The 144,179-nt window shown below is 36.7% G+C and overlaps 6 protein-coding genes across 7 annotated transcripts; 4 read left to right on the top strand and 2 right to left on the bottom strand.

Moving 5' to 3' along the window:
* Positions 1–11,844: 11,844 nt before the first annotated feature.
* On the top strand, positions 11,845–12,501 carry LOC140151733 (melatonin receptor type 1A-like). The gene has a single exon (XM_072174071.1). It carries the CDS (start codon positions 11,845–11,847, stop codon positions 12,499–12,501), a length of 657 nt encoding a protein of 218 aa, XP_072030172.1.
* A 32,110-nt stretch (positions 12,502–44,611) lies between these two features.
* Positions 44,612–45,724, top strand: LOC140151732 (melatonin receptor type 1A-like). The gene has a single exon (XM_072174070.1). The coding sequence runs from the start codon at positions 44,612–44,614 to the stop codon at positions 45,722–45,724; it is 1,113 nt and encodes a 370-aa protein (XP_072030171.1).
* A 14,670-nt stretch (positions 45,725–60,394) lies between these two features.
* LOC140151781 (uncharacterized protein CXorf65-like) lies at positions 60,395–68,052 on the top strand. Its single transcript, XM_072174118.1, has 5 exons — positions 60,395–60,767; positions 64,384–64,470; positions 66,112–66,231; positions 67,409–67,486; positions 67,725–68,052. Exons 1-5 carry the CDS (start codon positions 60,743–60,745, stop codon positions 67,886–67,888), a joined length of 474 nt encoding a protein of 157 aa, XP_072030219.1. The 5' UTR covers positions 60,395–60,742; the 3' UTR covers positions 67,889–68,052.
* Positions 68,053–73,334: 5,282 nt separating this feature from the next.
* LOC140152465 (uncharacterized) lies at positions 73,335–102,652 on the bottom strand. Of its 2 annotated transcripts, XM_072174784.1 has the most exons (20): positions 102,507–102,649; positions 99,855–100,077; positions 97,571–97,753; positions 96,673–96,869; positions 96,141–96,255; positions 95,668–95,844; positions 94,704–94,907; positions 94,102–94,215; positions 92,853–93,047; positions 89,023–89,058; positions 86,955–87,107; positions 85,725–85,927; positions 85,020–85,143; positions 83,299–83,514; positions 82,225–82,425; positions 78,604–78,717; positions 78,290–78,434; positions 77,450–77,724; positions 76,288–76,424; positions 73,336–75,847 (listed from the first exon to the last, which is right to left on the bottom strand). In XM_072174784.1, exons 2-20 carry the CDS (start codon positions 100,018–100,020, stop codon positions 75,620–75,622), a joined length of 3,183 nt encoding a protein of 1,060 aa, XP_072030885.1. In that variant the 5' UTR covers positions 100,021–100,077; positions 102,507–102,649; the 3' UTR covers positions 73,336–75,619. The 2 variants fall into 2 exon arrangements, with proteins under 2 accessions (XP_072030886.1, XP_072030885.1); XM_072174785.1 differs by lacking the exon at positions 89,023–89,058 and having other exon boundaries at positions 73,335–75,847; positions 102,507–102,652.
* An 8,858-nt stretch (positions 102,653–111,510) lies between these two features.
* On the top strand, positions 111,511–116,385 carry LOC140152464 (uncharacterized). Its single transcript, XM_072174783.1, has 5 exons — positions 111,511–112,806; positions 113,247–113,513; positions 113,964–114,065; positions 114,959–115,168; positions 115,919–116,385. The coding sequence occupies exons 1-5, from the start codon at positions 111,534–111,536 to the stop codon at positions 116,260–116,262; spliced, it is 2,196 nt and encodes a 731-aa protein (XP_072030884.1). The 5' UTR covers positions 111,511–111,533; the 3' UTR covers positions 116,263–116,385.
* Positions 116,386–124,069: 7,684 nt separating this feature from the next.
* LOC140151731 (tripartite motif-containing protein 2-like) lies at positions 124,070–125,695 on the bottom strand. The gene has a single exon (XM_072174069.1). The coding sequence runs from the start codon at positions 125,693–125,695 to the stop codon at positions 124,070–124,072; it is 1,626 nt and encodes a 541-aa protein (XP_072030170.1).
* Between the last annotated feature and the right edge of the window lie 18,484 nt (positions 125,696–144,179).

Genomic DNA, 144,179 nt, shown 5'->3' with positions numbered 1-144,179 from the left:
TGTGAAAAACTCCAGATCTATTAAACATTTCCGTTATCAATTAAAAGAAATGTTAATCTCAAAATATACTTAATATATTATCTTTGAGCACCGTCCTTGTCTTGTCTTTTGGTTAGTGATTCCTTTTTATGTGATGTTTGATTGATTTTTTGTATAAATGTTATTTGTAACTTTATAATTTCTAGGGGAGGCGATATATCTGGCCTTATTGGCCTTCTAGCCTCTTCCTCCATAATGTGTTGTTTTCTGTAAATTTTTAATTTGATTGTTTTTGTGAATGTCAGTTTTTTATGGAAATAAATGAATATGAAATATGAATATGAAATGAAATGTATACTAGTAACACTTTATCTGTCAAGGGGGTCTTCTGATCATTTTAACCTGAGACTAGTAAACCAACAGTCTCAAGTTACTAGTCTCAGTTTTAACTAAGCGAAAATAATGAGGTAAAAAGTAAAAAACCGACTTAGCCGCTTAACTGTGGAGCTTTGGGGGATCCCAGTTTTATTGTATAAAAACTCTAAATGTTACTTTGGAGGTTTAGTCCTTTACATGGTATTTCAGATAGCATTGGGCAACTACAATCATGTAAGAAGTACAAATTTGAGCAAAATATGCAGCAAATGATAGCTTTACTGTAATACCAGAAGATGGGAGAAATATCTCTTCTGCTGATCAAGCAGACCCCCCCGATCCAAAACATAGCCTGGAGTGACTGTGAAAGCTTGTGAAGACTGCATGTATTATAAACACAAGTGTGTATATTTGTTTGCCAAGTCATGGAACCTTTAATGTGTTTGAAGAGCATAATTATCTTTATCCATGGTTAAACAAACAACCATGAACAAGATCTTGTTCTGTTTACGAACATGTACTGCTCTGTGGTTAAAGTTTTGCAAATTACCAGATTTGATTTTGTTTACTTACGTTTTTTTAATCTCCATGTGTTATTGAACCTTTTATGTTCAACCAGCATTCAGGAGAATTTTAGATGTGCTAAGAACATTGTAGGTTTTACAAAAGCAAAACTTCAATTATAATTATAATGAGTTAATTAAATAAAGCCTAGTAGAAACGAGATGCAGGGTATCTTAATATTTTAATGGCATTATAATCAAAGTTTTTTTCCTCCATCCCCTACACAAAACCCAATGGCATATAAATATTAAAATTCCTCATCAAATTCATAATATGCTAATTAATCACATCCCGTGAATAAAAGGGATGATATTTGATATTACTATATTTTGAATAACATCAGAGAAGATGTATTTCGATTGAACATCTGCATTTTGTTCCATTCAAAGAACAGTAGTTTTAGCTAGTATGATATTTGGATTCATATAGGCCTATCCCTCAGAAGCCTATCATCTGACATTTGGTTTGTAATGGAACATTTTCCAAATGCAAAACGAGCGGCAAAAAAACTCAATGTCCGGATTTTTTAGGCGGGGAGCATCATTTAATATAAACCAAAGAGTCCCTCTTTCAAATTTTATATTTATGTGTAATCTCGCTATATCATGATACTTTGGTCAAAATGATCAGAAAAAAACTATTATTGTCAAAATTTCTGTTTTTGGTGTCATGTTATTTATTGTATTTTTGGCGACAAAAAAGAAAAACCCACCCTATTCTGCGGGCGGACCTTTCAACTTCAAGTATAGGGTCGGGTGTTTTTTGTACTTGTTTTTCTAGAGAGAGACTATCTTGAAACATGGATTCTCTTATTTCCATGCTTGAAATTACGCTAAAATATCACCAAAATCTGAAGAATTTTTACAAACATATTTTCTATGATTTAAGCAAAATAAATGTTTTTTTTAATTCTCAAAAAATTCCAGGTCGGTTGGGCCCGTAGAGAAGGGTTTTTTCGTAGCCTTTGATACTATTAATTTTTTTTTTTTTATTTGCAACATTTTATAAAACTTAACTAAATATTAACAAAAACTGACGCTAAACTCAATTTGTATCCTATATTGAAAATCAATCAATTCCGGAAATTAAACTTGTTATTAAAACCCCAAGCCACGATGGGTTGATTTGTTTTTAATACCCAAATCTGCTAAAAATATTCTAAAAGCACACAGTAAATTGAAAACAGATAACACTTTGTACTGCATGGATGGAAGCAGGGAAGTGTGTGTGCACTATCTTTGTGTGCAATGTACCATGAACAAACAATTACGTAATAGTATTGACTTGGTCTCTGCTCCTACTATAATTACTGTTTAAGTGGTAATTTTCGTGTACAGTTATTTTTGCGATTTGGAGTTACAGAATCATTTTTGCAATTGTTATTTTCGCGATGCTTAATCTTGCCCTATACTTGTAATACATTATTATATATACTATAGTATTCACGAGGTGTTAATTTCGCGGATGGAACTCCATTCGCGAAATCCGCGAAAATAAAACCCTCGCGAAGTGCGCTTGCTTTCTGTGAACCTGGTTGACAATCTCATCCCCCACTCAGTTACCTTGGGAGCATCAAAATGCTGATTTTGGTATCAGATGAAAGCTCATATTTTTCTCATAAACATATTGACATTTGGCGTTCGAAATCGTTATATTTTCGTAGAAATCATCAAAAAACTGTCAAATTAGTCTCAAATATGGTATACCATATTTTGAGACTAATTAGGCAGTTTTTTGATGATATCTTCAGAAATACACTGAGTTGGAACTTCTAATTTCAATATGTTTATGAGAAAAATAGGGCCTTTCACTTGAAATCAATATATTACATAATCATGATGATTATCATTAATAAAAACACTGTAGACTTCCAATATCATGCTGTATAAATGTCCGTAATTCCATTAGGAATTAGGCATATTAACAAAAAACATACATGTTCTTTTTGCATGAGTGCTTGAAAGGGATGACATTTTATATTATACATAAGTTTTAAAGAATTTGATTTTCCAAATATATCAGGTCACCTTCCTTTAAGGTAGTGTACTTGTTTTAAGCTGTTTCTTTACTCAATGAAACTTTCCCCCGGGAAACTTTCATTAATTGAGTAAAGAAACCGCTTATTTTCAGGGCAACCAATTACCATTTTCTTGGGGGGGGGGGTGACTTCATTTGAAATCTACACCCCTGTGTGAGAGACTAAAGTAATGTCTTCCATACAGGGTGTATGTCTTTCAACTGGAATAGCCTAAAATGTGTATATCATATACCTGGTATATGGCCGGGTTTGCCTTTTGATGGTCCTGTGGGCAAGGCAACATGATTGTCGCAGATCTACCCACTCAAATGGCTTTACCAAGATTGTGCGCAAAGTGCGGCAATTTGGCATTTTAATACTAAATGGGCCAATCTAGGGTTAATTTTGGTCTAAAATATACCAAAAGGGAGATGCAAATTGTAAATTTTGTCACAAAATATCTGTCAACTGAGTAGGGGAGGGGTCTGATTCGCCACCCTGCGACTTGTTTTCCGTCAAGTTAGTGTACCTTGCTCTTTTTCTTTCCTACTAATAATTAAGGCTTACTCAACAAGAATGTTGGTTGTCATGGCTGTCAATCATGATGATTATAACTCAGTACCCACCACCAACTTGTGGGGTGGGAGAAAACACCCCCAACATACATATGCACATACATAATGACAAATTGCATTGAACTGGAAGAGAATGGAATTCCTGATATCTATTTGCACAAAAGGCTGGAAATCCCGACAAATTACTAACAAAACCATCTGGAATTCCAGCAACTCAATGGACAAAAATATGGATTATTTTGTTGACCAGAGGCAAAAAAGTCTGGAAATCCAACCAAGGATAAACACAATAAACCTGGAATTCCAACACCCTCTATGCCTTCAGACTAACAAAATGGTGGAAAAATCTGGAAATTTTGTTGACCAGAGGCAAAAAAGTCTGGAAATCCAACCAAGGATAAACACAATAAACCTGGAATTCCAACACCCTCTATGCCTTCAGACTAACAAAACGGTGGAAAAATCTGGAAATTTTGCGCCAAGCATAGGCAGAATAGGCTGGAATTTGGAACAGCATAAGTAGAATAGGCTGGAATTCCGAGCCCCAAAGACCACCAAAAAATCTGGATTTCCGTTGCCCTCTATAGGGGGGGTGCATGTTTTATCTGGAATAGCCCAATGGAGACAGCTACGATATCCACAGTTTTTCCGCACACAGACGAATATGACGCACTTACACATTTCGGTAGACTTTTCTTACCAGGCTGTTTCATTCTTTATTTCGTTTTTCTTGTTCTGATGGCGTTAATGGGTACTTTTGGTAACATTCTCATTTAGTTTCAGTGGCTCTAAAATAAAGCTTAAAGTCACCAGCAACGTGTTTGTTGTCAATCTTGCACTTGCTGATTTATCTGTCAGCGTTGTCATTATTCCGTTCACCGCAATCGGACTTTTCAACGACGCCGAATTCTTTTAGTTTTCCGATTGCGTGCAGTATTCTGGGACCACTGGTAGTTGTCAGTCGCGCTTGTTCCATATGGTCCATTCTATCATCGTAGTTATCATGGTTATAGTATGATATATCATAAGATATTCTGTAGGAAATGGGACACAGAGTCTAGCGACATTGACATGGAGGAAAGGTTCAAAGCCGACACTAAAGGCAATAGTACACTTAGACTGGATCCTGCAATTGTTGACAATATCACTGCTGCTGATATTCATTATGTCTTATCATTGGACTGCTAAATACTTTTGATTTATGAACTAGAAATCAGTTCTTTTACCTGAACTGAAATCTTTCAAAGAAAATTTCTTGAGTAAGGCACAACTGCCATATATAAAAATGAAAAACGGAATTAAATTTATTTGTTGTTTTTCATAAAGAAACACTCTCATATACGTGGTGCATATTTGCCCGATATAACACGTTTAATGGGTATTAGTGGTTAAGGATGGCTTCAAATCCCAACTGGCAGCTCAATTGCCGGTGCCGTAGAAGAGCGGCCGGCGATTGGACCTGGTTTATATTGTTCGGAACAAAAGAACGTGGTTAAGCCACCGATTATGCCATGACCCCGGGGATTGACCGGCGGTTGATTTTTGAAGTCATCCCTTATTTTAAAAAAAAAACCTAATTAGAAGTTATTAGAATGTATTGTCATTGTTGCCTTAGTCGGTCTCCTTTTCGTTCCAAATGTCAATCCTTTCTAAATACTAGTTCTTTTGGGAAGGTCAGTGACAATTTTAAATATGATGAGGTCTCGTGTTCATCCTTAACACTTTCTACTGGCAAACTGGCAACTAACGGTTTTAAAGGTACGTTTTGTCATACTCATGGTTACCGATTGCTGACAGGCTGAACGCTTATGGAACCTTTCAACGTGACGTTTCCTATTTTGACTTCATGGAATCATATTGTGTCATAATTATACAGGCACTCTTAACAGAATAGCAAATACATTGATATTTCCGCAATATTTAAATCTGCATTATATTATAAAAACAAACCCATTATAGCTAATGGTGACTGATATGAGTGATACTTTTCGAGTTTGCAGTTGACAAGCCTGTTTCCATGTTGTCAATTAAATAGGCTTTGTGCACCGGCATGTACAGTACATTTGCTATCATTTTAATTCAGCAGCAATTTTAATAGCAACAACAATAGCATCGTGATACCACATTGTTTTAATATGGTAAATGATCATTACCTGCGTTTTAGCTGGCACGCTTGTTCTAACCTTATTTGATGAATCAATTAGCATTCACTGATCATTTGTGTATTAGAAAGTTCAATTGCTGATTATTCAAATCGTAAGTGTTATTTTTACTTCTACAAATGGATATTGTGCAGGCATCTACGACATCCACAATCTCTACGGACACACGCGAATATGAATCGGACGCACCTACCAATTTGAGTAGACCTTTCCTACCAGGCCGTTTCATACCTTATTTCGTTTTTCTTGTCCTGATGACGTTGATGGGTACTTCAGGTAACATTCTCATCATGGTTTCAGTGGCTCTAAATAAAAAGCTTCAAGTCATCAGCAACGTATTTGTTGTCAATCTTGCAATTGCTGATATATCTGTCAGCGCTGTCATTACTCCATTCACCGCAATCGGACTTTTCAACGACGCCGAATTCTTTTACAGTTTTCCGACTTCGTGTACTATTCTTGGATCACTAGGTGTTGCCAGTTGCGCTTGTTCCATATGGTCCATTCTATAAATATCACTTGAAAGATATTTACACATCTGTCATCCAGCTTCATATCAGAAGGTTTATAATCGGCAAACAGTACCGTTTATCGTTTTCTTTGTATGGTTAATTGCTGCCGCTATCGCACTTCCTTACTTTGACTATTTTGGTTGGGGAAGTTATGTATATCTCTACAGAGGTCGCGTCTGCACTTGGACATACACGGGAAGCTACTTCTACAGTTATTATCTGATTAGCTTAGGACTGATTGTGCCGATGATCATTATAACATATTGTCACGTTCGTATCTATCGTTTCGTTAAGAAATCAAAGCAACGAATGTTAAGGCATCGTTCTGAAGCCAGCGGTAGTCTCAAAGGTAACAGCAAATGGAAAGGTCCTGATATCAAAATTCTAAAGACTCTGTCTACAATATTTTATGATAATGTGGGCACCATATACTTCTGATATATTGTTCAATTTCTACCAAACATGGCCAGATTGGTATCTGCAGACAGGTGTCGCTCTGTTATTATCTAACAGCTCAATCAATTTCATCATTTATGGCATTATGAATAAGAATTTCCGTCGTAGTTATAGTATGATATATTACAGGATATTATCAGCAGTTGAAAGCCATACTAATTTTGCCAAAATTTGAATTTATGTTTTAACTTGGACAAATAGTATTTCTGTACCTGTTTTTGTCGTCTGGGACACGGTTAATTTAATTCTGACGGAAGCTAATGTTCACCACGATTCAAGATTCAATCTATATCTCATGTCGTCACTATTTGAGAAATTAGAAACATTTTACATGTAAAACTACTCTCCACATTATAATTAGACATAAATGTAGTAAAAACATTTAAAATCCGAAGAATGTAAATCAAAAAAGAGCACCAGAATATTGTCACATGTACTTTCACATACCCACCCCTGCACACCCCACCCGCCCACTCTAACATCTGTCCTCCTCTACACACACCCCTTGTCACCCATTCACTCACACGTTTACCCCCACCCTTTTCCTCATCACTAAGGCACCCTCTCCTTCACACACATTCTGGAAAACAATTTAAGCATTGATCAATATTGCCATTAGAAAAAGATTTGCGCGGCTATACAGTATACGGTGTGCAGTAATAAAATTGGTTTTTTAAACAGTGGAGCTGTGAGTATATTACTGTTTGCAATAAATTATGGTTTTAAATTTAATTGTGTGGCTTTGCACTCTTTCTGAAACCTGTTATACCATATGTACCACCATGTAGGTGCAATGAACGATTTGGGCCGAACACATTTGGCAGAGATTGGGCAAACTTGGAGCCTACGAGCACATCAGACACACAAAATTGCACTCTGAATACGAGGAATGTCCTTCTGATATCAAATAATTTAGATTTTTTGAAATTTGCGATATAATACAAATTTTATGGCAAATTATTAACAATGTGTATTTTTTTATATTTTTTATATTTAACAGTCCTCGTAGTAAACGTTATAAATCTAATGATATGTACTGAAAGTGTATTTAGCTGGGAGGAAAAGCCGTCCATCATATGGAATATTTTGACCTTTTGTATTAAAGATACACATACCCACCCCCTCCCCCAAAAAAACCTAAAAAATGTAGGTATTTCGGGAACATAACTACATGTACATACAATCAGTCAGAATCATTCAAATACACTACATGTAACTTAGCCAGCAGCCCTCTACTTGTTGTTGATTTCAAAGGCCTATATCCTGATTCACTTGTCTTGCGAAGATCACTGTTCAGCGAAGTCCACTAAAGACTATCATATCCTTTGCAAATAAAATCATCGCACAGATGACAATCTCCAAAATGTTGCTATTGTCACCTTTTGAAGGAAAACAGACCTTCCTCCATATTCGCTCTGTTTCCACCAGCATTGACAGATTTGTTAGAGCTGGTATTGGTTTTTTGGTCCGGGGGCTGGTGCGGGTCTTTGAGATCGGGGAGCTGGTATTGGTCTTTGCGATTGGGGGTGTTGAAGTATCGGTAGATTGCCTGTTTCTCGCAACAAATTCGTCAAATCCTCTTTATTCAAACGGTAATAACCCCTCAGGCCAGCATCTTTGGCTATGGAGCGTAATTCTTTTACGGTCGGCATACTTTATTTATAGTAAATATTTTTTCCTTAAACATTTTTTTTTGCTCATAATTCGCGAATTCGCGAATTTGTCCATGAACCCAATGAAGGACCGTTCATAGACATAGCTCTGTCAAAGTGGACGTGCGGAATTTCGCGAATTCGCGAATTTGTCCATGAACCCAATGAAGGACCGTTCATAGACATAGCTCTGTCAAAGTGGATGTGCGGCATTCGCGAATATTGAGCTTCAACCCCCATTTATTATCTACTGAGAAAAGTAATATAGGCCTACAAATAACAGAATTTATTTTCAACACGGACTCAAAAATGTCCAGATTTGAAATCAAAACAAAAAAATTACCTAAAAATTGCAATTTATTTTGATCATATAAAAAATGAAAAAAAGTTTATATTTTTAAAGGACAGACATGTAATCAGCCTAAAACAGGCTTGTCGCAGTCTAAAAAGTTCATTGCTTATTGTAAAATATGTAGACTTGGCACAAATCTTTGCAATTACCGTACTCTAAAGAATTTAATGGTGTGCGTAGCGTATTAAAAGCAAGTGAAGGCATTTTCTCTGGTGAAGGGGGGGGGGGTGAAATGGGCAAGCTTCCACACCGGAAATGCAAAATTGTGCAACTCGTATAGTGCAGAATTTAAACTCATTGAATTGAAGCACAATCTGCATTTTGGTGATTTTGTTTTGCTTTCAAATATAATGCATGATTATTTGCAATCAGACTGACATAATATTTTTCAGTTGGAAAATTAAAATTTATTTTGATACGGTTGTGGAGGTCGCGGCTGCCGAATTCAGCTCCATGACAAAGTGTATGAACATGGACGTGATATCAGATAGGATAACCATTATAAAAGCCTGTTAAATTCCATGTTCATGATGGATTTACGGACATTTGGAAGTCTGCTATAGGCATGTGAGTATTATAAACTAGGATCGTGTAGGGGTATGACAGGGCTGAACACAAATATTTGGTAAGCTTATAGGTTTCTGACCCCCCCCCCCTTATAAATGCTATTTAGATGAATAATAGCTTGCCATAGCAATGTGAAATCGAGTGCATAATGAGCATATCTGCTAAATACGCACAATTTAAGGGTTCAACATGCGCGCGTAATGTTTGCGACTCAAAAAGGTGCTGCGTCATTCTGTAGAAAACACGCACAATTTTACGGCTCAACATGCCGCGTAATGTTGCGACTTCGTTCAAAGGTGCTGCGTCATTCTGTAGAAAATACGCACAATTTTACGGTTCAACATGCCGCGTAATGTTACGACTCTTTTAAAGGTGCTGCGTCATTCTGTAGAAAATACGCACAATTTTACGGTTCAACATGCCGCGTAATGTTACGACTCTTTTAAAGGTGCTGCGTCATTCTGTAGAAAATACGCGCAATTTTACGGTCTAACATGCCGCGTAATGTTACGACTTCGTTTAAAGGTGCTGCGTCATTCTGTAGAAAATATGCACAATTTTACGGTTCAACATGCCGCGTAATGTTACGACTCTTTTAAAGTTGCTTCGTCATTCTGTAGAAAATACGCACAATTTTACGGTTCAACATGCCGCATAATGTTACGACTCGGAAAACATTGACGTACCAGTCATTGGCAAAAGGCCTGTGGATTTACCACAAAACCACACACAGTCAGAGTGACAATTATTTAAAAATGAGTGCAAATTTGCCACAAAATTTCAAAGTCATTGACTTTCCCATTATATCAGTATTAGCTTTGTTATGTAATAGCCAACATGAACTCTAGCCACTTCACACCTTTTCGTGCAGTGTCAACACACAGATACATGTCATTGTTTATATAGCCCTATTATATAGCCAGGCAATATGCAGCCATGCATACATGTACCTGTGAGATGCATGGAACAATGTTTTATACAGGGGGGGGGTGTAATCCTAACTCTAGAGCATTGAGCCCTAAATCTAAACCCTAACCTAAATCATAACCCTACACTCTAACTCTATGACATAACCCTAAATCTAAACCCTAACCCTAAATCATAATTTCAAACCCGAACCTTATGTCTTATAGCCAGAACTCTAGACCTAGTAGCCTGAATCATCAAAATCTGTTGCAATTTGCAGATGCATTTTTTTCTCCATTTTCTCCCCTTTTTTTAATTTAAAGAAAAAAAGTGGATTTTTTTAAGTCCATGTCGAGAATAATCCCTGTTAAATGTTTAAAATCATGTTTTATTACAACGTATCTTATAGTAATAGGAATTTGCACCAAACCATGACAACTGCTAAATTAAGCTGAAATTAAGAAAATATAGACTATAAAAAAGTCTAAAATGAAAATAAATGTTGTTTATTATAATATTATGTTGCCTTTTGTAACCAGTTAAGGGTAAACGACGTTTTTGATGGCTTTGTCAGCTTTAATTATATATTATTATCTATTGCAACTGCTTGTGTGAAGATGTTTCTAAGATTCCCCAAATAATGTCATTACCATTTTATATTCTGGGGATTTCCCAATCTATAAATAGTTCTGACATATTTCGTTGTTGAAACACAATATTGCATAATTATCTGGGTAGTTTGTATTAATTGCATAATCATAGGTGATCATGACACTGTTACATTGTTATCTATACTTTTTTGTAAAGAAGTCCAAACAACAGGTGCTGAAGCATAGTTCTGAAGGCAGTGATAGTTTCAATAACAATCCAAAATTGAAAGATCGTGATATTAAACTACTTAGGAGATTAGCTAAAAGTTTCATGATAATGTGGGCAGCATTATCAGCAATATTTCAATCTGCGTAAGATACAAAAAACTATAATTGCTAATGACGGCTGATATAAGTGATCATTTTCGAGTTTGAGGTTGACAAGCCTATTTTCATATACTCAATTAATCAGATCAGTAACTCACCGACGTAAGTATTTGTTATTCATGCATTTGCTTCAGCAGCAATTCGAAGGCAGAGTGAATCTTGATGCCACATAGTATTGTTTCTATTTTATGGTAAATAAAGTGGACTTTATCTGAGTTTTATCTGGCACATGTCTGGCAGTTTGTTCTAATCTAACTTGTATTATTTTAAAGAATTACATTAAAAATGGATATTTTGCAGACAGCTTCGACTTCCACAGTTTTTCCTGACACACACGAATATGAATGGAACACATCTGTCAATTTGGGTAGAATTTTCCTACGAGGCCGATTCATTCCTTATTTTGTCTTTCTTATTCTGATGGCATTAATGGGAACTTTTGGTAATATTCTCATTATCGTTTCTGTGGCTCTAAATAAAAAGCTTCAAGTCACCAGCAACGTATTTATTGTCAATCTTGCACTTGCTGATTTATCTGTCAGCTCTGTCATTACTCCCTTCACCGCAATTGGACTTTTTAACGACGCCGAATTCTTTTACAGTTTCCCGATTTTATGCAGTATTCTTGGATCACTGGCTGTAGTCAGTTGCTCTTGTTCCATATGGTCTATTGTATCAATATCACTTGAAAGATATTTACACATCTGCCATCCAGCTTCGCATCGGAAAGTTTATAATCGGCAATCAATAATGCTTATCGTGCTCTGTGTATGGCTAATTGCTGCGGCCGTCGCTCTTCCTTACTTTGACTATTTTGGTTGGGGAAGTTACGAATATATCTACCGAGTTCTCAGCTGCTCTTGGACATATAAGGGAAGCTATTTCTACAGTTACTATGTGATTGGTTTAGGACTGATTGTGCCGATGATTATTATACCATATTGTTACATCCGAATCTATTTGTTTGCCAAGAAATCAAAGCAACGAGTGCTAAAGCATAGTTCTGAAGGCAGTGGTAGATTCGTCAACAACACAACATTGAGGGATCGTGATATTAAACTCCTTAAGACGGTAGCTACAATTTTGGCAGCTTTCATGACAATGTGGGCACCGTATACTTCTGGTATAGTGTTTAATTTCTACGGCAACTGGCCGGATTGGTATCTACAGACAGGAGTCGCTCTGTTATTATCTAACAGCTCAATTAACTTTATCATTTATGGCATTATGAATACCAATTTCCGTCGTAGTTATAGTATGATATATTATAAGATATGCTGTAGGAAATGGGACACAGAGTCTAGCGACATTGACATGGAGGAAAGGTTCAAAGCAGACACTAAAGTCAATAGTACACTTAAACTGGATCCTGCAATTGTTGGCACTATCACTGCTGCTAATATTTAAATTCATTGTGTCTTATCATTGGACTGCTAAAATACTTTTTGGTTGGTGCAGTTCTTTTAACTCAGTTTACTCCACCGATCCTTTTTTTCAACCAAATTCTTTTATCTGCAGACATTTCAAGCAAATTTCTTAAGCAATTGACTCAATCAATGAAAGTTATTTATTTTTCATCAGGAATCAAAAGATATTCTGTTGAAAATGGGGCACAAAGTCTAACTAACGAAAATAATTTGAGGAAATATTCATAGGAGGCAGTAAAGACGCTGGTGGTACGGTTATTGGCCTATAGAAATATGCATTATTTTATTGGCATATTTTTATATATATTTTTTGTCGCTAATTTATTTCTAATACTTATATTCGTGAGCAAGTTACAATAATCATTTCTAAAAATGGAATGAGGAATGAAAATTTGTTGTTTTTTTCGCATAAAGGTTTTTGGATTTAACATTTTAAATGCATATTAGTAAAGGGATGGCTTAAACCCTCACCGTCGGTGCCCTGGCAGAACCAGCGATTGGGCGTGGTTCCTCTTGTTTGGAATAAAGAACGCGGTTGCCGGTTCTGCCAGAACGCCAACAGTCGCCCAGAGGTTGTGTTTTGAAGCCATCCCTATAAATAATATGGTTTTTGTATGGTCATTGTTGTTTTAATCCGTTTCCCTTGTTTCGTCCTTATGCAATAAATAAAATTTATATAACGTGTCGTTCGTTTATCATATCTTTAGCAAAAAAAACATAATGGCATTATGAGAAAGTCTCCCAAGATGGAACTCCTGACAAGGAGTTGCATAACGTGCCTTTAATGAGTTGAAATTTGAATTGATATTTGGGTACTATGCGTACGGTCCTATGGTTGGGATACTGTGAGTGTGGTCCTACGGTTACCGGTTGTCTGACAGATACAGGCTGACGGATGTTAAAACGCTATTCTGTCATGTGTACGGTTTTCAAATTTTGACCTCAAGGAATCAGATCGTGTCACAATTATTCAGACACTCCTAGTTTTATAGCAATTAATGCTTGGATACTTCCACAATATTTAAATCTGTATTATATTATAAAACAAAACCCATTACAGCTAATGGTAGCTGACATGAGTGATAATTTTCGAGTTTACCGCTGACAAGCCTGATTAGTCCATTAATGGCAGAGACAATAGAAAATTTACCAAAGTAACATATTTTGGTTTATACCATTATATTGTTGTATCTCAAATCACAACTTCAGCTGTGTAACTTACTTAAAAAGTGGTTCTTTTAATTACAAATACAATAAATAAAATCACTCTGTGATTTTTGTACTGACCAGACTATAGTAATATTCATTCGTCGAAGGAGGTTACGTTTTTTCTGTTTTTTTGTCCTGTGCACACTATAGAAAACGCACAATGTAGAAATCATGTTATGCAATACTAGCAGCTATTAATCATGCTTCAGTGGGCAAGTACCTCTAACTTTAAATGGTATGGAAATTTGTCTTGGCCCAGGGTCACTTCCATCAGGGACCTTGTATGGAGGGACTGGAATCGTCTTCCATCCATTGTACCATGCGAGTTGCTGGGCAAGCATGAATAACACGTTGATCAATAGACCCTAGTACGAATCCAAGCACAGTTACAACACTGCGCTTGGCTTGTCTTGTACATTGCGAAATGAGCCTACATGTTTGCTAGTATAATGACAGACTCTAGAAATGCCAACATAAATCTTCAGAACATCATCTTAAGAATTATTTCAGTATCGAAATCAGTAGGAATACCAAGCGTACGGTGTACACATTCCAGAAAAAATATAATTTTGTTTGTTCTAGCATTCTGTATCTCCACAAAATTATCACATTTTGTCTCCAAAATCCTATGTAAATGATTCTCGATGCTACACAGAAATTGTTTTCGACAAAGGATAGACATTTTACACAATTTGTCATAACTTAAAAAGATATTGGAATACTTTGATGTGTTTTTGATATTTTGTAGAGCAACATGAGTAAATAATAAAATTCAAACATCGCGCCCTCGGCGCAACTCGCATACAATCGAAGGTCGTGAAAGATAATCTGATAACAATAGCTTGACAATAGCTATCAATAATCCTGTTTTCAGTCCCTTCATACACGGTCCCTGCTTCCATATAGTAGCTCAGTGGAGGCATTTTATAGAGTCTATGATGGAGGTGACTGATGCGTTAGAAGCCTATCCAGTGATGTCATCCGGAGAAGGTAAAAATCAGCAAAATATAAATTTTAGCATCTTTCCCGGGCACGTTTGTTAGTGTTGATGTACAGACCTATTATAATGATTCGATATTAGGCCCCCAATAATGGCTTTCATTTAAACCGGGTTTTTTTTACTGAGATTATTACTTTTTGAGAAATTAATGAATTTATCGAAAAACTTTTCGGAGAGTGGTACTTTAATTGCTCAACCCCTTAAGTCAATTAGGCTTTGCCTCTTATCAAATCAGTAACTCACTCACCGGCATATGCATTTGCATTTGCTATCACTTTGATTCAGTAGCAACTCGAGAGGTGACTCAATCTTGATACCACATTGGTTCAATTTTATGGTAAATGAACTTTTATACTGCGTTTCTTGTCTTATTGGGTATTAGAAAGTTTAATTGCTGATTACTCAAATCATAAATGTCATTTTACTTCTACAAATGGATATTGTGCAGGCCACTACGACATTCACAACCTCTACTGACACACACGAATATGAATCAGACGCACCTGCCAATTTGGGTAGACTTTTCCTACCAGGCCGTTTCGTTCCTTATTTCGTTCTTATTCTGATGGCGTTAATGGATACTTTTGGTAACATTCTCATTTAATATAGTTTTAGTGGCTCTAAATAAAAAAGCTTCCAAGTCACCAGCAACGTATTTGTTGCTAATCTTGCACTTCTGATTTATCTGTCAGCGCTGTCATTATTCTGTTCACCGCTATCGGACTTTTTAACGACGCCGAATTGAATTCTTTTACAGTTTCCTGATTTTGTGCATTATTCTTAGAGCACTGGCAGTCATCAGTTGCGCTTGTTCCATATGGCACATGGCTCATTGTATCAATATCACTTGAAAGATATTTACACATCTGCCATCCAGCTTCGTATATCGGAAATTTTATAATCGACAAACAGTGCCGTTTATTGTTTATCGTGCTTCTTGTATCGCACTTCCTTACTTTGATTCTTTTAATTGGGGACGTTATGGATATCTCTACCGAGATCGCTTCTTGAACATTCACAGGAAGCTACTTCATTATAACATACTGTCACGTTTGTATCTATATATCGTTTTGTCTAGAAATCAAAGCAGCGAATGTTAAGGCATCCAGAGGTAGTCTCAAAGGCCCGGCTCAAAGGCAACAACAAATCTGCAGACATTTGTCGCTCTGGGTATATCTAACAGTTCCATCCATTAACTTCATCATTTATAGTGTACTGAACAAGAACTTCAGTCGTAGCTATGACATGATATATCACAAGAGCTCGGCAAAATATCTTGGAGTGCACTTGGACTCACGACTTAGCTTTAATGCCCATGTTGATGCCATCACCAGGAAGGCTAACTCCACCCGGGCCTTCTTGAATCGCAACCTTAATCACTGTAGCCGTAAGATCAAGGCAGCTGCATACACAACCTTTGTAAACCAATCGTCGAGTACGCTGCAACCTCCTGGGATCCCCACACCCAGCGTAACATCCGCAAAGTTGAACAGGTTCAGCGTACCTCTGCACGTTTCGTCACCAGTGACTACAGCCGTGAGAGCAGTGTGACTGCCATGCTGAAACACCTGGAATGGCCATCACTACAAGAGAGACGCAAACAAAGCCGCCTTGTAATGATGTATAAGATCCACCAAGACTTACCGTCGTTTTATCGTTTCTGTTTCCGTATCCGTAATAGTTTTTGTAAGTCATTGTTATTCTGAAGTGGTAGTCTCCCAGGTATGTCCAATCTTTTATTCTAGCCTTTTGTTAGTTACTGAAAATTTGATGCTCGTGAATTTCAGTTTTCGTTTTGGTAAGTTATATTGATTTTTTACATAAAACCTTGAGATGTGCGGTTGGGTGCCAATCTAGACAAAAGAAGAGTCTAAATTTTACGGTCCTAAATTCGCGGTAAATTGTACGGCTTCAATTGACTTGTGTTTGGTGTATATGCACTTACGTATGGTGTATATGCACTTTCATATTAACTTCCTGTCACCGTACAGTGCAGACGTGTTTTTCAATAACCTCCGATGTTCATCGATTCGTGAAAAGGCCTATAATAGTTTATCAGTTTACATTTGGATTATATTTTTCTGTATATTTTGCTTCGTTGCTCTTATTCCACATTATACTTGGATATTTATTATATTATCTCTTGGATCTTTCTTGGATTTTACTGGACTTTATATTCTGCTGTCGTTTTTGTTGGAACTTCATCATGCGTCAATGTTATGACTGCAAGAAAACCAAGAAGGATGTTAGTAGCCGTCAATGTGACTACTATTTATGTAATGACTGTGAAGCAATAAGGAAAGGAGCAAAACCAAAGGTAATGGCAACATCTACAAGTAAACAGATCCCAGAGAAGCCTGTAACCGCGACTTCGAAACACTCCGGTAAAATCATATCAATCGAGGATGCTGCCAAAGTGCTAACTTTAACACATAAGAAATCGCTTGATTCAATGAACTTGCAACAACTCAACGCTGTTGACTCAGAGGCTACTCGGTGTTCTATCCAAGGAACACTCGCATCCATGTTACCGATGGATCATGATCCTGCAACCATTGCCAACATGTCCCTACAAATTAGCTGTGAAATCAACAATTATGTGAAATCGCGTATAACGACATTGACACAAGATCAAAGTAACTCTCAGATTTCTTTCACCGAACGACTGCTCCAAGCTGCATCGCCACTAAAAAGATCAGAAAGAACGGATACCACGGCACCGCATATCGCGTGTATAGATGGATGTCAACGACAACAGACAAAAGGAAAACCCGTAACATGCAGCCTTTGTCAAGGTGAATTTCACCCTCAGTGTGTTGGTCTTAGCACCGGTAGTAGAAAATCTGCATGGTTTTGTTACACATGTCGCAACATCTCCCGGACTATTGGTAACTTTGATAAACGTCTTACTAGTCAGAAAGAAGAGTGCAACGCACTTAGAGAAAGCAACGCTGCGCTAAAAACAACTGTTGAACATCAAGCTACTTTGATCGCGAGACTACAAGAACAGTTAGCGACTGAAATCACGACCAAAGACGATACAACATCTAAGGTGCCTGAGGTATCTGATGCAGTAGACACCCTACTTATTGGAGACTCTATGATCAAAGATATAAACCAAAGGGGGTTAATGAACACCAAAGTTAAGTGCATACCCGGAGGAAAGATTAAGGACATTAAAGAACATCTTGCTTCACAACCTGAACTCCCATATAAGACATTTATCCTGCATGTAGGAACGAACGACGAGGACATCTCGTCTGCCAGCGACGCGTTAAAAGAAACACTAGAGGACATATCTACCAGAGCTCCAAATGCTACCAAAATCCTGTCAACAGCATGTCCAAGACCTGATGACAGCAAGAAGCAAGAGAAAGTACAGCGTCTGAATGAAAACATCAAAGAAACAGCAGCTGCCACGGCAAACTGTGTAATCGTTGATAACGACGACATGTTTATCAAAGATGATGGCTCCATAGATAAAGACGCGTTTAAATATCGCAGTATCCATCTCTCCAAGTCCGGCACGAAGACTCTCTTAAAGAACATAAATGCATGCCATCAGATCGTAAAGAAACAGCCAGCGAAGTTGCAAAGTAAGCCTTCCATGAACAGACCTAACAACAACAGAGCAAGACATGGATATAGCGCAAGAGAACGCGGGCAACATAACGATAGACTACACGGACATCCAAACAACGGCAGACCAAGACATGGACATAACTCAAGAGATCGCGGACAACATAACGTAAGATCACACGGACATTATCATCATGATCGCGTGAACTTTTCTGAGTTTTCTCATCGCACATTTAATGCAAATAATGGAGGACGCGGTTGTTATAAATGCGGAGAACAGAATCACCAGAAACGCGACTGCAAATTTGAAAGACCATTGCAATGCTATGAATGTGGAATGTTCGGTCACAAACAAGGTATGAACTTATGTCAATTTTACTAGGACCTCGGCAAAGAAGACTCTAATGCCGCATCTGGTTTTGAAACCAGAGACACTGGACTTGAATTCGGCGGCAGGAACTCTAATTCTTTAAGTAACACTTTCAGTTTATTAAACGACGAATGTTCATTTATGTGTGATGATAATGATGATGATGATGATATTAAGATAACATGTAATTTTGACAAGAAATGTAGGCCTACTTCTCATATTGCTTCTGACCATACTTCTCTCCATGATCTTGGAAAGATCAGTGTTTCACAGGTTAACGGTCGATGCTATGATAACAGTAACACAAAACGGACCAAAAAACGGAGAAGAGGTAAAGGTGGAAGTAGTATGAAATCAGGTGATAATTGTGGTATTAACTTTGCTTTTAATAATGTCAACCGAGTGAAACATAAAATCTATGATATTACATCTTTGTTGAGTAAAGAAAAAATAGACGTAATGGGTCTTGCTGAAACTTTTCTTAAACATGACGAGGGTATCAGTATTAACAACTATAAGTGGTTTGGTAAGAACAGGTCTCTCAAAGGAGGTGGAGGTATTGGTTTTTTAGTTTCAGATAAATTAAATGTTATTGATGATGACCTCTTCGACTCTAAAACTGATGATATTGAAAGATTTTGGCTTAAGATTGATACAGGCTACGATCCTATCTTTGTTGCTGTTGCATATTTCCCCGTGGAAGGTACAGATGTTGAGCGTACCGATGAATTATATAATCATTTATTATCTGAATGTATTAGAATCGAAGAAGACTATGTTAGTGATGATACTGAAGCAAAAATCATCATTATGGGAGATTGTAATGGTAAAATTGGTACTGAAATTCCATTTTGTGACAAAGAAGTGAATGTTAATGGCGGTCGCCTACTTAACTTCAGAGATGATTCAGGTTTGTGCATTCTTAATTGTTCTAAATTATGTAAGGGCAAATTCACTTGGTTTCGAAACGACCTTAAAAGTGCTATTGATTATATGTTATGTTCACCAAATGTCTTTCATGATGTAATTGAATTTATTGTTGATGATGAACGAAACATGAATTTAGGCAGCGACCATAATGTGCTTCTCTTGAAATGTACTCTAAAAAAGACTGTCAATCATTATAACGCCAACCAAAAGAAGAAGAATGATTGTATTATTTGGGACATTAAACCTAATCAGGACTGGACTAATTTCCAAAATGAATTATCCAGTAAATTTTCTGATTGGAATATTGATGATTTTGATAACGTTGATGATATTTGGCATTCCTGGAAAAACATCGTTATTCAGACAGCTAGGAAAACAATCGGCACTCGAGAAACTAATTCTAAACTTCGCAGTTGGTGGGATAAGGACATTGACAAATGTATTAAAGATCGTAAAGATGCGTGTAAAACACATAGACAATGGTGTAAAGGTACTAAAATCGATAAACAACTTGGTCAAAATCTTTGGGATGATTATCAAACGAAGCGATCCCGTGTGAAATCTATTATTAAGGAAAAGATTATGCAAATGCGTGTCGAGCGATCGATCAAAATTGCTAATGAAGGGGTCCACAAAGTAAAAGTTTCTGGAAAACACTTCGTGGTAACAAAAGGAAACAGGAAATATATTCTTTGAAAGACCCTGTTTCTGATGAGATTATTCATGATACTAAAAAGATTAAAAACTGTGTTTTGTACTATTGGCGTACCCTGGGTAAGATGAATAGAGAGCTTAAAGATGGTAACAATAGCGTGTCAACACACAATGTTAAAGATATGGTGAGTCATTACAGGTCTTTTAATGACACAAGTGTTGTCAATATGAATTGTCTTGATAGGATAGATTTAACTATTGATAAAGTAATTGATGCCATTGGAAACTCAAAAAATAATAAAAGCCCAGGATATGATGGAATTAATAATGAACTGATAAAAAATGGTGGTGATTGTTTAACGAATTCCTTGTTTAAATTATTTAGTAAGATTCTTATAACAAATGTTACTCCAAAAGAATGGAATATTGGCGTCATTGTACCTATTTATAAGAAAGGTGACCATAAAGACTTAAATAACTATAGAGGTATTACTCTCACTCCGTGCATTTCTAAAAATTTTAATAGAATCATTGCCAATGATATATCAGAGTTTCTTGAAAATGGTAACATCCTTACGGAAGTTCAGGGAGGCTTCAGAAAAGACCACAGATGCGAAGATAACATCTTTACCCTTAAAAGTATAGCCGCTAGCAGATTAGCTGAGGGTAAAGAAAGTTATATGGCCTTCCTGGACTTCAGTAAGGCATTTGATACTGTTTGGAGAGAGGGCCTACTGTACTCTGCATGGAATATTGGGATCCGAGGTTCGGTGTGGAAGCTCATTGATAACTTATATACAAATGTCCAAGCTATGGTTAAATTTGGAAATTTTACTACTGATTTCTTTGAAGTGGATGAAGGTGTAAAACAAGGTTGTGTCCTCTCTCCAATTTTATTCTGTATTTATATTCATGAATTTACTAAAATGCTCAATGAACATAATCTAGGTGTAAACGTATGTAATGTCCGCATTGGTAATTTATTTTGGGCAGATGATATTGTATTGATTGCAAATAACGAATATGAATTACAAAAGATGTTGGACTTAGCAGCTGACTTTGCTGATAATTGGAGATTAAGTTTTAATCATACTAAATCTAATGTTTTAATAGTAGGTAAACGTATAAACAAGTATCGCCTCTGGCATTTAGGAAATAATTATATTAACGAAGTCGAAACTTATAAATATTTAGGGGTTACGTTTAACAGAAACCTAACTGATCACCATCATATTGAGGAAGTAATCAAAAAGGGAAACAAACTTATTGGATATATTAAATCTATCATTGATGGTCAAGATGATTTTAATCGTGTCTATTACGGCGACATTTTATGGAAAAATTTGGGTTTATCAACTATTAATTATGCTTCTTCTGTATGGATGCCTTTAAGTGTAAAAGATCGCAAAAAGACTGGAAAGTTTACAAAACCGCATGGCCCGTTCTATTTTGAGAGCACCGAGAAACACACCAATTGAATGTCTGTTAGGTGATCTTGGTTGGCACCCGATTGCCACACTTCAAGACAAATTACGTGTCAATTATTTTGAAAGGCTTCGCGCTATGCCACTGCACCGATGGCCTAAACTTTTGTTCAACATCACGAATATGATTTATAAATGTAATTCAATTAAAAATAAAACAAACATCTCAGGTGGTTTTCTCATATGTATAACGTGTTTACTGAATACGGTATGGATTATGTGTTTAATGATGTATCAGTAATTGGTAATGCACGGATTAATCGATTTAACAATATTGTAATGGATGTAAATAATTATAAATGGAGAAACGGTGTCAGATCTAAATCGTCCCTGTTAAGCTATGCGTTGTTAAAAGACACACCACACCTTGAAGAATATCTCCTGTCTAATGTAGATTTTTACGCGGCATCTCTTAAATTCAAGGCACGGTCGAATACTTTGCCTCTAAATGGTCGCACTTATTTATGGAACAAAGATGGTAACAGTATTTGTCCACTCTGTAAGAATGGGACTGAGGATCTAAAGCACTTCTTGTTTGTTTGTAAATCACTTCAAAGTATTAGAGCCGCCGAATATCAAAGTCTTGAAAATGATTTGAAAATTAATCGTTTAGATGCTTTATGGTACTTGTTTATATCTAGTGATTTAAATGTTAAGACATGCTTCTTATTAGGCTTATCTAACACCTTTTTCTTGACATAGGTGGTATTGATATTGATTGTGCTTTGAATATTTTTGACTTTGTATGTAAATCATTCCTAAAAAGGCGTGGCGACTTCGTAATGAACTCACAAATTAAGTTTTTAAGATAGCCATGCAAGTAATTTAATTTTTTATATGTACATTGTACATCTTGCGTAATTGCTGTGTAAATTATGTTTTGTATTGGAGTAAAATTTGTTGTTCCACAAGTCACAATCACACTTTATTCCTCAGCCATATTTGAATGCTTGTGCTCTGGTATGTTTGTTAAATGCGCGCCCTCCACCTACGATGTAGGTTCCCGCTTTTGCCATTGCACCGCTTCATGCTCGTGATCATGTAAATGGGATTCATTGTGCCTAGTGGATCGATAATATTGTACTCATTAACATTTTGCCATGTTTTATGTTTGTTGATTTATTGTGTTTTCTTGTTTTACTTTGTAATTTTGTGAACGCACCGTCGGGTAGACGTGTGCCGCTGATATAAAAGCGTATGTTCTAATAATAAAATAAAAAATAAACTTACGCCTAGACGTAAGTGGCTCGTAAAAAAAGTCTTGCATTGAAATATATACTAACCATGTTGCCAAGTTATAAGCAAAAGTCTTTCATATTGTCGATGAAACGAGCGTCTAAAATAGTCAAATATCTCCCAATGAGGCGCGTACAAGTGGTGATTTGGTAATCATGTTTCATATTGAAATGCAATACAAAAGAATTGCATTGGAGCAAAGATAATTTATTCTATTCATGGCAAGCTAATCTGATAATTGGTTGGGCCTATATGCAAGACTCGGGTTTATTTTAAATGTTTATTTTTGCAGAGCTTATTTTCAGTCATGGATCATACTGATAAATTCCGCGAGGGGGAGGGAGGGAGGGAGGGAGGGAGGGAGGGAGGGAGGGAGATACTTAAGTTGAGACTGAACAAGCGAGAGTGGGAGGGGGTGAGGAAGAAAGAGAGGAGAGGGAGAGACGGAACGACTAGAAAGAGAAGAACTCGAGAGGAGAGAGTAGGGACCGGGGACCGGGGAGGGAGTGGGGAGACTGATCATGGGGGGGGGTGGCAGGAGGAAGCAAAATAGGGAGATAGACATTGATACGAGGGAAGGGCGACACTGTGGCCCTGCACAAGTGCATTGGGGTGCGATATGCTCATAAGCGGGCCTTTTGTGATTTTAGAGCTTATTTTCAACGTTTTTACAGAAAAAGTGGACTTTGTCTTTCGGATTGGCATGCATCAAAGACGAGAGGGCGCTAGGCCATTAAAAACAGCGGTGTTGTCTCTCCCGCTTTTATTGACATAAGCAGCTGCCTCTTTTGAAATAAGCTGATTGGTACTTCAAAGTTAACAATGAAGTCATGTTACAGTAAACTTACTAAATCCCTTGCGTTTTCGTATCTGAACAATAGACTTACGGAAACTGAAAAGATAAAACGAGCCTTAGTCGACATTGATTGGACCAACTACCTTACCCAATCCACATCTCGGACAAGAGGACACAAGTCTCGCTTCGTGTACCCTCAGACCAGCACATCAGTCTATGCCAATTCCTTCTTCCCACGTACCATCAAGGATTGGAACAACTTGAAGAAGGATCCAGCTGAGTACTCATCCCTCGACGCCTTCAAGATTGCGCTGAGGGATCGTTTCCTGATGTAGCTCCGCACCACCCAGTTTTTAACCTACACTGTATTTTGCACCTCTACAATTTTATGTTCAAGTTGTTCCTACCCATGCACACAAGCAGTGCGTTTTTCCTCATAATTGAGGCTGCACTTTAAAGGAAGGAAGATATTTTGTAGGAACTGGGACAGGCTTCTCTAGTTACCAACATTTTAATTTATTATGTTTTAAATTTGGCCAAATAATATTTCTCCGTTTAAATTCTGACGGAAGCTCAGGATTCATGATTCAATATTCAATTTATTTTATTTCATATCGTGGCCCCTTGACCAAGTTGCATGAGATGACTACAATAAAAATGCTTGTTAACACTATCCACATGCTCATGAATGATTTAGGAGTTCATTAATATATGCTCTAGGGCATGCCTTATATTAGACTATGGGGCATGGGCATTTATCTTTCACTTCTGTAGTCACCTCTTGGGCAGAACATAAAAACATAACAAATCAAGAGTAAAGATATGTCTGAATTAATATCCAAAAAGTTCCCACGTTTTACTTGGCACATTTAGGAGTTATTTAGGGTTCAAAATGTGTTTTTCGTGATTTTTTTCCATTTTTGCCCAAAAATGTCAAATATTAAAATAGCTGTAACTTTTAAAATAAATTGAGTAGATGTTTCATTTCTATTGTAGATGTTACATGTCACAGCACAACACTAAATTATTTAAAAAAATGGCAAAAATCATATTTTTTTGCTATTTTGGCCATTTTTGACCTAAAAATGTAATTTTTGCATGGGGAAAAAATAAATATATATTTTATTGACTTAAAACGTGTGTCATTATGTCAATCTACTTATTTGGAACGAAAATGTTAATGACGATGCATGTCTGTGACCTATAGTTTTTGATCTATGGGCCTTTTAATGATCACATGTGGACTAAATATGCATGATTTTGTTAATTTTTCCCAATATTAGGCTGAAAATGGTCATTCTTAGTAATTTTAACAAACTTTTCAGTGTTTGGAAAGTGGGAACTTCATTTAACCCCAGACAAAATAATGAAATTGGAAGCAATGATTTGCGTCTTTGTCAGACGTTCAACAGACATATATGATTTATTTGCAATAAGTATGTAACACAAATATATAGCATGCATATAAGGAATCAGCACCCAAAACCTGGACTTATTAGCAAAACGATATTTAGATTTACAAAGGACCCTGATGAACTATCAAAAGTCACCACCCCAGTGACCTACACAGTAAGGGCTTATAAATATCTTAAAATAAACAAGAATATTTTAGAGGACCTAGATGAAACCTATCTTAAGTCACCACCCTCGTGAGCCCTACAGAGGGAGCTGAATAATATCTTGTTAATAGAAAATATAAATATAAAATAAGGAATATTTAATATAGCACCCCAGATGACCTATCTGAAATCACATCCCCAGTGAACTACAAAAAGGGAGATTATAAATATCCAAAACAAAGAGCACAGCCAGTAATATAAAATGATATGTGCTGAAACCTTTAACAATATTTGTGCATGCAAAATATATAATATATATTCCTGTAAGATGGTTTCCAGGAATCGTACATTCATATTATATAGGGGAAATCCCTGACAGGTTAAATTGGATACTTGATCCATACTAAAATGTCTACATACTTTAATTTGTGTGCATTTCTTATCCATACTTAAATAGATATATGTTTCAAATTAGAAAATCTCTGCCAGCGGATTTTAAATTTGTTTAAATTGATGCTAATGCTTTAGCATTGCTCACTTCAAATGACATGGTTAGACATGTGTGTATTTTTAATCAACTACAGCTATCTCGTCCTTTTCTTTTAAATTTTTGTTTGAAAAGCTATAACATAAGAGATAACATTTAAATATATGCTTATTAGCCCAAGGAGAGAGATTCCGCCGAGATGTACATTTTACACGATGAAGTTCAACTATCCGCAGGAAGTTCTTGATTGATATAGCAAAGGAAGGCACCTATCAAGAGTTTCATGATTTGAGCAATTTACCGCTCTCAAAAGGAATTAGACGACTGCACCAAACCAATCATCAAATCACGAATATCGTGACCCAATCTTTGCTCTATCAATTACGTTAGAATTGCTTCTTTAACTTTAACATAGAAACTTAAAATTTTCTTTATAAATTTTTCCGCACCACCACTACCATACTCTCAATATGAAAAATTGCAAAGGGAGTGGTGGGTGGGAAAGAAAATTTTTTAAACACAACCTAGTCTTGTTGAATCTGACAAAATAATGACGAAACAAGAAATGGTCGGAATGCAAAACATCGCCTGTGTACCTCGTGACTTGGCAACAGTACACAAATTCACACAATAGGCCTTACCAACGGGGACCACAGCATTTATTCTGCAGGGGTTAAATTGGTTTTCAATTGATGGGATTGAAAACGTTATTAACCCCAGACAAAATAATGAAATTGGAAGCAATGATTTGCGTCTTTGTCAGACGTTCAACAGACATATATGATTTATTTGCAATAAGTATGTAACACAAATATATAGCATGCATATAAGGAATCAGCACCCAAAACCTGGACTTATTAGCAAAACGATATTTAGATTTACAAAGGACCCTGATGAACTATCAAAAGTCACCACCCCAGTGACCTACACAGTAAGGGCTTATAAATATCTTAAAATAAACAAGAATATTTTAGAGGACCTAGATGAAACCTATCTTAAGTCACCACCCTCGTGAGCCCTACAGAGGGAGCTGAATAATATCTTGTTAATAGAAAATATAAATATAAAATAAGGAATATTTAATATAGCACCCCAGATGACCTATCTGAAATCACATCCCCAGTGAACTACAAAAAGGGAGATTATAAATATCCAAAACAAAGAGCACAGCCAGTAATATAAAATGATATGTGCTGAAACCTTTAACAATATTTGTGCATGCAAAATATATAATATATATTCCTGTAAGATGGTTTCCAGGAATCGTACATTCATATATATAGGGAAATCCCTGACAGGTTAAATTGGATACTTGATCCATACTAAAATGTCTACATACTTTAATTTGTGTGCATTTCTTATCCATACTTAAATAGATATATGTTTCAAATTTGAAAATCTCTGCCAAAGAAGTTAATGGATCATGCAAGAACTGAATGAGAAATAAACTTCCCAATCCCCCCCTCCAGATTTTTAAACATATTCTATTTATTCTTTAATTTTCATCAGTTAAGCCTGGGGGATATGAGAAGCTCTCTGGATGTTCTTTTGCCTGATATATAGGAGACCAAACGGTGACTGTGAGTGTAATCCCCTACCCATAGTGGTTTTGTCAATATTACGCATATCTGGATGAACTATATCTGTGGGTAATGACACGTTAACTCTGCTCTACAAATTTTGTGTGCCACTTGTTTATATTTCTGGTACATCTAAGCCCCGCACCATGTTTGTTATCATCAAACGAGAAGTGTGCCATGCTATAAAAGTGTACAGAGAACTAGGATAACATGCCTATTCTATAATACAATAGGTCAACACACTTCTTGAATCAACGTGATAACTAGGCGGCTGCGCAACCTCACGAAAAAACTTGAACACAATTTTTTACAAGCCGACGACGGATGTCGGCTTGTTCTGTCTCTTCTCAATTCTTCTTCTTCTTCTTCTTACACAGCCGTGACGTTAGTCACGGCTGTGTCTTTTTTCTTACAGGTTCTTTCTTCTTTCTTCTTTCTTTCTGCCGACCACTACATTTGCTCTAGCACTCACATGCTTTCACCGATTAGGACCTAACTTGGTCACAATCATCATTGACCATGCCCCTACATGTCACATGAAACTCGCGGGGTCAAAGGTCACGCTGGGGTCATAGGGGTCAAAAACGTGATTTCAACTCAAAATGCTTCTTCTCCTACAGATTACGTATGACGGTGACCCCACTTGCACACGTGCATTACTATTACCCAGTGTCTATGGGGTCCTCACAGATTTGGGGTCAAAGGTCATTAAGGGGTCACTTCCGGTATAAAACGAAAAACCTTCAAAAATTTTTATTTGCTAAGAAAAACATAGGACAGTAACGGTATGTTCACACATAAATTGTAATTACCCTGTGTAAATGTGGTATTTTTTGTATTTAGGGTCAAAGGTCATTAAGGGCCACTTCCGGTACAAAACGAAATACCTTTAAAATGCTTCTTCTCCCACAAATTACGTAGGACAGTAACACCACTTGCATACATGCATTGTTATTATCCAGTGTCTATGGGGTCCTCACAGATTTGGGGTCAAAGGTCATTAAGGGGTCACTTCCGGTATAAAACGAAAAACCGTCAAAAATTTTATTTGCTAAGAAAAACATAGGACAGTAACGGTATGTTCACACATGAATTGTGGATACCCAATTCATATGTGGTATTTTTTTTTTTGGGGTCAAACGTCATTAAGGGTCACTTCCGGTATAAAACGAAAAACCGTCAAAATTTTTTATTTGCTAAGAAAAACATAGGACAGTAACGGTATGTTCACACATGAATTGTGGGTACTCAATTCATATGTGGTATTTTTTATTTGGGGTCAAATGTCATTAAGGGGTCACTTCCGGTCTGAGACGAAAAACCTTCAAAATGCCCTTCTGCCACAAGTAACATAGCAAAGTGGTGCCACATGCACCCATGCATTGACATTAGCCTATGTCTATGGCCGTTTTCATATATTTTGGGGTCATAAGGTCATTAGGGGTAACAACACGGCTGTGTTCGTGGGTTAGACCACAGCTTAGTCTAGTTACACAGCCGTGACGTTAGTCACGGCTGTGTCTTTTTTCTTACAGGTTCTTTCTTACACAGCCGTGACGTTAGTCACGGCTGTGTCTTTTTTCTTACAGGTTCTTTCTTCTTTCTTTCTTCTTTCTTTCTTCTTTCTTTCTTCTTTCTGCCGACCATTACATTTGCTCTAGCACTCACATGCTTGGACCGATTTTGACCTGACTTGGTCACAGCCATCATTGTCCATGCCCCTACATGTCACATGAAACTCATGGGGTCAAAGGTCACGCAGGGGTCATAGGGGTCAAAAACGTGATTTCAACTCAAAATGCTTCTTCTCCTACAGATTACGTATGACGGTGACCCCACTTGCACACATGCATTACTATTACCCAGTGTCTATGGGGTCCTCACAGATTTGGGGTCAAAGGTCATTAAGGGGTCACTTCCGGTATAAAACGAAAAACCTTCAAAATTTTTTATTTGCTAAGAAAAACATAGGACAGTAACGGTATGTTCACACATAAATTGTAATTACCCTGTGTATATGTGGTATTTTTGTATTTAGGGTCAAAGGTCATTAAGGGGCCACTTCCGGTACAAAACGAAATACCTTTAAAATGCTTCTTCTCCCACAAATTACGTAGGACAGTAACACCACTTGCATACATGCATTGTTATTATCCAGTGTCTATGGGGTCCTCACAGATTTGGGGTCAAAGGTCATTAAGGGGTCACTTCCGGTATAAAACGAAAAACCGTCAAAAAATTTTATTTGCTAAGAAAAACATAGGACAGTAACGGTATGTTCACACATGAATTGTGGATACCCAATTCATATGTGGTATTTTTTTATTTGGGGTCAAACGTCATTAAGGGGTCACTTCCGGTATAAAACGAAAAACCGTCAAAATTTTTTATTTGCTAAGAAAAACATAGGACAGTAACGGTATGTTCACACATGAATTGTGGGTACTCAATTCATATGTGGTATTTTTTTATTTGGGGTCAAATGTCATTAAGGGGTCACTTCCGGTCTGAGACGAAAAACCTCCAAAATGCCCCTTCTGCCACAAGTAACATAGCAAAGTGGTGCCACATGCACCCATGCATTGACATTAGCCTATGTCTATGGCCGTTTTCATATATTTTTGGGTCATAAGGTCATTAGGGGTAACAACACGGCTGTGTTCGTGGGTTAGACCACAGCTTAGTCTAGTTACACAGCCGTGACGTTAGTCACGGCTGTGTCTTTTTTCTTACAGGTTCTTTCTTCTTTCTTTCTTTCTTCTTTCTGCCGACCACTACACTTGCTCTAGCACTTACATGCTTGTACCGATTTTGACCTAACTTGGTCACAACCATAATTGACTATGCCCCTACATTTCATATGAAACTCGTGGGGTCAAAGGTCAAGCAGGGGTCATAGGGGTCAAAAACGTGATTTCAACTCAAAATGCTTCTTCTCTCACAGATTACGTAGGAGAGTGACACCACTTGCACACATGCATTGTTATTATCCTGTGTCTATGGGGTCCTCACAGATTTGGGGTCAAAGGTCATTAAGGGGTCACTTCCGGTATAAAACGAAAAACCTTCAAAAATTTTTATTTGCTAAGAACAACATAGGACAGTAACGGTATGTTCACACATAAATTGTAGTTACCCTGTGTTTATGTGGTATTTTTTTAATTTAGGGTCAAAGGTCATTAAGGGGCCACTTCCGGTATAAAACGAAATACATTTAAAATGCTTCTTCTCCCACAAATAACGTAGGACAGTGACACCACTTGCACACATGAATTGTTATTACCCAGTGTCTATGGGGTCCTCACAGATTTGGGGTCAAAGGTCATTAAGGGGTCACTTCCGGTATAAAACGAAAAACCTTCCAAATTTTTTATTTGCTAAGAAAAACATAGAACAATAACGGTATGTTCACACATGAATTGTGGTTACCCAATTCATATGTGGTATTTTTTTTTATTTCGGGTCAAAGGTCATTAAGGGGTCACTTCCGGCCTGAGACGAAAAACCTTCAAAATGCCCCTTCTGCCACAAATAACATAGCAAAGTGATGCCACGTGCACCCATGCATTGACATTAGCCAATGTCTATGGGGTTTTCATATATTTTGGGGTCAAAGGTCATTGGGGGTTACAACACGGCTGTGTTCGTGGTCTTAGACCACAGCTAAGTCTAGTTCTTCTTCTTTCTTCTGCCGACCACTACATTTGCTCTAGCACTTACATGCTTACACCGATTTTGACCTAACTTGGTCACAACCATCATTGACCATGCCCCTACATATCATATGAAACTCGTGGGGTCAAAGGTCACGCAGGGGTCATAGGGGTCAAAAACGTGATTTCAACTCAAAATGCTTCTTCTCTCACAGATTACGTAGAACAGTGACACCACTAGCACACATGCATTGTTATTATCCAGTGTCTATGGGGTCCTCACAGATTTGGGGTCAAAGGTCATTAAGGGGTCACTTCCGGTATAAAACGAAAAACCATCAAAATTTTTTATTTGCTAAGAAAAACATAGGACAGTAACGGTATGTTCACACACAAATTGTAGTTACCCTGTGTATATGTGGTATTTTTTTATTTAGGGTCAAAGGTCATTAAGGGGCCACTTCCGGTATAAAACGAAATACCTTTAAAATGCTTCTTCTCCCACAAATTACGTAGGACAGCGACACCACTTGCACACATGCATTGTTATAACCCAATGTCTATGGGGTCCTCACAGATTTGGGGTCAAAGGTCATTAAGGGGTCACTTCCGGTATAAAACGAAAAACCTTCAAAATTTCTTATTTGCTAAGAAAAACATAGGACAGTAACGGTATGTTCACACATGAATTGTGGTTACCCAATGTGGTATTTTTTATTTGGTCAAAGGTCATTAAGGCCACTTCCAGGATAAAACGAAATACCTTTAAAATGCTTCTTCTCCCACAAATTACGTAGGACAGTGACACCACTTACACACATGCATTGTTATTACCCAGTGTCTATGGGGTCCTCACAGATTTGTGGTCAAAGGTCATTAAGGGGTCACTTCCGGTATAAAACGAAAAACCTTCAAAATTTCTTATTTGCTAAGAAAAACATAGGACAGTAACGGTATGTTCACACATGAATTGTGGTTACCCAATTCATATGTGGTATTTTTTTATTTCGGGTCAAAGGTCATTAAGGGGTCACTTCCGGCCTGAGACGAAAAACCTTCAAAATGGCCCTTCTGCCACAAATAACATAGCAAAGTGATGCCACATGCACCCATGCATTGACATTAGCCAATGTCTATGGGGTTTTCATATATTTTGGGGTCAAAGGTCATTGGGGGTTACAACACGGCTGTGTTCGTGGTCTTAGACCACAGCTAAGTCTAGTTCTTCTTCTTTCTTCTGCCGACCACTACATTTGCTCTAGCACTTACATGCTTGCACCGATTTTGGCCTAACTTGGTCACAATGATCATTGACCATGCCCCTACATGTCATATGAAACTCGTGGGGTCAAAGGTCAAACAGGGGTCATAGGGGTCAAAAACGTGATTTCAACTCAAAATGCTTCTTCTCTCACAGATTACGTAGGAGAGTGACACCACTTGCACACATGCATTGTTATTAGCCAGTGTCTATGGGGTCCTCACAGATTTGGGGTCAAAGGTCATTAAGGGGTCACTTCCGGTATAAAACGAAAAACCTTCAAAAATTTTTATTTGCTAAGAAAAACATAGGACAGTAACGGTATGTTCACAAATAAATTGTAGTTACTCTGTGCATTTGTGGTATTTTTTCATTTAGGGTCAAAGGTCATTAAGGGGCTACTTCCGGTATAAAACGAAATTCCTTTAAAATGCTTCTTCTTCCACAAATTACGTATGACAGTGACGCCACTTGCACACATGCATTGTTATTACCCAGTGTCTATGGGGTCCTCACAAATTTGGAATCAAAGGTCATTAAGGGTCACTTCCGGTATAAAACGAAAAACCTTCAAAATTTTTTATTTGCTAAGAAAAACATTGGAGGGTGATGGTATATTCACACGTAAATTGTGTTTACCTATTGTACATGTGGTATTTTTTCATTTGGGGTCAAAGGTCATTAAGGGGTCACTTCCGGTCTGAGACGAAAAACCTTCAAAATGCCCCTTTCTGCCACAAATAACATAGCAAAGTGGTGCCACTTGCACCCATATACATTGACATTAGCCAATGTCTATGGGCGTTTTATATATTTTGAGGTCAAAGGTCATTAAGGCGTCAAAACACGGCTGTGTTCGTGGTCTTAGACCACAGCTAAGTCTAGTTCTTCTTTCTTCTTCTTCTTCTTTCTGCCGACCACTACATTTGCTCTAGCACTTACATGCTTACACCGATTTTGACCTAACTTGGTCACAACCATCATTGACTATGTCCCTACATGTCATATGAAACTCGTGGGGTCAAAGGTCACGCAGGGGCCATAGGGGTCAAAAACGTGATTTCAACTCAAAATGCTTCTTCTCTCACAGATTACGTAGGACAGTGACACCACTTGCACACATACATTGTTATTATCCAGTGTCTATGGGGTCCTCACAGATTTTGGGTCAAAGGTCATTAAGGGGTCACTTCCGGTATAAAACGAAAAACCTTCAAAAATTTTTATTTGCTAAGAAAAACATAGCACAGTAACGGTATGTTCACACATAAATTGTAGTTACCCTGTGTATATGTGGTATTTTTTTATTTAGGGTCAAAGGTCATTAAAGGGCCACTTCCGGTATAAAACGAAATACCTTTAAAATGCTTCTTCTCCCTCAAATTACGTAGGACAGTGACACCACTTGCACACATGCATTGTTATTACCCAGTGTCTATAAGGTCCTCACAGATTTGGGGTCAAAGGTCATTAAGGGGTCACTTCCGGTATAAAACGAAAAACCTTCAAACAATTTTTATTTGCTAAGAAAAACATAGGACAGTAACGGTATGATCACACATGAATTGTGGTTACCCAATTCATATGTGATATTTTTTTATTTGGGTCAAAGGTCATTAAGGGGTCACTTCCGGTCTGAGACGAAAATCCTTCAAAATGGCACTTCTGCCACAAATAACATAGCAAAGTGGTGCCACGTGCACCCATATATTGACATTAGCAAATGTCTATGGGCGTTTTTATATATTTTGGGGTCAAAGGTCATTAGGGGTCACAACACGGCTGTGTTCGTGGTCTTAGACCACAGCTAAGTCTAGTTCTTCTTTCTTCTGGCAACCTCGTGACATTTTGCGTGAATTGCCACGTTTCGCCCTAGCTCTCTTATGCTTCGACAGATTTCAACCATACTTGAGCCAAATGACCACTGGACTAGGCCAAACCTTCCATTTGACTTTGACCTTGCTGTGACCTTTGACCTAGCTATAATGGTCAAAAGTGTGATTTCACAAAAAATGCTACTCCTTCCACAAATTTCATGCAATGATCATGTGACTCATGCATATGAATCAACATGTGGCAGTGCTTAAAACTTCCTAAAAAGAATTGAGGTCAAAGGTCATTAAGGGGTCATTTCCGGTCTGAAAGCTAAAAATATTCAAAAAATCACTGTCTTTACAAAATATATAGCAGAGAGTCGCCATTAGCACACATGCATTGCTACTAGCCAGGGTCTTTAGGATGCCTACAGGTTTGGGGTCAAAGGTCATTAAGGGGTTACTTCCGGTCAAAAACCAAAAATGTTCAAAAAATTTTATCTCAAAATGTAAACAGACCAGAATAATATAACCAACATACATGAATAAGTGTTCCCTGATGTATGCATGGTATTTTTATTTTGGGGGTCAAAGGTCATTAAGGGGTCACTTCCTGTTTTTAGCTGAATAACTTCAAGAATTTTTATCTCAAGAACTGAACATGTTAGAATTTTTTAATTAAAATTGGAACAATGCATTTTGTCGGTGTACATAAGGTTTTTTTACATTGAGGTCAAAGGCCATTAAAGGGGTCAAAAGGTCAATCAAAAATTTTCAAAAAATCAAAATCCATGTATAAGTTCCGATTAAGCTGAAATTCACCAGGAATATTTCTTACTAGGCGCTTACCCGTATTTGGCGGTTCTCGGCTGTCGCGATTACCTGGCTGATGGTGACTGTACTCACCAAGTTTTATGCCCATAGGACAGTTTTTACTAATTTGACCTCAGATGACCCCTTGTGACCTCGAAATGACCTTCCAAAATTTGGCTCTAAATGTTGACTGTACCCACCATGTTTCATGCCCATATGACAGTTGACCTTACTAATTTGACCTCAGATGACCCCTGGATGACCTCGGGTGATCTTGGCCCACTAATCGAAACAAACTTGTTTTGTCTGAGGTCCAGATGCACCCACCCTGGGGGGGCACTCCAACTTTGGAGGTGACGCGTATGTAGGGCTGTTAAGACCCCTTTTTCAGCATCGCTGTCACCCAAAGACCCCATATTTTTTACGAACACATGCTCTGTCCATGCTCTGTCACCCAAAGACCCCTATTTTTCCATTTGATCTGTCACCCAAAGATCCTTACAAGTCCAATTTGAACAGCAACTTTCATTTATCATGGATTTTGTTACTTATTTTGAAAAAACAAGGAAATTTGAAGCCATTTAGAACTAAATACTCAATTTTCGAGGTTTCTGTGGCGCTTTTTCGGCTCTCACCCAAAGATTCCATTTAAAAAAAGGTCATGTTCTCACCCAATGACCCCATATTTTTCACATTTTGCTCTCACCGAATGCCAAAAATCATGCTCTCACCCAATGACCCCATATTTTTTACATTTTGCTCTCACCGAATGCCCCTTAGTGCGAAAGTGCCAGCCCTACACCTATATCCATTTCATATTGAAGTGCCCCCTGGGGCACCCACCCACCAAGTTTGAGGAACGTGCGACCCCTAGTCTCCGAGAAAATAGGCGGAAAACAGTTTTTACTAATTTGACCTCAGATGACCCCTGGGTGACCTTGACCCACTAACCAATACAAAGCTGTTCCGTTTTAGGTCAAGATGCACCTACCCACCAAGTTGCATGCCCCATATGACAGTTTTGACTAATTTGACCCCTAGATGACCTCTGGTGACCTTGATCCACTAACCAATACAAACTTGTTCTGTCCCGGGTCAAGACGCACCCACCCGTCAAGTTTGAGGAACGTGCGACCCCCAGTCTCTGAGAAAAACAGTTTTTACTAATTTGACCCCTGGATGACCTCGGGTGACCTTGACCCACTAACCAATACAAACTTGTTCTGTATGGGGTCAAGATGCACCCACCCACCAAGTTTGAGGAACGTGCGACCCCTAGTCTCCGAGAAAATAGGCGGACAGACAGACAGACACACAGAAACACAGACACACAGAAACACAGACGATGCGTATTATTATATAGATGACATCCTAAGCACAGTGCAAGAGCAGTTGACCCCATCCGTAACCCAGGGGTCAAGTTATAGGGGTCAAATTGCGGCTTGTATTCAGCGTCTGTTGATTACAAGCCGACGACGAACGTCGGCTTGTACTGTCTTCTTCCAATTCTTCTTCTGGCAACTCGTGACATTTTGCGTGACTTGCCACGTTTCGCCCTAGCTCTCTTATGCTTCGACAGATTTCAACCATACTTGAGCCAAATGACCACTGGACTAGGCCAAATCTTACATTTGACTTTGACCTGACTGTGACCTTTGACCTTGACCTTATGGCCAAAAATATTGATTTCACAAAAAATGCTACTCCTTCCACAAATTACATGCAATGATCATGTGACTCATGCATATGAATCAACATGTGGCAGTGCTTAAAACTTCCTAAAAAGGATTGAGGTCAAAGGTCATTAAGGTGTCATTTCCGGTAAAAGTATGAAAAATTTGTAAAAAATATTCAAAAAATCACTGTCTTTACAAATTATATAGCAGAGAGTCGCCATTAGCACACGTGCATTACTACTAGCCAGGGTCTTTAGGATGCCTACAGTTTTGGGGTCAAAGGTCATTAAGGGGTTACTTCCGGTCAAAAACGAAAATTATCAAAAATGTTTAAAAAAATTTTATCTCAAACTGTAAACAGACCAGAATAATATAACCAACATACATGAATAAGTGTTCCCTGATGTATGCATGGTATTTTTATTTTGGGGGTCAAAGGTCATTAAGGGGTCACTTTCTGTTTTTAGCTGAATAACTTTAAGAATTTTTATCTCGAGAACTAAACATGTTAGAATTTTTTAATTAAAATTGGAACAATGCATTTTGTCGGTGTACACAAGGTTTTTTTTTCCATTGAGGTCAAAGGTCATTAAGGGGGTCAAAAGGTCAATCAAAATTTTCACAAAATCAAAATCCATGTGTAAGTTCCGATTAAGCTGAAATTCACCAGGAATATTTCTTATGACCTCCTAAGCACAATGCAAGAGCAGTTGACCCCATCCGTAACCCAGGGGTCAAGTTATAGGGTCAAATTGCGGCTTGTATCAGCGTCTGTTGACTCTAGTTGATTTTGAATTTTGTTGAACAAGAAAAATTTGAGGGCATAGTACTTGGCCCCTGCCTAGGCTATCCCATGCCAACCTGGAGTTGATTCCTTCCTTAGTATTAACAAACTTAATCGATCAAATCCCACATGCTAGACCGGCTTTCAATAAATATTTATTAAATAAAATACAATAGGGCAATTCATGGTTCTGAACAAGATGATCGTTTAAAACAATACAAAACAAAACAAAAACAAACATTCATGCTTCTGAAGCAGCAACTTGACACGTTCCTTGCTTATTAACTTATACCAATCTGACAATTGAATTCTTAAGTGTTCTTGTACTTAGCCTTAAATTTACATCTCCTTAATCCACTATATGATGTGCACATATTCAGTGTGCATTCCAAATGTTATGCATACTTTCATTAAACAATTTTGAGTACCTAACAACTGAAAGTATAATTGATGACGCTGTACAAGTGTACATACCTGTCAAATGTTCAGAATGTCAGAAGATTGATTGCAGCAACTGCAGGACTTTGGGGACAGAGGTCTATTGGTCAGATGACATTCAAAAACCAAATAGGCTGTCCCTTGTGAATGCTCAACATGCAACATCTTGGATTGGACAGGCAGAGTTGAAACATCACTCTTAAAATCACAATACCAGGTCAGTCATATTACTTATGACCCACAAGACAACGACGACGTACAATTGTACGTGATTTGTGATTCTTACCATTGTACACCATTTTATGTTTTTTAAAAGCACTTGACATGATTCTTCCATTTTACGTAGTTTGTAGATAAAGCAACGTGCAACATTTAGTGTTAATTCAAAATGTGCAAATATAAGTCATTGATTGCTGCAATGTAGCTGCTACGTGGCTCCATGTCTAACTGAAGTAAACCCATTATCATGATTATAGGTAAATGCTTGATGAAGAGATCACCGTCAAATATTATTGTGGTCATAAACAAATCTCCAGTCTCACGACAAGCAAGTTGAAACAACACGTATTCCCTCCTGTTACCTGATATAATCTGCAATGAAGAAAACAGAAAAAGGGAAGCAAATTGTGCAAGCAAAGGCTTTTGCATATATACAAGCCTGATTATTAATAAAACTACCTTACTATATACTAAGGAGTTGGAAATTGAATTGATCTTGAACATGATTATTTTTCCATTTATTTTGTTTATTTATTTACCTCTTTATTTACTTTTCAACTTTTTAAATATGCCAGAAGGTCCAAGTGGAAAGGCAGTGTGCTCTGTTCCCACTATCTAGGCGAGCTTCGCAAAGATGCTGCCAAGTAGAGTAAAACCAAATCTAGTAAAAACTATGCCGAGTTAATTTGGGCAAATAAAAAGGAATCGTACCAAGATCTACCAAACTTGTTTTACATCAGATGACTCTACAATTTTGCTTTCCTGATGATACATCTTCTATCTCCTATGTATATGTCAGAAAACCCATAAAGCGATCTTCCAATTGTTAAATTATAGGGCTGCTACTCACTGTTAATATTTTCTGTAATTTACGTACGAAGGACTTTGACCTTCACCGATTGCCTTGAATGACCAAAATCCAACAACCTTTGCATATGTCAGAAAAACGACCTCCAAAATTGTTAAATTATAATGCTGCCCTTCGATGTTAGTATTTTATGCCAGAAAGGAAATCTGTTCACAAATCCTAACCCTTACCGATTGCTTTAAACAATTTTCCAGGAATTTTCATGAAAATCCAACCAAAATTTGACTTCCAGTAATTCAAGCTTTTCCAAGAGCCACTAACATTCTTTAATCAGACTAAATGATTCACGAATATCCCACTTGTAATATCAGGATATCATATACCGCGCATCACTAATGCACCGCAAGCGATGTTACTATATTGCATATCGCCCAACACTTGTTTACGATCTCTTGGCCATATCTTGGCTAGATTTTATCTTATTTTATTATTATTTTCCACTTCGGATGGGAATACAAACTGCTTGTAAATTTTCCCAACACTAATTACCGAAAATACGCCAACGCCCCAAAAGCGCGGCCTGTGAATGACTCCTGTCCCACGATTGGACAAAGCAGGGGCATTTATGCAAAGCAGGAGTCACAGCACATCTCGCATGATGTAATAAACATTTTAATCATAACTGCTCCTTATTGGCACTCAAATTTCGTTCCCTTTCGTTTCGGACACAACTTGATATCGCAATTTCAACAATGTAAATATCTTTGTTTATGTGATACATGTTCGAATGACGTCATACCATTAATAAATAACAATATGTAATTTCTCGTAAATGGTTTGATCAATAATCTGTTGATAACACGCCACAGAAATTGGCTATTTGCAAAATCCCCAGGACTGATTGACGGTAAACAATTTACGCAATCATCGAGACCGCCATTTAGTATTGCCAAACCCGCGATTTGGTAGCCCAATTGGGCGAATTTCGATTTTTATTTATTTATTTATTTATTTTTTTTTTGCGACTTTTGACAATTTCCTGGCCTCAAAAAACCAATGATTAGGCCTAAGGAACATTTTTGCGACTTTTTAACATTTGGCTCCCATAAAGTTAAACCAAATTAAAACATTTTTGGAGACTTTTTGATTATTTGGCCAGCACTTCAAGCATACATTTTTTGGCAACCTGGTTTTGCGTTCTGCTTGTGTGAATATCACAGTTTGAAAAACTTAAAAACCGTGTCAAGTGAAATTATCAAATAAATCGCACTCGACCCAATGTTATTTATACTTCCAATGCCCATTTTTTACAAATGTGTTCTACCTTTAGGCTTTAGGCCTAGGCCTGCTACTAAAACCCGGGATTGATTATAAAAGCAAATTTCTCACCGAATCAACTCATCATCTTGACTGCTCTCAACACCGCTGCCGGATAACGCCCGACGCTGGGTGACCCGTTCACGTAAAATTGCCACATTCCGCATTTAAAATACCAGCAAGTTCGCCTCTCTATCACTCGGGTTAGTTTTGTCCAACTATTTGTATTATTATATAAAAATATTTAAGAGAATCCCAGACAATGTCACAATTTCCACTTGCCGCAGTACCATCACTATGATAATATTGACGACTTTACTTGATTGCTGCAGCTAGTTGTTTCGTGCGTAAATTCAACAACGATTTTCCGTTCATGTAAAAAAGACTTTGGAATCGTATAAGGGAACCAAACTGGACTATATCATTAGCCTATGATCGCACTTGTACTTTCATAACTGATGAATTATCAGCCATGCACCTGGCGAGATGCTCTCGGTGATAGCGCAAATAGACATAAAATTCAATCCAGCTGGTGGTATAGGCTCCTTTTCTCCCAATGTTCCACTCAAAGTTCTTGAAATTCCAAACCGCCGCACATATTTTGTTGTATTTTTCCGACGAAAACCATCAATGAAAACACGGTCCACGCCACGAAATATTGTTGTAAATACACTTCCAAATTAATATATAAAGCTACTGGGATTACTACTTATGAACGATAAATTGTAAAATATGCAAACTAAAAAACTTCCGAAAGAAAATTTTTTAAACACAACCTAGTCTTGTTGAATCTGACAAAATAATGACGAAACAAGAAATGGTCGGAATGCAAAACATCGCCTGTGTACCTCGTGACTTGGCAACAGTACACAAATTCACACAATAGGCCTTACCAACGGGGACCACAGCATTTATTCTGCAGGGGTTAAATTGGTTTTCAATTGATGGGATTGAAAACGTTATTATATTATGGATATATTATAGTATTTTCGTTTTAAGCAATTTGTAGATCCGCTGGTAGCTCGGTTTCCATGGCAGCAGCAATTATATCATCAATTTGACTAATTTCAATGCAGCAAAATCATTTTTGTCAACATTTTACTGCATTGAAAGTAGATAAAATTGCTGCTACCCCGGTAGTGGGCATACTAGTGGATCTATAATAGTACACGGTTGTTGGGTGTGATCATTTATTAATATTTCTAACGAAACATTATAATGTTCAATTCTAGATCTGAATAATACCAACAGCTATCACACTAATAAACTGTAAATACACATTATATTTTGTAGTAATTAATAACATAAATCTTCCTTTCTATATCAAATTATTCATCTTTTTCTGCTCTTTTGTGGCAATTGTAATTCTAGCTGTGCATTTCAAAATTGAGGGCGCTATTTACAGATATTTTAAATATAAATTATCCAAATAATATGAGTTCTACCTTACATTTCATGATAAAAAGTGTTTTGAAAATTCTCCTGTCATATTATGTAAGTCTGTTTGCTGATGTTCTAATAACATTTTACAAGTGTCTACCCCTTGTAAAGATGCAAACAAGATTTAAGATAAATAGCGCCATCATTGTTCAACTGTTTTTTAAATGACTCAGTTTTACATGCCGTGAATAATCAAGTAAGCAAATTAGCGAACTGTTTGATAACCATAAACAATAATGACATTTTGAAGTGGCTTGTTTTTTGTCAAGTCAAGGATAATCGGCTTAATATGTTATTATATATTTTGTGATTTTTTCAAGTTTATTTGTTGCTCGATGTGTCAAACATTTTACGCTTTCTCGCGTTTTTTACGCTTTCATTTCTTACGCATTTTACGTTCTCTCGCCATTAAGAGAGGTGTGCTTTGGAAAACACTTGCAAGTAAAGCCTACCTGACTGTAAATTAATCCAAGTGACAAAATCCACATATCCAATCAAAAAGTTATCAACGATTGACCTCCACTTTTCTTTAGTGCAGGTCAATTACCATGATATTAATAGCAAGTTGCTAACACATGACGATATTTGTACGGATTCCCAGAAAAAGGAAAGCCAGTCAGTGTCAATGGCTGATGCATGAGAAAAGTTTTGACATTGAGCATATGTACATTTTCCTCCCTTTCTCATAATTAATTTTCCGAGGAACTTACAGCTCCCCATATGGAACTTTCCCCGGAGAAGACCGGAATATCACCTATATTTAAACTTTACATTCCCCGATACGTATTTGAAACATCCGCCTCTCTGGAAGGTTCATGTGCTATTTTGCTAACAGGGTCATCACCTTAAATCCGCCTCTGGATGGCTGACAAAGTCAAAGGCCTTGCTGTAGTCAATGAAGTACATATAAAGTGATAGTCTTTGATCTTTACACTTCTCAATTATATTCCTGATGTTTACGATCTGGTCTCTAGTCCTTCTTCTTTCTCGAAAGCCAGTCTGCTCCTCAGATATCTCCTGGTCTAGTCTAGCTTCAGGCTTCTGATGATGATCTTTAGCAGAACCTTACTTATGTGACATATCAAGCTGATGATGCGATGGGTGGAACACTCAAGTTACCCTTCTTAGGGGTAGAACACATGCAGCTCTGCACCAGTCTTTGGACCATTCCTGCTCCTTCCATATGCGATAGCATAAACGCCTCATTATGTCAACACCTTCCTTGCCTGCCGATTTCCATTACTTATTTATTTATTCTTTAACCTGGTACAAACAATCACAGTAACAAGTACTGTTCTCCCCTGCGCTTGCTACCCAGGATACAATACAGTAAAACAACACATTTTAATTAATAAACAAAATAAAAGGCATATAATTATTGTCCACATTAGCAAACGATGAGCGTATTCAAATGTTTACAGTGAGCTCATCAATATTAATCATAATAAAGAGTATCTACATTTTTATGTTTGTATATAATTATATGTGTGTGGTGTGTGGGGGTGGGTGTACAGGGTGTGAGTTTGTGCGTGAGGGGTGTAGGGGCGTGGGATGTGTATGTGTTTGTTTTGGGGTGGGGTGGGGATGTGAAGCCGAAAATGGTGTGTGATTTGGTGTGTAGCGGCGGACGTGGAGTTTGAGGGTGATATGGGAATATGACGAGTTCATGAGGGTTTGCTTTTGAGTCGGATTTGTGCAATACGTGTATATTTGCTCATAATTTTGTGCGATAATTTAAATGCTGAGTTTCCAATATTAGAACTACTTTGCATTGGTTTGTTTGTTCTTAACATTTTATTCAATTAAGTACTTGTAAATTAGTATACTCTATTTAATTGTGCTTTATATGTTTATGCTTTATATATTACTAATGTATCTATATGGGTTTTTTTAATGTTATGCATGGCCCGTGTAAGAACAGCATTTTCGATGGGTAAATATGATGAAATAAATAAACAAATAAATAGATATTGACAGGCCCTTGATTGGTCTTTGTAATTCAAAATGGGTTGCTAGGGTCGTTCCTTAAAACAGCATCAATGATGTTAAGAAATGGCAACTATTAAAATATTAGTCGATTAAACCCAATGTTATTATATACGTAATTTGTTCTTAAACGGATGACAGATAATAACAGTATTCCTATCAGATGCTTAAGTTTTCTTAGCTATCCTACAATGTGGTCATGATGCTCGCATATTGATTCATTGCTTACGACAATTATAATTGACTTGTTCAAAGTTAAGGTTAGTAATTATTTTAAACTGTTGTGATTTGGTAGTTCACAGCATCTTACGAATGGTAGTGAGCTTTGGTAAAAACTGCATTGCTCAATTCATAGCGAGCGTGTAGAAGAATTAAAATATCACAGATATACTTTTATTGGTGCTGCGGTTCTTGAGTTACGTTGTAAAGAAGTCTAAAACAACAACACTTTTGTAAAACGTACATAACTCATTAACAACAATAAATTAAGCAAGTTTGCAAAGTATTCGATTTGTAGAATGAACTTTTGCGAAGCATCAAGGTGTTAATTTTCAATAATATATTGATCTAGATAATGAAAATCGATTTTTAGGTTGCTTCGACCAACAATACCTCGTCTACCCTTATGTTGCTTTTTTACCCGTATGCTACACAAATAACCGTTGAGGGCAGAATATTGAGCTTAAAATCATTCTCAAATTTGACGTTCTACGGGCGTCGCATTTATATTCAATCGGTTTCATCTTAACCTGCTAACAGTACGAATAGGAATTCATTTGCTACAGCAGCAATTCCAAATGACGATTGGATCTTCATGCCACATTGTTTTTATAATTATGGTAGATGATTTTTAATGTGCTATCGTTCGCTTGACTCTATCGTTCACCGGCACCGTGGATATTCATTCCCCCTCTCAATTACCTGACTAGTAACTTGTGTTGAAGAAACTTTAATTGCTGTTTTAGTGTTTACTAATATCGTAAATATCACTCTAGAAATGGATATAACGATCGCACCCTCCGTAGTTTCTGCTACCACAGATGGGAACTACTCGGACGCACCTGCCAGTTTGGGTCAACTTTTCCTACCAATCCGCTTCATCCCATATTTCATCTTTCTTGTCCTGATGACGTTGATGGGTACTTCAGGTAACATTCTCATCATGGTTTCTGTGGCTCTAAATAAAAAGCTTCAAGTTATCAGCAACGTATTTGTTGTCAATCTTGCACTTGCTGATATATCTATTAGCGCTGTCATTATTCCGATCACCGCAATCGGACTTTTCAATGACGCCGAATTCAACTACAATTTCCCTATTGTGTGCACTGTTCTTGGACCACTGGTAGTTGTCAGTTGCGCTTGTTCCATATGGTCTATTGTATCAATATCACTTGAAAGATATTTACACATCTGCCATCCAGCTTCATATCGGAAATTTTATAATCGGCAATCAGTACCGTTTATAGTTCTCTGCGTATGGTTTATTGCGGCGGCCATCGCTCTTCCTTACTTTGACTTTTTTGGTTGGGGAAGTTATGTATATCTCTACAGAGGTCGCGTCTGCACTTGGACATACACGGGAAGCTACTTCTACAGTTATTATCTGATTGGTTTAGGACTGATTGTGCCGATGATTATTATACCATACTGTTACATCCGAATCTATATGTTTGTCAAGAAATCAAAGCAGCGAATGTTGAAGCATCGTTCGGAAGTCAATGGCAACCTCAAAGACAGCCAAAAATGGAAGAGTCCTGATATCAAAATCCTAAAGACTGTGGCTACCATATGGGCAGCTTTCATGATTATGTGGGCACCATACACTGCTAATGTGGTATTTAATATTCACGACACCTGGCCTGATTCATATATGCAAACAGGCGTCGCCCTGTGTCTCTCTAACAGCTCCATTAACTTCATCATCTATGGCATTATGAATCAGAATTTCCGTCGTAGTTATAGTATGATATATCATAAGATAATCTGTGGAAAGTGGGGCAGAGAATTAAGCGAGACCGACACTGAAGGATCCAGTAAGGGCAACAGTACACTTAAACATGGTTCTTCGGTTGCAACCCTTACTATTGCATCTACCCATGCCAATATTTGAGATCCGGAGTGAGGGCACTTCGATATGAGATTAATACAGGTGCAAGTCTGGGACTTTGAAATGGACCTTCGTTGAAAAAAATCTATATAAATTTATTCAAAGTGGGGGCTTTGGACATGTTGGAAGAGATTTGGACTTTTGGACCTAATTAATGGGGTGAGAACCTATTTAAGTTTAAAAAACAGCTCCATAGAAGCCCGCATAGAAGCCTGGAGTATTGTTTTATTAGTTAATTAAATGGCTTTGTTATTAAAACAAACCCAAGTTATTAAAGCAGTGCAAATCGGACATTATCATTGATTGGCCGGGCCGTTCGGTGACAGATCCAAAGAGAAATAAGGAGCTTTTGGGTGACAGAGCGTGGGGTTGGTCACCGGGATGTATCATCAAATATGGGGCATTTGGGTGGCGGGATGCAGGAAAATGTGACCTTAAATTTTGGCTTTAAGTCTCACATACGCGTCACCTCCAATATTGGATTGCCCTAGCTTCCGAGGCTTTTCTTGAGCAAGGCTTCTACATATATGGGTCGTTCAAAATAATTAAACTATTTCTACCGGGCAATTTGCCTACGGATATAGAAAAACAATTGGGAATTGGATTTTATTTTACGCACAGAAAGACACTTTTAATAATAAAGCTTTTAAAATATAACGTAGAATGGTTCAAATGTGTCATTGTATAGTTGTTTAATGAATCTGTTGAAAACTATAGTTGAGATGAAAACAAAACGGATTCAAATTATATTTTATTTTACACACAGGGGACACTCGCAAAAATAAAGCTTTTAAAATCGAATGTATATGTTGGTAAATTCGTCTTTTGTGTGGTCTGTATACAATACGTTCCATTTCGTTGAGTAGATTTGATATTTAGATGTAAACGTTTCAATATCGGGACCCATTTCCGAGCAATCCGACGTTTGTTGTCCACTCCATCATTAACTTTAAAGTTAATGGAGTGGACTTTGAAAATTGTATGGCTTAAGCAATGCAATCTTTCAAATAATGGATAATGAAGACGCATTTGACTTACTGTTGGTCATTATCTTAATTGCTGTCAAATTAGACAACAAGCATCGATTATATCAAGTAATGTGGACAGGTCAAGATAATCATGGTCAGGACAAGACAATCGTGGTCAGGTCAAGATAATCTTGGTCAAGTCAAGATAATCTTGATCAGGTCAACATAATCTTGGTCAAGTTAATAAATTTTCAACAAGAGAAATACATGTTCGTATTTAGAAACACTGCCTGGCCACATTTTTTGACTTTTAAGACATTTCAACAAACTTAAATGCATCAAAGTTCGGCATTTATATTTTAATTATTTGGATGGAACGATCGAAGTATAGAGGGCTCTAATTAAGAATATATATATTTAACATTATCAAGGCTAAACTGAAAATATTACGCAAGTTTGAGTAATGCAAGTTGGTTTGTTTTGTGTCTCTTAAAAGTAGGCCTTCATAATTTAATAATTAGGTACACTTGATTCAAACATAGGACGAGGGAATCAATCTACCTTTGTCCCCGACCCAAATTCGCTAAACGGTCCGTCCAAATTAGCTACTAGACAAGAACCCCCGGGATACTTACTACCCGACCAGGGGAACTTCGCAGCTAATCCGCGGTACTACCAAGGATTATCAAATCAGGACGTGACAATAGCTCATTAGCATGTGTCCAATTCTTATGTAAATAACGTCGTGACCTTACTACAGGGTGCCGTAGTCACTATTGTGTGATTTTCTTAACCAATAATTCATGCCGGGAGCCAAAAATCATTATATCTGATTGATATTTTTGCACAGGACAATGTGGAATGCGAACACGTAGACATCGACAAAATACGGCGCCATAATTTAAGGTCACGTGAGGTATCACATGTTTTTGTGACTTCAAATACTGACTTGTATTTCATATTTTGTACCTGACATCATTTCCTTCATTGACATTAAGTCCTAATTTCGACATTACTATGGCAAAAAGACATTTACTTGATTTTCAGTGTGTGTTTTTGTAGAAATGACAAATAGAGTATAAACTTAAATGTTATGGAAACAGTTTATATCCTTTATATGCCCTTACCTTACCATGCTTACCTTCGCTGATATGACTGATGACAAAGATGCGATCAGGCAAAATCAGTCGGAACTCGGAAATATTGATTTTTAAGATTTAGCGAGAATTGAGAAATATTTCCGTATGTTTCCTGTTGTTTTGAAAACTCTTTCATTGCTCATGTCTTTCATTTCATTTCATTTCATATTTATTCAAAATACCTTACTTTTTACAATCTTAAAGCATCAAAATTATTTACTATTATTACACATAAAAGTTATTAAAATACAATATTACACGAAATAAGCATAAGAAAAACATAAAATATTATATTGCACATAATTATAAAAGCTTATCTCCACACTCACCCCCATCACACCACACTCACTGCACACCCCCACTCGACTCCTAAGCACACCTCTTACTCCCAAACACAGTGACCCCAAATAATACGCCCCACACACCAAATCAAATAAGCATCAAAAAAGCATAAAAGAAATACAAGTATTATATTGCACATAATTATGAAAGCAAACCCCTTAACTAATCTTATCTCCACACTTATCCTCACATACACACATCCCCTCACTCACTCTTAAGCGCAACTCTTAAAGCCATATTATAACATTTGCTGAGGAGGACGCCCTCACTGATTTTTTTTAATTAATTTTTTTACACGATTATATTGTACTTTATTAAACCAATATACCCTGAAAAATCAAGACTCTAGGTGTTGTAGTTTTGTCAAAATCCGAGATTTTGAATAAAACGCCTGAATCAGCGTTTTATTATTACGATGGAATTATTAGTCGAACGCATACACGATGTTCATAACACACAGTACGTACACGGCGTGCGCGACGGTGATCTACACAACAAAGGGCCGTACCATAACATGACCGAAGGAGTGGTACGTATTGGCGACATATGCGCTGGTAGTAAAATTGACAGTAAAAACTAACATTTTATGGCAAAGAAATGCTAATCTATTTTGTATGAAAATGTTATAATATGGCTTTAAGCGACTTTGGAACTGGTTGCTCAATTTCAATGGGGTTTGCTGCAAAATGCAGCTTTGTAAATGCTTGTTACTATAAGAAACTGAAAATTTAATATTTCCGAGTTCCGACTGATTTTGCTTGATCGCATCACATAATGTGAACATTGAAGACTTTTATCGGCTTGCTTTCGGAGAATGTCATTCAGAAAGGATGTAAGGGTGTCCATTGCGAATAATGTCATCAGTTTGTGTATGAATATGGCGCGTCATAGTGCAGTTTTGTCCACGGCTAATTCACCGTGACCTTTTCAGCCATAAAGATGAAGATTAAACCGAAATATGCAGTACTAAACCATTATAGTAATCGATTGTCCAATGCACATTTCTTACCACGTGATAATATTAATCCAATGAGCGATCGAATTGTCTGCTACGGTCGACTAATCCAATCAATAATGACGCTATTGACATGTACGGGTGGAGCTCCACTGACTGAGTTTTGGGGATTTTTCACTGGTTTGCTATCATTTACTCATCAAGGCGCTCCACCGTTATTATAAGGACTATGCTAATAATTTAATAATTCATGTAGAAAATAAACCATACTTGATTGACAGAAAGTACTACATTTGTACCTATTACGGTTTGGTGGCCCTCCTCTTCCAAACGCGACCAAGTCAGGGCGGCCCGGTGAAGCAAAATGTGCATTGGAATAACACGGGAGTTTGGATAAGATGGTAGATTTCCTTTCTCATACAAATGCATGCTCCCCCGTTATTAAAGCTTGTACCGGATTAAAAATTCAGATATTTATAAGTAATTGAAACATAGAGCAAGTACTATAATCAGAGCTTTTATACTTTTTGATATATGACGCTAACCAGTTCATCTCATATACCCACAGCACAGCGCTACTGAGTACGGGTCAATTACCTGTGAGTGCCCCTGTGTTGTGTGCATACATGTAGTTAACAATAACTGCATGATGTTATCATAGAAAAAAATCAATTTATGGGCTATCATTATTATGACATATACGGTCCACAACTTATAAGTTCCCCCCTAATACTTTTTAGAATAAGTCAACAAATATTTTACAAAATGTAAAAATGTAAAAAGATATCTCTCTCTGTGTCAAGTGGCGCTGTGTAGCGCTGCTGTGGTCTTCACAAGAGTACGCCATCTCACTCGATCTGATGCCAGGTGCGTTGCACCTTGCATTCCTTGGTTAGAAACCAGCTTCACGTCATTAGTCCAAGATGTTGGTGGACGTCCTCTTCCTCGCCTGCCTTCCATAGCCCCTTGAAAAATCTGTTTTTCTACACCTCCATGTTTCCTGACAATATGGTCAGCTTTCTCTCCATTATGCCGCTTCTGATGGTTAGACTTGTACCAATCTTGTCGAGGATCCAGGAATTTGTTCTCCTGTCTTTCCATGTCACTTAATTGTAGAAGCCTCCTGTAACACCACATCTCAAAAGCATCTACTCTTTTCCTATCATTCTTGGTCATAGCCCAAGACTCGCATCCATTAGTGGCAATGGAAAACACAGTTGCACGAAGTAGGCGTACCTTGAGGTCAATGGATAGGCCTCAGCTTTTCCATATGCTTGACATGCCCTGCACAGTTGTCCTTGCAATAGCCAGTCTTCTCTTAATTTCAGTTGTGCTGTCACCACTGTTGTTAATCATTGAACCCAGATATTCAAATTGCTTCGCCTCCTAAATCTGCTGTCCATCTATCACAAACTCATCACTTTTCCGCTCTCTGTCCACAACCATTATTTTTGTCTTCTTTGTGTTCAGGAGAAGGTGTTTTTCTTCGCTGGCCTCTTTGATGCGCTTCAGAAGATTAATCAGCTCTATTCTGCTGCTACAAATAAGAGTGGTATCATCGGCGTACCTCAGGTTAGTAATTCTTGTACCGCCAAACTTAACTCCACTTTCAAACCCCTCCAAAGCTGTTCTCATTATGGCTTCAGAGTAGATGTTAAATAGGTTTGGTGATAGCACACAGCCCTGTCGTAAGCCTCTTCCAATCTTGAACCAATCTGTGTCCCAAAAGATATGTATAGCCCTATTTGTTTTACACGTGTGGACCAACGTATAGCCTCACGCGTCATTGCGTTCAGTCATAATGGTTTTGTGTTCAATGTTCAATGTTCAATGTTCAATTTATTTCACCGAAAATACATAACATGATAAATATACAAAACAGTTCATTGGTAGGAAAACCAAAAGAGAGCAAGAAAAGAGGCCGTTTTAAAGTTACACCTGAGTCCATAGCAGTCAGGTTTTAATAGACCTGGCCTACTGCAGTGTTTGAGAGCTGACTCAGATGCATCCGTTAACACTGTTTAAAACAGTCTCTTTTTACATAATTACACAGCCGTGACGTTAGTCACGGCTGTGTCTTTTTTCTTACAGGTTCTTTCTTTCTTCTTTCTGTCAACCATTACATTTGCTCTAGCACTCACATGCTTACATCGATTTTGACCTAACTTGGTCACAATGATCATTGACCGTGCCCCCTACACGTCACATGAAACTTGTGGGGTCAAAGGTCACGCAGGGGTCATAGGGGTCAAAAACGTGATTTCAACTAAAATGCATCTTCTCCTACAGATTACGTACGACAGTGACACCACTTGCACACATGCATTGTTATTAACCAGTGTCTATATGGTGTACACAGATTTGGGGTCAAAGGTCATTAAGGGGTCACTTCCGGTATAAAACGAAAAACCTTCACAAATTTTTATTAGCTAAGTAAAACATAGCGCAGTAACGGTATGTTCACATATGATCTGCAGTTACCCAATGTATATGTGGTATTTTTTTTAATTGGGGTCAAAGCTCATTAAGGGGTCACTTCCGGTATAAAAAGAAATACCTTTAAAATGCATCTTCTTCCACAAATTATGTGGGACAGAGATGCCACTTGCACACATGCATTGTTATTACCCAGTGTCTATGGGGTGTACACAGATTTGGGGTCAAAGGTCATTAAGGGGCCACTTCCGGTATAAATTGAAATATCTTCAAAAATTTATTAGCTAAGAAAAACATAGGAGAGTAATGGTATGTTCACACATGAATTGTGTTTAACCAATGTATATATGATATTTTTTTATTTGTTTTCAAAGGTCATTAAGGGGTCATTTCCGGTATAAAACGAAATACCTTTAAAATGCATCTTCTCCCACAAATTACTCAGGACAATGATGCCACTTACACACATGCATTGTTATTACCCAGTGTTTATAGGGTGTACACAGATTTGGGGTCAAAGGTCATTAAGGGGCCACTTCCGGTATAAATTGAAATATCTTCAAAAAAATTATTAGCTAAGAAAAACATACGAGAGTAATGGTATGTTCACACATGAATTGTGTTTAACCAATGTATATATGATATTTTTTTATTTGGGGTCAAAGGTCATTAAGGGGTCATTTCCGGTATAAAACGAAATACCTTTAAAATGCATCTTCTCCCACAAATTACTCAGGACAGTGATGCCACTTACACACATGCATTGTTATTACCCAGTGTTTATGGGGTGTACACAGATTTGGGGTCAAAGGTCATTAAGGGCCACTTCCGGTCTGAGACGAAAAACTTTCAAAATGCCCTTCTGCCACAAATAACATGGCAAAATAATGCCACGTGCACGCATACATTGACATTAGCCAATGCCTATGGGGTTTTCATATATTTTGGGGTCAAAGGTCATTAAGAGGTCACAACACGGCTGTGTTCGTGGTCTTAGACCACAGCTAAGTCTAGTTAACCATTGTGATTGAACGCAATGACGTGTGACGCTATAATTTGGTCCATATGTGTAAAACAAATACGACTACCCATACCTTTTTACACGTTTGCATTTCGTCAAATAGTTTTTGATTTATTTTAAAAAGTATTTAGAGGGAACTTGTAAGTTGTGGACCCTATATTATAGATACAGCATACTATATATTTCAGCACAGACTCGACCCAGATCCCATGAAACAAATCCCTGCTCGACCATATTTATATCTATTAGTTACACAGCCGTGACGTTAGTCACGGCTGTGTCTTTTTTCTTACAGGTTCTTTCTTTCTTTCTTCTGTCAACCATTACATTTGCTCTAGCACTCACATGCTTACATCGATTTTGACCTAACTTGGTCACAATGATCATTGACCGTGCCCCTACATGTCACATGAAACTTGTGGGGTCAAAGGTCATGCAGGGGTCACAGGGGTCAAAAACGTGATTTCAACTAAAAATGCATCTTCTCCCACAACTTACGTTGGACAATGACCCCACTTGCACACATGCATTGTTATTACCCAGTGTCTATGTGTAGTACACAGATTTGGGGTCAAAGGTCATTAAGGGGTCACTTCCGGTATAAAACGAAAAACCTTCAAAATTTTTTATTAGCTAAGTAAAACATAGCACAGTAACGGTATGTTCACATGATCTGCAGTCACCCAATGTATATGTGGTATTTTTTTTACTTGGGGTCAAAGCTCATTAAGGGGTCACTTCCGGTATAAAAAGAAATACCTTTAAAATGCATCTTCTTCCACAAATTATGTGGGACAGAGACGCCACTTGCACACATGTATTGTTATTACCCAGTGTCTATGGGGTGTACACAGATTTGGGGTCAAAGGTCATTAAGAGGTCACTTCCGGTAAAAAACTAAATATCTTCAAAAAATTTTATAAGCTAAGTAAAACATGGGACAGTAACGGTATGTTCACACATGATCTGCAGTCACCCAATGTATATGTGGTATTTTTTTTATTTGGGGTCAAATCTCATTAAGGGGTCACTTCCGGTAAAAAACGAAATACCTTTAAAATGCATCTTCTTCCACAGATTCTGTCATAGGGCCTGCACTTTGGCTCGTTTTTTGTAGGTTTACATGGTCCAATAATCACAAGATGACTGACATGTGGTAACAAAGGAAGCAGTCACTGCAATTTGATTATGTCCCATATGATTGGCCATTCAAGACACCCCTGTGAAGATACTATAGCGGCCTTTTCAAAATATAATACCTGTTTGCTTGACTCTATTGACAATACCCGGGAACAATACACACAGTATATGCATTGGACAAACTTTTTACAATAAGCATGATAAGTGATGATGTGACCTCCAGATTTATACATCGTTCGTCTCGCACACTGACAACATTTGATTGAATGGACTGTAGGCTACTGCGCCGTGATTACGGTGAAGGACACCATGGACACCGGTTCAAATCCTTTGTTTGGAGCCAATCGATAAAAGCATGCAGGGCTTCTATACCCATGTACAGTTTATCCCTACATAACCTATGTCTTGAATACGCTGGCGAAGTTATGTAATAATAGGATTAATACTATATAGCAGTAGGTAAAAACAAGTTTTGAATAATCCGCGCTATAAAGTCCCATTCAGTGATCCCAGCGAAAGTAAAAAAAAAATCAAATTGTTACGTTTATAAATTTTTTTGATGAAAAACAAATGGCAAAAAAAAAAAAAAAACAGGAAAACGACAGTATTGACGAAGTTGAAGCCCCATTCAAATACATGTAGCTAATTTATATACTATCAGTACCGGTATATAAATTACAGACTCACGTAAATGCATTATTTTTTGTCTTAGACACACGGTTTTCGGCTGAACCACTGCACTAGCAAGCTATGTTAGCACATCTATGACAATGACGAAAGGTACAAAATCAGCCATAGGCCTTTAGATAGCAGAAGACACAAAAGTGGTGTTTTATGACCTTTGACATTCTTTTGTGGCGAGTGACATGGTCTTTCAATTCACGCCGAGTGTCCTTGACAGGTTTGACTATGCTTCAGTGGTCATGAAAGAATTCAAAAGATAACCTCTGCCCCAATAATCCCAAGCAATTGTCTGAAACTGCTCCTCGGATCATAAGAACTCAGTCCTCAAATGATAGTCATAATAATGTCCAAAATATAAAAATTACTGACTATCATTGAAGACTGAGTTCCGCAGTCTAGTATCCAAAATCTGAATTTTGATGATTTTTACGATCGTCGGGATGAAAAAAAATCAAAAAATCACTGAATGGGCTTTTATTTCCCTCTCCTTACCCTGGCAATATAAATCAAAGAAATAAAGAAAGAAAACAAGAAAAGAAAATTAACCAAATTAAGGGATCTGGAATGAGCGTTTTGAGCATTTCGATAGTATTTTTTGTGGGACATCAGACATATCGAATTGCATTCTGAATACGAAGAATGTCTTTCTGATATCAAATAAATTTCATTGTTTGAAATTCACGATATAATACAAATTTTATGACAAATTATTAAAATTTGATATTTGTCAAATTTTTGATAAATAACAGTCCTCGAAGTAAATATCATAAATCTAATGTTATATTCTTAAACAGTCCCTGGCATGATACCATACATGTATAGGCCTATGTATAGTAAATTTGTCTGCTTTATCTGTTTTGTGCTGTTTAAGCAAATAGTTAAACATAATTTCCATAAAATGTAAGCTTTTACTGTCAGCTAGATATGTCCCCTTTTAATTTTGAGCAGAACAAGTGAGGTAAAGCAAAGAAAATTGAAATTTACTACTACTAGCGCCAATGAATGTTATAAGATTGTAAAACGGTACGATCCTCTGGGTGGGGGTGTGTGCGTATGTGTGTCCTGCACGCGTATTTTTTTTCTGCAACTATAACGGGACGCAATACGATACCGGTATGTTATAAGAATCAAACTTACAAGAAAGATGGCTCTTGTCAAATCCTACAATTCTGTCAGAGAAAATATGCATATTTGCATTAAATTTTTAATTAATTGACATAATTGATTAATTAATAAATATTTTATTTAATGATTTACCATAATTCCAAATATGTCAAACAATATGTCAAATTAAAGCTAATGAAATGCTTTATAAATTGGTCAGAGCGCATTTTGCAGAATGCATTTAGTACTTTAGTTACATGATTCCAAACATTCTATTCCAATTTTTTGCTATACACGCATAGGAGCTGTACTTTTAAAATCCGCGCCTAATCAATAATAATAGTCTTTCACTCCATTGTCAAAGTACTGTGCTCCCTGTAGCTGTAGCATTATGGAGTGACCAGGTCCTAGAGTGTGATGGTTTTGTAGCAGATGACAGTGCTCATTCAAGCCTGTCAAGGTCAGTTAGTAGCCACTTGCTGAATGGATGGCCATGATCAGCTATCAAAGAGATGCCTTGTGCAGCTGCCAATCACAGTAGAGGTTTGATAACATTTTGTTAAAAACCCAAATGTGATATAAGGACAAAGCTGTGCATGTTGGTACTTAATTGTTTGGATTCTTACGTTGAAATTCCCTTGTATTAGTATTTTTATGTGTAGTGTATAGTGGTCATAAATTATATAGCTTTTAAATTTTGGGCATTTTTTCTCTGTTGCACTGTACCATTATGGAATTTGAGCAAATCAATTACCGACACAAGCAGGTATACAGTGTATTATTTTATTTTTATTTCGTATCTCAGGAGCACAGCTCACTTGGTAAGGCATCAGAATTTGGTACACTAGCGCTTCGAACTTTAAATCGGAAGGTGGTGAGTTCGAGCCTCATCACGGTCACATTAATTTTATAAACCAAATATTGTTCGAACTTTTCATATTTGTTTTTCTTTTATTGTTTCTTTTCTTTGTCTTTTTTTTTTTCTTGTTTTCTTTATTTTTTCTTTATTTTCTTTGATCCATATTGCCAGTGTAAGGAGAGGAGGAACTAACGGCCCATTCAGTGATTTTTTTTTTTTTCATCCGGACGATCGTAAAAATCATCAAAATTCAGATTTTGTACAAGACTGCGGAACTCAGTCTTCAATGATATAGTCAGTAATAATCTTTTGGTCATTATATGACTATCATCATTTGACGACTGAGTTATTATGATACATCATCCGAAGAGCAGTTTCAGACAATTGCTTGGGATTGTTGGGGGCAGAGGTTATCTTTTGAATTCTTTCATGACCACCGAAGCAGAGTTAAACCTGTCAAGGACACTCGGCGTGAATTGAACTGACCATGTCACTCGCCACAAAAGAATGTCAAAGGTCATAAAACATCAACTTGGTGTCTTCTGCTAGTGGTTCAGCCCTAAGCCGTGTAGGCCTATTTAAGACAAAAATAATGCATTTACGTGAATCTGTAATTTATATACTGACAGTATATATAAATTAGCTACATGTATTTGAATGGGGCTTCAACTTCGTCAATACTGCCGTTTTCTTGGGTTTTGCGCCAATTTTTTTCATTCAATTTTTTTATAAAAGTAACAATTTGATTTTTTTTTTTTCACTTTCGCTGGGATCACTGAATGGGGCTTTGCAACGCGATATATTCAAAACTTGTATTCACCTACTGTTATAGCATTAATCCGATTATTACACAACCTCACCAGCGTATTCAAGATATCCAATGCAAATAATCACCTAGATTATGACGTATCATACCGTAAATATGGCGGAGTACTCAAATTCATTCAACAAAAGCATGATTACAAGCTATTGCAATCTACCGCGACAGCTCGTCTCACACACATAACAAATGCACAAATACGATTAAATAGGTTGACGACAACGTTTGATTGAATGCACTGCATTGTGCCATGATTACGGTGAAGGACACCGGTTCAATTCCTTTGTATGGAGCCAATCAATAATTTCACGCACATCCTCTATTATTGCCCAATTATTGCCCGGGATAATTGCACACTGTAAAAGAGCTATTGTTATAATGTTTGATGAAATCGTGTTTAACTACCGTATTTGCTTAAGAAGGGGCACAATACAGATAAAGCAGACAGATTGACTACATGTGGTACATGTATATACATATTAATATAGGGAATGTGTGTGAGTCGAGTATTACCTCATTATAATAGGGGCGTATCCAAAAATGAATTCACGCCCCTTTCAAATGTCGAGCCAAAGTGCAGGCCCTATGAGGACAGTGACGCCACTTGCACACATGCATTGTTATTACCCAGTGTCTATAAGGTGTACACAGATTTGGGGTCAAAGGTCATTAAGGGGTCACTTCCGGTATAAAACGAAAAACCTTCAAAATGCCCCTTCTGCCACAAATAACATGGCAAAGTGATGCCACGTGCACACATACATTGACATTAGCCAATGTCTATGGGGTTTTCATATATTTTGGGGTCAAAGGTGATTAAGGGGTCACAACACGGCTGTGTTCGTGGTCTTATACCACAGCTAAGTCTAGTTGTTTTTTGAGAGGCAGTTCTGGTGCCGATAAAATAAATCTGACATCAATGTTGTTGAGTCGGTGACACACACACTAAGATTACATCTTGCACGTCCAAGGTTAGCCTGATAATATCGAGCCTCATGCCCATCCGTAGTCTATCAAATTGTTTACGAGTTTCAATAGAATTGTGAATTTTCTATATATTTTACAAACTTTCAAAGAAGAGAGAGAGAGAGAAAGAGAGATACAGCACAGTCAAGTAAATTAAATAATTGTTCTTGGAAATCGTAGTTTAATCAAGACTTCGAGATTCATTCAACATATTCAGCGGATTGATAAAGCTTTGTTAATGTTATGGAATATAGTTTTTATATCTATATAATTACAAGCTTTTAACCTTGTTTAATAGTTTAGTTTTATAATTTACTTATTCTCTTTTATATTTTCTATATGTGTATCTTTTGTATAACTTGACTGTACCTATTTGTTTGGTGATGTCAATAAAATAACTTGAACTTGAACTTATAATTACTTGAATTCAATTACTTTTTATAACAGTATATTACGTCTATTTGAATGTTATGCGATACAGCATTGAGCAAATCCAACCGAATAAATTGATTAAACGTGTAACACTTTCCAAGTAAAAGTGTTTACAAGCATCTATCATTTCTTATTCAGTAATTTACAGAAAACTCAAAGAAGCCTTTCCTGTCAATTTTCTAATGACATTTTCTTTCAAAACATTACAACTTTGAACTTAAGTTTCCCCCACTATGACATTCGACCCCTCGTGGAACCACAGGGGAATAAAAAATGAAACCAATCAAATTTTTATCATTTCAGGTTTAAGGATACAAAAAACATTGGTTTCACTAATGTAGGAAGTAGGAATATACAATCCCAAACCCATAGTGCCCTCTACTACTACGTCGTGTACCGATGGCCTAAGATGTACCGATGGCATTATGGGCGGGGTCAGGGCATCGCACAAGGTGTTGCACAATAAAACCAAAATGAACCTCCTGTGCTATAATTTATCTCCTAGATTTATAACACTGAAGAATCAACACTGATGGCCGCATTTCTTCCAAAACATTGACCTCTTTAAATTCAGAACACTTGAAAATGGGACATAGACCCCGTTTAGACTAGAGAGTAAATCATCAAAACTACTCAAATGAAAGGATACCTACATTACAATAAAAGACTGCTTGTCAACTGAGGCCGGCTTTCCCTTTTAAAGTAATTTTTATTTCAGATTTAATAATTACTTAAATATTATATTGAAAGATGTGGCTCTGATAGGCTTACTAGATTAGATACCCTACTTCAATTATTTTACTATTGATAACGGATGACTTTATCGATAAAGGGCGAATTAAAATCCAGAATACTATTTTGTCTGATAATCTGATTTTGTCTAAACTGACATAATTGATAAAAGCCGGTATTGTGCCAATACCGATCCTATCTATTTTGAATATGGTCCTGTGTCACAACCTGGGGTACCTTTGTGTTACATAGTAAAAAAATGAAACGTTTCACACATTTTACCTACACGTCTCATTTGAAATGGTTCATCCTCCTGAGCATTTTGACACATTTTTTTATGGAAATCGGTTAAAAAATGAGAGAGTGCGGGCAAAACAGTCACAAAGTATGTGGGATTTAAACCCGCCTCTTTTTTCCACATTTACAATCATTCTGAGCAAGTATTAGTCTTTTAAATGACCTTCTGTATTTATTTACTTGGTTTAGATGTCTGGGAGTTCATTTAGACACTTTTTTACTAGATTCAAATTTTAATGGGGGTTTTAGATCAAATTTACGATACGAATCCCTCCCCCGAATCCTCCTCCCCCTAATCCTCAACCACCCTTGGCACATTTCATGCCAAACATCATAAGAAATTAGATTAAATTAAAAGTTATTTTAAAACAGGATAAAAACATGAGTAATATAGAATAAATTAGCCTCAATTTAAGACCTAATAAATTGAATCTTCTAAGTGAAGGAATACTCAAGCGACACTGTTTTGAAGTCCAAGCTGCATGCACATCAAAATGTAACAAAACCACCTTTTTGGGTACCCCAGTATATGACACAGGATCATATGTATTTAGAAATGTTATGAAGAGCATATTTATTACATTGTTGTTACTTTTTGATTATGATTTCCACCACATCCAAACTCGCAATGACATAAGTCATAGTTAGCCATCGATTTGAGGGCAATACATTGACATTTGTCTTCTTTGCAGTCGATGTGTAGTCGATATCCAATTGGTTACCCCAATCAATAATACAAACACATTTTGTTCATGTCCAATTTTCGGATAAAGTTAATTGAATGAAAACCAAACTTTGTTGTCAGAATGTTTATATCGTTCTAAGTCGACGCAATCCACTTTAAACAAACTTTCAACAGTTTTACCTTTAATATCTTCTCCGGTTGGCATGGTCGGTGAGGAAATGTTTCACGTTTTCAGTCAGATCGTGCCTATTATTTTGTGTTAGTTTTAGTACTGTATAGTGGTCTAGACGTGAAAGTATACTGTCAACCCGTACAATAAGTCTGATCACATCATCTGATAAGACCAAGGACGACAAGAGCTTGTAGACCTGCATACTCTGAGACCAAAGAAGGTCCTCCCTGAGCGGAACATAATTCAGAAGTATCTTCACCAAAGTAAAGATGTTTATCACTGTCCGGTTTGGAGGTAAGAACACTTAAGGTCTGTAATTAGTTACTGTAATGCCTCAGCATCGGCACTATACATTGAGGAAGGAATCAGTTAGTTCCTTCTTCGGCACTAATCTCAGCATCTCACACCATTACCCACTGAGGAAGGAACCAGTTGGTTCTGAAATTATCTGTGAAAATAGCCTGGTGAATGCAGATGAAAGTTTCTACTCTTTAAATATTTACTTTTAGGAGAAGTTATTGCTGTAATGATACCGAGATGCCTATTGAAAATTTAGCCTCTATTCGTTTACGACTTTAATTTAGATAGTAGATACATCCTGTCCTAAACAATAGTTCAACCAAAAACTGCTCATGGTCATGATGGTGTATATTGCTGATAGTCACAGCATATGAAAAACACCCTAAAAACGCATGTTTTTGGCCGTCATTTCCAAAAATTGGCCAAATGTTAAAAGTTGACTTTTATTGCCAGTTAGAACTAACCAAAGGATTGTGATTCAGCTATGTTTCATTTGGCAAAACAGGATAATTAATCCCAAACATTTAGTGCTGTATTTTTCTGGAATAGGGAATAAGGCAATGCATAAGAATGCTAACAATAACAGGGCGGTGTTATAAACAATTACTTTGACTTGAAGTGAGTACACTGTACAAATGTCTTTCGTAATCGATTTTTAAAACAATGGCACTCAATATTTATATACCAAACTGTCTATACTAACAGAACCTTCGTTAGAACTACAAAAAAAGGTTTCTCAAAATTGATCAAAATGTGTGAAGAGATCAGTGGACAAGATTTGCAATTTTAGAAACCAGATTCCATTGTAAATGTTAACCCATTACCAAAATTGAAATATTGTGGGGCCAATTTACGCTATCATTTGTAATTACTTTGTTCAAATAAATGTCAACAGAGAGAAGTAGAAAGAGAAAGCAAAAACAAATGAATGAAGTGTTTACCTATTTTGTAACTGTTCTCTCAGTTATTTCGAGTTTGTTCTCATTGTTATTTGTCACAAAGCAATACAAAGCAATATATGAGCATTTCGTGCGGTGTACCTCAGGGGTCGATTTTAGGCCCATTACAATTCATACTGTATGTTAATGATATTGTAAATACTACCTCTGTTCTACAATGTTCTAGAATTTGTTTTGTTTGTAGACGACACTACTATTACCTATTCACACCCAAGACAAATTACATGCTACTCGGTACAAGTCGTAAAACATGTATTTATAATGATTGTGTTAACATTGTATTGGATAACACGAATTTGGAAAGAGTTAAAAATACAAAATTTCTTGGAGTAACTATTGACGAGAACCTGACATGGAAAAATCATATCGATAACATTGCAAAAAACATGTCTAAGGGTATAGGAATCATTAACAAAATTAAACATTTCGTACCTGAATATATTCTATATTCATTATATTGTACACTGATACTTCCTTATGTTAATTTACGGTATTATAGCATGGGGCAGCACTTGTAAAACATACTTAGATAAACTTTTCAAGCTGCAAAAGAGGGCACTTCGAATTGTATCAAATAGTCATTACCTAAGTCATTCCGCTCCTCTGTTTCAGAACTATAAAGTACTTAATGTTTACGATACCTATGATCTTGAATTAAGTACTTTTATGTATAAACATTTTACAAATCAACTTCCAGAAGCATTTCAAAGGTATTTTGTAAGGCAGAGTACTCTGCACAAATACCACACGAGAAATAATGAAGATTACCAGGTTCCTAAATCTAAAACGAATTTCGCTCATAAAACCTTGAAAACAGCGGGCCCAATTAAGTGGAATTCACTTGAGAAACATATAAAGAATATAAAGACGATCAAGCATTTCAAAACCAAAGTGAAAGATAATATTATTCTTAATTACATTTAGTATTTTATCTAATTTCCTTGTACGGCTTAAAGTAATTTAATTGTATATTATCTGTAATATAGTTAATGTAGTATTGAATTTATCACGGTAATTCTTTTTTGCATATTCTTGATCACAAAACAGGCTTTTTTTTGGTTTTTGTTAGGGTAAATGAGGGGGGGGGATGGGTTGTGTATTGACTGTTTGACATTTTGCGGTATATTTTGTTGTTGTTGTTATTTTGAAACTTTTTGTTGTTGTTAGGACAGGGGTTCTTAATACAGGCCATCCGGCCTTCCGAGAACCTCCTCATTCAATGTTTGTGTTTAATTGTTGTGCTGTTATATTTTATATTTGAATGAAATAAAGATGAATGAATGAATGAATGAAAATGTCGTAATACTGTTACAGTAAAAGTGCATGGCACAAAATAGATTTTGGATGATTTAATATAACATATCTCACCAACGACAACATCCAAACTGGATGCGATAAAAATGTTTTCAAGCAGAATATTTTAGCTACATTCACCGTGATAATAACAATTAAGCCAACTTAAAACCTTTTGAACAATTCAGTCGATGGTTGCACTACATTTTGGGACATGCTGTAACAGGTCCAAAGCTGTGTCATCATTTTAGTGGTTTTGTAAGCAGCTCAGCTCTTATGTCTTTTAAATAACTACTCTTTTAAATTAAACTTTTACTCTCTTGACAATCATTGTGATTGAGCTAGAGTAATAAAAAAAATACGACAAACGGTAATAAAAGTCATTAGTCCATTCTTCATTGTACAATGAATTCAAACAGGCGAACTACAGGCCAATTTTGTTGTTTTATACAAAGACATAAAAGCCACAAATCCGACCATGAATTAGATTTCGTAATGCATCACAATAAACGATGACATTGGTATTTCAAAATGGTATTGTACTTTTTCTCTATCAAACCATCTTTCATCTGATATTACATATCAGCATCATTTGATTTAATCAATTATCATAATGGATTAAAGTTGTACTACAACTTCAGCCTATAATAAATAATATTTTATCCTTATCAAGCGCATTTACATCAAAAGTCTCAAAGCGCTGTACAGTATTAATAGCAGAAACACAATTTTACAAAATATCATAAATACGAAACGAACCAACAATTTAAAATACAAAGCAACGTTACGTAAAAAATAACTATATGAATGCACCGAGTCATCATCCAATCAATCCTATACAATGATACTGGAAAATCTGTGCCTATATTGATGTTATTTATTCAGGAAATAAAAAGAATTGATCAAATAATATTGAATACAAAACGAAAACTGAGGATAAATATAGATAAAGAAAAATGGAATTACAGCCAAATATATTGGAATATTAAGTAATGACACTATATTTATAATAAGGGTACGAAGAAAGAAAAAGAGAAAGAAAGAATATAGACAATTTCAGAAATAAAGGCGTAAGCTAGACAATTTATTTGTCAAAGATAAAAAAAAATCATCCAATCAATCCAGTAAAGTAACGTTATCAAATGACGTTTACTTGTCCAGTCAAGTTGATGACAAATTATGGATTCACAAAGAATTTATTGCAGCAGAAAAAAACCCATTCTAGTGCAAATGTCAGAATATCATCATTTTATGGAGAGTGGATCACGTAAAATAAAATGGAAAGGTCAAAATAAAAAATACTCCAATTTTGGCATATTTAATTGGCCATTGTAAATTATATCTTTTTTGTTTCACAGATGATTGCAGCGAAATGTTCAACCCTAATTGCAAGAATATAATATTACTGAACAATATCAAACAACGGTGCAAATGCAACGACCAAGGTAGGAGACACATTGTACACTCCATGTACACTGTAAATCCAAGTAGAGTTTTGGAATTAAATCTAATACTGGAACTTACTTTTTGCAACTATTACTACGTTGCGTCTGGAACGACCAGACTTCATAAGAACATTCACTCATTTGTAAATCCAAGTGTTTATGGTTTCTGTAACACTTTTGAAACACTGCAAGGTGTTTAATGTTTCATTTACACAGTAACGGTATAGGACACCTAAACACCTAAACACCAAAGTAAACACAAAGTAGACACATAAACACATGAGAGTATTTAGATTCTAAACATTCAACAGCAAAATAGGTCAAGGTTAATAGGCTTCAATGATACTTGACTTATTTTGCTGCGTCAGCTAGGTAACGAAACATCCAAGATGGTACAATCCTATCCTTATTTGATTTGTTTAACCAAAACTAACATTTTGACACCTCTTTTGGCAAAATCGGAGCACTTTGATGTTTTTGATCCCCATAGAGGCAAAAAACGTGACCTTTGACCTTTCTGATTATAACTCAAGAACGGTACGTCCTAGATAGGTCAAAGTATACATTTAATGAATCCTTGTGACTAGAGGAATACATTGGAATGGTTAACACAATTTGAGCAAGTTTGAAATTTGACCCTGTGTAAAATTCGATGACCTTTTACCCCCCCCCCCCCTTGGGCCGGTTTATATTTTTGGGAGCATCCTGATTATGTATTAGTGTCATCTCAGAAACCTAAAAAAGTTGGTTTGGTTTGGTCCTGTGGGGGTGCAAAGAAAGTGGTCCTAGCTCCCCGAGTATTTCATTAGCGAACTACATTACTGTGAAAAGCTAAAAGGTTGATGAAAAAAAAAGCTCGCGTGCCAAGTTGAAGCCTGTCAAAATCAAATATCTGTGGTTTTGCATTTTATATGTCTAATTCCGTCGTTGAAAATCCGCAGCAGAACTGAGAGTAATGGTGACGGGCTGACATTTTTCTATTTAATTTGTTATAATAAATATCCTTAATGGTTTTTGGCACCAGTTAACATAATGTTCTTCAAAATCAATAAGGCCCTCAGCATTAAATTCAACCTATAGTTAATTTGTATAATCATGTCAATAAATCCATATTTGAATACAAGTTATCCGTGCAGACACATTTAACATAAGCCGGTATACTATATTATAAGGGAAGGCAAAAGTAAACCAAACCGAAACAAAACTAAACAAACAGAAAACATGCATATTCGATACTAGCATACCCGTAGCCAGGGTCCCTCCCTCTCCCCCATCGACAAAGAGGTTCACGTTTTCTGGGAAGGTCCAACTTAGAAAGAACATTTGATAAAGGGACCACTTTTTGTGTTAACTGTTCAAAATGACCAAAAAAAGTATAAGACCTAGTATTTTCATGTAGGCCTAAGCAAAATATTTTGGAAAAGGTTCTACATTTAGGAAATTGCAAAGTTAACGTACGAAGATATTATATGGGTTAAGTTTGTGTCTTGTCTAACTTTACACAACGTAAAACGTATAACCTAACCTATAACCTAACATAACACAACACAACGCAACACAACACAACAAATTTACAGTTCCGTTTTGGATCAATCCCATCGTTTGCATTTCAGCTACATCTTTATTATGTTTCTTCTTCAGATGTTGTAGATCTTTCCGATGAATCAGGTTCAGTTGCTCATTTACCAAGTCATCTCCAAGAATATGGCAAGAATTATTTGGCAGACAGGGGTACATTCATTCTTGTACGCGTTGAAACAAGTAAGTCAGATATGGTCATTTTCACAGTAAAGGGTGTAACTTTGGATTTTTAACATTTTGATCCGTAGTGGTCTAATAAAGCTACAGAATTCCATGATTTTTGGCCACATAATTCGTCTAGTTAGCAGCTACCTTGGGTAGCATAATCATCTTTGGGAGTTACTGCGTTCACTTTTGGCAGGATAAAATATCCATAAATATTGCCTTTTTGATTTACTAAAAAAACAGTAACATTGTTTGTAAAGCATTGTTTTCTTCAGTTAGTTCATGGATAATTTTTCTTATGCTGAAAGTGTAGTCATATGCTCAGTAAAAACTGTCACATTAGTTTTAATATTGTGAACAGCCTTGTATTTTTGAGAACCGGACTTGGATATTTGTTGTTTCGGAGGCTTCATTTTCCGTTAACAATTGTTAACAAACTTTGTGGATATAGCAGGAAATTGTCGTTGCTATGGAAACTGCCTTATCTTTGAATTCTCCTAATAGTTAAAAATCTATTGCAACGTTTACGATTAATGAATCAAGTGTTGACCTCGTTTATTTTGCAATTTTATATGATTTTGATAGAATAAAAAAGCAAACAGATGGATGTGTATTGTGAAAATTGTGAAGCAAAACAGATATTTTTATAGAATGGATTTTTTTAAAAAAGCATTATCTAGTTGTTTCTCTATAATAAATAATCACGGGAGTGTATGTTAAATAGCATAATGGACAATTATATAGAGAATATGTTTTCATAATTTCAATAGAATGTTGATAATGAACAATGTGCACTAGCTTAATTTATTTTCATAAACTTGCAATAATTGGTTCTTCGATTGGTCACTTATCATTTTATTTTAGTCTGCAAACTGTCCAGGAAACCTCATAAATTGTCTTTTCACTACATGCAGGCTGTAGCACAATTATCTTACTCGCTATGAATAATTCATAATGTACATTTACCATTTCCGAGAATGCCTTGTAAGATGTATTTCATGATATGAATTCATGACAGTGGTGCAGCCATTTAACTGTTTTCTTCCCGACATTTGCTGTTTGTAATTGCGTGCAGTGTTTTCCCTTCAATGCCTGAAATCTCAGTTGATCTTGGGGTTGTATGTTTTTTCTTTTGGTTAATAAAGAAGATTGATGAATAAAACAACTTGTTTTCTTTTTGTTTTATAATTAGAACTCGATGAAGGTAACGAGGTACGCGTGACATATGTACCACTTTTGAATGGAATGGACTCCAACAAAGAATTTATAGGTATGTCTAACCTAAGTTTCCATTTTTCCAGATGGAATTCTGGTATGACTATAAGACTAAATTTTGTAAGTCAGTTTTCTATTTGTACAAAACATTGCCATGACATCTGCAATTGACATTTCAACAAAAACAAAAAACAAACCAAAACAAAAAATATTCAGGCATTATTATGAATCTAAAAAAAAATAAAAAAATAATTAAAATAAAATGCAATTTGTCGTTTTCTTCCCGTTTACAGATCGTCTCAACCCTCGACCAGCGAAAACCGGCAAGAAACTACGTCGTGCAGTTTCATCTATGTCCAATGACTCTGGTCGTGGTAGTGACAAGCGTAAAAATGGTGGCAAAACAGCTCGTAAAATCAGCGGGGTTATAAACAGTCTCAAAGCAGCTAAAAGATGACAGAAATGGATGAAATTTTTTATATTGTTGATTTTGATGTTCAACTTTGAATTACGGCTCAAATTTGGTTCTTGTCTGTTGACACTTGAGGAATTGTTAACATGTATTGTAACACAGCCACTGCCTCTAATTTATATCTCACTCCAAAATGCTGCATCCTTGGTTGTGCAGCAATAGTTGATAATATATTTTGGATTGTTGGAATACTTGCGGACCAACTGTAAAGCATAGCAACTCTGGTCAAAGGCAGCTTGGTTAAAAGAGAAAAGCAAGATCACTTCATTGAAAAGGTTCATCAGCTCTGTTGAATCTGCAGTATATTGGTGAAGACCATTGAAAAACTTGCATGGTGAAACACACCCTAAACAATACACATGAACCTTCAACACACACCAATCCCCACCCCTTCTGTGTCAAGTGGCATAAATACAAAGCATAAAGCCTAACTTTTGGGTAGTTGGTATGCTTTGGTATATTGGTGACAATGTGTTGATAACATATAGTAGCAGTTTGAGATTTGCAAATTAACCTTTATAAGACAGCACATGAGAAATAAATGAGTCAACCAAATTCTTTTGTAAATGAGGTACATTGTTTACATATCAAATTTATTTGCTATCTATATATCACTTCTTCCATAATGCTTTCTGTATGTCGTTGTCTATGCCGTATCAAAATTTATAATAACAAAAAAGTACAATATTGAATAAGGGAATGTTAAGCTGCAGCAAAGAAAATTTGGATTATTATTCACAGTGGCACCTGATTTAGTTAAAATAACACAAATTCAGTCCAGCTTTTTGTGGTGTACGATTTTCAATAGCTCTGAAATGGGGCTGCTAAGATTGGGCTATTCCATTTGAAGTCCATATACCCCGTATAGAAGACATTCCACAAAGGGGGTGTGAATATCAAATAGGTTTACCTGAATAGGTGCCCCATTTTAAGGCAGCTGTGTACTCTAGACATTGTTTCTTTCGCAAAATTGAGTTTTTTTGATATGTTTATTATGTTTTTTATAAATACAAGGAATGAAAATCCAGATTTGTAAACTCCAACTGCAATATTTTAAGGATTTTATTTCACTATTCCACTCGTGTTTGAAATAGAAAAGGAAAGAAAATCTTTGTTGTACCAGCAGGGTACATGCGCGCAACAACGCATTGCGTTGCGTATCGCGCAATTTGTTAACGCATAAATACGCTTACGCATACATGCTGACGCTTATCTGCATGCGCGGCGCATCTTATGGAAACACCACGGAAGCACAAAAACCTAGTGGTCAAATGGCTCCGTTTTAGCTGATAAAATGTGGGTTTTTTTTCAAGTTCTTTCCCCGATTTAAATATCAAGTTATGAATGGATTTCACTCAAACTTCTCAAGGGGCTGTGAATTTACCCGATGTTTATGTAATGTAAGGTAGAAAAATAAAAACTGCCGCATTCTCCTGCGAGATTCGATGAAAGTGCAAAATGTGACCACTTTAAACAAACTTTTTAACAACGGCCATTATTTCAATGTTCATTTTCTCGGTAAAATGATGATTTAGGTACACGATAACTCAATAAAATACAGCATCTATAGGTAAGCAAATATGATCATCGTAAAAGGCATGATCGACTCAAGAAACGGTTTTTATATTTTGGTCTATTTCCAATTTTAGGCATCATTTTATGCAAATAGGCGTTTGTGAATTTTAAAAGTTCAATTTGATGCCTTATATGGTCAATATCTCAAAAAATAAGGCCAATATCAAAAACTAAAAAAAAAAAAAAAAGTTTTTGGAATGGAGTCTCCAGATTGAGCTAAAAACAAAATAAAATATTTTGGAAAGAGTGTTTTTTTGTTATGATGTACCTAACAAATATTGCCAAAAACTCACTTTTTGTGATTTTCTTCATAATTGTTGTTTTACCCCAAATCTGTATTTATATTAAGATTTATTGATGTCTTGCCTTCATAAAAATGTATACTTTTATATGTCTTATGTGAATAATTACAAAGTTATTGCACTTTTACTACATGCATGTCTGAGAGTACACAGCCTCCTTAATTTGACACTCCCTGCAAAATTGGGTTACCTGAATGGGTGACTCCATTTGAATTCTACACACCCTGCAAATTGGGTTACCTGAATTTCAACTGGAATAACCCATGACACCTTGACAAGTTAGTCCATGTGGTGCTAATTAAAAGGCTGAATATGGTTTGGCATGATGCTAATATTACTATGTTGCGGTATGTGTTTCATGAGGTGTCACTCATGTTAGGAATACAAAATAAAAATGAATTTCTTTCCACTGGGTAGTATTAGTTTGTCAAAATAATGTAGGTGTACAATGATTCATATTGAAAACATACTGATGGATCAGTACTGGCTTAGCTCAAAATTGATATTTTGAAATATCTTTCTGAAAAAACAAAAATCCCAGCAAAACTTGTTAAACACACAACCATGTCCTTTTAGTCTAAAAACTCATACTAAAATGGTGGAATAACCTGTATGCCCTTAAAATGGACATCACTAATTCTGGCTCTAAGCTCTTGATACATTACCTACAATAGACAATTCCTATAATTGACATCTTCCTGCTGTTGATGGGTTGAAAACATCAATATCACTATAAGGTAGTGAAAGCTAGAAGCATATCACATGATTATTTTGTATTTTATAATCATGTGATACTCTTCTTGCTTTACTTTCATTATTTTATAGTATATGATATCAATGTGATATTGATGTGAGCCCCATCAACGACAGGAAAGTGCTAATTATAGAAATGGTCTAGAATTAATATCATTATCAACATTATCATATTTACTATGATCATTACTAATATCATCAAAAACTTGAATCATTTTATAACACCATTTCAGCTCGTGTGTACATTCAGCTCAATTAAAAGTAAAAGAAAAAGGCACAGGAACAACAATAAAGACAATAAGCATCAGAAAAGCACACAGTATAGACAGGAATACAGCTTATTATGAACATGATATATATGAACATATGATAAATATATACATATTGCACATCACAATTGTGATTGCTTCCAGTCAGATAGAAAACAAGCCTGAGGAAGGGAAAATGTCCCATACATTCATGAAATACTGTAATTATGAAACAATTTATAGGATAAAGATAAAAATACATTTAGCTGGTAGTGGGACTGTGGGATATTGATTATGTTAGGCATAAGTTGTTATCAAATATTTGATTTGATTTGATAACCCAAGAAAGCCTCTTAATGAAGTTTATTTCCATTGGAGCCCATTAGAACACATGGAATCTTCTTACTGCAAGCTACATGTACAGGTATGGTTCTGTACACAGGACAGACAGCATCCACTCCAAAGGACGTATTCTCTTATGGTTCATTTACCTAACTCTAAATGCACCACAGGGAGAGCAGATATCGGAATAAAATAATTTACAGATGTTCCTAATTAACTTCCGAGTCAATACCCCAGCAAGATTTCCACCACCGGGAATCAAACCTGGGACCTCATACACCAGAAGTGAGAATTCTAACTACTGAGCTATGCTCTCCATGATGTCCAAAATCATTTTGTAACAGTATTTGACAGGTGACAGAAATCACTAGCACAAAACAAGATTAAATACCACATTATAATCCTGGCAATAGAAACCTTGGAAGATGTGCAGTTTATATATGTGGTGTTGATTACTTTTTGACATCACAATTAGCAATCAGTGTTGAGTATTTGTTAACACGTATGAAGTGTCCAGTCGTCCTTATTCTACTCATCTATAATCAAGGAAAATAATGTTGGCACACTCTGCCATACTAAATTATCTAAATCACCACCCCTCTGCCCCAATTCAATGTTGAAAGTTTTTGACATTGGGGTCCCCAAGCACCCCAACATGGATTGCAGGGAAGGGAAAGTCTTGTGCTTCTCATCAAATCTAGTTATGCTAATTGCACTGAACTAGTCCCATCACATTGTTAATGCGTGCCACCTATTTCTTCCTTGATTGTAGCTGTATAAAGGGTACATAACACTAAATAGCTTTCCATAGACTTTACGTGCAAAATAGGGGTCACGTTTTAGGCCATAAGTCGAGTTACCTCTAGCTTTGAAATATATATTTGATATCATCTTAATCAGAACAAAATTCTGCATAACATATCTGAAAATGACATAACATTTTCCGTCTACTTTTTGAGAAAATTAGCGCTATATAAAAAGGCCCGATTTTCCCGGGTTTACGTCAGACTACTAACCGTGTTTTGACCTTGTGTGTTCATGCGCTCATTATCGTAAACATCACTCAAATTTTTGCGTTTTCTTTTCAAATTAGTAGAGATCACATTCACAAGTTCTAGTAAAACACGATTTTTAACACTAAAATTGTTAATATTGCACCGATTTTGCACAATTTGTATGCAAAGTTTGGACTATAGGCGTGATTAACTTTTGCCGGAAACCGCTTCACAGGCGGATTTAGTGGTATGAACCCTAAACATTGTGTTAACAAAGCAAACCTATGATATTAACTGTCAAGATATAGCAGCTTTCAATGGACACAAAAAATTCATGCATTATTCCCAGTACACATAAACACATTAATATACAATATATTATACACCATCAAAAGATGAGTACACACAGACACATATGGCATACAACCACCAACAACGGTGATTTCAAACAACTGGTGGCACAATTATTACAAACATTATGCTATACAATAATCCAAAGACAAGCATAATATGACATTCATTGCAAAGCACAATTATTTATTCAAAGTGGTGAATGAAATTGACCATATTCGTATTATTTGAAGACTGGGAATAACCTCTTCATTGAATGGAGCACACAAAGGTAGTATGGACAAATCACAGACAAGTAATTCCCATTTGTATGTAATTGGGCTATTCCAGTTGAAATCCACACTACCTCAATATCTTCCTCATGGGGAGTATGGATTTCAAATGGACTGAACACATTAGGCAACTCCACTTGAATTTCATACACCCTCTGAGAAAGATTCAATCTGAATCTTCCACAGAGGGAGGACGAGTTTCAAACAGATGGTTAATGTGCTAATTCCACTTACAGTTCACTTTTCCCTTGTGGAAGATAATTCAAAAATTTTCCACAGAGGTAGTGTGGATTTTACATGAAATAGCCTAATTTGTGAAAGTATAGGGTTACTGAAAAACAACATAATAAAGAAACAAACTAAAAATACCAGTTACCATCTGTTAGAAGGGTCTAGCACCAAGGTTTACTATAAAAACAGAAATAGGATGATAGATACCAGGGAGACCACTATTACAACGTGTATATCATCCATGTACACTAGCTTTCAAAAAGTACACGTATGTCCCACTTGTGTAAAATCACACCCAAAACAAGTAATATGTGATTATTTTTATACTGTTAACAAATATATGAGTGGATATAGTTGTAGATAAAATGAATTAAAGTTTTAACTTCAACACTACACTATTTTTCGCTCACCTGCGAGCGAAAAATAGTGTAGTGTTGAAGTTAAAACTCTAATTCATGTAAACAAGTAATTGCCATTTTTAACTGTGAAAGTGTTGAAAATGACACACCCAATTTTTTATGTTTGGTTGAAAATTAGAAACCCTATCTTGTTGTGGATATAATATCCAAACAATCTGTGCTTGTTTTTTGAACCGGGAAGATATACATGTTGCAATACAATGAAGTGACCCCCGGGACAGACAGATATTGATACATAATCGCGTTCACAGTTGTATTGGTAGCTTCCAAATACTCCTTTGGAAGCACATGGTGCCAAGTATAGGCATTTTATAATTTACTGTTGTGCAAGCTTAGTATGGAAAACTATGATAATTGAGTTCGATTATCGCTTCTAAAGGCCATAGTTGTTTTCATACAAAAGTATAGTCATAATAGTGTACCAGTTTATTAAAAGACCCAAATTACTGCATTTCTATTATTTTTCACATTTAAATGTTCTGCCGTATTTCCTCGGATAGTCTAAGGGGCATTGCATTTTCCAAAAGGGGGGGCGTTTATTAGAGGTCATATTTAGAACAATAATTCCCATTAAAATCATTAGGTAAGCTTAAAACTCATGCTGAAATGACGAGCTATGAACTTTGGAACAATGACTTACAGTTCACTTCCAGATTTATGACCACATTTTTGCCAATTACCGACACCAGCATTTTTTAAACATATTGGTTGAAAAAAGTGCAATTGAATGGGACAACTATTCGAGGAAATACAGTATTTTAGGTTCTAACCAAAACATACTTTGAGTATTTAAACTACAACCATGGTTTTAGACAAAATTCTTAGCCTATGATAATTTCATGATTGTAATGGATTGTGGACCATTTTTGATTTTTTCCTATTCTCAAAGTTGAATCTGTGTCCAATTTAATAAAATTAGTAAAGCTATTTTTTAAATAATATATATTCTGTTTTAATTTGGCATACAACTTAATCATAATCCTAATTGTATCCAATGAGTCAACTTCTTTAACCCTGTCATTGAAGATCAACAACTGTAACAGAAAGATAGGTCTATGTAGTTTATACAAATAGAATATTTTACAAGTTATAAATGGATTTTTTACAAAACTTCACAAGGTAAAAAGCAATGTTTTGTCACCTATTATATTTTATTTGTGTTTCTATTACATATACAGTATACCCTGTATAACATGGGAGGGGAAGTGGGAAGATAAATTATTATTACAACAATCATGGTATCTTCAGCATCAAAACATTTTTTTTCTGAAGAATAAGATATATACAAACACTGTTTTCCAAAATACGCTACTAAAGCTCACCTAGAACACATCGTCAATCTCATCACATACAGAGCTATAAGTTGAATACAAAAGTTGAATAAGTTTAATACCATGTTAAATAATGTTACTCAAAAGATTGACATGTAAATTTCACCAAAATTAAAACTGTCAAGTGTCTTGTTCATATATCATAAAAAATACTCTGTTGAGGAAAATTAATTGAGCAATCTTTTAAGAAACATTCTTTTCAGATGGTACTTAACTTATAGCTCTGTATGTGAAAATATTGTTGCATCAAATAGATGAGTATGTGATGCAACCAACGACATGTGTAAAGTTGAATCAATCCACCATCAATTGATCCAGCAATTGTCTCATCAATGATCCATCAAATCAATCAATCAATCAAATAATCACAGATAATCAGCTAGTTTCTATCAATCTTTTGAACTACACTATCTTCCAGAGAAGAACAGCACTCTCTTACCCATAGTGAGCGTATACAGCTTAAACACGGAGGGGTCACTGATTAGCTGATTCAGTCATAACAACAAACTGGTAATCTGACTGGTCAATTATGCATCAAATTGTGGTTCGGGCAGCGTGGTAGAGCTCATGAAGGGAATACAAACTTCAGCATAAATGTTGCTCATTAACAGGGCGTGCACGTTGATCAGAGCAAGAAAGTGCCATACTTTTCTGGAAGTCAAGTGTAAATCTGTAATTACGTGTACAACCACAAAGGTTACATACAAAAGGTAGGTCTGTTGCTGTTTAAAAATATAAACAATACTGTTTTAGACCAGTTCTATACCTCGTAAAAAGTCCCTCACATTATGTTGATAACTGTTACATAATTAGTTGAAAGACTAGTTAACTACTCCTTACAAAGCACCCTTCCCAATTTGATCCCTGCTACATAATTAATTAAAATCAGCCCAGATTTCACAGTAAGACACATGCCTTAGAGTTCCTCTGCACCTGTCCCCTTGGTTGTGCCGACTGTGCCCTGAGTTGACTTGGTGCTTCCGTTGATGTCTTTGTTGGTGGTGTGCTTCGTGGTCTTGCTGGTTCGTTGCTCCCAAATGATGTTGCTTTCCTCTTGTCGGCATCATCTATTGCTCTTTGTAATGCATCTGGATCACTCGATTTATTCATGGTCTTGCTGCCTTTCTGTTGGTGCAATTATAAAAGACAAATCCACTCAAGTGCATGATTTACAAATTTCTTCTCTTTAATGAAGTTTTCTTTCTTAATGCAACTACTACACCTTACTGTTCCTATATTTTAATTCTCGGACATAGGTGTACATAGCTGGCATCATGTCAAGGCATGTGCATATTTGTAGGAGCTCAGACCTTAGCAACCAGCTCAGTACCAACATTGTGTAGCATGATTGGTTTTATTGTTTCCAGTTGTGTATAGTTTGCAATTGCAACTTCATATGCCTGTAGAATGCTTATGTGAAGCTCTTGTAGCTTCAAACTGTACATGCGTGTCCGAGAACTAAATATAGGAACAGTAGTTGTTTCATTTATCATGAAGAATACAACTGTAATAGGAGACACTTTGCTTAAAAGCATGTATACTTCACAGATTAAAGTAACACAAACCTGAGCATCGGAATATAGAAGCTTAGCAGCATCTCCGTCCTTGACAACAATCTTCTTGGCATTGTAACCTTTGCCAATCAACACTTGGCTCTTCTCTTCCACCTGTCCTATGCCCCACTGGAAATCCTCGGTGAATTCTACACAAATAATGAAAACAAATAAGGATCATGATAGGGCTTGCCATATTCCTTTTGCCAAACAAGCATATAGTATATTAGTGCCACAAATTAGAGTAGGTAGGTAGGGCTTTTTTTTTGTTTTACTTTTAAAGCTGTAAATTGTGTTTGATAAAGGCCTTGGAAGTTTTTTTTCTTCTTTTTTAAAATTTTTTTGCAAAAAAAAAAAAAAAAAAAAGTTAAGGGTCAGGCCTACTTTTAGGGTTGGTTGGATTACGCCAATCAAACCATTTTTTAGGCCTAATCACCACTTTTGAGCTTTTCTAGCTTTCCTGTCTATACTATTTGCCTTCTTAGTTAATTAAGTGACATCAGTGTGCACAACTTTAAATCAAACACACACATTTAAGACCCCAAATAAGATGTAGCATGACACAGCTTCCTCAATGTGTTGTCGTCACTAATTCACCAAGAAGAAAGTACCGGTATAGTACAACTTGAGTATGCCATCTAGCTTCAATGGCTGTGTCAGTTATTTAGTTATTTGTGTCAATTATAATTTTGTTTTGCACCGAAAACGTTCATTTTGATTTTCAGACATAGTACATAGCAAGCTCCCACTTCAACTATTTGTTAAGTACCCAGGGTTCTAATTAGGTCTCAAGCTAATTTGTGAAGTAAATAATTACACAGTGGTGCTGATCAATTGGTTGATTGCACTCTATTATGATAGTAGGATACAGTTATGCCATGAAGGTAAGAAGTGGATGTAGTGTGCAGATGTCATCACCAAGTACTGTCTGTTATCACTCACATTCAAGTTACCACATTGTGCAAAAACACCCTAAACAAGTTTAACATGATGATGATCAGAAAACTTCTCTTTTTTCCCCTCGAAAATCAGTGTCTTTCATCCCTTAACATATCGTGCCAACATGCCCATTTTCTAAAGAGCACCCATTGTCATTTTTGTTGTTGTCACACATGTGTACACTAGTGTATTTCTTGGGTGAGCTGTGACAATCCAATGTCATATCTTCACTTACCAATCTTATCCATGGTAAACATATCCAATTCTTCCTGCAGTTCTCCTGATGGTGGCCAATCAACATGCTCTAATATAGCAGGTAGTACAGGCTTCCTGTATTCCTTGGTTAATGCTAATACAGTTGTAGTATGTTTACTACATGGTATCTCTGGTCCAATACAGCATACCAGTAGGTCACATGATTTCACACATGTCAACAGTTCTTTGGCTATCTTGGAACTGTTTAGTTTGTCTTCACCAAGCAGCGAGGTTGTGAAACCTTTCTCTTCCAATCTGGAAAGGTAAATGAAAATTGGACTTTATTTTGATATCACAAAAGTTGGCGGTGTCATTATGTGTTAACTTAGTTTCAAATGATTAATGGAATTCACTTGAATGAAATATCAAAATCAGTAAAACACTAACTATAACTACAATCTTAGAAATAATTGTTCGAACACTTTTATGGCCTTATTGGAAATGGCCTTCTTTTCACCTCCTTGTTATTTACATATATTGTGACTTGGAAAGTTGATTTGATTTAATTCAGCGAAGTGTGGCTTTATTTTTGAATTACCATCACAAAACAAAATTCAAAGTGGGACATTTAGTCTGAAAATTCCACAGGACCTTTAGGATTTGTGTGCGCATATGTGGGGGTGTGCGGGGATGTGGGTGTAAAAACAGTAAGTCAATGGAGACATGATATTGAACAAGAACCAGAATTCTGGATAAACTCCATCCACCCTTGCAGAGTCCTTGTATGGGGTGTGTGTGTGTGGGGTGGGGAGGATGTGTGGTTTATCTATGTGTATGGCTGATCTCAAGATCAAATTTACAACAAAATCTGCATACATACCCTGCCTGTATATAGGTAGCCTCATTATATCTTTCTGGGTCACAGTGGATATAGATTTTCTTCTTATTCAGATTATTTTTGGGTCTTTCTACTGGCGAGGCTGGTCGTGCTTTCCTGTCTGCTGCTGTTTGGCGGTGATCACCAGCTTGTTGGGAAATGACAAAAAATAATCACAATATTTATGATATATTGGTGTTATGGTCAAATCAACATCTATAAATGCTCATGTTCATTCATAATCTGACAAATTAGAGCAAAGTAGAGGTAGGACACAAAAGCATCTTTCAACAAATCCTACAACATTGTTGACGTACCTGCTTTCTTTGCTTTATGGATATCTTTTCTGAGTTGTTCTGCTTCCTTCAACCAAGATGAGATGTCTCCTAATACAGGTGGACTACACTGATTGCCTATTTCAACGTCATCACCTGCAAAGACACAACAACATCAGATATATCACAATATCACACTCTGAAATGACATTCTTATAGATTCAAACTATCTTGGAAGTTAAGGAAAATATTAATATTAACCAACTGGCTCCTTTTTTTTCCAAGATATTTTGGCAAAATCAAACAAATTTGATCATTTTCATTATGTTCCTGATTCCATGGTCATATAATAGGGCTCTCAACCAAAACCAAAATTATACCTTGCTGGTACTTTATACATAAGACAAATGTGCCTTCCCATTCCCTCTTTTCTTGGTGTATCCCTACACTCCATTACTTACAAGTTAAAGCTATAATGTTGCCATGAGGCCCTCAATCTGTCTTATTTTATTTATTTTTATTTTACAAATTCGGCTAAAATACATCAAAAAGCAAAGTAAAAATTACGCAATACATACAAAAGGAAATAAAAGTAAAATAAATAGACCCAATGTGCTAGCCAGGAAGAGTCAGAAGCATCAAGACACTGTCACCAAAAGGTGTGACTCCTCCAACCCATTGGGGCAATTACATAAAAAGATATACTATTGCACTGTTTAAGTGGCATATTTTCTAATTTCCTGCAGACGTGAAAGATGAAGGTCGGCCGCCATTAATAATATATTGGGACATTGATAGGTTTTGATAACACTTTTCAATCACAACACTAAAAATTCTCTGGAGCCCCCCGCTAAAAAATATGACCACCCCCTAAAAATCGCTCCAAAATCACCTAAAATATGTTTTAAAAGCAGTTTTTCATCGAATTTCCAGGAAATATTGTAGGAAACTCCATAATTCAACAGGTCCCAAACAAATTGGTATTGAAAATACATATATTGGTGAATCTCCTCACAAATTTGCAGAAGCCAGCAATTTCATTAAGGTGGATTTTTCATAAACTCAATATAGCCATATTTTCAAAATGTCGAAAATGAGAAAAAATGCAAATTTTACCTAATTTCTAACTTAATTATTGCCTTTATTCAGGCTGAGTTTGATATGACCTTTTTAGATAAACATTTCACATCCTTTGCCTAAAGAAAAATGCTTTCTCTATTGTGGGATCTTTTTCAAATTATTTTTTAGGGGTCTTTAAAATATTGCATTTTGCATTAGTTCGTAAATCAACAAAATCAAAAGGAGCATATTATTATTGTCTAATACTATTTACAATCTGTATTATTCAGAAAGAAAATATTATATAACATCAGTATGTAGATTATTAATAACAACTGAGTACAAGTTTTTACCTAGAAGTGACTTTTTATTGTCCAAATATCCCATTTCTGGCTGTATTTGGTCAATAATTTACATTCATATATACCTACATACATACGCGCTACCTAACGGTGCGCTTGATTGTTTGAGACTAAACAACGGCGATATTGCCCAGCGTTTGGGACCGGCTGATTTTAATCGGGGTGTGTCGGGAGATGGTGTATCATAATTTTTTTGACAGAAAATGTGCTTTCCAAATTCCATTAGTTTACATTATGGCGCTCATAATGTAGTGAATTAGTCTAAAATGGCGGTTTAAGGAGACTGAATTGGATTTTTGTGGGGGTAAAATTTCTGAATTTGAGCTACATTATTGTCAAATTTATTGAGGTTTAAGGTGATGTTTACTGAAATTTAATACCAATAAGTGTTCATCAGAACTGAAATGCACTTGTAATTTACCCGTTTTGAAAGTGGGAGGAGCTCTTAAAAGTGGTACGCACTCAGAAAGTTTGAATGGCCCCCTGGGGCCAGATGAAATGTTATAATCTTACTGTACAAAAAGAAGCAGCGTGAGTTCATTGGACAATAACAGAACAATTTTGCATAAAGTCCGAAATTTCAGCACAGTCCTTGAATTTTGTGAGAAAATATTCCATACGGTACTAAATGTCAAGTCTGTAGATAAAATGGGTATTAGACCAAATGGTATTAGACCAAATGGCAATAGACCTGACACCTGATAAAGTCCCTGAATGTGTGAGTTTCACGCTCAATGAGATGTTGAGATATTGTAAACGTACATCATTACATGTACATATTCACATTCAATTTTAGACCATGCTTAAAGTACCTGTACTTGTTATTTGGTAAATTTGCCTTTGAAAAGAAATGAAAATTCCATTGCATTGGTAGTAGATAATATGAAGTATGGTGTGGTGTTTGTTTTGTTTTGTTATGAATGTTTTTTTAACTAAAGATTAGTCTATTTTATTTAAAATATGATTTATTACCTAAACAGTGTAATGTTGGTTGCAAATTCCACTTTTGAAAATATGTTAAAAGACACAAATTCCTTGGAAAAAACAAATTCCATTAACACAAAACAAACACATTCTGTTATTGGAAACATATTTCTAAAATCAGCAATCAAAATAATTATCATATCAATCTAGGAAACCCAAGTTTCATATCATTAGTTTGCAGGGAGATTCATATGCAAATTCCATGAAAATTAACAAATTCCACTACCGGTATAATAAAAGAGCAAAATCCACATGAAAATAGTTATCAAACTCAAATCAATAATAACCTTGGTTGAGAATTGAAGCCGTATTGTGAATGTAAAATAATTAGTATGTTTATACATTGGAAAACGTTAATTAAGTCTACAAAAAACAAGCAAAAAAAACGGAAAATCCACCAAAATCAACAAACTCCCCTGCAGTATAGGAAAAAAAGTACCACGCTAATTTAAACATATTTCAGAAGTACAACATGTTGGTTATATTATCCAAAAGGTTTGATCCAATGTTAGCCTGAATATAGCAGAAAATGTGATTTGAAAAAACCTGTTTTTGCCCAAATTCCACCATGATTTTACGTAATTATATCAAAAGAATTAATTTTTTCTGAATAGATCATCTTATAAAGCATGGTTCAATTCCAATATGTTCAACTTTCTGCCAGACCCAGGTTATTTTAAAGTACATTTTCATGATGTCAAATGTTAAGCTATATCAATTCTGAGGCAGGTCAAAAGAGGGCCAATTTTAGGGGGTCATGGAATTTCCCCCCAGGGGGGTCACCTGATTTTTTTACTATCATAGTTGTGAACCATCTGACCTAACTAGACAAAGTACTCAATACCATTGGATTTGGCTGACCTTCATCTTTCAGCTTTGTGTACAGGCCACATGGTGCTTAGAAAATATGCCACTTAAACACATTGAATTTCTACTCTTTTAAAGATTGCAATGCCCAATGGTGTACTAAAATACCATATGAAAGGTTATTAAGCCTAAAGTGCTTTCATTACTGTAAAGGTTTTTTTATAATGAAACCAGGGATCCCTAGTTTTATTCACCAATTCCCCAATAGACCTCCACAGAAGGGCTAAGTGGTTTTCTTTCATTTTACCTCATCAGAAAACCTCCTTGACAGCTGTTACTATTTGTGTAATAATTTTGGCAAAGAATAACAAAATTGAAATTTCACCAAAATCAATCATACATTATGGCTTTAATATATTTCTTAATCCCAATTCCAAAGCTACACACTTACCATATTTAAACAAGCATGTAACAGGATAGAATCCTCCAGCAGGTTGTTCCATAGCTCTGTGATATATAATGTCTCCATTGATGGTACAGTATACTACTATCACCTGACATGCTCTATCACCAGGTTGGTTCTTCACCGCTGGATACACTATACCAAACCCTAATCTGTCTCCTGATTCCAGCTTCTTGTTGACAGGATGCACTGAAATTAGTTTAACATAAAATATATGAAACTAACCTAAGGCTTTGGAACAGATGTTTCCAAACCCTTTTTGGAAGTGACCCTATAAGTTGGACCACTTATCCAATGTTGAAATTGTGTCACATGTACCTTATGTATTTTGACTGGTTGGAAACCAACAACACATTTTTAATGATATGCTATAGGGTCCACAACTTATAAGCTCCCCCCTAAATACTTTTTTAAATAAAAAGAAAGATATTTGACGAAATGGAAACGTGTAAAAAGATATGCGTAGCGTTTTTGTTTTACACATATTAACAAATATAGTGTCACACATCATTGCGTTCAGTCACAATGTTTCATCATGTAAAAAAAGAGACTGTTTTAAACAGTGTTAAAAGTTGCATCTATATCCATAGGAGTCGACTCTCAAACAATAGAGTAGGTCAGGTCTATTCATGTGTTTGTTAAAGAAAACTTGACTGCTATGGACTCGGGTGCAACTTTTAAAACAGCCTTTCTTACATAATTAATCATTGGGACTGAACGCAATGATGTGTAATGCTATAAATTGGTCCACAGGGGTTAAACAAATATGGCATACATATCTTTTTACATTTCGTAAAATATTTTTCGACTTATTTTAAAGAGTATTGGGGGAACTTATAAGTTGTGGACCCAATGGTTCTCAAAAGGGTCCTTTTGTACTCGTTGATATGTGTGGCTTGTTTATTACATGAAAGGAAACAGGTCATGCTGGGTCACACAATATATCACAATATTCACTTAGCTCATCAGGACGCCACTTCTGCATTTATGTAGTACACACACTACATCAGTAAGAAAGTGCAAATGAATGGTTACAGAATACATTGATTGATTACAACTTACATGCATGGCCCATTGCATCTTTATAGCCTACGCTATTTGTATTGCAGTAGAATCTGATGTCTCTAGCCTCACTCCTATCACATAGCTTCTTGAATGTGAATTCACCAGCCAGATTGGTTAAGCCAATTGATGGTGTGGTATGTAGCTTCTTCCCAGATCTGTTACCATCCTTACTCAGTAATGCACATGCGATTGTTACCTCATAAAAGCTCCATGCTGTGATATCAAAAAACATCAAACTTTAAATAACAAATACCGTATTTCGTCAAATAGTCACCACCCCCCCCTCAAATAAACGCCCCCACCACTTTTTTCAACCAAGATGTTTCAAAAATGCCGATATTTCCATGCTATCTTGTAAAGTAAGCTTACCAAGTTGCCCACATGGTTGAAAATAGCGTCAATAATTGGCGAAAATCTGGATTGGAAACCCGGAAGTGAACCAGAAGTCAGTGTTTCTAGTTCATAGTTCGTCATTTTAGCATTTTTTTTTTAGTTTTTAGTTTTCCTAATGATTTTAACGGGAGTTATCATTCTAAAATTGACCTTGAATAAACGCCCCCCCCCCTTGGGAAAATGTAATGCCCCCGGGGGCGTTTATTTGACAAAATACGGTACTCAGTAAAGTTGCCAAGCACATGTTTAGGCAGTGGTATAAATATTGTGTAATAATAATAACCATAATAATGGTGGTTGTAACTATTGGGCTTTGAACATGATCAAGAAATGACTCCTGAATGAGTCTTATATATAATGTTACCAATTAAAGACCTATTAATAGGCATGTTTGTGAATACCAAAATTACTTTCCTCTTTCAAAATGTTATGATTTGTCTATTTTTGGATTAACTTGCAAGTAACTTGCACAAAACATTACAATGTGCTATTTATACATAAAATGGCCAATGACCACTATTTCATTCCAGTGCCTAGTAGTGTGTGGTGTTCTAATATGGTGTTCTAGTGTGTACAAATATACTAGGGCTTAAGAACTGGGTCCTGACTGATGAGCTTGTTACAAGACCCTAATTATTCCTTCATACCACATTACCTCTTGTCAGTGGTTGTGGAGACTTGATCTGTAAACTCGTTACAAGACCCTAATGATTCCTTCATACCACATTACCTCTTGTCAGTGGTTGTGGAGACTTGATCTGTAAACTCGTTACAAGACCCTAATGATTCCTTCATACCACATTACCTCTTGTCAGTGGTTGTGGAGACTTGATCTGGAAACTCGTTACAAGACCCTAATGATTCCTTCATACCACCTCTTGTCAGTGGTTGTGGAGACTTGATTTGTAAACTCGTTACAAGACCCTAATTATTCCTTCATACCACATTACCTCTTGTCAGTGGTTGTGGAGACTTGATCTGGAAACTCGTTACAAGACCCTAATTATTCCTTCATACCACATTACCTCTTGTCAGTGGTTGTGGAGACTTGATCTGTAAACTCGTTACAAGACCCTAATGATTCCTTCATACCACATTACCTCTTGTCAGTGGTTGTGGAGACTTGATCTGTAAACTCGTTACAAGACCCTAATTATTCCTTCATACCACATTACCTCTTGTCAGTGGTTGTGGAGACTTGATTTGTAAACTCGTTACAAGACCCTAATGATTCCTTCATACCACATTACCTCTTGTCAGTGGTTGTGGAGACTTGATTTGTAAACTCGTTACAAGACCCTAATTATTCCTTCATACCACATTACCTCTTGTCAGTGGTTGTGGAGACTTGATCTGTAAACTCTTCAATTTTCTCAGCTTCTTCTGAATACAAAATTTATTGCCATTGAGTTTTATGCCGGGACTTTTCAACCAACTTGAAATGTTGTCCTGTAGAGAAAATTACAAGAATGACTATTAATTCAAAACTTTTTTTCTGGGGACTATGTTGGGGTACGCCTGAACATTAAAACAGTGCCAACACGGATGGAGCATAAATATGTTGACCTGTTTGCAATAGCAGATCACAGATACAATATGTGATGCACACTTAGTGCCTGCAAAACCTAGAAAAAAAATTCTGGGAGCAAATATATTTCAAATGAGAGTTGGATGGATCAGATCATGAAATCATTAACTGCATTAAAATATACGATCAAAAATGTTTCTTGAAGATAATTTGTGCAACAGTCATAAACGTTTCCAAATACACATCTCGTCACCTGTATTACATAATGTTGTATTTCAAAAGGCTGCCTTTTTTTTATATTATCGTCATCTAATTGTGTAAAATTAACTTGATAAATTAATTTTGTGGTATTATCACAAAATTACAATCTCATGCCCATTCATAAAAGAAAGTAGCAAGCTGAAATATAAAACAATTGAAATTTAACAATGACAAAATCACACATGGCAGCTTTTTGAGATATGACAGTATGTGATGCAGGCGATTTCACAGTGTGCCTTACCTTAGAAAACATATCTGGTAATTTTGGTTTACTACTGGGCCATGTCACTCTGACACCACATGGTTCTCTTGCAAACCCAATACTTGGAAACAGATCTTGATCACCTCCAGATAATGGAGCCATGCCAACCAAGTCTCCATTCTTTACAAATTGCACTATTTTTACTTCATCAAAATACTCCACAAAACAGCCTATAACATCGCCTGTAATATAAGAGATTGGTTATGCATTGTATAAATTATATATTATTTGTTGGGAGAGAAATGAGACAATTTTATGCATGCAGGGCTTTGATGTTGAAGCACCTGTGAGTGCATTGGACAAGCATCAACATTCAGTACCGGAGTAATATGGGATACAGAAACATAATTATTGTCACCACAAATGTTGTAAAACTTTATATACCGTGTGTCGAAAGTCCGTTCCGCCTATATTCAGACTTCCCCTGGAGCATAACCTCAATATGGAAGTACCCCCTCTGTTTATTTGCCTTAGGGCTACTAGCTGCAATGAACCTTAAGGCTCATTGCAGCGAGAAAAAAATATCGGCCGTTGTTCTAGAATTTTAGAGCTAATTTTGTATGTTATGGCAGATTTAAAGGTCTGCAAATCTCAATTTTCAATGGAAAAACAACAATAACAGAGGTTTGCAGACTTTCGGAGGTTATCGACCATAAAAAGACAACAACTTCAAATAAATTGCTAAGTGACATTTATATTAATCCAAAACAATAACCAGTAACAGATTAATATCAAATTAATTGTGTAAGTTTAATTTAAAGCATGTTAAAATGGTTTTCCTATGGGGGGAGGAACAGACTTATGACACACCGTATACAGACTATACGGCGTATAGTCTGTATACTTTCCTCGAGTCAGTAAAGTAAAATCAAATTTTGAGATTTCTTGCATCATTTCCTTTCTGAAAATGTATACTTTTACATACTTCTCATCATTACATTTAGAGATACAAATAAAAATATACAATATCAAAATTACTGACTTCCAGAAGATAATTCAGACTAGGCCTATAGTATAGATACATTCTACTGTAAGGATGTGAATCAAATCCTATGTAAAACTGATACCTTTGAAAATGGCTACGAAAAAAGGACAGACCATCAGAGTTGTCATCCAAAAAATGTATGCAAGGTCAATAATTACATGTAGGTTGAAAACAATAATTAACAAAGGAGATACTCTGCTTTCACTCAAGGGCCCAATACGTACCTCTAGTGAAAGACTTTGTCTTTGTTGATCTGCCACCACCACTTGTTATTTCTCCATCTGTCTCATAACCAATTGTATCTACAAGATTGCCTGGAAAACAGCCTACTGTCTGTCCTTGACGACTTATTCCTATACACACAATTCCTTCAGAATCTGTGACAAATTGACAGTATTGTAAAATTATTGTGATATTGGAACATTTTAAAGATGTTTCAATTTGAAAAATTAAAGAGTAACAGGATTTTTCTCTTAGTATACCCTTCTACCATTTTTGACGAAGAGGATTAATGCAAAAAGACATGTAATTTACATTATTAATAAGAAAGAAAAATTTAAGTATGAAATGTATGGAAAACATGAAATTATGATTTAGTCAGTTACTGTTAATAAGACACTACACAACAAGCAGTATTTACAAAATGGGACTAACTTTGACCAAAATGGAGATTAAATCCATGAAGTGGGATGTTGTGATTTCTTACGACAATGCTTACTTGGACCCGTATGTCAATTAAATCAATTGAATATCAGTCAAAGTAGTGATTTTGAATTGATTCATTTGGCTTTCGTGTATACATAAGTGCAGATAAGGACTTGGACCATAAGTTAGTCACTTTTGTCAATACTGGACAATATAATTAAAGATGACTGATGATGTGATGTTAGGAACATCAAAGAATATGGTCACTCACTCATGAACTTAAACTGGTTTTCCTTGTAAAGGATTGGCATATTTGCTATATCTGGTTGACAAAATCTACCCAACACTAAACTATTATAATACTAAATATTAATCAATGGCACTGCTTTTAACCCAAAAAAATCCGTATAGACCCGCATCTCTGATCCTATGTGGAGTCACCCATTGTTGTGAGTTCAGAATCAGTATGGCAAGGGAAATATCCTGTATAATTTCCCAGACTGTACCTCCTGCTTCACTCAATGACTGATACTCTCCCACTCATGCACATCCCATTTGCATAGCAGGTGCTCTGATTTATAACTATACACTTCTGCATATACTCTGGTAATAATGAACTCAAACCAGGATTGGCATATGCCATAATTCAGCAAGGTCCATTAGCAATGCCCTACCGCTCCTCCTGATTATCACATAAAAAGGACTAGGTCACCCGTGGGTCACACAATGTCTATGCAGTTCCTACGGTGAATGCGGTGCCGATGTGATGATGTGATTCAATTCGCCAATTGGAACCCACTCCCGTGTTAAACTCTGTAAGCAGCGCCACATTGGCAGATTACTGAAGGACCTTGCCAAAAACTATAGTATACAACCATCTGATTCTTGATTTACAGAAAGGAAAATGATCACTGTCCCTTTTGCCTTAAGCTTTTTGTAACACTACCACTATGGAACAAGTTTATAATATAAAACATTGCTCTGAAGTAGCCCAGATGAGTCCCCACTGTACATCCCTTGGTTTACGCTTACTGTATTCATTCCAATAAGCGCCCATACCCCAATAAGCGCCCACCCAGGGTATTTTCAATTTGCTAAAGGGTACCATTAATGTTGAAGTGACTGATAGACATTGATACAGTGAAATAGCTTGAGGATTTGAAGTCCTGTGTAAACTTGCAATACAGTTACTGCATCAGAAAAGCTACTACAACATCTCGGGACCCTATTATAACGCAGGAAAATTTGTCTCTAATAAAAGGCCCTTACGAAAAAATTAGGTAAACCAGGTAAAAAATAAGCGCCCACCCAAAATGACTTTGTAAAGCGCCCTGGGCGCTTATTGGAATGAATACGGTAAATCTAAAGCAGAAACTTAGCTAAGACAGAAGAAAATATGTTATTCGGAAATGTGATAAGATATTTGATCATGAAACACACATAGGTTATTACATACGGCGTTCAAAGGAAAGGATAAAAAATATGAGAGAATTAGGTCTTGACACTGATGTATTATTCTGTGTATGGAAAAAAGTTTCAACTATCTTCTGTGAGAAGATAAAGAAAGTAGGTGAGGAAAAAGTAAAAGGAGAGTTGGTAGTACAATGGACCACAGCATCACTCAATTATTCACACCATAATACACACCTTTCTCGCTTTCGTTGTCGGGCGATTCAGTCATGTCTGCCAGTAATCAATGGGTAGGGTAACATGCACATTAAATCATGCAAAAAAGATAACATTGCATTGTAAGGGTTAGACATGCTACATACAATCTTGCAATGGGGATCAAATATACATGCATTTAATAGTTAACAATCAGTTTTTTATGGATCTCATTTTTTGGTTTGGTATATTCTTTCTGAAGTTTAAACTTTGAAGTTACAATAAATATAGATTTATCAGGCTAAATTCCACCATGAATCAGTGAATAGATTCGCACAAGATTCTTGTACAGCATAAATCAAATCTGATCTTGTAAACTACAGCAGTAAATTGAGAGAATCAGGCTGAATCATGCACTTGACAGTGAAATTGTACCCATTTGGCCATGCTCTATCCACCTGCTATATGTGCAACATACATTAATACATGCATACTAATAGATCTCCTGTCACCACTTATTACAATACCCATCTCCCTGGTGAACTTTACCAAATATTCCAATGACTAATTTTATTTCATCCTATTTTGACAATTGAATACCTGAGTGGAAGAAGGGCCCAACTCCATCAAAACTGTTTTCGAGATATTAAGAAAAAACTTAATATTTGGAAAAGTTTTATAGGCAGAATGTTTTCATCTTCAGAGGACCTTTAATACATGAACATACAATATTACATACATTCGAAATTATAAAAGATGTTTCCATGGCAACGGTACAGGTCTTAATACGAGCTGGAGTTGGGCCCTTCTTCCACTAATATACTGCAACTACCAGTTTCAAATGCGCAGATGTGTTATAAATAGCTACGGAAATTTGGTAAATATCCATTAATTACACAAATAGAAGCATGTAATATGTTAACAAGAAAGTTTATTGTAGTGAAAAGCAGATTTCATGGATGAGCAAAATTCCTCTTTAACCCAATATTTGTGGAAGAAGGGCCCAACTCCATGGAGTTGGGCCTTTCTTCCATGAAAACCACGATTAAGTGTACGTGGAAGACTATTTAGAGAGTGGATTTTGGCTCATCTTTCACACACAAGGAAGAACAATCTGCTGGCAATAAAATGCTGGATCTAACTCATTTGTGACCGTCCACGGCGAATGAGCCGTAAATTCCTCCCCCGGTCAATTTTGTTTTATTTCGTATTTAAAAAATAAACATCATAAAGTTAAAAATGGTATATCATTTTACTTCAAACGATATCCAGAAGCGGAGTTATGGTTAGTTAAACTTTGCTCCTTCAACAAATTTATAGCTTTTTTCGTTTCTATGTGTGTCTCTTTTTCCACATTGCTGGCAATAAATATCAAACAGTCATAATTGGCGGTCATTTCAAATCATCCCCAAGTCAACGAGGTTTAAGAAGATTCTCTCATTGTTAATGGTTGGTTATGCATACCTATACAAATAACCCACCACTTGAAAAGGATTTAGCAATTTACAAACAAAGACCAGAGCTATTAAAAGTTCTATAGCCATCTAAGGTAGAAGCTTATTATCCACTTCAATAATAGAATTATTGGTGTTGTGACTATCAAAATAAGACAGATGTCGCGCCAGCTTAAGTGACCTATGAATACGACCTTCGTACACATTTTACACCATAACTCAGAATACAATTTAGGGAATTTACGGCTCGTTTGTGCTGCCGGGTCACATTTTTGTAAAAAATTGGAGTTGGGCCCTTCTTCCACTCAGGTATTCAATTTAAAGTGATAAACTCCAGGGATAAACCACAAACAAGAAGAAATTGTGTACCCACTATATTTGCCCATTACATTACATTTTAGAACACATGCGATAAATCTTGCAATGAAAATGTTTGATGCTACATGCTTGATCTATCTTCCAATTGGGATATTCCAGTTTAAATCCATACAACCCCTATGGAAAACATTTCCTTACCTTAACCTTCAACACACGGGGTGTGCATTTCAAATATGGTTAACTGAATGGGCAGCTCCATTTGAAATCTACAACCCCTGTGTGGGAGATTAAAGTCATGTCTTCCATAGGGCTGTGTGGATTTCAACTGGAACAGCCCATTTTTATTTTAGTATTGTTTTCTCCCATGATAAAGTGAGTCCATTTTAGCATGCAATATACCAAGATATGTTTTTAATTCAACCCTCCTACCACTGTCTAGGTCAAATTAAATGTAAATCAATCATGCAGTGTGCAGTAATACTAACATCATGGGTTCACAATGAGATTCCAATCAACGGACACTGTGATAAATCACAACAAGACTTCCAATGTTATGCAAATTCAGTAGGTGGCTCAATGTTTACATCTATTGCATGAAAGGAGTTAAAATGCAACTTGATTGATTACAACTAGTTATAAACTAGAATGTATGCTGCATACAGAAAGCAAATGGACAATTATTCTGTTTGAATAAGTTGACTCAGACGTTTGCTACCACTAGGTTTGAATGATTAAACATCCTGATTTAAAACCAGTTGTCCATTAAGTTTCTGTATACAAATTAAGGGATCTGGAATGAGCGTTTACGACAGTATTTTTTTGTGGGACATGAGAGCACATCAGACATATCGAATTGCATTCTGAATACGAAGAATGTCTTTCTGATATCAAATAATTTTCATTTTTGAAATTCACGATATAATACAAATTTTATGACAAATTATCAAAATTTGATATTTTTCACATTTTTGATATATAACAGTCCTTGAAGTAAATTTTATAAATTTAATGATATATTCTTAAAGTGTATGTAGCTGGGAGGAAAAGCCGACGATCAATTGAAAATTTTGACCTTTCATATTGAAGATATGGATTTTTTTCCCTAAAAGACCTAATTTTTTTTTTGTGTTATGGGAAAAAATCCTTATCTTCAATACGAAAGGTCAAAATTTTCAATTGATCGTCGGCTTTTCATCCCACCTACATACAGTTTAAGTATAAATCATCAGATTTATAAAGTTTACTTCGAGTACTGTTAAATATCAAAAATATCAATTTTAATGATTTGTCATAAAATTTGTATTACATTGCGAATTTCAAAAAATCAAAAATTATTTGATATCAGAAGGACATTCTTCGTATTCAGAATGCAATTCGATATGTCTGATGTGCTCTAATGTCCCAAATTAAATACTGTCCAAAGGTTCATACCCCACCCCTTAATATCAGGGAAATTCCAGTTGCAATCCATACAACCCTAATGGAAGACATGACCTTAATCTTCCATACAGGGAGTGTAGATTTCAAATGGTGTCACCCATCACACTGTTTGAAATTCACACTCCCTGTGTGGGAGATTAAGGTCCATAGAGGGTGTATGGATTTCAACTAGAATAGCCCAATATCATACAGCTCTTGAGGTGTAGCCAAATAATGGGGATAGGCATAGGACAGTTATGCAGAGGTCATAATAGGTAAGGATGACATGGTAAAGATGAAATGAGGAAAGGGAAATGGGGAGATATAGGGGAAAAGGATACAGACAAATGTGTTGACAGAGTGACAGAGAAACAGAGAGGCATATAGACAGCAACAGAGAGATGCAGACAGCAGAAAAAGGGGAAAGAAAAGGCAAAAAGACAGAGAGAAAGAAGTACAAAGGGAAACAGATAACCACAGAAACGGGGAGAGGTAGACAGACAGAAACTGGAGAAAGATAAAGAGAGAAAATAAATGAGAACAAGCAAGAGAATGAAGACACAGGAAATACTCAATATGGGACGAAGAGGAGATATATTGTGAAAAGAGAGAATGGGGGAATTTTGTTCAGCTTGAGGAAGGGGAGATGGAATTGGCTACACCCCTGGGCAAATTACTCACCATCCACCATTACAGCAGTGAAGTATGGCTGCTCTCTTGATAATGTTTCCAATTTTTGGATCAGTTTATGTCCTTTGACAGAATCTCTTGGCCTTATTACATTACCAGATGGAGGGCCAATATTGGCAGCAAAACAAAATCCATCTTTCTGTTCACCTTCTTCATGCCTTGGGCCCTGCTGATTGATCTTTCCACCTGTAAAATAATCAGTAAAATACATGGCTTGAATGGCTTAGGTTCCACACCATTAAATCACATTCAGTTGGCGTGTCCTGTCAAAAATATATGCAATTTAATTGCTTTTCAGCTAAATGTTATGACACGGAAGTGGTTAGTCATATAAGACAGCAGCACGCAACAGCAGCATGCATATTGATCCTCAATGATCGCGCGATAATGCAATTGTGTAATACATGTGCACAAACTAAGAATGCAGTTTGACAGCGCAGATGTTCTTGATGGTTTCACTCATTTAAAACAACAGGGATGTCTTCATAAGAATAACTTTTATTTTTTACAGCATCCACTACTCAAAACATTGGTCAGGCCATCAATTATGGCATAATAATGGATATGCAAAAGACAAAATACTATCTTTTATCACACCAATTAAGCCATATTTGCATAAAAAATATGCATATAAAACTATAAAACTATGGTGAGCTATTTTGCTTTTGTACCCTCCATATTTACATTTGCATCAGCATTAATTAATGTAAAAACTTTTTCCATTTACAATTTTAGTTCAAATTGCCTATTTTGACACAAATACACTGACCCTAGAGCAGGGTTCTATGTGAAGGAAAACATAGGAAACCGGAGTGTATTTGTCCCTCAAGCATGTATGTTTAAAATGTGTTTGGCCCCTTGTGGCCCTTGAGAACCCCTAGAGAGCATATTCTTAGATTTGGTTATCTTTACACATGGAAGTAATTTGATTGATAATAGTTTCCTATGCCATTTTTATCAAGGGCAAGCTTGCAGAGTTCATCTGGTTTTAGAAACGTGTATGTAAATTGAAAATATTTTCAAATAACAGTGTTTTTACTGACTTCATTAAAAACACAAGAGTAACTGACATCATGAGAGTACAAATGAATCGACCATGCGTCTATACATCAATAACAAACTTTAGTTGTAAAACTGACCTTTTTCACTTTACAAATATCCATGCCATCCCCTCCCCCCTTTGACCCCTGCTGAGAAACACCTGTCTATGTCACTGCATGATTTGTTGCAATAAACTTACCTACAAATCCTCCCAAGCCAAACATACCAAAACCACTGGTAGCTTTCTTACACCATTCAGCAGCATTGGGGAGAGATGGAGCAGAACATCCCAAGTTCATTTTCACTGAACAACCTAAAATGAAACACAAACATTTTGTAAATTATGTTCATGATATTTTAAGACATAAATGACTAGTCAACTAGTATAATATGAGCACTTTAATAAATACATATTCGTACTTCATCCAAACAAAACCCACTTTGTTCAGATTGACTTTGGAAGCTCTACCAGCAACATAAGTTCAAACTTTCCAGTCAGTGGCAATCCCGGCAGTGTGCGTTTCACAACAATCTTACAATCTACCAGTTCCTGTAGGCTTGAGGGTCAGCATTTTTCGGCATTTTAAGCTCCCTCCTTCTATAACAAAACTATTCAGTACAAGGTGGAACATGACCCCCATCCATTAACCTGTATTATCGCATGCAACCTGTCTGAAGTCATGTTCTATCTGTCTGTAAATGATATCTATCAACTAAAAGGATGTTCTACCATAAGTTGACAACATACTGAACAGACTATAGTTCATAAGGTTGCTTTAATTTCTAATTGTGTTTCCTTACCAGCTGCAGCTAGTCCAACACTGGGGTAAAACCCTCCTACAGGTTGATCCATTGCAGCATGGTGTACAACTTTACCATTCTTAGTGAAATATACCACAACTTTCTGCGTGTCTCTCTTGTTTTCTTTCGTATTATCAACAAAGAGAATTCCACAACCCATTCTATCACCGTCACTGCAACGGCATTCTTCGTTGAGCTCTACACCTGAAATACAAAGTATCAAAAGAATGAATGAAACATAGTTCAAAATACTATTCTAAAAACACTTGAGAACGGTCCTGCAATCTTATTGGTTCTTACCCGTGTGATATGACATGATATAACATGGTTTACGTGTACTTGCAATTTGAACCAATCAGAGGCACATAGCAACAACGGGACTGATTGATTTTAAGCCCTAGGTAATTCCTTGTAAATTGTAGGATTTAATTTGATTAAAATTTGGTATACTTATGATATTTTTATTTGAAGTGTTAAAGAATGAGAATAAAGGTATTGTTTTTAGCCGCTGTCATGCATCTATCATCTCATATAACGCGGGCAACATCATTATTTTTGGTGTAAAACAACAAGGCGAAATAATGTCACCTGTGTTATATGAGACGATAAATGCGCTCCAGCGGCTAAAAACAATACCTTTATTCTCTAACTGTAAAAGGTCTTTCCCATTGTCTATCATGTATTCAAACCATCAGTCAGATGCCTGAAGAAGTCTGGTGTTTCAGGACACAATGAAGCATAGTAAGTTGCAAATTTGATTACTAGTCCTTGAACAACTGGATGAATAATCTACACCAAGTAATTTCTGTGTTTTATTTTTTAAGTGATGTGTCAAAAGTTATGTACTACCCCGCATGGTGCTTCTGAAAGATTTGTACTGGAGCTACTTAACAAAGATGCTATCCAAACCCAAAAACTCATTGTATGGGCAACTGGAATAGCCCTATAAGCCTATTTTTCTTACCTGTTGGTGGGGTATCTGTATAGATGCGATTATTTGCAGCACTATACCCAATAGTTTCAGCTGTTTTTCCTGGTAGTTTTTCATCTGAATATATTGCTGCTGTCAATCCTATTACTGGACCTTCTTCTGCATCCTCTCCCATGGACACTATGCTCAACTCAAAATAATATGCTGAACCTAGCAGATTAATAGATCATAAAGAAAATGATGTTCATTATGCTTTTTATAAGTAGGGGTGTGCCATGCAATAGTTCACTGAAAAGAATTTGTCCTTTATTTATAAAATATGTCCACTTGAAACAAAAGTGGTGTTGTATAATGGGAAATATTCTGATGACAGGAAGTCAAATCAAATTAATCAGCTTGTTTGGTAGTCCATTTATTTATTTTACTATTCAATGATGAACAAGATCTAAAAAAGACTAACAATTAGTTAGTTTGCGATAAGACAATAATTAAATGTAATGCTATACCTTCTTGCCATGGAAATGGTGATTGTATTGCTACTAGTCTTGGTGATGTCCTGAGACTGAAATGTTCATCATCAGAGGTCACTGTGTCTGGCATACACCAATCTGATAGATTGTTCTAGAAGAAAAAAAGAAACCAAACACAATTATTGAAAACAGGTGTTATCCAGCAACCCATCTACTATGTTTTGGATAGGAAATTATGAAATGGAATGACACAAGAAATTTAAAATTCAACAAAAGATGTGATTTCACTCTTGTTGAGAATTATATTGAGAAGCATCCAAATATGCAGAAGGCCATAATAAAGTGACGGATTAGTACTCTAACTGGAGCATGAGACTGGGAGGAAAGTCATAGATGGATCACTTTGTTTAATCCAACACTAATCAAATGCTAACCCATTATGAGATTACATCACCGTAACAAGGTAATTTTGATCTTCTTCAAAGAGCCATGCTTTAGGATATAATGTTTCTCATTTGAAATATCTGTTGACTAGTCAAATATGCAAATTTGGCCTAAACTGACTTACCATTGATAACGACGGTGGACTTTGGTTTAGCCAATTAACATGGAGCTCCACAGGACCCCACCAAACATTGATTATTGGGTATAAAACCTCTGCTTTAATGGACACCCAACGACGATAAATGATGCGATCATTCTTGATGACACAAATCAATGATTTGCGTGCTGAGTGGAAGTCAACAAGACAACCAACTACATCACCTGGTGGAAAGGAAAAGAGTCAAGCATTAATGTTTATAGGATACACTTATTCATTTCACATGAAAATATTCTGTAATACTCTGACAAGTTAGAAATTGAAAGTGTGAAGTGCTCTGAAAAATGGAGACAAATCACAAAATAAGTAATCATGAAATATCATTGAACAACACTTATATTTGCCAAATCACAACTTTAAACATGAAATTTGTTTACATGCGATTGTGTTTTAAAACTGCTGTCAGTACGTAACCCATGGTTCCCAGCAGTTTATGTGTGCCTATTTAATGTATGTAAATACGATAAAAGTGATATCGGAAGCCAACAAAACCCGCAATCGAAATGACCAGTGTTGCTGGTGCAAAATTCATGGCACAAAATACGCGATATGAAAATATCACAGGAAAAAAACAGAAAAAAACCCCTGGAAAATGGCAAATTCAGAAAACAAAATTTACAATTTAGAAAAATTATGTCTTTAATTATACTTGAATGTTTTGTACCAATGTATGAGTCTGTTAATTTTGGTTATTTTATTGACCATTTTGGTAATTTCTGAAACTTAAATTCTGTCCAAAGGAAAGCCAAACTATGTCATGCCATTGCACATTCTTGTTGCCAATGCATAACCTTTACTCATGCTTTTTGAGAATGCAAACTGATTTTGAGAATGACCCAACTCATCAACTCTCATTCTTACTTACCTTGTCCATATGTTTGTACAAACTCCTCACTTCCCTTCCTAGCTGGTGTTGCTATGGCACCATTATCACTGAAATATGCCAAAGCATCTTTATTTCTCTTATGCTCATCATCATCATCTTCAATATCATTGGCATCTAAGTCAGTCTCTGAGCTCACTCCAATTGCAATGGGTGCATCTTTTGCTATAAATAAATCAAACAATGGAAAGTAAGTATGTATTGTGAATAGTTATGGAAAAAAAAAGTCAAATGCTTCTTGACAAAGAAATAGCTCAATGAACAATCTATCCTAATGGGCTATTACAGTTGAAATCCTTACACCCTCTCTGGAAGACATGACCTTAACTACATCCCTGGCCAATTTTGTGCCTATTTTTGCATTTTTCTCAAAAATTATAGCGCATTGGTGACAAGTAAGATAATGTATAATGATAGGGGGAAGGACTACAACTACTGCACTGAAAATTCAGCAACTCAACAAAAGTAGTTATTGATTTATTGATCAAATATTGGTTTTCGATCATTTTTGGCTGTAACTCCACAACTGTTGTCTGTGCTGAAATAAAATTTCCAGTGCATTAGTTGTAGTCCTTGCCCCTATAATATACATATCTTACTTGTCAACAATGCGCTATATTTTTTTATTATATTTTAAAAATAGGCACAAAATTGGGCAGGGGTGTAGTACCCCCTTAATCTCCCGCACATGGCCTTAATCTCTCACACAGGGGTGTGGATTTTAAACAGAGTCACCCATTCAAGTAACCCCATTGGAAATTCACACTCCTATAAGGTCATGTCTACCATAGGCAGTGTACGGACTTCAAATGGAATAGAACAAAGTTTTATCACACTACATTTTTGTAGGATTTCCTACATTCCAACTCTAAGGACATTTTGAGCACAAGCATTTTGTATTCTTGAAGAATATATCGTATCGTAATTTTTACATGTTTCTCATTTGCCATTTTGATTTTCTGAGTAATAAACCCATAATTCATCAAATTTCCCGCCGCATTCTTCATTAACTTGTGGAATACATCAAAAGAGATGTATTCCACAAGTTAATGAAAAAAGCGGCTGGAAATTTGATGAATTATGGGTTTATTACTCAGAAAATCAAAATGGCAAATGAGAAACATGTAAGAATGACTTAGGCAATAGGCATTTAGCGTAGCAGGCTGACGATATGTAATTTTGTTGACCCGCAAGATATATGTAGTTCCAATTTGACTACACTAAATATAATAATACCTCTACTAGTCTAAAGTCAGCCTGAGAACTAGTGTTGGCCGATTCAACCCAAGATCGGATCTGCCGATCTCCGATCTGAAAATTAGCAGATCGGGCCGATCCGATCCCGATTCAGATTCCTTAAATGTTATTTTACAACCAGTACAAGTTCATTCAAGTCGGGCCCCAGTAATGTTAACGGTCAAAGCTTAATTCCCCAAACCTGTAACTATGTAATATGATGACCGTTTTTAGAGGTTTTTCATGTCAATATCGACCCAAATAAAATACCATTTTACACCCCAAGTCCCAGCGTTACTCACTCAGTGCCTCCGATTGTCGGAAGTTTAATCATTAATCCATTTTAAATGATGTACCATCGTACGGTTTTGTAGTTCTATGCCACTAGTTTTAATATTGACAATGTGGCGACCGTCTATAAATAAATGATCGCGCATGCTCAGTTATGACTTAAGAGCTAATGGAATTCCCCATTATGTTACTGGAGGGGTAGGTATATTGGGCAATTCACAGATCCTTCGGCCGAATGATGGCAGGCTTTATTTTTGGAAAATATTAGTCTTTGCCCATGGCGTGCAAGTTCAATTGATAAATACAACAGCAAGGTTTGCGGTATGTGCAAAAGGTTACAGATGTCAAACAGCAACAAGTCATGACGACAAAAGCGCAAGCACAAGACAGTGAGACACGTGATTGTTTGTTTACATTTTAATTTGGTCTATCAAAGGGTGGATACATACATAAAATACAGTATGAAACGGCAATACATGATTCTTGCGGTGGTAACAACGTTTTTTGGAAATATATTGGCATTAAATAGTAGTAATGTTACATAAGAAAGTAATGGTAAGCTTAAAGAATTGTTGTGTACTTTTATTACTGTCAAGTTCAGAGATCGGTAAGCTAGATCGGCAGCTGATAGCTCATCTGCCGATTCAGATTCAAGGCCGATGCAGTCCATATCGGCACCGATCTCCGATTCACAGATCGGTATCGGCCAACATTACTGAGAACAAAAACAAATAATTACCTTGCTGAACAACTTTGACTCTGAAGTATGGTTGAGTGTCCGACAGCGGAGCTCCTTTGTGGCGGACATAGACAGTGTGATCAGCTTCCTCTACCAGGTCTCTCACTCGAATGATTTTACCACCATCAGTAATTTCAACTGGATCAGAATAATCCAGGTTGGCCATGGATCAACTATTTAGATTCAAAAACTATGTCTAAGATTGCTTCAATTGGATTTAAGCCTAGAAAAGACACACACAAAATATAAGAACAGGTTTGCCATCTCTCAAGATACAACAATTGCTCACATTTTTGTCTACAGTAAATTACTCTCAACTTTCTGTTAATCTATATTTTGGGGGTGTGCGCTTGCCATCAGCATCATTTGCAAATTGGGAGTCACATCCTGTTGCAAACAATTGGTAGATCATGTGAGCAGTCAATCAGCAGCACTGCATAATTATGCACATTTTGTAAAAGGAATCAAGCTTCAAACAGACATTATTAAATATTCGTAGTTATTATTTCCCACCGTACCCTAAAGTCCGGTGATTGAAGGAAGTCCCGTTATAACGTGAAAACTACCATGAGAGGACATTATCGAAGTATGCATTCGCCTGATTCGGCAATGTGTAAATGACCGCTGTTATTTTCACTCGGCGCAAGCGCAAATGGCTCATTTTTAGATGACGTCACCACCATAATCGGGCGGAAAAAGCTTCCGACTTTAGATTTATGAATGAAATTTAGCAGCGGAGTTTCCGGAGTTTTCAGAATTATGCAAATACGCAACCTATGACCTTTTTACGTCAGAATATTAATAAGCATCATGGCGCCCACTGAAAGAAAACCCGATGGGAATTGATTCAGTTTTCAGCAAATTATGCTACTTTTTTGAGCAGCTTATCAAATTACACGAATGTGGTTAAAAAATGACTTATTATAAATTTTGTTTGGGAGTCGGGAAATTAACTGTACATAGTAAAATTTGACTCCTCAGTTGTTGGAAATTCTTTCTTGGAACAAATAAAATATATTTTGTTTGAAATGTTAAAGTCAAATAAAAAATTGTTTATATTACGTTGCTAAATTCGTAAATATTGCATTGTTTGAATTGTCTATTTCAATGGAAAACAAGAAATAGCAAAATATCAGTAACATCCCATTTTGCCGTAACCCCCCGCCATGGTCGACTTAGGGGCTCTTTTCACGCTGAACACGATGGCGCTATTCACGACATGCGATACTCAATCGTTTAGCCCGAAGAGCATGTTAAAAATATAATGTCTCGTTATGACAGGATTACCCGATATTGCAGGACAGCAAAGTCCAGTTGGTAAAGGAAATGTCTCGTTATGACAGGATTACCCGATATTGCAGGACAGCAAAGTCCAGTTGGTAAAGGAATTCCTGTTATTGCGGGACAAGTCATAGGTTGCGTATTTGCAAAACTGGAGTTGATTATAGCAATGGCCAAGGAGTACAACAAGTTTACAGTTACACATGGTGTTGGTCAACTCTGGCAGGCTTCGAGCCTTCGGTGTACTAAGTCCTCTTCAGCCAAATACCCTTATTATGTAATGTGCAGTGAGTGTTAGGATGTATTAAGGTGGGCACAATAAGGTTTTTTCTACCTTCCCAAGAGCCCGTCAAGACAGGTGAAAAAGACAGGTGAATAAGTAAGTATGTCTCGTAAAAACTCTGTGCGCCCGTACATTACCAGTTTTTATCCATCAACCATTCCCCATCATTGGAATGATCTCCCACATGCCCAGAGGCCATCATAATGCAACCAAACTTGAGCAATTCAAGACAGCCGTCGCTGATCATCTTGTTAAGGGGGGAAAGCAAAACTATGCATGTATGTCATTGTCATCTAGCTCCGCGACTCGTCCAGACCAAACTCTAGGATGCGGATCTACCGTTTTGCTGGAGACCCAGATACAGATACAGTAGCCCGAAACATCATGGGCATGGCCCTGTTCCTTCCTCACTAGGGCCATGCATGCATGAATGCCCTACGTACGTAAAAACGGGGCACCGAGAAAACACGTCGCGGTGATGACGTCACACTGACAGCATCTATTTATAGGAAGAGTTCAAAACACGGCGACGATAACAGTCACAAGTCACATCCTCGACAAATGTGCTCAAAATTTACGAACATGCACCAAATATGTTTTGTTTAAGTCTCATCTTCACGTGAGGAATGGTAGAAAGTGGTATTTATGAGAAAAAGTGGTATTTTATGTGTACCCTGGACCAGATATGCTCAGGAGTCTCAGACCTTCGTACGGAGAAGGACAGTGGAAATCGTAGACTAGTGACGGAGCGGAGGTGTGAGTACCTCGGCCCTCGGGCTACAGATACAGATCTCTGTCTTTAATTATAGAGGCACTTCACAACTAATTCCAAACAGCCATAGAAAGCAAAATCAATTTTATGATTTGTAATTTGTAAGCTTTTAAATATACAAAATTGTAGGCATTTAATTGTAATACAACATACATGCTTTGCTTGCTTTGCACTGCACTGTCGACCAGTGTCAGTGACTGTGTCAGTGTGTGTAGTACTGTAAAAAAACACGTCAAAAATATTACGAAAAAGACGTGAATTCGAAAACATAATATTCTAATTTTTTTCAAGTAGATTTCTACATGCCTTAACTCACCATATGCAACAGCACATCTCCTATAAATTCAAGGTTTCGTCAAAATTCAATATATTTTGTCGACAGATTTTGACATAAATACCAAATCAGTTTGTAATGTTGCTATGCACATTACCCAGAGTGCACCAATGCGAGCTGTCAATCAATCATGTTAATAAGTGGGTTGCCATCCAGATATTCAACACAGACAAGTGTTGCCACCTGTTCGCAGTATGGTTAGACTGCTTCGCAGTCTTGATTGATTTTCCCCCGAAGATATTTTATTATTATTATTTTATTTATTTATTAAAACCATATATATACAGGGTTACCCTTCAAATAAAATCATTCATTACAGTAAGTAACCCAACACTTCAGGCTTCAGAGCCTTTTCTTTCCTACACTCACACAAAGTAATATCGGATCTGCAGAGATAACATAGCCTATTTAGGCCCGATATTAGGCTAAATAAAAAAATTAAAACATGTTTCACGTTCCCTCCCGCATAGTGTCATCATCCCTATATCTTTACGATTTGCACATGCCCCCATATGATGTTGCCATTACAAGAAAATTCGATTTGTTGTCAGGTAAAACCCAGGTTTTGTTTTCAATACACTAACTGGAAATTCAATACACTCAGCGCAGCGGCGATTTCTGTTGTCTCTATACACAATATACATTTTACTGCATTTTATACATAACAATTTTTAAATTGTACATTAAACATGTGATATATTTAACTAATTCAGAATTGTGGTATTGCTAGATTTTGTCACGTATATTTGTCTCATATCCCAGCTTTATGAACACCAATTTAATTAGTTTGTAAAAGAAAATATACATTGGATATGTTTATACACACATTGCTTGGTTATTACAAGAGTCAATAAAGATTCAATTAACTATAGAGAATGGACTTAATTTTGTGCAGTGTAGTTATTTTCTGAAGTAAATCGCCTAGTAGATTTCAATACAGATGTGCCTAATCACTAAGTAAATTAATTATAGCTAATTATACTGACCAATCAGTTATGTGTATTATCAGCATGTGATGACTGTAAGCCGATTGCAAACATGTTAATAAAAAGGCTAACAAATTCCTACACTGAGCAGTCTCACTCAGGTTTAAATTTTTCTTTAAATCGCCGTCAATTTCGAACTAGTGAACTCAGAATTCTATTCCCACGTTTAAAGGGTACATGCCACAAAATAGCTTTCCATAGACTTTACGTGCAAAATAGGGGTCACGTTTTAGGCTATAAGTCGAGTTACGTCTTACTTTGAAATATATATTTGATATCATCTTAATCAGAACAAAATTCTGCATAACATATCTGAAAATGACACCATATTTTAGGTCTACTTTTTGAGAAAAATAGCGCTGTATAAAAAGGCCCGATTTTCCCGTGTTTACGTCCGACTGCTAACCGCGTTTTGACCTCGTGTGTTCATGCGCTCATCATCGTAAACATCACTCAAATTTTCGCGTTTTCTGTTCAAATTAGTAGAGATCACATTCACAAGTTCTAGCAAAACACGATTTGCAACACTAAAATTGTTAATATTGTACCGATTTTGCACATTTTTTATGCAAAGTTGGGACTATAGTCGTGATAAACTTTTACCGGAAACCGCTTCACACGCGGATTTAGTGGCATGCACCCTTGAAGAGGCTAAAACATCGTTTTTAGGCCTTGAAAATGATTTTGTTATCTTTTTCACTACATTTTGAATAAATTGTAAGAAATTTTGGGTTATTTTCTTTCATACTTTAGACAGGATGTCGATTTCAAGCACAAGCATGATAGACGACAATTGCCATTTTCGTCATTTGATGCACATGAATGCACAAGGGGTGCTGATGTGCTATTTTCATGAAGATATTAATTGATGTTAAGAGTATTACGTTCTTTAAACATCTTTTACAAGTGCATAACTTCAAAATTAAAACATTCTCAGTACCTGCAGAATATTTAAAAAGACAAGAAATGTCAATCAAGTAGGCCTACCCCCCCCCTTCAGCGTCACTTTTAACCCGTTTTGTCCAAAAAGCAAATGTAATGAATGGCTATTTGAAATTAAATATTAATATAAATTAAACTTTGAATGTTATAACAATTTAAAATACTGGACAGTGGTATAAATAAAGCAAACTAGAAACTTAAATATCTTAAATCTAATATTTTATGTAATTTTATTAAAATTGAAGGCCAAAACTTGAGTTTAAATGACAAAAAATTGGTTAAAAATAACAATGAAATTGAAAAACTTCTTTGTAATTTAAACACCAATAAAAAATGTTTTCAATATTTTGAAACTCTTCTTTATTCATATCAAAAGGTTTCAAACTTCTACCAAAATCGGAACTTTTATTAAATTGGAAATAAAAGCAGGCCTATTCGCGGCAAACGCACATACAGCGAAAAACCTGGCGGCGTCCATGAACGCGCTTGTTGATGTCCCTCCTCTTTTCTTCGCGTGCATTTTAAATAGATAAAGACGCGCGGAAAACGCATGGAATTGCTCCTTAAAGGGTACATGCCACAAAATAGCTTTCCATAGACTTTACGTGCAAAATAGGAGTCACGTTTTAGGCTATAAGTCGAGTTACGTCTTACTTTGAAATATATATTTGATATCACCTTAATCAGAACAAAATTCTGCATAACATATCTGAAAATGACACCATATTTTAGGTCTACTTTTTGAGAAAAATAGCGCTAAAAAAAATGCCCGATTTTCCCGTGTTTACGTCCGACTGCTAACCGCGTTTTGACCTCGTGTGTTCATGCGCTCATCATCGTAAACATCACTCAAATTTTCGCGTTTTCTGTTCAAATTAGTAGAGATCACATTCACTTGTTAATATTGTACCGATTTTGCACATTTTTTATGCAAAGTTGGGACTATAGTCGTGATAAACTTTTACCGGAAACCGCTTCACACGCGGATTTAGTGGCATGCACCCTATTACCTTGAGATATTCCTTAACCCTAAAATTATTTTTTTGAAACTGTAGGTGCTTCCATAAACCCGCCTGAATTTTTATTTATTCCATGTTTTCACTAAATTGTGTTCCTTTCCCTGCGTGGAATCAAGTTTTTCTGGGTTTTCCTGTCAAACCTGCCCTGTTCCAACAGTCACTCTACGAAATAGCGCTACGCTATTAAAAATGTCCTCGGGTTAATCGACTGTATAGACATTTTCCCTAATGGTCATCTAAAAATGGTTATGATAGACCTGAATTTAGTCTCGCCGCATATAAAAACACTATGGGTACCCCTAATCAGAAGTCAATTCTAGTCCCTTCGATAACTCGCTGGGTCTGCTAGTCTTAGTCACAGTCTATATGGCACAGCATCATACTGTGAAATGCGACCAAGCGTAGACTTTGCGTAGACTAGACGATCTATTTTTAGCATGACTCCACAGAACTCGCGTTGATCAAGGTCACTTTAAGCTTTTTGCATTGCGCAGTGAATATTATTTTGGGTAAAAAACGGTTACGGTTCGCTATCTCTAAGGTTCGCTATCTCTAAGGTTCGCTATCTCTAAGGTTCGCTATCTCTAAGGTTACGTTATCTCTAAGGTTCATTATCACTAATTACGAAAAAGGTTAAGCTATACCTAAGGTTGATATCACTAATTTTGAAAAAGGTTCGGTATTTCTAAGGTTCGATATCACTAATTTTAAATAAGGTTCGCTATCTCTAATTTTAAATAAGGTCCGCTATCACTAATTTATTGAAGGTTCGCTATCTCTAAGGTTCGCTATCACTAATTTAAAATAAGGTCCGCTATCTCTAATTTTGACAATCCCGGTATCCCTAAGGTTCACTATCTCTAATTTTAAATAAGGTCCGCTATCTATAAGGTTCGCTATCTCTAAGGTTAAGCTATCTCTAAGGTTAGCTATCACTAATTTCAAATAAGGTTCGCTATCTCTAATTTTAAATGAGGTTCGCTATCTCTAATTTTAAATAAGGTTCGCTATCTCTAATTTCAAATAAGGTTCGCTATAGCGGTCCTTATTTAAAATTAGAGATAGCGGACCTTATTTGAAATTAGAGATAGCGGACCTTATTTAAAATTAGAGATAGTGGACCTTATTTAAGATTAGTGATAACGAACCTTAGGTATAGCGAACCTTAATCAAAATTAATCGAAATTAGTGATAGCGAACCTTATTTATAATTAGTGATATCGAACCTTAGAACTAGCGAACCTTATTCTAAATTAGTGATATCGAACCTTAGAAGTAGCGGACCTTTTTTAGGTATAGCGAACCCTTTTCTCTATTAGAGATAGCGGGATTCTGATCTCCATAGACTTTACACGTTAGTGATAGCGAACCTTAGAGATAGCGAACCTAAGAGATAGCGGACCTTAGAGATAGCGGGATGTCACCTAAAAAACATGCTACTTTTCACATAGAAAGGTTTTGATATGGAGGGTATGAGATTATTAGGAATTATTACCTAGCCTCTTAACCACAGGGTTGGTAGGTTAAAACAGCTATTTGAGACACAGGGTATGTATTGGGATAAACTGTGCATATGAGATGTGGGTGCAAGTGGTATTAACGTTCACTGGCGTGAACAAAAAATATTTGGCCTAAACAAGGGAAAGTGTTTTGCCCAATCCCCATGGCTCACATTGCATGTGAATCTACTATGAGCTCAGGTGGTGTGCGTAATGAATTTACTAAATTTAGGGATTTCCCTTTTGTGATTTGATACCGTACGGTACATGTTCTGTGTCGGAGGTCAAGGCTATGCAGTTGCTGAGCAATGAATGACGCTGTGTTGCTTTGCTGACAAACCTGAGGCTGAAAGGCACGGACGGAAGGAAACAATAATTATGCCCTTTAAAACAATCCCAGCAGATATGGAGCTGTTGTTCGCCAGGTGATACAGTGTTTCAAGTGTTTAGGCGTCAGTAAAGTGAGTACTGAGTACATTTTATACCTGGATTTTTAATCTAGCTAAAATATACTATTACTATACATACAGGCCTGATCATATACTAAGCATGTAAGTATCATGATCCCGGGGGGGGGTCACTACCATTGTCACATTGAATGTAGTCTTGCCAGCAAGACTTCAGTCTTTATCATAAACATAATGACATCTACGGACCTGAAGTCTTGCAGCGGTACATAGGGATGCACTGTACGTTTAAGAAAAACAAACTTCAAGCATCAAGAAATATACCTTGTATTTGTCAGTTTTACCTCAGAGATGCTGTAGACCCTCTCTACACAGTGTAGAAACATCACAAGTAGAATGCTGCTCAATATGATAAATCCAAATCATGAAAATAAAGCAATTTTGCAGAGCAATATTTTGACCACTTTTGCACTAAGTAAATTACTCCATGAAGATTGCAGGTTTTGCCAACTCAGGGATGTTGAACCCACCCAAAAGTTGAGATCAATGTAGATCAATTATCTCAACTTTGGTATGGTAGTATAGTATAATGGGATTAAAATCATCCATGTACGCCCAAACTCTGGTACAATGGGGATTAAAATCATCCATGCAGGCCAAAACTGTCCTTGAGAGTTCCTCGTCTACATCCTTGGAGCCCAAAATGAGCCCACATATTGTGATGTTTCTTATTTGTGGTACAGATATGAATAGAGTGCCCTATAACTCAGTATGCTGAGTTATAGTTACTAGAACTACATTGAATGTGGCCTGTACACCATCCGCCATAATAAAAACGCGTAAAAAGGGCAGTTTTTCGTGGGTATGCACGATACGCGAGTATCGTGTTTAGAGTGTCAAAAATATGAACAATTGGAAAAAAGGGTAGCAAAATTGCAATTGCTAATAGGCCTACGCAGAAATGAAATTTAGGGTATGAAATTTGATGCAAGGAATAAAATCGTTGTTTAGGGTGTGAAAACAGGCGCGTGTTACCTGTTTAGGGTATCATTTTAGCCAAGGGTTAAATCCTTGTTTAGGGTGCTTTTCAAAAGTTCATTATCACGGATGGTGTACAGGCCACAATGGGAGTGACCCCCCTGGGTCATGATACGACAGATGGAGGGCATCGAGCCACTAAATATAATAATAGATTAGATTAGATAAGTTTTAGTAGCTCGATGGATGGAGTATGCAGCATATGTCCTGAACTGGCTGAAGGGGGAGGAGGGGGGTAGAGGCAAGTATGGTCTCATGGAGCGTTATAATTAGTAAGCATTTATTATGTAGTTCACCATGTAAACATAATATTAATAATGGTTCGAAATTTCTGACCGCTCACCATAGTATCAGATATTGAATGAGGACAAGGTAAAAGTTCCTTGTACATGTTGTATCAGGTACTATATTAAATATTTTGCAGTTAACCTTTTTCTGACGAGAGCAATACTGCACGTTGAAATGTACTTGTCTCTGATTGGCTGCTGAACTTTGTGTCATACACGTTGTTAGCTCTTACTTTGCAACATTACCTGAGATGAATAGTTATATTCGTCTCAGAACATCAGAGTAGTACGCACTCGTCAAAGGTTTTCTGCAAAATATAGGCCTATATGATCAGAGGTCGTCAACCAGTATAAACTGCCCTTGTTAAGTCAATAATTCACAATTTCATGGCTTTGTACCTAATTTAAAGTACAGTAACGTAACCAGATTTTCAATCAGCCACATTATTGAATAATTTATTTAAAGAAGTGGGGTCTGCTGTATATGTGCAGGGGTCCCAGGAGGGTACTTACATGTAGTACAAATGACCATATGGGGACGTGCCACAAATATGGGTAGCATTTTCAGCCTTTTGGTATATCAATGACACCTTTTTCTAAGCAAATGTTGGTACATATGAATGGGGCCTTTTTTCAAAATTTTTCAATTTCCTCGAAAATAGCTCAATTTTGCCTCAATCTAGCCAAAATTTCAAAATTGACCAAAAAAAATTGGGAAAATGTGTAAAACCAAGACAACATGGTTTAAATTTGGCCGAAAAATTTGAATTTTGGTATATCAATAGGTCCAAATTTCTTTAAAATGTGGTATATTTATGGGTCCACTTTCAAATTCAATCAAACTTGAGTCCCCCCCCCCCCCCCGGGCAGGGGCATAGCAAGTGGATAAAGTCCAGGGTCCTGAGCAAAAGCGAAAATGAAATAAGGGCTGATAAAGGAGATCTTAAAAGGGCCTGTCCACTGCTCCTTGTCCATGGGGGGCATGCACTGGGCAAATACTAGTACGGGACAATTTTTGACAAGGAGGTGGCAACAGAATTTTGGTAAACATTTATATGGCGGGGGTGCACCTATTAAATAAAATGCTCTCAACAGGCTTAGAAAACCAGTCAGAAACATTCGAATAGGCCCCTGTGCAAAGTTTCCTGCTCACTACCAAAGCAATTTTTCCTATGCCAAGGGGGGGTCAAAGTGTTTTGGTATGCTGGGGGAAGTATCTTAATTATTTCACAGCCCCAAAATTGGCAACACTTGAAGAAAATTTAAAAACAAATCACTTTGTGCATGTTAAGAAATGTGTAGCTTCAGTTCAGTTTCAGTTTCAGTTTTATTTACCATACAAGTTTATCATATAAATCGAAACAAACGCAATTAATGGAGGGATGACCAAAAAGAGCACAAGGCTCGTTACAAGTTTGGCCACCCCCTGAAAGAAATTTATGAGAGAGCTAACTTAAATACTACGTGCAGAGACAAGAGACATTATAAAGCGACAAAACTACAATGTGCAAAACGAGACAGGACAACACAGGTGAGACAGACAAGTATGTTGGCAATGGCAGTATAATCATGATAAAAAATAATGGTTTTACGAGACACAAGTCAAGAAAATATTTATTGGAAATCAACATGATCAATAGATAACAGTAGCCTCCTGTTTAGAAAACTTTTCAATTGTCAAAAAAATCGTGAAAGAAAAGAAAACATTTTCTGGAATTTCCAATTTAGGATTGGTATTCTTTTGTATAGCAAAAATTGTTACCGGTATCTAGATTTTCAAGATTAAGTGGGTGCGTTGAGGACAAGCAAACATTTTGTCCTCAACCGACCCACTTCAAATATACTAATAACAAAATATTTTTAAATTTTTTTGGTTTTGGCCAATACATTTGAACATTTAAATGTCGCATTATAGGGTACACAATTTTTTCAAAATCAATGTCAAAATCAACTTTTTAATTTTTTACCATTTTTGATAAATGTAAGTTAATTTCTTTGTGAATTGATTGTTTTTACTTCATTCCTAATGTTTCTACAACTTACAATGGATACAATTAAAATATCTCTATGTCATTTTATCCAGGCCCGTAACCAGGAGGGCTGGGCGGCCACCCCCTCCCCCAATTCCTGAATGCTCAAAAAGTCCCCTATAGTTCGGATTTTTTTATACCTTTTTAGTCTAAAAGGTCCAAATTTTGGAAAAAAGGTCCACTTTTTCAAAATCAGCCCTCCCCCCTTTTATCTATTGCAAACAAAAATCATCTTCAAGTACAGAATTCAACAGGTTTTTCACATGATTTTACCAATTTTTTTTTCTTTTAACTTTTCATATGTATGTAAAAACATGTTTTGATTTTTTGTAAATATCTGATAGGATTGTGCATGTTTAGCATTCCACTGGTCCCTTTTGACTTGATCATGTGGCATATGTTCTCGGAATAAAAAAAAATGATTTAAATTAAAATTATTTTTTTTATATATATACTTTTAAAAAAAAATCTAAAAAGAGTAAAAAAGCTGTGGAAAATGTTTTCCAAGTGTTTATTATGAAAAAACACTGCAATAACATTTTTCAAATGCTGCCAAAATGTTATTATTTTTGGGAACATTTTGTCAACATCATGTCAAAAATGTTTTTTGAATGTTATCAAAACAAATACCCTTTATTGAAATGTTTTATTGTAAAACATTTTGCTTTTGCTGGGGAGGAGCAATTTGTGACCTAAAAATACTTTCTTTTTGTCAGTGAGGTAATCAAGTCAAAACTTTGATCCCATCACACTCTTTGTTTTTATTTCACAGGAGTTACTGAGTGCTTGGTGAAGTCAACTATGGGTAGCACACCTAGTTCAAGAACAAATATAGATGTTGTTGAAATAAAACAAAGGAGTACAGAAAAAGAATCAAACACAGTAAATAACAATATAGAAAAACGATCATACACTGAAAAACAAAATACCGGAAAGGAATCAAATGCACTAAAGAAAAAACCCAACAGAAGATCAAAAACTGAAAAAGAACCAAACATGGAAGAAAGTGCAGAAAACAAAGAACAAGAAACTGATGCTATATCTGTTGCAGAGGCCAGTGATGAGGCTAAAAATGAGAAAAATGGAACAAAGCAAAATGGTGATGATGATGACGACGATGATGGTGATGGTGGTTCACCAAAGAAGAGCAAAAAGACAGATGAAGAGGTGTGTGAAAAGTGGAAACCAAAAGTTGTGCAAGTTGTAGAATATCTGAATGGATGTGAGGATTACACCACAGAGGAATGCTTTGAGCAGATGCAACCATTATTTGATGCCTGTAAACTTCGACGAGTGAGGAAACTCCTGAGTACTTATGTGACGGATGAACTTAAGTTTGCCGAGCTGTTTATTAAAGTGTGGAAGTCATTAGCAACAGAGAATGTTTATGATGAAAAGGAAAACAAACAACCATCTAAAAATCTGAAGAGATTCAAAATGATTTACTGGAATTTTACTGACACCAGTAAAGAACTTTGTGAGTCAATGAATGAACATAATGCTGTAGTATTGCTCTTGGAGGAACTTGACAATCCGTTTCTTGCTGTCAATGAGCTTAGATCAGACAGTAGGCGCTATCATATTAAAGGTACTCTTGGGATTCTCATGAATACTATCCGTCTATGTAACAACTGTAGATCTTCATATCGGAAAGCAAATGCTGTAGAACGTGTATCCAAGTATGGTCAGTCGACATACCTAATCATCAAAGCAAAGGTTCTGCTACTATTATCCTATGTTGTAGATGAACATGAAAGTGAAGCACTCATGGCAACAGACGGTAGTGTGCATTTCATTCTGAATTTGTTACGAGAGGCCTTGAAAAGTACATCCCACATAGCAAAGAGCTATGGTATAGGAGTGGCTGAACTACTGACAGGAGTATGCCAACTAACAGGTCTTGAGATTAACAAGGTAAAGATTGGTATCCAAGGAGGAATCTCTCTCATGTTTAGGATTCTTGACATTGGCTACTCGGAGGAGGAACAGATTCTGGCAGCAAAGATATTATGGAATCTGGCATTTGTGGACATCAATAAACAGATCATCAAACTCTGTAACAGTGGAACTGAAGGTAAAGTTGATTATGAATATTATTAAAAAAAAAAGTAGAAATGAGCATATGACATAATCTGTTGATAAAAACAACAACATCCATCATGGTTGGCCATAAATGTATGTATTTAGACACACAGTGGTTTCTTGATTTGCCATTTTCATTGGATGCAAAAGTTTTCCCATATCTGAATATTTTTGTATAATTAAGAACTACATGCAAAGCACATCTCTGATCACTTTGAAGCAGGCCCAACAAGAACTCTAGAAATAAAGCCTATCAAGTATGCCATGCTAAATACCATATTTTAAAAAAATGTACAAAATTATTTATGAGCAGCTTCGAGTTAAAGGTGAAGCAGGATCCCCCAAAAGAATGAATATCATATGAACCATAAGACTCATGTAAAATACAATTCACTAAATTCATATGTTAAACTTTTAATTTCATATTTACAGCTCTTAAAGAATTTCAAAATTCTGAAGTAGCAGACTTGAAAGAAGCTTGTAAAGGTGTACTATGGGAAGTGTATGAAGGAGACAAAGGCATGTACTGCAGTGAATCATCTGGAGAGGGTGATAATGAATCCAAGCGACCCTCATCAGCTGGCAATGGACCTCATATTATGATCAGCTATCAGTGGGATGTACAGCCACGGATGATTGAACTGAGACAAAGACTACAACAAGCTGGCTATAGAACATGGATGGATGTGGATGAAATGGGTAGGCAATGGCACCTAATTTGGTGTGCCTAGATCAGAGGCCTAATATGAGCTATCCCATTATACTGACTTGTAGCATCTTCTTGAGTTTAGTGTACCCACGCTTTAATATTTCTTTACATACACTGCTGTACAAATGTATGACACAACCAGAGTAAAGATATCAGATGTATCAAATTATGCAGGCTAAAGAAGATTGTGGTAACATCGGTCATAATTAAGGGGGTACCCGCTTGCAGCTACGCCTTTAGCATAATTCACCCATTTTTTATTGGTTGTTAAATGATTATTAATATCAAACATAATCAAAATCAGTAATGGCAAACCCCAAAATATCAGTGACACTTGACGGACTTGATCAATGGATATGGAAACAGCATTGGATTCAGTTTTGGACACGAGTCAAAAGTAAAAATATTTTTTACCACATATATTGCTTGTTTTTCCACAGAGGGTGATCTCCTTGTTGCCATGGCAGATGCAGTAGAAAATGCAGCAGTTGTTCTAGTAGCTATGTCCCAGAAATACAAAGATAGCCAGAATTGTAGAACAGGTGAGTAGATAGATTACTAAATTGTTACACAAAATGGGACGACTGGGTATGTGATACCTGTGTGCCTGTGTGGGGTGGGTGGGGTGTGTGTAGGAGGGTGGGAGAGAACTATAGGTGCTATGTGGAAGAGATTTGTGAATTGCCATCATTTTAATATAACGTAGGTCACCTGAAATCAAGAATATGCATAATACTCTTAAATCAAAATAAAGCTACATTAACACATTTTGATAAAATAATTATGAATGTCACTTGATATCAATGTCATTTCTGTACATTTTGAGAAAAATAAAGATGTTACTCACATTTTATCATTGATGCTTCTCTGCTAAACCAATGTCTTGTTTGTAGACTGGCAACCCATTCTTCTCCTCAAGTTGTGTATCAGGCTTAATGATCAGGGGGACCAGTGGTATGGGAAATGGGGACAGCTGCCCCTCCCCCCTTCCCATGAGAAATCTTGCCTCCCCCTCTTGGCACCACATGTGGGATGCTGGTTGCCCTGATATGAGATTTTTGGCTTCTTTTTTTTAATTTGCACTAACACCTCTGAAAAAGTCTTGGCTATTCTATACTACTGAGGGGACAAGGATGACAATTTTCCTGGTGTGCCTCATTTTGACCTGTCATGCTCATTACCTGACATACATATACCAGACATTTTTTTAGCTGTCTGGAGGGCACCCTACCCCCTTTTTATGCATTACTATTATCCTCATCTGTAATTGCAGTTAGAGAGTATCAAAACGGTCGTTGTCCTTGTAGTATTTTTGACTTCCTTGAATATTTTTTTTCTCCTAGAGCTGCCATATCCAAAATCTGTACTTGTTGTTCTGAAAAAATTCATCTGCCAATAAAGTAATAATTTTCACCTTTGCTATTACCCATGTCAGAGGCATCCTATGCATACAAGCAAAATAAAACCATAGTACCATTACTGGTAGAAGATGACTACAAGGCTGATGGATGGTTAGGGGCACTGGTAGGCATGCTGAAATACTACAAATTTGTAGCTGATACAGAAGTGGACTCCAGTCTGCCGCCTTTACTACAGGAAATTGGAAATAAGGGCAAAGTTGGCTCTAAATATTCTGCAGGTCCAAGTAAGTTCCTTTTATTGAAGATTCAGGGGTTCAAAACAGAGCCAAGGGAACAAACAATGAGTATACCCTCAAAACCAATCATACATACTAGACGTTGTGGTGATTGCATTTCATCAAAATAATTTTACAAATAAGATGATGCAACATTCTTGAAAATTTGATTTTTCTACTTGTTTTCTATCCCACCATCATCCGATGGACATCCGATGAGTAGCCGGGCATTTCTACTCACTCCCCATTAACATTGTTTTGGATCAGCTATCAATCATTTATGTGCACCGATAGATAGTGCAAATGTATGAACAATCTATTGTTTTGGTATTAAAGGATAAACAAAAACACAAGAGTTTGTTCCCTGTAGGGCATGCACTTTGCATTTAGGAGCAATACTGCATTTTATTTTGTAAAATTGAGAAATTGTTCATGCACAAAATGCCAAAATACAGAAATACAGGCTGTATCAAAATGATTGGTACCCATCAGCGTTGATATTTATTGAAAAGTCTGCATCTTCCCATCTTCCAAATGCCGCAGCATTAGATACCTTTGAAATGTCTTGAATGTATAGTTCATGACGTGTTATACAATTATGCTACAAATTATTTGGATTTTATTCAGAATTTTGATGTGTTACACTAATCCATTATCCAATGATGGGTACCAATCATTTTGATACAGCTTGTATGATACATATGGTCAAACTTTGATGGAAATATTTTCTTTACTTACTATTTGTCTTTTTCTTCCCAGTTGTTCCAGTCAAAGCTACCACTGTGAGTGCAGCACCACCATCATCAGTTACCATGGTTACAGCGTACAAACCACCTCCACCAAGTAACCATGATACACCAGATGGTCCTCAGAATACCATCAGGAACTGGTCCACCAGTGATGTAGAGGAATGGATAATATCCAAAGACTTGTCCAATGTGAAATCCAAGATGAAATCCTACACCGGTAGGCAGCTAATACAAATGCAATGTCACTACCAAAGAGCACCAGATTTCTTCCTAAATTATCTGAAAAATGACCTCAAGATGGATTACTTCACAGTGCTTAATTTTACCGCTGCACTGGATGAATTGTTTTCTTGATCTTATTTATGGAGCAGTAACAACACCTCATTTTGTTTTGGTTGTGTAAACGTGTGTTTTTTCAGTTTGAACCTCCCAGTAAGTCATGACTCTGCAATGGATGTGTTCAGTGAGTGGCATTTCTGAAAAATCAGTCTATTTAGGGCACATCTAAGCCCACCATATGTCAGAGATGCCACTCAGTTTCACTCAAAAAAACCTGAAACTGGTCAGAAAAAGCTGTAAATGCAGGCCCAACAGCCCCAAATCAGGCTGAAAATAAATAAAAACATGGGAATTTGGACTCACAAAAAATCTGAATTCAGGCTAAAACCTGAAATTGGCATCTCTGATATGTACTTCAAGCACCCTGGGTAGCTGGTTTCTTGACATGCCTATATACAATGTAGACTCTTTATAAATGTTATTCTAACAGAAGAGGTTATTATCATAACAAATCCTTATGTGCCAAATGTGAGCAGTCACCAGCATCCTACATCAAGCAGTTTGAATATAGTACTGGTACAATAAGCTAACTTATTGGTGCCTCTCCCATAATTAGCAACCATTGCCAACTTTTCTCACTTTTCTTTCTTGTAGCATGAAATTGGTACAAAATGATAGCTGCATCACAGCAAAATTGAATAAGCCCTTTTGCAATTTCAGAAATCTTGTACTGTACATGAACTGTGCATCAACATCTGGGTCTTTTTAGAGAAACGATAACCGAATCTCCTCCATTGACAATGCATGTGATGAACTGCGCCTGAAAGGGATTGCCCATACTTTCCTATTTTCACTCTAGCAGTTTCTAGCTAACTCTTCAATAATTTTCTTGGCTTATGCAACTGTTCAGAAGATGTCAAGACATAAAAATATGAAATATACATGTAGGAAGTGTTTCTTACAAAGTGCAAAGTTCACCCGCATTGAAATATTGTAATGTTTATCTCCCAAGCAAGAAATTTCACGCATGCGCAACCTAAATTGCAAAGGGCTTTAGACCACTGTGTAAGGTTGATAATTTACTAGTGTAGTTCTCTATTGGACACATTTTTATGACAGTCTTAGGGAAAAGTTTCAAATATGAAAACTACTTGTAAAATGGATTACCTTGAGAAATGCCAGTAATAATATTGTGTGCTTATTTTTCTTCATCTTTCTAGTGCAATAATGAATGCAGTCAGTCTTTCTTCTTTCAGGTAAAGTAATATTTCAATCAAGCAAATATCTATCTTTGTATAATAATATTTATATTTTTAACTGAAAAGTAGACAATATTAAGAGTGTTTTCCAGGTATTACTTTCCTGTAAGCATACCATACTCAGAGTTAGCGTAGTATTACTTTCAGCTAGTGTACAGACTAATTTGACCATAACGATAGGTGAAAACAATTTTTGAATGTATTACCCTGCACTATAAGTAGGCTGTACTCATCACCAGTACTGTCTGTATGTGTGCAATCATACATTGAATACAATACCGCTCTTTTCAAAGACACTAATTGTACATGTGTGAGTGAAATGTACAATGACTCGGCATATAGTGTGGTTTCCATAGAATTACAATCGCCAGGATTTTTTCAGGGGGAACAAAGTGAATTTCGGGGGGGGGCGGGGGGGGGGGGGCAAAATCAACAAAATGTACGCAAAATTGCTGCAAAAAGTGGAAATTTTCATATTTTTGAGATTTTACTGGAGGTAACTAGGAGGCATTTCCCCCCATGCCCCTGTGGCGCTGCCACTGCAACCCAGGTCTTTATGCGTACTCTTTGATAATCAGTAGTGCGATGCAGAGTACATCTAGTGCAGGGCAATACATTCAAAAATTGTTTTCATCTATCGCTATGTAATTAATCCCATTACATCAATACTTGTACATCGAATTTAAAATGTCTAATCCCTCAATGAAGTTTTGACAACAGGTTAATTCTGTGAATGCTTACATAAAGTGGGCCGTTTTTCTGCTGCTGTGTCACGTCATGCTGGTTAAGGGTAGGACAGTGATGGACCGTTTTTCTGCTGCTGTGTCACGTCATGCTGGTTAAGGGTAGGACAGTGATCGTAAAGTCAGTTTTATTTTCTGCTCTCTGACAAGTTTTCCTATAACAAAAATACCAAGCGAGAATTTTATAAACCTTCAATTTTCAAGTTTTTACGATTTCACAGGGATCAATGATAGTGCAGAATTTGTACAACTGAAGGTAAATTGGGCTATTCCAGTTGAAATCCATACACCCCCTACAGAAGACATTACCCACAGTGAATTTCAAATGAAGTTGCCCAGAAATGACTCCTATCCTATTGCCTCTTACAACATTTCCAAAAGAGTTGAAACTGAAGATGACACAGGAGCTGAAAAACTGACATAACATGGATATATTTTCTTAAGGGAATGGATAGTAACATTTGCATATTATTTTTTGGGGAACAAGAGAGCACATCAGACATATCGAACTGCATTCTGAATATGAGGAATGTCCTTCTGATATCACCTTTGCAATATAATTAGGGATTCAATCATGTTTCACCGTTGTTCATCACCGATTAACAACGATGCGTCCGCATCGTTTGCGTGGTTTACTGAGTGGTAAACCATGCAGACGTGCCGGACGCGAGTTGTTAATCGGTAATGAACAACGGTGAAACATGATTGAATCCCTTTCAACAACGAAACAAGTTAAAGGTGTCTAATTCACATGATTCTTTCATTTGTCATCATTGCCACTCAACCTTACAAGAAGATCGCGGTATTTCTCTGTTGATATCAGCAATAAAATTAAAGAACAAATTTAGCAATTGCTAATACGCGGAAATGAAATTTAGGAATAAAATCCCTGTTTAGGGTGTGAAAACACCTGTTTATGGTATTGTTTTAGCCAAGGGTTAAATCCTTATTTAGGGTGCTTTTCAAAAGTTGATTATCGCGGATGGTGTACAGGCCACAATGGGAGTGACCCCCCCCCCCTCCCCGGGCCTTGTATTTCACCATGTGTGCTTTCAGGGAATAATTTCCTAAACATATTTGTAAATCTATTAATGGTAAGTTGGAACTCCGCTACATAATAGTAAGCTGCATAAGTGTTCATTGATTCTAAAAATGGTGTAAAAATTAATTTAGCGTGGTATACCAAACCAACTTGATGTGGCAACAAGCAAACCCTGGGACGACTTTCAGGTTTAGTATTTCTGGCTCAATTCTTTCCGATATCCAAAATAAATCTAAATGTATTTTGTGTTTGAGTGATGTGTACCTCATCATTAGATACACGTTGAGGCCATAACACTTATTTTGTGGTTTGATATTAGATGGGTGGCCATTGGAATTAAATGTAATAAGAAAAACTTATGTCAGTAATTTTTGTTACAAGTTGGCAATCCCTTGTAACTCTATCCCCATATATCACTGTACGGAATTAGGTGTTGCCAAAAATACAAATTTCATTTGGAGCAGCAGTTTTGGGGTCATTATGTCCCAAAAACTTCTCTAAATGAAACTTGATTTTTGCCAATTCCTCATTCCAATGTAGAAGGATTTCCACTTTGCTGCCTGCTTGTAGCATAAAATGCTTACATCAAGTGTAATTTGATCCAATGGCCATCTCTTTATTATCTCATCTCCAATTTAAGTTGGCAGTACCTATATCAAAATCTGTATATAGTTTGATCAGCTTATAATTTGTGGCAATTTTTAGGCTTTTACCACTACGCCATAAAGTAGACCCACGTTAAGAGTGATGTAGTTGGCCTATCTAATTGATTTTGTGCATGTTAAATAAAGTAGATAGAGTACAGGACTCTGGATTTGTGATACTTCTGGTGAGATGTCACAAGACAACTCTTGAAATAAAATATATTGATATTAATCCGCAATGTTATAAGGCCTGCCGATTACGAGTTGATCAAACTATAGTAACAAAGTTGACAACACCTACCATCTTGTTGTTCCTCATGTTTGCATTGCTTTCTGAATGGTAGGTCTTCCATCTTCTCTGGGTAGATGAATCAAGAGAATAAACCAACCAATCTGGGCTATTCCAGTTGAAATCCATACACAGCCCTATGGAAGATAATTATGATCCTCCACACAGGGAGTATGAAATTCAAATCCAATCCACCCCTTATGTTGGAGATTAAGGTTATGTCTTTCATAAAGGGTGCATGGATTTCAACTGGAATAATAGCCTATTACACTTACACTTGTAAGTCTAAAAATGCAATAAACACACACATGTATATTGTATGTATAATTAATAACTTTATTAACTTTGTAAACATTGTATTTTTGTCTACAAACATACTTATGTGCATATTAAATATGATACATTTTACGATTCAAACATGTGTTTTATCTGCACTGATTTGACAAGACTGAATACATGGTAATAAATGTGCTACATACACATGATAATTGTATACAGTAATATTACTCATGAATTGAAAATACTTTTAGCATATTAATGTTTTCTCTTGCTATTGATATTGCTTTGACTTTGGTAGTTCAATACTTTTGCAAAAAAAATCTCAAAATACTTTAGAATCTATATCTACCCAGTGTCTTTGCCAGAAAATAACATAAAAGTTTGATGTCCAGTAATTAAACGGAAGTGCTTTAGTTAGGATCACTCCCTCCCTTCCTCCCTCCCTCCCTGTAACGAAAGTGTGAAATATTGAAAATTCCAACTGCAAAATATCAACTTTGACCGATATTTTAACTAGGTTTTTACAACCTTTATCAGACTTTTTAGCCCATTCCACCTAACAAAAGGACTTTCATTTATAAGATATCAAACTTATGTTCCCGAAGCCACCCATCCACCAATCATTAGATACAATGGTCATAAATACGTACTGCATCATTACAATGCAAATCGGCTAGGTTGAACAATCAGGTACACCATCATTAATTTCTGCTTTTTTTCATTATGTCGTTAGTAATTTGGATTTGTCTTTTTAATAAATTCATGTTATGCATGAATTTTATTAAATTGGAGAACAAGGGATCAATCGCTTTAGCTCTTGATGGCAACATGTGAATTTTTTACCTGTGTTTAGCATGATAAGTAAGTGAAAGAGGGTGTTGTACATGGTTGGCTAACAGTATACAAATATTAACTGTCTATGAGTGTGATGGTGAAATATAATCACGAGGTGAAAGATGGATTGTTCCATTCCACGAGCGGGAACGGCGAGTGGAATGGAACAATACATCTTTCACAGAGTGATTATATTTCGACCATTACACAAATTTAAGACAGTTAATATTTGTTTTATATCACTCATGCATAAATTCTATTACTAAAATACTATTTAAGGTAGGAAATACATAACTAAATCGGGAGTCCAAGAGTCAGCGCCTGACGGCTTGGCGCAGGCGCACTCTGGCAAAGCACATGATGGTAAAGACTATCACACGGAGTGGGTGATGGTAAAAATGGCAAATGGTAATCAACCAATGAACTGTCTAGAATTTATGTATGAGTGATATAATACAGTACGGTCCACAATTATCACCGATAACAAAATGGTATGCTGCTCTCTTGAGCTAAAGCATTGTTCACTAATTCAAAATTCAAAAATAATTAATGGGTAAGATGAATGTACCAAAAGCCGAATACAGATTTGGTTGTCTGCTGTACTCAGATGATGTGATGCACTGTTCATAATAAGAGAAATGGAGTCAGACAAAGGTGGAGTGTCGTACTGCCTAAAGGTCCGTTCATACTACCACCGCATTTGCGATGCGTTGCTTTGTGATGCCGATATATCGATTACTTATGCCGCAACTCATCGTAATTCCAAGTTAAAATGTAATCAACTTCATTGCGATATCGCAATGCTAAAGTTTGCAATATCGTGCAGTGCGGCAACTCACCGCATCGCAAAGCAACGCATCGCAAATGGGGTGGTAGTATGAACGAACCTTTAGTCAACAGCTTGGAGTATGAAAAGTCAACTGCTACAACTGCTTGCAGCACAAAAAAGGTTTACTGCTAAGATAGTTAACCTTGTTGTGTTACAAGCAGCCACAGAGCTCCTATGAATTAAATCAGTTCGGGGGCACTGCTAATTTAAAGACGTCTCTGATATCATACTCTTGAAGCGTCATGTCACATAACAGTATCATATTTCAGAGACGTCTCATAAAAGCGATATAAATAATTTTGATGAACGTGGCAGCGCGGTGGGAATAATTTTGTGTATAGGCCTTATCAGGGTTGTAGCTAGCCCAAGTTGAGCATGTTGAGTGCCTGCTAATGTTACTATCCAATTCATGAATTGGATAGTAAAATTGGGATTTTTTTTTACTTCAAAAACATTTGATTATGGCCATTGCAATCTAAGTGTGTTCTGGGACCATTTGTCAGAATTTGCACAGATAGATATAATTTTTGCACAGGTAGATATTTGCTAAACATAGGAAATCTTATTCTAATACACTAAGCTTCGTTCCGATGTGCTGCATCGAGTGCCCAGCTGTCAACAAAGCTCGACGTATGTGATATCACAGACCCCCATATGTGAAATCACTGACCCGTCTTTGAAATCAGAGACGTCCGGTTATTACGAGTGCCCCCGAACTGAAATACCTCCATATTTCACATAAATCAAGAATACAATGACCCACATTAGATGCTAGATACATAATTACACAAATTAATCAAATTTACTACATAATCAAGCTTTTACAATTGAAAACAAATAAATGGTATATGGCAACTCAGCTTCAAAAGTAATTTGATTGATTTTACAAAAGAAATATATCTTGATCTGGAGTTGTAGGGATGGATCATAGGGGTGCAAAATAGTTTGTAGTGAGAAATTATTTCTCTAGATGATACCCTACACATGTCAATATTTTGTGCAACTTTTTTACTTCAGATTACTAACTTCACCAACTATAACAAAATCAAAATGGTATTTGTGCAACTCCATTTATGTTAATAATGGGGCATGCTTGAACCTGTCCATAGCTAGCACAATTTCAAAGATATCGTAACATCTATTCTACAATTGAAGGCATTCTATATACACCTGTCTGACCTGGCCACAGACATCTTGAAAATAACGTCAAATGATAATATGCATCTTTGGGCATGAGCATTACTAGGGTCTGGGCATGTAGCCCTCATGATTGGAAAACACAAATTACATGGAAATGGGATGCATGGAGTCCACAATATCCTTTTTTAAACCTCTTTGTAGACTACATCGTCATCAACAGACCAATGCATGTTGGTTTACCTCTATTATCTTTGTACAGATCAAAACCACACGTCTCTCTCACCCCCCACACACACACACACTTTGTTTGATCATTCAGAAAATGACTCATTTTATATAATGTGTCCCAGAAACTGGATTCATCTTTTTGACAAAACTCTAGTTTTTTTTTCTTTTGAACCATGAATCACACGTATGTGCATGTCTGTTTTGCAGATCTTGACCATAAAAGGAAGCATTCTTAATAGAACCCATTAATTTTGCTTCTCATGCAAATGTTACAATGGGTAACTTGGCTTTGGTAGTTTGGTGGAAAAAAAGTTGTATAAAAAGGTGTATTTTCAGTCTCCAGTTTGCAAATTTTCTCAAATAGATCACCATCAGAACTATTTGAATGTTACGATATTGAAATATATAATAATAAAAAGTTGATTCTGCGATTCCCAGTTTTTATATTTTATTTACAAGGGGTTTGATAGTGCAATAATAATGATAAAGAAACTACAGACAGATGCTACTGTATATAAAAATATGATAACACAGATACTGAGAATCATATCTAGAGTATTTCCTTTCCTGACACTTTATAAGAATGGACTCCCTTTTATCTCAATCCCATTGATCTTAACATGTACGAAGGAGTTCCCATATGTCGCATATCAATTGTGTATGTGCCATCATTGTTATCCTGTACATCCAGTGTGTAGTATTTTTGTGTAGCCTCTATCTTGGCATTACTAAATGTAATCTTGCAGCCATTGACATCCGCAGTTTGAACAATGGCTTTCCTAAATCTATCTCCAGTTGGTGGTCCTAATTTAATGGTGCATTGCTGTGGGTCAACCTCGGGTTCAGTTTTGAATGGGCTTCCTTTCATTTCAGTCCCATTTATCGTAACATATAGCGGGCACCAATATGCTGCATCATAGTCAATTGTATATGTGCCATCATTGTTATTCTGTACATCCAGCGAGCGTTCTGATTGTGTAGCCACTACCTTGGTGCCACCAATTAACATCCTTTGTCCATTGCTATCTACAGTTTGAACAATGGCTCTATGCTTATACTTAGAACCACTTGCAAGTCCTAGCTGAATGGTACATCGCTGTGGATCAACTTGTGATTTCCACCTGATATCGCCTAAATCATGCAGTGATTCTTGAATCTGTGCGGTAGCTGAATGATGCTTCTCAGTGAAATCAAAGTCAGTTTTAATAACCGATGCAGTCTCAGGTAGCTTTGCTGTTTCTAGTTCATTCAGTCGTTCCATGATTTGGTTGTGTAATGTTAAGAGCTGCATGGTACGGCTCATATCACATGATTGATTAGCAAACTCACAGGCACTGATCATCTGGGCACTGATATAGTCTATGGATTCAATACTTGAAGTCAAATTATTCATCTCTGTTTTATACATATGTTTCAAGTGTGTATGAGCCTTGCTGTGGTTAGCATCAATTTGCTTATGTAATTTCAGATTATATTTTTGCATTTCTTTTTCTTTCTTTCTGAAGTTAGTGGTCAAATATTGCTGCAGTTCTTCAGCTCCCAATCGTGCGCATGCAAATTCCTGGCTTCTCATATTTACCCTCTCTGATGAGTGTTGCATATCAGCAACTACCTGTTCAATGGCTGTTGATAGCTCAATAAGGTCATGACCCCGATGGTCAAGATGGCCGCATGTTGCGCAAACTGGTACTTTGCAGTCAGCTTCTCTGCAATACATAGTCATATCTTGCTTTGGATGTTTTGTACAGTGCTCCTGTTGCATCATGGGATTGCATTTCTTGGCTTTTAGTTCTTCAATAGTCACAAGCTGGTGATGTCGCATGAAGCGAATTTTCTGATGATTATCAATACAGCCCTGGCACTGGAAAGATGCACAATCATGGCAAAAACTGACAGCTGAATTATCATCATCACAATTTCCACATATCACTGCTGGATTAAAGATATTTTGGTACTCCTTTAAATTTTCCACAATGAAGTTATTTGGCAAGCTGTCAACAGTTCCTCCTGGTAAAATGATCAGTTTGCGACATTTTGGACAGTTAAACTGTGACCTGTTACCAGCAATGCTTTGTAAACAAGATTTGCAGTAGGTATGTAGACAGGGCAAACATTTGGCTTGATGTTTGTCATTGTCATACGGCTCAGCACAAATGGCACAAGTTAGAAATTCTTTTTTAAATTCTTCCTTCCTATTGCCTGCTAGCACAGAAGCAGCCATGTTGAATGGTTCAGAATTACGTATCTGCACAATTGATGTTTGTACAAGAAAGTAGCATTTGCAACATGAATAGTCTGACACAGCTTCGCTACAGCAAGGAGTGGTACTAACATTACTTCCGTGTGTATTCAAGTGGGATATTTTATGCTACATTTTATTTTCACCACATAAATGCTTTCTTAAACTCTGCACATTTAAAAACATTTGACAATTTCTTGATGTGTAAGTGCATGTTAAACTACATCATACACCTTATTAATTATTAACACTTTACTATTGCAATGTTAAGTAAGCAATAAAGTTGTTGAAAATTTGATTCAAATGTAAAAAAATGACGTTCAACAAAATGACTAGTTTCAAAGTATTCATTCAAGTGTAACATATAGGGTGCAATGGGCTATTCCAGTTCAAATCCATACACCATCTATGGGAGACATGACCTTAATCTGAGAAGATGAGTATCTTCTCTGCTTTAATCTCCTACATAGGGAGTGTAAATTTCAAATGGAGTCATCCTTTCAGGTACCCCATTTGATATTCACACTCCCTGTGTAGAAGATTAAGGTCATATTTTCCATAGAGGGTGTATGGATTTCAACTGGAATAGCCCAATAAACTGAACAGTATGTAACTAATAAAGGACATGTAGAATACCTCAGAATTCTTGTTTCTCTTTGTGTGCATGGTTTGTATGTGTGGATAGAGGGGGTGATGCATTTTTAGGACATTGTGTAGGCGGTATAGGACAGTCGGACGGTATGGTGGAAAGGTTTAACCGGACTCTCACAAGTATGCTGAGAAACTTTGTATCCCAAGATCAAAGAGAATGGGATCTTCACTTACCATATGTAATGATGGCTAATCGATCAGCTGTTCATGACATCACAGGGTATACACCCAACAAAAGGATGATATGAAGGGAAGTATCGTTACCAGCAGACATGGTGTTCAGGAGACCAGACTTTTCCAATAACCCAAATGAATATGTGGAAAAACTGACTCAAACAAAACAAGTACACGAAATGGCCAGAAATAAACTAAAGATTTCTGGAGAAAGACAAAAGAAATACTCTGACCATAAAAGAGGAAAAGGGAAATCAGAAGAGGGAATTGGTCTCTGGTACTATTGCCCCGTAAAACATAAGGGGCTCAGTCCTAAATTACAAACTCAATGGCATGGGAACTGAGGTACCGTACACAAACAAATCTCAGATTATATCATGTGTATTTATTTTCAGGTATTTGAGGAAAAGCAATTTCGCAAAGGGTCAATTGCAGCTGCTACAATTGTGTACCATAGTTTGAAACAACAGTTCCAGAACTTGGAGCAAACAACGGAAACCTTCTTCATAGAAATGGGTGTAACATCATAGCCTCTGATGAAACAGTTTAATAAGCAAAACCGCCACAATCGATGGATGCATGTGATGTATAGAAGGCGATTTCTATGGCTCAACCAAGCCATTACAGTCCTAGCAGCAGAGTGTTCGATCACTGTTTACAAGGACTCATATTAAAGCATTTAAAATGCACTTTTCAAAATATGTTAAAATATATTAAAATATGATCTGAAAAATAATGACCTTTGACCTTGAAAGCTATGGCATTAATGACCATAGCTTACAAAATGTACATTTGACCTGTGATTGACCTTTGACCTTGGTGGTGAAAAGGGTACCATCTACCTGTCCTTTATCTCTGATATGATCTTCATACACTTCAAAATAACTTTAAAACAAATGAAAGACTGTTTGAAAAGAGTCACCATAATTTACTCAATACAATGATCCCACGTGTATGGAAATGTGCACTTTATCATTTGTGTACATGCCTCCGACCACATTTGTTAGTATGGGACCAAAGCGCACGCAACAGCCCCGTTGGGTGGAGATATACAGATGGGGGGAATTTGGCATGGACTGAATAACATTGCCAGAAGAGATGCCTTAATAGAAAATGATGGTCCCAGAATTATATGGCACTGGCAGTTTTCTTCCAGGTGACGCTACCACAAAACAAATTTTTTCCATCTATGATCAAGTGCGAAAACCCACATTGCATGAAGGGCCAATGGTTTCACTATACGTGTTTGGACATGCGTGATGAAGATGTACCTTCATGTGACTGGTTCTGCAATCCAACGTACCATGATAACGCTGGGAAAAGATCTCAACCATGGCGGGAGAAATCTTTGACGGAAGGAGCTGAAGATCCTCGCATCATTCTTGCTTGTGTGCAGCTGCCACAGTTGAAGTTTGACTCTAAGATGGAATACACCAAGACATCATTTGGCATGGACTGAATAACATTGCCAGAAGAGATGCCTTAAAGAAAATGATGGTCCCAGAATTATATGGCACTGGCAGTTTGATTTACCTGGGTTTCGTGATTATTCACATCCCAAGTATCTATAGCACACTGCATTTCTGATGTTGGCAATGAGCTGTGGGGTTTCAGAGCAGATTGAACACCAACTCAAGTGGAGTAGGACAGTCAATATGTGCAGCGGTGCCAGTCATAATGAACCGGTGTATCTCCGGTGTGAACAGTGTTTCAGAGCGGATTAAACACCAACTCAAGTGGAGTAGGACAGTCAATGTGTGTGGCAGTGCCGGTCGCAATGAACCGATGGATCTCCGGTGTGAACAGTGTTTCAGAGCGGATTAAACACCAACTCAAGTGGAGTAGGACAGTCAATGTGTGTGGCAGTGCCGGTCGCAATGAACCGATGGATCTCCGGTGTGAACAGTGTTTCAGAGCGGATTAAACACCAACTCAAGTGGAGTAGGACAGTCAATATGTGCGGTGGTGCCGGTCACAATGAACTGATGGATCTCCGGTGTGAACAGTGTTTCAGAGCAGATTAAACACTAACTCAAGTGGAGTAGGACAGTCAATGTGTGCGGCGGTGCCAGTCATAATGAACCGATGGATCTCTGGTGTGAACAGTGTTTCAGAGCAGATTAAACACCAACTCAAGTGGAGTAGGACAGTCAATGTGTGGCAGTGCCGGTCGCAATGAACCAATGTATTTCCGGTGTGAACAGTATAATGGAGGGCATCTGTACCATTGCTTTATAGAAACAAATGGTTTTATTAATTGATTTAAGCAGAATATGAGCTACAACAGATCATCACCTAAAATTGAAATAATGTTGACTCGGGACAACGATCTACTTCTCTCTCAAAGTTTCAATACAGGGTCTACTTTATTCAAAGAAGCTTATGAGCTCTATAAAACCAATATTTTATATCTGAAATTAAACACGCATAAAAATAACATACAGACGCTTAGTCAAGTTCATCTTTCTTTCCCAAGTTACCACCACTAATAGAAAGCCAATTTAAGGCGGGATAAATCCTTAAGTGTTTTAGAAAGCCAATTAAGCCAATCTAAGTGTCAAGTTAATACATAGAATTAAATTATGCTTATGTTAATAACTCAAATATAACAGTGTCTCATATAACAAAGACAGACTTTCTACATCTAAATAGAAAAGGAATTATACAACTTGCAAAGAACTATATATCTTTTTTATGGGATATGAGAACAGCAGAACTGAATCTATAAACTCAAAGGTCTTTACATGTAATGAAAATATTAGTAAATTAAGATGTGCACAGTGTACTACCAAAATTGTAAGACATGACATTTATGTAACTTGTAAAAATTATTCTCTTGATTATCACATTAAATGCATCGACTCTCATGAATTTGAGAAATCAAATAATTGGTTTTGCACATCCTGTTTCCACAAAACATGTAATGAGGAACTTCCATTCAAAGAAACTTTTGTTGATCTTAAATGCAAGTTACAAAAGGGGCTCAAAATTGCACATATCAACATCCAGAGTTTTATAAACAAAATTGACTATGTCAATCTACTTATGTATACTAATAAGATTGATGTTTTGTGTCTTACAGAAACTTGGTTAAATGATGAGATTGATGATTCAGAAACTTAACATTAATGGTTATACTACTTTTAGGTTAGATAGGACAAATGGAATATCGCATGGTGGACTTCTTTGTTATGTTAAGGACAGCTTGTCATGTAAACAGAATAATGATCTCCATGACAATGACATTGAAGCCCTTTTCATAGAAATCAATTTACCTAGCACTAAACCTATTCTAATAAGTACTGTGTATAGAACACCAACTGCTACTATTGATTATCTAGATAGACTTAATGATACTTTCCAGAAATGTAACAACTTATATGATGAAGTGTATATCCTAGGAGATTTTAACTCAGATATAGCTAAGACTAGTTATTCTAAAAAGGTATCTACTCTGGCATATAATTCAAATATGAAGCAGTTAATTAATGAATATACAAGGGTAACACCCACAAGTAAAACAAAAATTTAAGGCGGGATAAATCCTTAAGTGTTTTAGAAAGCCAATTAAGCCAATCTAAGTGTCAAGTTATACATAAAGTCTAGTGTTCGGTTAGACTCCCGAACGTAATATCTAGGTGACGCTACCACAAAACATTAGCCATATATTTTTCCATGTTGATTTGTTACAATATGAACATCAATCATCCAAATGAGGATGCTGCTAATTTCCCATCTCATGCCCCGGCAAGGTCAGGTACCTCGACTCAGCAAATAGTGGAGTTCGCATATCTGCCTCCAAACACTGAACAAATGCTCTCAACAGACACATCCTCTATGAATGACAAACCTGATGACTGGGACAAATATTGCATCTGCAATCAACTTACAGGAGGCACTATCCGCATTGCAAAAAGGGTCAACGGTTTTACTATACGTGCTTGGACATGCATGATGAAGATGTACCTTCACGTGACTGGTTCTGCAATCCAACGTGCCATGATGATGCTGGGAAAAGATCTCAACCATGCATGGCGGGTGAAATCCTTGACGACAGATGAGACAGGAGCTTTAGATCCTCGCATCATTCTTGCTTGTGTGCAGCTGCCACAGTTGAAGTTTGACTCTAAGATGGAATACACCAAGAACATCATTTGGCATGGACTGAATAACACTGCCGAAAGAGATGCCTTAAAAGAAAATGATGGTCCCTGAATTATATGACAATAATGACCTTTGACCTTGAAAGCTATGGCATTAATGACCTTAGCTTTCAAAATGTACATTCGACCTGTGATTGACCTTTGACCTTGGTGGTGAAAAGGGTACCATCTACCTGTCCTTTATCTCTGATATGACCTTCATACACTTCAAAATAACTTTAAAACAAATGAAAGACTGTTTGAAAAGAGTCACCATAATTTGCTCAATATGATCCCACGTGTATGGAAATGTGCACTTCATCATTTGTGTACATGCCTCCGACCACATTTGTTAGTATGGGACCAAAGCGCATGCAACAGCCCCGTTGAGTGGAGATATACAGATGGGGAATTTGGCATGGACTGAATAACATTGCTGAAAGAGATGCCTTAAAAGAAAATGATGGTCCCAGAATTATATGGCACTGGCAGTTTGATTTACCTGGCTTTCATAATTATTCACATCCCAAGTATCTACAGCACACTGCATTTCTGATGTTGGCAATGAGCGGTGGGGTTTCAGAGCGGATTAAACACCAACTCAAGTGGAGTAGGACAGTCGCAATGAACCGATGAATCTCCGGTGGCAGTGTTTCAGAGCGGATTAAACACCAACTCAAGTGGAGTAGGACAGTCAATGTGTGCGGTGGTGCTGGTCGCAATGAACCGATGGATCTCCAGTGTGAACAGTGTTTCAGAGCGGATTAAACACCAACTCAAGTGGAGTAGGACAGTCAATGTGTGCGGTGGTGCCGGTCACAATGAACCGAAGGATCTCCTGTGTGAACAGTGCTTCAGAGCGGATTAAACACCAACTCAAGTGGAGTAGGACAGTCAATGTGTGCGGTGGTGCTGGTCGAAATGAACCGATGGATCTCCCGTGTGAACAGTGTTTCAGAGCGGATTAAACACCAACTCAAGTGGAGTAGGACAGTCAATATGTGCGGTGGTGCTGGTCGCAATGAACTGATGGATCTCCGGTGTGAACAGTGTTTCAGAGCGGATTAAACACCAACTCAAGTGGAGTAGGACAGTCAATGTGTGCCGCGGTGCCGGTCACAATGAACCGATGGATCTCTGGTGTGAACAGTGTTTCAGAGCGGATTAAACACCAACTCAAGTGGAGTAGGACAGTCAATATGTGCCGCGGTGCCGGTCACAATGAACCGATGGATCTCCGGTGTGAACAGTGTTTCAGAGCGGATTAAATACCAACTCAAGTGGAGTAGGACAGTCATGTGTGCGGCGGTGCTGGTCACAATGAACCGATGGATCTCCGGTGTGAACAGTATAATGGAGGGCATCTGTACCATTGCTTTAAAAAAGAAACAAATGGTTTTATTAATTGATTTAAGCAAAATATGAGCTCCAACAGATCATCACCTAAAATTTAAATAATGTTGACTCGGGAAACAACAATCTAGTTCTCTCTCAAAGTGCCATGATGACGTGGGGAAAAGATTTCAACCATGGCGGGTGAAATCCTTGACGACAGGTGAGACAGGAGCTTTAGATCCTCGCATTATTCTCGCTTGTGTGCAGCTGCCATAGTTGAAGTTGGACTCTAAGATAGAATACACCAAGAGCATCATTTGGCATGGACTGAATAACATTGCCATAAGAGATGCCTTAAAAGAAAATGATGGTCCCAGAATTATATGGCACTGGCAGTTTGATTTACCTGGGTTTCATGATTATTCACATCCCAAGTATCTACAGCACGCTGCATTTCTGATGTTGGCAATGAGCGGTGTGGTTTCAGAGCAGATTAAACACCAACTCAAGTGGAGTAGGACAGTCAATGTGTGCGACGGTGCAGTATAATGGAGAGCATCCGTACCATTGCTTTATAGAAACAAATGGTTTTATTAATTGATTTAAGCAGAATATGAGCTACAACAGATCATCACCTAAAATTGAAATAATGTTGACTCGGGACAACGATCTACTTCTCTCTCAAAGTTTCAATACAGGGTCTACTTTATTCAAAGAAGCCTATGAGCTCTATAAAATCAATATTTTATAACTGAAATTAAACGCGCATAAAAATAACATACTTACGCTTAATCAAGTTCATCTTTCTTTCCCAAGTTACCACCACTAATAGAAAGCCAAGTTAAGGCGGGATAAATCCTTAAATGTTTTAGAAAGCCAATTAAGCCAATCTAAGTGTCAAGTTATACATAAAGTCTAGTATTTGGTAACCAGTAGACCCCCCAATGTAATATCTAGGTAAAACATTAGCCATATATATTTCCATGTTGGTTTGTTACAATATGAACATCAATCATCCAAATGAGGTACCTGTTAATTTCCCATCTCATGCCCCGCCAAGGTCAGGTACCTCGACTCAGCAAATAGTGGAGTTCGCATATCTTCCTCCAAACACTGAATAAATGCTCTCAACAGACACATCCTCTATGAGTGACAACCTGATGACTGGGACAAATATTGCATCAGCAAATCAACTTACAGGAGGCACTACCCGCATTGCAAAAAGGGTCAACGGTTTTACTATACGTGCTTGGACATGCATGATGAAGATGTACCTTCAGGTGAATGGTTCTGCAATCCAACGTGCCATGATGACGCTGGGAAAAGATCTGAACCATGGCGGGTGAAATCCTTGACGACAGATGAGGCAGAAGCTGAAGATCCTCGCATTATTCTCACTTGTGTACAGCTGCCACAGTTGAAGTTTAACTCTAAGATGGAATACACCAAGAGTGTCATTTGGCAAGGACTGAATAACATTGCCAGAAGAGATGCCTTAAAAGAAAATGATGGTCCCAGAATTATATGGAACTGGCCGTTTGATTTACCTGGCTTTCATAACTATTCACATCCCAAGTATCTATAGCACGCTGCATTTCTGATGTTGGCAATGAGCGATGGGGTTACAGAGCGGATTAAACACCAACTCAAGTGGAGTAGGACAGTCAATGTGTGCGGCGGAGCCGGTCGCAATGAACCGATGGATCTCTGGTGTAAACAGTATAATGGATATTCCCTGCTCTTAAGTGATCATGTTATATCTTTTTGATCTGCTATTTATTCTGCTTCAAATAATTATATGGTGGTCAGTGGGGCCTGGGGTTGAGCACAAGAGCATGCAGTATTTACCTGATTTATACCACTGCATTGACTTGTTTGATAAGCTAGCTAGTTGAGATCAACTGCATCCTGGAACCTTGCTGAGAAATCAATGTTTCCCAGATGTAGTGACTCCTTTTTTAAGCAGCTTAATGGTCTTAATAAGAACAGGTCTAGGAACCGGAAGTGAGAGGAAATGCCCATATTAATGTGAATGCAAATGATGAACTGATGACTATTAGAAGGAGCAATGTATCTGGATCCCTTGAATATAAAATTGCCACTCTCTTCAAAGAAAAATTTGGAGACATCACAGAAAAAGGGTCACTTGATGGCTTGCATTCATTAATAAACATTCCAATGATCAAAGCACAAGAAATTTTCTACAAAAGACCGGAAGCATGAGGCAGAGGCTAAACGCACTATGTCCATAAATATACTTGAAACCGTAGGAAGTCATTTGAATATTATGCAAGTCTACATCTGTGGAGTGGCATTCTTTTTCCTGAAACCTATAACCCAGACATCACCATGCTTGACCTGCAAAATACCCAGGAGACAGTAAATACACACATAGAATCAACAATCCAAGATAAGTTTGCAGATACGCTTCATCTTCTTACATCAAAAAGAGATGATTGTGACGAGATTGATGATGAAATATTCCATCTTTTACACTCCAATGATTCTCTGTTGAAGGAATAAACTCCTTAATATTGGCATCCATCTGAAATTCAAACAGGAATAGAGTTAAAGGGAAAGCAGATAATGAACCTCAACCAGAAGTGGGAGCATTATCAGGACCAGAATGAAGCAGGAACACAGGCAGGGCCTGATGAAGCAGGGGCGCAAGCAGCAGGACCAGATGAAGTAAGACTTAAGAGTTTTATGTGCTTCAAATGCTAGCCATGGTCAAGAGGAAACTTATATGAGTTTGTCCTGCTTCACCATCTCACTGAGCATGTATTATGCCACATACATTTGTACCATATAACTTTTCACTGAACCAATTCTCATAGCCATAATTCACACCCAATATTTTGGTAAGGAGGATGGTCCGTATGCTGTTGCCTGTTTGTGGGTTAGGCTGAGCAAATTAACCCAAAATATTTTATTTTATTTATTTATTTTCCTATTATATTTTCCATGTCTGGTTTATTACAGATTGTTGACAGAGCGGTGGGATAAAAGTTTTGGCAAAAACTACAAATAGCAGTAGCACACAGATGCTCAATCAAGTTCTTTATTGCCCAAGTAACACCACAAATAGAAAGCTAATTTAAGGCAACATAAATCCTCAGCGACTTAAATCACAAATTAACAAATGATGTATTACATTTTCATTTTTATTTAGGACCCCATCCAGGCTTTGGAATAACTTGGGACAACTGGCAACTTCACATCAAGGCAAGACAGCATACAGGTGAGGATCAAGAGTTCCATCAAACAAGGTGATATAATACTCTTTAGAATAATCATGAAGTTTTCACATGTCTTGTTTGTTCATGTTTTTTTATTGCAGACTTCAGTCTCATTGGACAATCATGTTACATGTGTGGTTTTGATGGTACTATTTTTGTCACCTTTAACTTTCTGTTGTTGTTTGCTACAAAGAACTTAATCAATTCCAGATAACTTTCATCAACATCCCAGCTCATACAAAAGCTCAAGGAATGGAAAAGGTATCATTCCAGGGTCGGAGCAGTGGAACAAACTGCATATGGCAGAATGCAGGTTCTGGTGGAGAGGAAATATGTGTAGTTTTTCCCACTGCTTCACCGGATTTAAAGCCCACAAAGACAGGATGAGGATCTCCCATTGGAAGCAAAATGAAGGGAAGGAGTGGAACATGGAGTAACTACATGGGCACAAACAAGAAAGATTCAGTGAGCAATTAAGGACATTTGGAAAAGAGCAAGGGAGAGTAGTTTGGAGAGTCATAGTAAAGAGCAGTAGGGAAGAAATATATATTCTACACTTCACATTTGTTGTTAGACACAACATAGTCAAAGTTGTTTACTTTTTGTAGTGCCCTTAATCATGTTTACCTCTTCTCTTTTCAGGTGCATGGAAATGCGTCACATTTCTTTGATTATATCACCATTGCTTTCTTTGATTTTGGACCAAAATTTCTTTTTTAGCCAGACAACACTTCTGCTGTGCAGTATGGTCCTCAAATGACTGCCACTCACAATGGTACAACCAGGAAATGAGGACATAGCATACCTAGCATCAGCGATTTCAGAGTCGATAAGTAGAATGGGTCAATATCAATTGGTGTCCAATCAGAAGATAGTACTTTACTACATCAACAATTTTGCCAAATGTTGCAAGTGACTCTGAGGTACAAATAAATGTTGACAGTGACAAGAACAATCTGGATGATACATTTACCAGTGAAATGGTTGACCTATATGTGAAGGTTTTCAAGAAACATGAAGAGGGCTAATAAAAAATAATAAAAGGCTAACACACCAAGAGGGGCTGTTAAAGGGGTTTAAAGACAATCAAATTACACACCTTCAGAACCCTAGGTGCCATGATATGAGTGACAATGCATGCAGTGATGTATTGCAACTGCTGCTTTCAGGAGAACTGGAACTCGCTCTCCTGGATGTGACTGCAAAAACCTCTCAGCAGCTGCAAAATATTCAAGCTTCGCTGATGGGAGAGATAGACCCCATGTACAAATTAACATGGGATGACATGAGTCGGCGGTTTCAGAGAACACCTCCAGAGAGGTACTGCTGCTTCTGAATCTGTAAGGAAAGGTAAGAACCTATTACAGTGGACCTACCAAAAAAGGGCTCTAGAAGTAGATAAATACACCTCTTGTGTGAGTTGCACTTTTGACATTTGGACTAGCATTACATTGCAGATTTGTAATAATTCAAATGTAAATGATAATTAAATTTGCTTTATTTTTTAAAGTCAACCAGATCATGATAGAATGTTCAGGCGGGAACTCTGTCCCTACGGATGGTGGTTTCATCTGCAAGGTGTCAATGTCCCCATTGACCACTCAGGAGAGGGGAACAAGGAGAGGTGGTGCTCTGAGGGGTGCCACAAGAAGTCAATATACTGCTTCTGTCAACTATTTATGGAGGACAAAACTGGTGACATTATATGCAGCAACAGCAATTGCATTTGGTATAAGCAATACCACATTTGCATCCTCAAATCCTGCAGTAAGTTGTGTGAGGCTGATATGGCCAGACAAGCTGGTAGCCTCTACAATGTCAAAGTCATGTTCCTAAATAAGAGTCTGAACACAAAGTGTGCACCAGCGGATGGAGTTTGTAAACTTTGCGACAGATGGATATCTACTGGTTCACTACATGAAGATCATGAACATAAGGTATCTGGGGAAACATTCTAAAGACTTGCCAGATGACCCGCAGAAAAACAACAGTTCCTGAAGGAAACATCATAGATATTGGTCAACGCGATATGGCCCAACACGTCTGATAATCAAGCAAAAGTCTTCGCAGAAGCCGCAAGAAAACTCTTCTGCCTGTGCAAGAAGTCAAAAGGTAGTGATGATGCAAATCTTCTCAAAAATATTATGTGACATATGTTGTCGACTCTACTCCACTGCACATTGCAGATTTGTTATAATACAAATGTATAAAGCGCTTCAGACTCCGTATTGTACGCATTACAATATTGTATGTACAATACTTTTCGTGACGCCAAAAAGTATTACACGTGCAATAAATAGTATGTACCGGGACAATTAGACCAGGCTGTAGATGAGCTAGGTGTCACTTGGAGCGTAAACTTATCCCATATGGTTTTTCTAGATCAGAATTTCATGAGGAATAAGAATATCTTGGGTAACAAGCCCCTATCCTGAACAGGCTCCCACAACAGGGGGTCCTTTCCGGGGGTCCATTTTTAAGGATAAAATATCATAAGTTACGTTTAAACACAATAGTGTAGAGCAAACTCTTATAAATCTCATAATGTACACCCAATTAGTAAATTAAGCCCAACATATTTGATGTGGTAACAATCTGGAGGGTGGAAGAGTAGTAGGGGTCTCTAAAGGACCCCTATTTCCGGGGGGGGTCCATTTTAAAGGAAAACATACCCTAAGTTACGCTTAAACACAAAATAGTATAAAGTACACTCTGTTAATGCCAAGATTGAACCCACTTATTTAAATAAGCCTTTTATATTTGGTGTGGTAACAATATGGGGGTGGGGTGTAGAAGGGGGGGGTCTAAATGGCACCCTATGTAAAAGCAACACCAGTGAAATTTGTCTAAAGTTTATTCTTTGTTTGGTATGACCAGATTTTTATGAAGATTAAGTATATCTTGACCAAGAAAGTCAAACTCCTTCATACAAACATCCAGCCACCAACTCAACACCCCACCCCACCCCCAAACAGGGGGGTGCCATTCAGGCGTTATGAGCATTTTGAGAATATAATGTGTAATAATGTATGATACTGTAATTTCAAATAATTATGATGCAACACATCTTACAACCTAAAATCAAAATTAATGTTGATATGTTATTCCAAAACTCGATGGCAACAATACTGTGTGTGTGTGGGGGGGGGGCTGGAAGAGGAAGTCTCTGAATACCCCATATTTAATAGACGGATGGGGTCTTTAGTCTTTAGGGAATCTTATATTATACGGTTCCAAGCATTTGGGTCCGTAATTTGTTGGAAAATACTTCATACCATTATGTTACCCTTTGGTTCAAATAGGGCACAAATACTTGTTTGTACTATAAAGTGTGCTTTAAAGTTCTACCAATTATGCTTACTTAATCCTCTGTATCGCTTTCATCGCTGTTGCCTACAAAGTCTTCACAATCATGATCTATAAACAGTTCTTCCATATCATCAGGCATAACCTTCTCGAGCCATATCAGTTCTAGTGATTCTGTCCATCCATTGTCAGCAATGTTTCCAGCCTCATAACTACAAAGGACTGCTGAGCGCCATTCTCTAGCGATAAAGTTTGATCGGGGGCACTCAACACAAATGACCATACGGGTATGCTCCCCGGAAAGACCCCCTTTTGGGTTTTGCAGCTCGAAAGACCCCTATATTTGACCAAAGTAAAGCTCCGAAAGACCCTTGAGTGTGATAATTTCAGCTCTAAAAGACCAAAAAATTGCTTATTCCTCATATTTCTTGTTTTTTCAAGCGATTTTCAACCAAAAAGCCAAGAAATACCCTTGATTTTGACTTTTCGCAGCTCCAAAAGACTCCATTTTACTTGTTCACAGCCCGGTTTGCAGCTCCGAAAGACCCCCTTTTACCGGTACGCCGTCAGCTCCAAAGACCCACCACCTTAACATTCGGGAGCATACCCACCAAAAAATTTTATGTGCCCCCGGTTTGATCTCAAAATATGAAGTCTCAGTGTATGCTGGCATGGTGGTAGCAATGACACATCAGTGATCTTGTTCTGTTTGGTAAATTTTCGATCAAAGAGTCTATACCGGCCTCGTTGACGCTTTTACACTTTATGCCATACAGCAAGGCAACATATTCTTCAAGGTCTGCCTCCAGGGTTTCAGCAGAAGACACCCCAAGATTGGAGACGGTATCCAGGAATTTAGGCTTGCATTCAAGTAACTTCCAACAAGTTTGTTTACCTTTACAAAAAAAGGAGGAGTTGTAGTCATTGACTTTCATTTGCTGGTAGTCTGCTGGTAGGATCTAATGTGTCGGTAGGATCCAGTGTGCTGTTCTGTAATAGAACTTTCATCAGGTCACTTTTGTCATTTTTCCTTCTTGTACCATCTGCATTTGCTAAGCTCAAGGGAACAGGAGTTAAAGGATACTCTAAGGCTTTCTTGAAATAATGCTTATGTGGTTGACTTGATGGCGTTAATTAGAACATTTAAAACGTATCCCAACACATTTGAGGCTCTTGCCTTGAAGGTGTTTTCATGCATCCCTAAAGGCTACAGGAGAGTTGATATTGTTGCTGATGCTTACCTACCACAGAGTATCAAATCATCTGAGAGAGATAGACGTGGAACGGCACCCAAAATAATAGTGCGGTCAGCCCAATCAAAGTTGCCCTGCGACTTCACAGGTTTCCTCTCCAATGGTGAGAACAAAACGAGACTGATTGACCTTATCCAGAGTGTGCTGGAGTCCAAGAGAGAAACTATCCTGGGAAGTCTTAAGAGTGAAGTGGTTTACTTCTCTTCATACCAGAAATGTACTCTCGTGACCAAAGAAGGTACTGCAGAGGTCCCAGAACTTATCACAGAACAAGAAGAAGCTGACACAAAGGTTATCTTGCACGCAAGCAGCATGTCTTGAGAAATAATGATAGTGGCACAGTCATCATCCGATCTCATTCTGGTGACATAGATATTGCAATCCTAAGCGTTATCACACTTCATTGATGATGGTGCAAGAATTGTACTAGATACAAACACAAGCACATATCGCAAGGTTTTTAGAATGAGCGACATAGACCTAACACCAGCACAGAAGACATCGCTGATAGGATTTCATGCCTTCACAGACAATGACTACAACTCCTCCTTTTTTTGTTTTTTTTGGGAATTACTTGAATGCAAGCCTAAATTCCTGGATACCTTCTCCAATCTTGGGGTGTCTCTCTGCTGAAACCCTGGAGGCAGACCTCGAAGAATATGTTGCCTTGCTGTATGGTATAAAGTGTAAAAGCGTCAACGAGGCCCGGTATATACTCTTTGATCGGAAATTTACCAAACAGAACAAGATCACTGATGTGTCATTGCTACCACCATGCCAGCATACACTGAGACTTCATATTTTGAGATCAAACTTTATCGCTAGAGAATGGCGCTCAGCAGTCCTTTGTAGTTATGAGGCTGGAAACATTGCTGACAATGGATGGACAGAATCACTAGAACTGAGATGGCTCGAGAAGGTTATGCCTGATGATATGCAAGAACTGTTTATAGATCATGATTGTGAAGACTTTGTAGGCAACAGCGATGAAAGCGATACAGAGGATTAAGTAAGCATAATTGGTAGAACTTTAAAGCAAACTTTATAGTACAAACAAGTATTTGTGCCCTATTTGAACCAAAGGGTAACATAATGGTACAGGGTGAGTCAAAAAAACTGCAATAGAGCAAAGAATCGATATTTATGCAAGAACCAAGTCGAACTTTCCCAATATTGAAAAATTCAATAAATCTCACACTCAATGGCCACCTTCTGCGAAAATATGAAGTGAATCGCAACTACCGTTTAATTTTTATGAGTCCTTTTGCTGCGATACCCAATTTCGTTATTTGTCCACGAGATACCATGTACTTTGAATGAGAGCACACAGTGCACGGTAAAGGCACCAGATGATCTGAAACTGACTTTAAGTTGATTTTTGTGTTATTTTAATTTCTTTTTTCTGTTCAAACAAACTTTCTGACATTACTTCAAGTCCTTTATACCTCACTCGACTCCAAATCCCAATATGTCCAACTTACTGGATATTTAGAAATTCACTCCACTTCAATTTTCGCGCATTTCATTTTGACATTTGAAAAACCCGCCTACAAATTTGTATGTTTTTGATAGAGAATAAACATCTTTAAAGTAAAGGTAAAATGAAAATAACAACAAATAATGTTTCTTCTCCTTAAACAAGACCAAGGGCAATAACAATTTGGGTGCTCCATTTTATTTCAATGCCAATGAGGTTAAGTAAATGGCAGTTGTTCCAAATCTACCTTACACAGAGTGGGCTGACATTCAAATTTTAGATGTCTCTTGGACAAACATTAAAATTGGGTGGCGCTATAAAATGTGTCATAAAAACCAAACGGTAAATGCCTTAATTTTTTAACACAAGGTCACTGATGGATATGCCATATATAAAATGTTTTAAAACCTAAAATGTTCAACTCGGTTCTTATATAAAAATGGATTATTTTCTCTATTGCACTTTTTTTGACTCACCCTGTATGAAGTATTTTCCTACAAATTACGGACCCAAATGCTTGGAACCGTATAATATAAGATTCCCCTAAAGACTAAAGACCCCATCCCGTCTATTAAATATGGGGTCTTCAGAGACTTCCTCTTCCAGCCCCCCCCCCCCCACACACACACACACAAACACACAGTATTGTTGTCATCGAGTTTTGGAATAACATATCAACATTAATTTTGATTTTAGGTTGTAAGATGTGTTGCATCATAATTATTTGAAATTACAGTATCATACATTATTACACATTATATTCTCAAAATGCTCATAACGCCTGAATGGCACCCCCTGTTTGGGGGTGTGGTGGGGTGTGGGAGTTGGTGGCTGGATGTTTGTATGAAGGAGTTTGACTTTCTTGGTCAAGATATACTTAATCTTCATAAAAATCTGGTCATACCAAACAAAGAATAAACTTTAGGCAAATTTCACTGGTGTTGTTTTTAAATAGGGGCCATTTAGAGACCCCCTTCTACACCCCACCCCCATATTGTTACCACATCAAATATAAAAGGCTTATTTAAATAAGTGGGTTCAATCTTGGCATTAAAAAGAGTGTACTTTATACTATTTTGTGTTTAAGCGTAACTTAGGGTATGTTATCCTTTAAAATGGACCCCCCCCCCGGAAATAGGGGTCCTTTAGAGACCCCCCTACTACTCTTCCACCCTCCAGATTGTTACCACATCAAATATGTTGGGCTTAATTTACTAATTGGGTGTACATTATGAGATTTATAAGAGTTTGCTCTACACTATTGTGTTTAAACGTAACTTATGATATTTTATCCATAAAAAATGGACCCCCGGAAGAACCCCCCTTTTGTGGGAGCCTGTTCAGGATAGGGGCTTGTTACCCAAGAGATTCTTATTCCTCATGAAATTCTGATCTAGAAAAACCATATGGGATAAGTTTACGCTCCAAGTGACACCTAGCTCATCTACAGCCTGGTCTAAATATATATATTTTGCTACAATCATAGGTTGCTTAATTGATACGGAGTTGCCAAATTTCTAAGAGTTCTAAATTTAGTGAGTGCACGGAATGATGAACATCTTTTAATGTCTTCTTGTATTCAACCATGGTAGGTATCATAATACCTACCATGATTCAACTGTACTTGAATTATTATATAATCAATGGGCACCTTTTTAAAGTTAATAATACGTCGTATTAATACTAATATTAATAATATTACAATTGTAATAATAATATAAATGGCACATTCAGATCTTATTTATTTATTTATAGATTTATCTATTTAGGCCTATTTATTTATTTATTTATTTATTTATTTATTTATTTATTTATTTATTTATTTATTTATTTATTTATTTATTTATTTATTTATTTATTTATTTATTTATTTATTGATTGATTGATTGATTGATTGATTGATTGATTGATTGATTGATTGATTGATTGATAACTGATTGATTAATTGATTTAGAGATTCATTTATACTGATATTTAGTCATATATTGATTTAGAAAGTTTAAAAGTATTATTTGTAGGCCTTTGTATTTATTCTGGTTCTGATTGTATTGATACTGATATTTTTGTTAATTTTTAAAGTTTTGGCATAGCATTCGTTACATTATAACACGCTGTGTTATGAATTTGCAACACCTTTTTACATATTGATATCGTTGAGGCATGTTATGATAGGCCTACTTATGATCATCACAATACATCCATAAACGTGTTAATGCAGTAACCGTCGCGTTAGGGGCACGGAACCCCCCCCTTGATCTGAAATATTAGAAAATCCCATAGGAAAACTGCAAACGCTTGACATGCCCCTCCCCTCATCAGAACCGGATGCAACGCCTTCTATACTTTTTCATTCATTAATTATAGGCGTATTAATAGTAATGCGTTGAGTTTTTAAAAGTAATATCCGCCTTTTTTCTTTCTTTTTGAAATGACATACGGTACTTGTTACAAAAACAAATCAGCATGGAAAACATTTTTTTTTTTTAAGTCAGAGGCAGATATTTGGCCTATTCAGTGTCATAAAAAGCTACAAAATAGACGATCTTTTAAAATCATTTTTAAATGGCTATTTATTTTTCAACCTTATTGTTTGTATTTGTAATGTTCACACAATCTGAACATGTGCTTGTAGGACAACGATTTTGAATTAAACATGTTAATTGTGATATTTTAATTCCCTAGAACACCACAGTTAAGCGTCCAAAATTGTAAGTGGGTTTTCTTTTATTTAACCTCATTATTTCGCTAAAATTACTCGAAAACCCTCCTAAGAGTTGTTACATTTCATAATTTTGGGCAAAGGATAGCCAAATAGTTGACCGAAATCGTATATTTGCACCAATATTTGACTGAAATCGTATATTAACATTACCGCCCCTTCGTGGCTTT

Source organism: Amphiura filiformis, chromosome 5, assembly GCF_039555335.1.
Source record: "Amphiura filiformis chromosome 5, Afil_fr2py, whole genome shotgun sequence".
Classification (NCBI taxonomy): domain Eukaryota; kingdom Metazoa; phylum Echinodermata; class Ophiuroidea; order Amphilepidida; family Amphiuridae; genus Amphiura; species Amphiura filiformis.
This window is presented reverse-complemented; position numbering and strand designations above follow the sequence as displayed.

Coding starts and splice junctions, on each gene's coding strand:
- LOC140151732 (XM_072174070.1), top strand. CDS start 44,612: ATGGATATAACGATCGCACCCTCCGTAGTTTCTGCTACCACAGATGGG.
- LOC140152465 (XM_072174784.1), bottom strand. CDS start 100,020: ATGGCCAACCTGGATTATTCTGATCCAGTTGAAATTACTGATGGTGGT. Junction 94,216..94,703: donor TGTTGGACTAGCTGCAGCTG/GTAAGGAAACAC, acceptor GTTTCATTTTAG/GTTGTTCAGTGAAAATGAAC. Junction 78,435..78,603: donor CCATAAAGCAAAGAAAGCAG/GTACGTCAACAA, acceptor TTTCCCAACAAG/CTGGTGATCACCGCCAAACA.
- LOC140152464 (XM_072174783.1), top strand. CDS start 111,534: ATGGGTAGCACACCTAGTTCAAGAACAAATATAGATGTTGTTGAAATA. Junction 112,807..113,246: donor CTGTAACAGTGGAACTGAAG/GTAAAGTTGATT, acceptor TCATATTTACAG/CTCTTAAAGAATTTCAAAAT. Junction 115,169..115,918: donor TAAATATTCTGCAGGTCCAA/GTAAGTTCCTTT, acceptor TTTTCTTCCCAG/TTGTTCCAGTCAAAGCTACC.
- LOC140151781 (XM_072174118.1), top strand. CDS start 60,743: ATGTTTATCACTGTCCGGTTTGGAG. Junction 66,232..67,408: donor TCTTGTACGCGTTGAAACAA/GTAAGTCAGATA, acceptor TTTTATAATTAG/AACTCGATGAAGGTAACGAG. Junction 67,487..67,724: donor CTCCAACAAAGAATTTATAG/GTATGTCTAACC, acceptor TCCCGTTTACAG/ATCGTCTCAACCCTCGACCA.
- LOC140151733 (XM_072174071.1), top strand. CDS start 11,845: ATGCTTATCGTGCTCTGTGTATGGCTAATTGCTGCGGCCGTCGCTCTT.
- LOC140151731 (XM_072174069.1), bottom strand. CDS start 125,695: ATGGCTGCTTCTGTGCTAGCAGGCAATAGGAAGGAAGAATTTAAAAAA.